At 33.6% G+C, this 144179-nt stretch overlaps 3 protein-coding genes across 3 annotated transcripts; all 3 read left to right on the top strand.

Moving 5' to 3' along the window:
* The first annotated feature begins 23154 nt into the window (after positions 1-23154).
* LOC142351211 (uncharacterized) lies at positions 23155-38168 on the top strand. The gene is made up of 6 exons (XM_075403340.1): positions 23155-23274; positions 28874-29024; positions 33821-33996; positions 34467-34597; positions 37219-37402; positions 37871-38168. Exons 1-6 carry the CDS (start codon positions 23241-23243, stop codon positions 38083-38085), a joined length of 891 nt encoding a protein of 296 aa, XP_075259455.1. The 5' UTR covers positions 23155-23240; the 3' UTR covers positions 38086-38168.
* Positions 38169-53980: 15812 nt separating this feature from the next.
* Positions 53981-101054, top strand: LOC142351213 (uncharacterized). Its single transcript, XM_075403342.1, has 6 exons — positions 53981-54107; positions 57909-58053; positions 93699-93859; positions 94575-94705; positions 97361-97527; positions 100749-101054. Exons 1-6 carry the CDS (start codon positions 54071-54073, stop codon positions 100939-100941), a joined length of 834 nt encoding a protein of 277 aa, XP_075259457.1. The 5' UTR covers positions 53981-54070; the 3' UTR covers positions 100942-101054.
* Positions 101055-101431: 377 nt separating this feature from the next.
* On the top strand, positions 101432-141096 carry LOC142351212 (uncharacterized). The gene is made up of 6 exons (XM_075403341.1): positions 101432-101690; positions 108107-108245; positions 108999-109159; positions 134274-134404; positions 137193-137353; positions 140788-141096. The coding sequence occupies exons 1-6, from the start codon at positions 101642-101644 to the stop codon at positions 141005-141007; spliced, it is 861 nt and encodes a 286-aa protein (XP_075259456.1). The 5' UTR covers positions 101432-101641; the 3' UTR covers positions 141008-141096.
* Positions 141097-144179: the final 3083 nt, after the last annotated feature.

Below are 144179 nucleotides of genomic sequence, written 5' to 3'. Positions count from 1 at the left end.
TCCGGAATTTCTGACATTTGGATCTGTATTTCTTCAATGAACTGTTGTCTCGCTTGAGTAATAGTAGCAAAATGTGGTAAGTTGTCGATTGCCGGAACTTTTGAGAGAATATGTTTTAAAGGATCAGTCAGTTTAATATCCAGTTTTTGAAGCGATGTGTTATGGCACGAAAACATGTCTGCTCGAATTTCCAAGAAGGTAGTTTCCAGTTTAGTTCCGCATTGGAGTTCAATAATGCAAACTTGGCATCCTGGTAAAGCTGTTCGTTTCAATGGATCATGGTTTATTGTTTGGCTTAAATACATTTTGAATTTCGATGATGCTGATGTTATTAACCATTTCCCATTTCCCAAATTTCTCGCTTTTTCTTTTAATGGTAATTTCACAGTTTTGATTTCACACTTTTGCAGAGCAGTTAAATGATTGTTAATAAGTAGTGATCCGAGACATGTATCTTGGGCTGTTTCTAGAGAGAAACCGTTTATGCACACGGAAAAGCTACTCGACCCGACACATCTATTAATCTCATCTTGTGAAATTAATGCTATTTTTTGAGTGGAAGACACTGCTATAAAATCAGATTCAATGGCATACAGTGATGCGTGTCCGTATGTTCCGTCCCTAGGCATGGGTATTGGTACTACTTTATATAAATTTAAAACTGTCGCTGCGGTAACAAATGGAATGGCTAATGAGAAGTACATCTCATTGTCAACAATGTCGACATTTCTCAAGATATTTTGTTTCATAGTAAGTTAGAATTTGTGTTATTGGTATAGCCAATGAAAGACGTTCATTTGCGTCTGATTGCCAATGGTTTACATCTCAAAGTATTTCCTCTAAATCTGATCTTGGTAGAAGTGCCATGGGAATCAATTTGTTCACCATAACCATTACTGAATTCAAAATTGATAACTTATAACTGTATATGGCGACACGGTACATTTTTAGTTCATTTAGTAAAGCTGAAAAAGATCCCAGAAGACTTGCCTGTACCTGAAGCATTTGGTCCCTTGCGTAAAACAGTTGAGAGCATGCCATTAATGCTTTTGAATTGTTTTGAATAATATCCACTGCTTTCATCAGTACCATTGTGTGGTTTTTCTGCGTTTGAATAATTTGCTTTTGCACTGAGTTTACATCTTCAAGTTGCTCAGCAATTAGGTACATTTTTGAGTTAACTTTGCCTTTAACTTCCACCCACCGGTGGTTGTTCAATTCAATCTGTGATAAAGCCAAGTCGATGTCTTCACGATCTTGACTGGATCCTCCGCAAGCTCCAAAAATGCTACCGAGAGAACATGCTGTTCCTGCTCCTGCTGTTACGGCTGTTAATGCGCCTAAAGAAATTAGGCCGGCTCCTCTTTTTGTCCGTTCATTATCAGTTTGTTTAGTTGTTTGCTCTTTTGTTCCAAATGTTCTCTGGATTTTTTTTTCATGTTCAAAATGTCTAGTTGAACTGATTTGAATTCGTTTTCCGTATGACGAAGGAGGTAGTCAAAGTTTAAGCTCGATTCGTTTGTGTTCATATGATGCAGCTGACAACCAAATGAGTAGTCATTCCAAGAGTTTTTCAAAAGTAACGAAAGATTTCTGAATTGATTTTCCAACGAGACATTCAGTCTTGGAAAGGGAACTAGAAATTGAATGTTTATGAGGTTTTCAGCAATTAGTAGCTTTTGCTGGTATATAAAATCAATACCTTTCTGTGATTACATTTTGTTGTCATTACAACAAATGTGCACTATTATTGCGAGAAATATGAGGTATTTCCAAGAAATCATTTTGAGGAGCTCTATATTTAGTTTCGTGAACATGGGAAGTCTTAACTTTGAACTGAAGTTGCAACTATCTTTGCAAAACTTGAACTTAAAAAAATTTCTAATATGTAGGGGCACTTTTTTTTGTGAGGCACATGAACAAGGTTATTTCAATGTTAAAATTTTTCGAGTGATTTTGATTATTTAGGGGCTCATATTTTGTGCGCTTGAATTGTGCACTATGCATATTCTGTATAATGGTAATGTATAATTAAAATCCAATATTGGATTAACACGGTAAGAATATTTTTAGTTTGAGAATGAAGTTTCTGTTATTTTGTGTTCTCTTCGCTTTGAGTTCTGCATGCATCGAAGAAAAGGTATCTGACAATTTTCAAGTTCTTTGCTGTTCTGATAGAATGGTATTTATTGAAGAAGGTATTGTGGTATATGAAAGCTTCAATATCGAGTATCCTTGTCCCGAGAACGCCAACGTTGGTGAAAGCATTCATTATATTCTGTTGGTAGCAGTTGCTGTTGGCTGCTGTATCTGTTGTTTGCCCTGCCTTGTTGCTTTTGTAATGATGGCAAAATGTTAATAAATATTGTTAAACTCCTTTTTTTTGTTAAAAGGAAAAAAATAGTAGAATTAATGATAATTTTTTTAAAATCGATTTTTAATTGATTTTTAACGAATTTTGACGATTTTTAGATAATGGCGCAAACAAGGGCTAAATCTAATTTAGCTAGCATTCATGAGAGGATAGTAAATTTTAATGCAATATATCGTAATCTAGAAAAGCTGAAATCACTTGGCTGGGAACCCGTTCCTGTAATTGATGTAAAATTGGCAGCAACCTGGATTGATGCTACGAATGTATTAACGTCATCTGGTTATTCGCAGTTCGTACATAACGATTGGGCCGTTAAGCCAATTGCACTCTCAAATCATCAGCTGTTTAATTTTGACAGTAATTTTGTAAACACTTTGAGAGAAATTGATAATGAAGTCGATTTTAAAGCCGAGTTGGATAATTATTTTCACGTCAAATCAAAGGTAATACCACGTGGTCGAGAGTCCAGAATTTATCAGAAACTTTATTGCCCCAATGGCGAAGTAAACAAATATTCCTGGTGTTACAGTTTATCCGTAGAAGGTTTGGTAAAATTTTCTGTTCCACAAACTCTTAAACAAACAAAAATAGACGGAATAGTTCAGTTTAATAGCTGGCTTACAGATGACCATATTGAGACGGGCGGCGATGATTCAATATCAGTAACTTTGATGGGTGAAAAACTTTATTTTATCTGTACTCCTGGAACTCATTCCATTAATTTTGAGAAGTTTATACGAAATGTTGACGATTTTATGTCATTTATTGAAGCTGCTCCAGACAATTCATTAGTTAAATCCAATTTTAATTTTTATATTCCTGAACCAAATATATTATTTTGTCAACCTAGCTTAGCATCTCATGCTGTTTTAACTTCAACAATTGGTATTTCTTTCGTTTGGGGCTGGGAAGCTTGTAATTTAAATGACACAAAAAGAATAGATCGTACACTTCGAAGTTACGCGTCCTGTATTGAGCACGGTGTTTATAAGAACTTGTTGAAGTATGCTGGCTTAGACGGTGCATTGAAAATAAGCAAAGAAATAGACAAATCACGCAATTCTGGGCACAGTGGTCTTTCCGAACATTTATATGCGTTTCAACAATCTGGGCAAAAGTATTCTGAGGGCCAATGTTCAAGTAAACGTGGGCGAAAGTCTGGTATTGCCGGTGCCAGTAAAAGATTACAGCGTAGTCTCAGATTTCCCAACAACAAGAGGAAATATCTCGAAGGACGCCCTAATAAAGAAGGTTCTTACTCGAATTCAACAAGTGTAATATTTCTTAATGTTATCTGAAATTTGGTGTTTAGATTTGTGGAAGAAGCGTCTAAGAAAATTTAGCTGGAGGATGTGTGAGTCTACCCAAAGTGTTGACTTGTCCCAGCTATTACAAATGCAATGTATCGAGCAGTGTAATGCTCTGGTTAACTCTAGGAGCACGTGTGTAGCAGTTTCAAAATGGCAAATAACAGAACTTTGTACAATATTGGAATGCAAGTCCAGCATGTGAACTGCTAATGTAGTTAGTAATCCTAATTCTGCTTTGCCGTGTGAAGTGGTACATAATTGAAAGTTATATCAGTATAATGCTAAGGTTTTGCCAAGAAGCGCCTAGGATGTACTTTTTTGATTTTTGACTTTGGCTTTGAATAATTAGCATTTACTGATTAATTAATGTATTAACATTGAGAAATTTGTTGTTCATGCGTAAATATTCATGAACTTAGTTCTGGTTTTGATCTGAATCGTGTTTAATCCAAATTACCCGCAGGCTAATTTGGAATGATTTGTTCATTGAAGCAAAACGCCACTGTTTGAAATGGTTTTTTGCAGAAGTAAGGTAACTTTAAGTAGAGAATGAATAATTATAAAATAATGAAAGGTAATGAACTTATGGAGAAAGATTAAGGAATGGTAAACTATTGAGATGACTGGAAACGTTGCGTTTGCTTGCGTATGCGACCGTATCGCGACACTGTGTCTGCTACTTGTAGGGAACTTGATGATGTTGGTTTTTGTGGTTGTGGTATGCGTGTTTGGAGTGTAGGAGCTGTGTTTGCTGCCTGCTGTTTTGCTGTTTCACGTTCATGCCGCTTTTCCTTTAACAGTTTAGCTAGATTTGAAACTGGTAGGCCTGATGTTGTTGGACGTTCAGTAACTATATCATTATTTTGGTCAGACTTAGGACTGGACTGCGGAGTATGCGATCTGCTGGAAAGTTTTTCCGACTCTGGTGTATAAAACGGAGAAGTGTCTCCGGTGTTTTCCCTGTTTTCCATTTCAGGTGTTCGTGGGGGCTCTTCTGCAGTCGTATTTTGTACCATTTCCGTTACACTTTTTGACTCAGGCTCTGTTGCTATTTTGGAGTAAACTTTCGCTGGTCGATTTTTGTCGTAAGAAAAAGTCAATTCCTCTAATGCATGGTCGAAGAGGTTTGGTTCACGCAACGCCTCGGCTATCATTGGGTCTGCCTTAAATAGTTTTTCATCAATATTCTGCAAATCTTGAATTTTATATTGTGGTTTGATGGATTTGAGTCTGACTCTATGGACGATTTGCGTATTATTTGTGTTCACTCTTCTTATTAAATAGTTACTTCGAGTTAGAACTTTTTCAATTCTGAACAATGCTGTCCAATTGCATTCTAAGTTACTTATCTTTTCATGCTCTGTAGAAAGTTTTGGACTGAGCAACATGCAATAGTCATGTAATTTTAATGGGGCAGCTTTAGCTTTTCTATCATAATATTCGCGATACTTGTTGAAAGAATTAACTAAGTTTTCTTTAGTTTTGCTAAATAATGTCGCCATTTTGCTTCGGATATCAGAAATATAGTCATATTGGCATTGCTGATGGTATATATTTTTGTTACTGAAGCGTAGATCTAAAGGGTTTTGCGGTATTCTGCCATGAAAGATAAGAGTTGGAGGGCAAGCTAATGTAGAATGGTAGCTAGTGTTGGGTTGGAACACAGTTAAATCTACGTATTTATGCCAGTCCCTTGGCAGTTGGTTTTCATAATTTCGTAAGTATCGTTTGAGCGGGCCATGGGACCTTTCTAAAGCTCCGATTGTTTGAGCGTGTTTAGTAGTCGCATGTTCGATTTTAAATACTAAAAGCGTTGAAAGCTCTTCTAGCATCCGCGAAGTAAATTGCGAGCCTTGATCTGTAAGTATGACTAATGGTATATAAGAATGCCGCATAAACAATTGCATTAAGAATTTACAAACTGTGTCGGCTGAGATTGAAGACAATGGTTGTGCAAACATATATTTCGAAAATACGTCCATTCCTGTTAGTATATACGAGTAGCCTCCTGATCTTGGTAAGTGATCGACTATGTCGATTTGAAGCATATCTGCGGGTAGGCTAGTATTAGAACTAACGGGAGATAATGGCATAGTTAATGTTTCATGTTTGGGAGATTTAGCTCGTAAACATGTTAGGCAGTTGTTTATATAAGTAATAAGAAATTCTGTGTAGCCCGGGAAATAGAATTTCCTTCGGAACTCATGAATGGTCTTTTGTATGCCTAAATGTCCTTTAAGCGTAGAGTTGTGAATTCGGTACATAAGTTCTGTTCGCAGTTGTTTTGGAATGACAATCTGTTTGATAAAATTCTTGCCTGAATGGTCATAAAATTTTCGGCAAAGTATGTTTCCATCAAGGATTAACCGACCAAGTTGCTTATGATATTTCTGTAGGTCATATGAACCATACATGCTTATCGGTGAATCCTTTTTCCATAGCCAGTTCAGTGCTTTCTGAATATCTTTGTCCTTTGACTGTTCATTGAACATATCAATTGATTTTAAGCACTCACTCAATTCAAATTTATCCAAGGGGTTTTCTTCCGACAATTTGTTTAAACTCTGATCTTTCGGCTCAAAGAAGGAGCTTAAATGAATTGTAGTACAAGTTTCCTCGCTGTCAATAGTTATAAGAGGAACGTTAACGGCTGTTATTAAAGCTGTAAGGCTATTGTCAGGTGTTTGTGCTAGTACTTCAAATTCAATGTCTTTTACAGGAATTCGATCGCTCAGTTTCAGTTTGAGCTTGGTGCTGGGGTTAACATGAATGCGTGAGAGATAATCTGCGGCTGCGTCAGCTTTGCCAGAAATATGTCCTAATACGAAGTTAAAAGATAATACATAGTCAACAGCGTTCCATAAGTTTCTTCGTAATTTCTTCGTCTGGAAGAAACGTGTGACACTTTTGTTATCTGTTGGGATTATTACTGGTTTAGATGAAACTCCCCATATGTAATGCTCAAACGACTCAAAGGCTAAATATATTCCCAGGAATTCTTTAGCATAAATTGAGTGTTTAAGTTGCGCAGGCGAAAACAAATGGGAACCAAAGGAAACAGGTGCGTAAGTTTTATCCTTGCTTGGTTCTTCAGATTCTAAATTGTCTTCAATTAGTAGGATAAAACCTGCAGCGTAAACGCTGGCATCAGAAACGATTATGAATTGGCAACCTGGTTGAGCTAATTTTAATGACATTGAACAAGCTTTAATTAAATCATTTTTCAGAGTCGCCAGGGATTCGTGATGGTTGTTTGTGATGTTAAATTGAGTTTCTTTTCGCAACAGTTTGAAGAAAGGGTGCAGTTTAAGTGCAAGATTTGGTATAAATTTTTGGAAATATTGCATAAATCCGATTAATCGGCGAACCTGTTTCATGGTTTTTGGCATTCCAACATTTTCAAGAAATTTTTCAACTTTCGGTTTGTTAGGACTAATGCCAGCGGCAGATACAACATGTCCGAGAAGTTGGATCTTTGGAATACCAAATTGGCATTTTTCGATTGACAGTTTAAAACCCAAATTTTGAATGCATAGAAAAATCTGTTCCAATTTATCGATCAACGTTTTTCCATCTTTTGCGCCACTTCCCAAGTCATCGAAATAAACAAAACACTTACCACTAGCAACACATGACTGTAGATGCTTACTCACACAAGAGCTGAAAGCTGTCGGTGATCGGCTGAGTCCTTGGGCCAGTCGTTTGAACGCAAAGGTTCTTCCTCCAAAGTTAAAGGCCAGAAGTTGAACACTCAAATTGTTCGCCATTTGCATAGAGAAATAAGCTTGGCTGCAATCCATTTTTGCGAAGATCGTTTTCCCTGCTAGATGCGCAGTTGCGTCGGCCATTGTTGGTATAGGATAATTATGGTTGTTGTAATCATGGCGTAGCAAGTGGTTTATGCGTCTAAGGTCTTTTAAGATTCTCAGTTTTCGCGACGATTTTCTCTGAGCAAAGACAGGAGACGAATATCGTGAGAAAGGTAGAGTGGTAATGATGTCGTAGTATTGCATAAGAGCTAACTCTACATTCAGTTCGTCTCTGAGATGTATTGGTGTTATGGGGTTTGTTGAGTAAATTGGTCTATTATGATCGGGTGTTAGTTTAACTGAACAGTCCGTGTTTTTTCCAAGATCTAATCTGTGTCGAGCAAATATTTTATGATGTTGGACCAACAAGTTTTCCATAAGTTTCTTTTGCTCTTGCGAAAATATTGAATCAGTCCAGTCAAATTTGGAGAGAAACGTTGCGCTACTTTCTTTATCCGTTGTGGGGTCTAATTTTTCATCCGCTCTTAATTTTACAAGAGTGTCATAAATTATTTTCCAAACTCCGGTAAGCTTTGAATTGTCATGACAGTTCTCACGTGTTGGGAACCAAAAGTTGTCTGTCGGCACCCATGTTTGAAAGATTGGTTAGTTTTGACTTTCACAAAAAACTTTGTTTTCTGTAATTGACGATAGAACTGATGGTTCAATAGGATAAATATAGTTCGCTTGATTTGGCGTTAATAAAATGAATTTTGCTATTCGTGTTCAAGGGTTAATAGTAACAGTAAAAGGGTTTAGATTTATAATCCCAATTTTAGTTCTCTGATGGTTATCAAGTTTGTTTTTTGACGAAGTAACACATAGGCATGATTTTTTCTCGAATAGGGATGACGACTCAATTATTCCAATAGCATTTTTAAATGCAATATCTGGTTTGAAAATGGACACTTCAACAATATCTTGATGGTTTGGTTCCAATGTTATTTTACTAACCGTGATGACTACTTGCTGTCTTGGGTTAACCTGATGTCCTATGGAATTAAGACTCAAGGTAACATCTGGAAAGTATAGTAATTTCTTTGACGGATCAATAACAATTCGACTTTTGATAAAGAATGGGTTTCCTAGAATTGCAGTACTCATTTGATCAAGAATGAGAAATTCTTCGGTATAAGTATTCAATCCGACATTTAGGTCAATGATAACTTTTCCCAGTACTCGCACTTTTTTGCCATCAGCCACGTATACTTTTTCAGGAAAATTGTTCGGTAGTTGAGTAACACATGCTGGCTTATTTAGTTTATTTTTTGTAATATAGTTTTTGACAGTGCACTTGAAAATGCTCCAGTATCAATTAGTATTTTAAAGCAGAATTTGTGAAAGTGTAATGGTAAATAAAAAAGATTCGTACCCGTTATCGGCACTGAATTATGACTACTGTTAGCTAGTGCTGTAGGAAAATGCTGCTGCTGCGTATTTAGTTTTTTGGGATCGTATCGAACGGCACGTGTGTTCCTCGCTGTGGTGCTGGTTTAAACCAACATTGACTTTGTATGTGGCCCTGTTGACCACAATTCCTACAGATAATTGGACTGTATCTGTAACCACGCCCACGTTGGTTGTAGAAACTACTGCCAGCGTGACCGAATTGTTGTCGTTGGATATCTTGATGGTTTGAAGGTCTGTTATTTCCGCGGTTTGAGTTGAATTGAATTTGCCGTCGGCCTCGAAAATTACCTCTGTGAAATCTTCTATTATTTGATCTTTCCACAGAGACTTGCATCTTGTTCATTTGTCTTCCAAGTTCTCTCTGACTTGACGCCAATTTTTTATTAGCAGCCGCGATGTTGTTTAATGCTGTTGCAAGACTACTTGAGCTATTGTCAGTAATAGCATTGAATCATGTGGCCTGTGCTTCTTCATCTGGTAAGATACTTTTCAATGTTAGTCGTTTTGAGACGGATGCACATAAATCGGTTACCGTTGTTGTTTCCGGTTGCATTAACAATGTGAGTCCAATTTGTGTAGGCAGTCCCGAAATGAATGCGTCTCGTATTTGCCTTGTTCGTTCTGCCGAATAGTCATTTCCTCCTGAATCTGCAAACGCTATATTAGCAAGTCTTGTGACGTCTGTCAGAAAATCTTCAGGCGCCTCCTTTGATTGATTAAATTTTCGTTCTTGGAACTTTAATTTGTAGAGCTCCACACGATTTGCACTCAAATATGGATTTTCTAGTGATTGTAAAGCATTGTTTATTGTGTTTTTACTGATAGCCGGTAATTCCAGAAAATAAATTAGAGCACCACCTTGTAAGTGAAGTTTTAAAAATACATTTTGCTGGGCATTCGGTACTTGGGCAAGTGCGATAGAAGATTCCAGTTGCTCACGGAATACTCTAAAATCTTCTGTAACCGCTCCCGTAAATGGATTTAAGTTAACGCTTTGTGGCGCTGCTGCTGGTGGAGGTGGAGCAATTCCTCTTATTGCTGTTGCAATAGCATTTGCAGCTGCTGCAACATCTGCCATTTTATCAAGGTTCTAGCAATCTTATCTCAGAAGACAAAACTATCACTAAAAATTTCTGAACTGGAACAATTGAAGGATAGTTTAGATATTGATATTGAAAAATGTTTAAAGAAATAAAGAAAAAGAATTTTTTGAAAAGTATTCAAAATTTCAAGAAGAGCAATTTGGGGAAAAATGATAAGTCAAGTATAGCAATTAATCAAGTTTGAAGCTCATCTGGGGGTTTAAGTCAATTGTTATGTTTGCTAAATCTAATCCTGATAAAATTGAATGGAAGTCGGGGCAAGTGGTATCCGTAAAACAAAAGCATTTACGATTATCAATTGTATAAATTAAATGTAGAAGTAGAATTAATGATATAACTATTCAATAGTCCTTCTTTGTCGCCGATTCGTATTCTAAGTTTTTTCCGTCGCACACTAACAGTTTTAAACATTTTGAAGCGAAAGCTATGTGTTTTTTAAGAAATCATTTTTCAACTTGTGAATCGTGAATGTATATCTTTCTGCTCTTTTCCTGTCACCATCTTCTAACACTATTAATTCTATCCTTTATCTATTTCAGATGCTGGTTCTGAGCAGATTCCCTCAAATTCAAAACAACTGTTTGCAACTTTATTCTATTCGTTAAACTCTTCCAACTCCTTCATGCAACTACTTCTTCAATTATTTTAGTAAGTCAATCTAATAAACCAATGACAAGCCTTTTCTACAATCTAAATATTCATTTTACCAATTCATAATTTTAACCAATAAAAAAGTGTAATTCATATCAAATCTGGATTAGGAATTGGTATATGACACTTCAAAGTCACTTCAAAGTCCGGACTTCAAAGTCACTTCGAAGTCCGGACAAACCTTGCTGATGCGTAGAACCATATACACACACACATATATATATATATATATATATATATATATATATATATATATATAAACATTGGTAGTATACGTTAATAAACATAGCAGCCTAAAAACTAAAACAGTTGTTTGTACAATTTAGTAGCGTATAAAACATTAAAACATTGTTTCCACCAACATTGTAGTTGTCTCTATGGAGGAAAAAATTAAATATACTAATTCGACTGAAGAATTCGTTTCTAAACAGTTTCCGTCCCGTGGGATAGAATCTGTGTTTATATGTTTTATTCTAATGCGCAAATCGATTAAGGACTATCGTCGCCGCGTCTCCTCCGCATTTACAAATACCTTATCGTTTGTTGGCAAGATCAATCCTGTTTATGCCGAACCTGTAATAATGGGCTAAATGCTTCAACAAAATCGATCTTAGATGCAACCGTTTAACGCAATCATTACTGTAGAAAAGATTTTTTAAAATAAAACTTAACTAAAACTACGCATGAAAGACTTCTTTTGTGGACCACAGGGTCGCTCTTCTCAATTTTTCAACTTCTGAAATCCTCAATCCTTTTTAAACTTTTTGCCAGAAAGGCATTCAAGAACAGTTTTCCACAAGTATAAACCAAACACATTCATTTTTTTGCATGTTCGATAATGTGTCGTGTGCATCGGTTGCGGAAAGAAACCTCCACGGAAAAAAACCCACTTCTTTTTAGGTAGGAAATAAACCCCCACGGAAAAAAACCCCCACGGAATTAAACACCCACGGAAATAAACCCCCACTTTACTATTAAAGAGCTGCGCATTTAGCGCGTTTGGCCTTGCTTCGCGGGCTACGGCCATGCCTCAGCGGCCCCTGGGACTTGATATGAAACTATCACAACCGTGGGGATTTATTTCCTAGACCCCGTGTGCATAAAATAATGCATTGAAAGTTCTTTACTTTGATGTGAGAAGTTGAGCGTGCAAAATTTATTAACACTGAAATTGATCAGATTTTCCTTGCACCATTCATTTTTTCTCTCCATGTTCAATTGAAGTTACATTGAATTTTAGATTTATTCGAAAAATTTTACATTATTTGCATGCGAAAATTTTTTCCTAGTAAGCATTTCAAGTGAAAATTATACAAGAAATTGAAATTATACGAGATTAAAAGCAATTCAAATATTCAACCATCTGGGCCACAATCTGTCACCGGAGCACACTCTGAGTACAAATTGAAGCTTTTTCAGTTTCTGTTGCCTATTTGTGAGAAACGAGGCAAAAAAATTGGTAAGAAATGCGTCGTGAAAAGAAGTCCGGACGGACTTTAATAGAAAAAGCTCCACATTCTCTTGTCAATTCTTCCTGCAATCTGTAAACAAACAGTTACTGTTACTGACATTTTGGGCCCGGAATCTCGTGAAGACAATTGAATGGAAGCAAAGGCTGAGTAACAGTTGAAAGCTCTGATCTGGAAGCATGATGTTTTTCGCAATGTTTATCCTGTAAAATTCGCTTGTACTGTTATACTGCTCTCTCGAATACAACTTATGTTGCTATAATGTTGCATTTGATCTGTAGTTCTAGTGCCAATTTGCCTCAATTTGTTATCTTGGTGACGTCACACATGCGTTCTAACGGTAATTTGAGAAAACAACAAGAGTTAACTATGCAGTGGATTAAAAATGAAAGAAGTTAGTAATGAGAGGAACTAAGGGTTTCAGTATCAATCTTGCTTGCTATCACAACCGGATTTTATTTGAATTATTGCAACAATTACTTCGTTTTTGTTGAAAATAATGTCCTCTGACATGTTTTTGAACGCATTGATATGAAAACGACAATTTCTTTAGTTGCCGTTGATGTTTTCCGAGCCGTATTTGTGTCGCAGAACTTCATAAGCATCATTACTTGAACATAGTCTTGAGCTATCTTCAAATGAGTTTCTGCCCATTTTAAGAGATTCTTTAGTTTTTCTTGTAAACTCTTTACTTGTGTAAATTTCATTAGCGATCTCCACGCGTGTAATTTGTTTTCCATTTGCATATTCTAAGATGATATATGCTGTAGATGTTGTGTAGCCTCCAGCATCCGTTTGTGTCTTAAAAGAACTAAAATATCACAAACTTGTTCAAACAATTCATAAAAACTACGTAAAACCTCAATTGGACTTTTATTTTTTGAAGGATGTTATTACAATGGCGCAGAATTAGGTTTGCTGCGCTTTGTTGTGGAGTTTTGGATTTAAAGACCGACTTCATATGTTAGTGATTTCAACTATCGCTTAAGCGACATACTTTTAATGATCGAGAAAAAAATTTCTTTCTCGTCCAAGAAATTCATATTATTGCACAGAAAAATATCTGGACATATGTTTGATTTTAAATTTGATCAAAGAAGGTATCTTCAATTTAAGGTAGATATATTTTTTCTGTAGTCCAATCAGTGCTGGTCTGGTTCTCATCACAATTTATTCACTTATTATCAATTCTCTCTTGAGATTTGACAGAAGAAAATGTGAGCCCAAAATTCTCACCGATCTGCGTAAGCTGTTTTAATTAACAAGTTTTCACAATTTTTGAGTGGGTTATAGGAAATGATAAATTTTTATTGAATATGTAACCCAACAAGATAAAAAAAAACTGTAGAATGTCGTTGACTGAGTCATAATTGAAAGTTTTTCTGTGCACATTCAGAGTTCCACGATTAACTCTTGTACGCTTATCTGTTCCTGATTGAAATAAACAACAATTATCCTGAAGAAATTTTCAATTCTACTTATAGCTTGTTAAGCAATTTCAGCTAACAAAGCAAATCAAAATCTATCTGCCTAACTAGTATGAAAAGCGGCCTTCGAAAAAAAACTTAATGTGTTTGTGTCCGACTTATAGTTTATGTTTGTTTGTAGACTTTCTGTATGTCTTTTGTTTGTAGCCACATGCTTTTTTATTGTTTCAGGTGTCTCTTTATTCTTAAAGAGTGCTACTATTTGCTATAATGATTATTACTGGACAAGTGTTTCCAAAATTTTTTTTAATTTTTAATTTCAGATATCCAAGCAAACTTTATATAGAGGCTTTTTAGATTGAAGATTTTCTACTGAAAATCATAATTATTGATGTAATTCATATTTGTTGGAGCTGAGCTTAAGGAATAACAAAATTGCGTAGGAAGTAAAAAAAATCAGCACAAATTCAAATTAGATTAAAAAAAGCGTAGGACGAAAACTATTACTGTGCTCTATTTTTATCCGGATTATCCATCCCCCTAGCGAGAAAACTTTGTATAGCGAATCAAAAACGGCCGCATATGCCACATAAGCAGAAAAATTGTTAACAAACTGAACAAAAATAAGAACTCACAACCAACACAACTCCAATTTGTCTTGTCAGCCTAGCAACTCGAGCTAGCACTTAAACTCATCAATAAAATTGTTGAAATAATATAGTCTTGAGCAGTATTTTTGTTACTGCGTCTTGCTAAAACCAAACACTTGAGCAGTATATTTGTTAAATTGATACTGTGTCTTGATAACAAAGATTTGTCTTGAGCAATATTCTATCAAATATTGTGTCTTGTCTCGAAAATGTCTCGAGCAGTGAATTCAATTTTCTGTGTCCTGATTTCCAGCCTTCAACTCGTGAGTACACAAACACAAACACTCAGGATTAAGTTAGAAACCAATTTTCATAACACTTCTTAGGCATATATTTTTGCCTTTGATTTGTTTTATCAAAACGATTGAACTGGTAAACATATAGAGATCCCGTATTGTGTGATCTGTGGACCCAGTTCAGTTGAGAAAAAATCCAAAACTAAGTTAGTCCAATTAGTTAATGCAACGGTAAGTACAGCAGAACGAATATACAGTTGCGAAAGCGAACCGCATAAACGAAGTATCCGGACAGATTTCGTAACCAGTCAGAACGAACTGGGCGGTGTAAAATTTTCTTTGTGAAACACAAGGAGAGCAGGCGTTACATTCGGTCAGCCGACCCGGACAGTGAAAGGCAAACTGCTGTCCTATCTGATGAAGAGAGTGCCGAAGGCACCCCCAAAAAGAATCAAGCAAATCAACAACAGCAACAGGTCAGTGAGGCGAACAGAGGAGTGCAATTCAATAAAAAAAATTGAAGTGCGAACCCTTCTCAAAGGAAATCAGCAAAGCAAAAGCAAACAGCAACCAGGTAATTCAACCACAACCAGCAGAGAAGAGCTCCAGTCAACAGCTCACAGGTAGGACAAGAAGATCCAAGACTTAGTGAAAGAAGTTAACACTAAACGAAGGCTTGGCTACAAAATAATTGAAGATTCAGATCGACCCAACAAACTAAAGTTCCTCTATCAACAGACTGTTCGCCTTCTTGAGGAAGAAATAACCAAGCAACTACAGCGCCGAAACAAGCTTGTGCCCTACCAACCAAATTTCGTTGAGGAGCATCTGAAAGAAGCAAGGAAGTGCGAAGCAAATTTGGACTATTATTGGCTTCCGTATATAAGCAAGGACACGCAACCAGCAATGAATGCAGAGCAAACACGACCCAAGAAGTGAACGACAACTAGGGCAACAACAACTACCCAACGGACAACCCAGTTGCTCAAACAGTGCAAAATGGAGCAAAAGCAAGCGGCCAACAGACGGAAAACATTTCAGAATCATCTTCAGCAAAGCAAAGGCGTGAGGAAACAATGAAGAAATTTGATATCGAATTCGAAACCAAGATGCGATTGGAATATACACGGTTCGAGCGGAGGAAGCTATAGCTGGAAATGCAAATGAAAGAACAGGAAACCAAGCATCAACTACTGGAGGAAGAGCGTGAGCTAGAGCGCAAAGTGAAGAGAACAGCCTTAGAGAATGATGATGTCCGTTCTCAATCAACTAGTGATCAAGACAAGTCACCCTTTAGCTGGACCCCAAAAAAAAGAGATGTCGCAGACTGGGCCAGTAGAATCGACAACCGTCTTTACACCAGATCGATTGGCAGCTCGCTTCGAAGTAACCCCTGAAGTGAACAGGCCTAGTCACTTCTCACGGTATCGCAGTTCAGGAGACCATTCTTTAGGTGTTGAAGACCGAGAAGTTTCCCCCAGAGCTGGTCTACTACGATACAACAGTGGGTATGCAGGTAGCAGGAGCCTACCAAAGCTGAAGTTGAACAACTTCGATGGAAACCCTCTCGAATGGCCGGAGTGGTCTAGTATGTTCATTGCTACAGTCGATCAACGCCCGACACCAGACTCAGAGAAGATGAGCCATCTGAAGACTCTACTGACAGGCAAGGCCAGGTCAGCAATCTCTGGAATGGGCTATACTGGACAATTTTATGGTGCTGCATGGAGCATTCTGGAGAGGAAATTTGGGAGGCCTCATGTGATCATTGATGCACAACTGGAGAGTCTTTGCAAAGCAAGTCAGGTGAAACCTCACAACTCTACAGGTCATATAAATTTATCAGTTATTGTTTCGAACTTTGTGAATGTGTTCAAAGTGTACAAGCAGGTTGTTGATCTGCGATCAAGCTCGACACTCTATATGGCAGTAGATAAACTACCCCAAGTTCTCAAAGAGAAGTGGTGGTTCTATGTTGATGATAAAGATGAAGACTGGCCTGATCTGATAATGTTTGAAAAGTGGCTATTTAGGATGGCTTTCGTGCATGAAGGGTTTTCAATTTTCAAGGGAGAGCGAATAGAAGAAGACTGAAGAAGCACAGATAGAGACAAACGTTTCTCGAAAACATCGAACTTCAGTGCAAGCTCGAACGTGAAGGAAACGAAGAAAATGCAAAAGAACAACTGCACAATAGCGGATGGCACTCATAAAATATGGAACTACCCAAAATTTAAGAATATGAATGTCAACGATCGCTATGCAGCAGTGAGAAAAGAACGCTTATGTTAAGGATGTCTGCGGAAAGGGCATGCGATCAAAGATTGTACAGTTCACCCGTGCGGTATAAATGGATTTACCAAAAGGCACAACAGACTGCTACACTCAGAAAACCAAATGGACGAGGGTAGTCACGCAGTTAATGTAAGCGCAGCAACAATCAACCAGAGTAACCAAATTACTAGTTTTCTTCAAATAGTTCCGGTATCTGTTCAGAGCGGTGGTAACAGGTTGACTACCTACGCTTTCCTCGATAGTGGGTCAGGAGTATCATTCATTGCTCAAAATGTCAAGAATCAACTACAAGCCAAAGGCACGGACGTTACCTTGAAAATAGCTGGCATACATGGGACGCAAGATTTGAGGACTGAGAAGGTTCCTATCACAATAAAATGACTACTTTCAAGGGTGCATTCAATTGAAACGTTTGCACACCCATCAATCTCGTTGGGAAACACAACATATGATTACAAGGAACTGAGGAACAAATTCAGACACCTGAATGTTCTCACTAACAGAACATTCAACTTGATGGAAGTAGGCATCATACTTGGACAAGATGCTTACAAAATTCAACGTCCATTGGACTATAAGATTGGAACACGAAGTGAGTCTTTCGCCGTCTTAACACAATTAGGATGGGTAGTCAGTGGTTCCATGACGGGCAAGAAAAGTTAAAATGTTTATCATTTTGCCTTCACAGAAGATGTGAAAGTGGCAGCAAATATCCAGTCATGGTGGTACATAGAAACTTATGCTTCCAAAATAAATATTGTCAATCAAAGAAAGTGCAGCAAGCTCAGAAGTTTCTAGAGAGCACGACAAAGTTTACATGCGAGCGGTATGACGTGGGCATGCTCTGGAGTGAACCAAAGCCCAATCTTCCAAACAATTACAGCTCGGCCCTTGGTCAGCTCTACTCACTGGAACGAAGATTCCAACGAGACCCAAAATTAAAAGAATTTTATCAACAGTCAACTGATACAGATGTTGAAAAGGGATTTGTGAAGATCCTTGGTAAATCGCAAGTCAAAGATACTTTCGGAAAGGAATGGTATTTGCCACAACATCCAGTACTAAACCCCAACAAACCGGGTAAAGTTCGCCGTGTTTGCAACGCTGCAGCAAAATACATGAATATATGCCTAAATGACAAGTTGTTAGCCGGACCCGATCTACTAGACGGATTGATCGGAACGATATTCAGATATCGAGAAGGACCAATAGCCCTAACCGCAGATATTGAATCAATATTGAATGTTTCTGCAAGTGCAAGTTCCTGAACAGGATAAATGCTGCTTGAGATTTCTGTGGCGACAAACAATGAACGAACCTATGCAAATTTACGAGTATCAACGTCATGTTTTTGGAGCAAAGAGTTAACCAACATGTGCCAACTACGCTCTGAAGCGAGTAGCGATCGATAACGAGGACGAGTTCCCAATTGCAGCAAAAACAATCCAAAACAACTTCTACATGGACGATTTCATCAAGTCAGTCGAAACACCTGAAGAAGCAATCACGATTTTCAAACAATTGCAACCTCCTCTCTCAAAACATGGATTCGAACTGAAATAGTGGATCACCAACAGCGATGTGGTAACCAACGCACTCCCAGAGGACTTAAGATCAATCAGCAACACAAAGCAGGTTCAAGTAGAACCCAGCGAGGAAGGTTCATCCGTGCTTGGGCTTCAGTGGACGATTACCGATGATAGTCTACAGGTTTGTAGAGGAACAAGCAAAGAAGTTGAGAACCCAATCACCCAAAGGAAGATCTTATCTCTAGTTTCTTTAGTGTTTGATCCTCTTGGACTGTTTGCACCATTCAGTGTTCATATGAAGCGACTCCTGAAGAGTATCTGGACAAAAAATGGAAAAAATTGGGACAACTCAGTGGAGCCTAACGAAGTAGAAGAGTTTCTGAAATGAAAAGACCAGCTTCCAGAAGTACCAGATACCAGCATTGATAGAAGATACTTCAGCACAGCCGAGGACAGATGGGAACTTCATGTATTTGCCGACGCATCTGAAGACACAATGTGCGCAGTGGAATACCTACGTTCAAAGCCCGAAGAATACTCAGCACTCTTAGCATTTGTAATCGGAAAGTGCAGAGTCGCACCGATGCGACACCTTTCCATACCACGCTTGGAACTACAAGCGGCATTGATGGCGTTGAGACACAAAGAGCAGATAGTGAGGGAACACGAATCGAAGATTCACAGTTCCAACTTTTGGACAGATTCCACTACTGTTCTGCAATGGATTCACAGCTCCCACCGTAAACAACAGGTGTTTGTTGCAAACCGAGTAGCTGAGATTTTGAATACAACTAATGTTTCACAGTGGAATCATGTGAGCGGTATTAACAATCCAGATGACATCGGGACACGATACATTTGTTTCGGACGAACAAAACGATCAAATGGTCTTCTCAACAAAGGTTGAAGAGAAGAAGCTGATGATTCAGTGGGAACGATTTAGCAATTTCCATTGTTTAGTAAATCCAATGGCATACGTGCAGCGCGTATTTGAAAAACACAAACCGGCAACAAAAACACTAATTGTTGAAGAAATTGAGGGTGCACAAGCAAGCATCCTCAGACTACTGCAGCAAGTAGAGTTTGCTGAAGAGATGAAATCTCTCAAGGCTGAGAAGGAAATTCCAAAAAACAGCAAACTCCTCCAGTTTTCACCATTCATAGACCTGCAAGGACTTATTCGTGCTCAAGGCAGAATAGGTAGAAGTCAATTGAACCTCGAGACCAAGCATCCAATACTGTTACATTGGAAGCACCATGTAGTTGAGTTATTCTTGCGAAATGAACATAAGAATAGTCATCACGAAGGTACTGAACATTTCAGAAACATAGTTCAGCAGAAATTCTGGTTCCTAGGCATACGAAATGCTTTGAGATCGATCAAAAACAAATGCACTAAATGTCGAAAGGGAAGGCCCAAACAAAGGCACCGGTAATGGCAGATCTACCTGAAGAACAATTAATTGCATCAACAGTGTTCTCGAATGTGGGCGTAGACTATTTTGGACCATTCACAGTGAAGATTGGTCGCAGAAACGAAAAGCGTTGCTGCTGTCTATTGACATGCCTTACTGTACGAGCGGTATATATAGAGATTTTACCAAAACAAGACACTGATAGTTGTCTGAACGCAATTATGCGATTCATTGCTCGGAGAAGCAAACCGGTCAAGATGATCAGTGATAACGGGACAAACTTCAATGGAGCTGAAAAAGAATTGGCAGAGTATATAGCAGCATGGAACAAGGAGCAAATTGAAGAATATCTGATTCAACAAGGAATCGGGTGGAAGTTCAACCCACCTGCAGCACCACACTTTGAAGGAGTGTGGGAAAGACTGGTTAGGAGTTGCAAGAAGGCAATGTACGCAGTGCTGGGCAATGGATCAGTCACGGAAGATGTTCTGTCAACCACGATGTGTCTTGTTGAACAGACACTGAATGCTAGACCACTGACACCGGTCAGTTCTGATGCTACAGGTTTAGAAGCTATTACTCCAAACCATTTCCTGCTTGGCAACAAGAACCTCTGTTTACCGTATCTATCAGGTGCTGAGCAATTTGTTGATCATAGAAAGCTCTTCCGACAAACACAAGCTTACGCAGACCTCATCTGGGACAGATTCCGTAAAGAGTACTTGCTAACGTTGAACAGTCGAAAGAAATGGCAGACCACAACGGACAAAAGTCTTCAGCAGGGTGATCTTGTGTGGTTAGTGGAAGACAGTGACAAACGTGGATATTACGATCGGGGTCGAATAACCGAAACCTTTGAAGGTTCCGACGGAGTGATTCGATCAGCGAAAATTCGAACGAAAGACGGATATTACAAGAGGCCAGTAGTGAAGCTCGCTCCAGTACTACCAACTGGCGATGATGTTTTCACGAAGGAAAACAGGGCCGGCGATGTTGGAGCTGAGCTTAAGGAGTAACAAAAATGAGTAGGAAGTAAAAAATGAGCACAGATTCAAATTAGATTCAAATAAATGCGTAGGACGAAAACTATTACTGTGCCCTATTTTTATTCGGATTATCCATCCCCCTAGCAAGAAAACTGTGTATAGCGAATCAGAAACAGCCGCATACGCCACGTAAGCAGAAAAATTGTTGACAAACTGAACAAAAATAAGAACTCACAATCAACACAACTCCATTTTGTCTTGTCAGCCTAGCAACTCGAGCTAGCCTTTAAACTCATCAATAAAATTGTTGAAATAAAATAGTCTTGAGCAGTATATTTGTTACTGCGTCTTGCTAAAACCAAACACTTGAGCAGTATATTTGTTAAATTGATACTGTGTCTTGATAACAAAGATTTGTCTTGAGCAATATTATATCAAATATTGTGTCTTATATGGAAAAAGACTCACGCAGTCAATTCAATTTTCTGTGTCCTGATTTCCAGCCTTCAACTCGTGAGTACTCTCCGAAAATCGCAACACACTCACTCAGGATTAAGTTAGAAACCAATTTTCATAACACTTATTAGGCATATCATTTTGCCTTTGATTTGTTTTATCAAAACGATTGAACTGGTAAACATATAGAGATCTCGTATTGTGTGATCCGTGGAGCCAGTTCAGTTGAGAAAAAATCCAAAACTAAGTTAGTCCAATTAGTTAATGCAACGGTAAGTACAGCAGAACGGATATACAGTTGCGAAAGCGAACCGAATAAACGAAGTATCCGGACAGATTTCGTAACCACTCAGAACGAACTGGGTGGTGTAAAACTTTCTTAGTGAAACACAAGGAGAGCAGCCGTTACAATATTGCAAATGCACACTCTAATACTCAAGTTATGTGTTATACGGTGCAAGTTTTGTACGAGGTTTATTGAAAGAATAACATTTCACTTTTTAAAATGGTACCAAAGATCAAAACAATATTCCGACTCAAATTCTTATAAGACACATATTGGTTCTTTTTCATCCATACAACGAAGGAAAAAATCGATATCCAGTGAAATCAAACCTGAAACTTCTTCTCCAGTTTAAATTTTGTTCAAGAAAACAAAAAAAATTGGTCGTTGTTGATTGGCATTTTTAGGAAAATAGGAAAAAACGGTCAAATCCCTCATGATTTTTTGACCGGCTTGAAATTTCTGATCGTTGTTTTTCAACATAAGAAGTGATAGTTTTTGACCGTTTTTTATTCAGGAAATGGGATAAATGTTTCAACCGTTATTTTCAAGGGGATTACCGTTTTTGAGCGTTTTTTAGGAACAACCTTTTTTGAGCGTTCTTTAAACCTAAGAAATGACCGCCCAAACTCTATAGAGAGATATTAAAACTCTATGCAATGATCTCAGAACTTTATAGTGCGATTGTTGAGCGCAAAACTTGATAAATAAGAAAGTATTTTTTTTCTTAGAGCAGAAATAGATAAAGAAATGTTCTTCTTCAGAACCTAATAGGACAGGGAGACTCCTACATCGGCTCTTAAATTCAGTTGAATAATACTTTGGGTATAATTACATTCGAAACATTTCACAGAGAGCTTTATTATGGCAAAACTTGACAGCTAAGAAACTATATTATTTATATGTTCAAATACAAAATTTTCTTCGATGACAATATTTGGTAAAATTAGTAGTGATTTTTTTCCGTTTCATAGAGCTGAATTATTTTCACCGCTCTCAACACATTCTCCGATGTTCTTACTTCTTTTTTTGCAATTTTTTTAGCGCGTATATATAATCCGCATTGTTGATTTTGAACGCGGACTCTTACGTGCGTTGAAAACAAACATAAAACTGTCAAAAATGTGCAAAAACTGTAGTTTCCTAAACAAACTATCAAGAACGACAGTTTCCTAAAAAAAGCGTTTCAAAACGGCTGTATCCTAAAAGAACGATCAAGAAATATCATATCCTAAAATTTCAGGTCAAAACCTGTCAAAATCGATCAAAAACGGTCACTTCCCAAAACATTTTGACTGTTTTTGATCGGTCTGGTCAACAGGGGTTATCGTGATTTCTCCAACTTAAATTGTCAAGTTCCTGATAAAGCATTTCAAAGAGACTCAAGCCGAATATGATCTTGGAAGACTTGTCATTGTGTTTCAAAGTTGTGTTCCCTGGGTAACCCTTAAATATTGATAGGAAACCAATTTTTTGTACCTGATTAGTTCTTTTGCAGAATCGCGAAACAAGAATTGATGATAAATAATTCTTAAGAAAACTTTGTCATTAAAATTATTTTTGTTTGTTTGACATGTCATTGAATCAAATATTGAGAGTCAAATACTGTCAGATGATGGAATGAAGAATCTCACATCTTCAAATTTGAACAAGGTTTCTTCCAGTTTTCGGACAGAAAACAAATAAATAAATATTCAATTGTTGAATAAATGTACATAGCGTGAATGAACGCTAACATTTGACCTCCATTATTGTGGACAAAGACCTTGATTACAACTTTAAAACTTAATTGAGTTGAATTATTAAACGGAGCTATCAAACTATTCTTACTATTACTATGGCTCGCCAATTTGCTATGGTTTTTGCATTTGGTAAGGGAGATTTCGTTTATAATTTCACTGTCCAAGTTTTGAAGTTTTAGCGGTAACATCGCATTTTAGCAACTGGTTAACAAGGTAACTTCCCAAAAATGTTCCCGGAAGTCCCGATAACTGCCAGGAAGTTACCATTAGGTATTAAAAAATGTGCCGGGAAATCAGAGAAAATTTGCGGAAAAGTTACTGCAAAAATGAAATTTCTTCCTAGAATAGAGTTCTATCTGGGTGTTAAAAGAACACTTTATTCGACCGTATTAAAAAAAAAACATAGCAGGACAAGTCCTGGCGTACAATCTAAAGAATTTTCATTGACCGAACAGAAAAACTAGGACTAGAATGGACTATGAGTGAATTGAGAAAACCACTTTAAAAAAATCAGATCAAAAAAATAAGAAAACAGAAAATCAATGTCAAAATGCCGCATGTGAACAAAAAACCCACTAGCGAGAAATTAAAATTTAATTCAAACAAAAAACTAGGCCTAGAATGAGCTTTAAATGGATTGGGAAAACCAGTTAGAAAAAAATCCGATCCAAAAATTCGAAAAAACAGTAAAAATCAGAGTGAAATTGCCGCATGTGAACAAAAAAAAACTACCGAGAAACCGAATTTTTGTTCAAATACCGTTTTCTCACTCTACTTTAAAATTAGAGCGAAAAAAATTCACGCTGCAAAACCACTCGCTTTTTGGCTCCATTTCCTGTTTCGGCGTGACCAAAATCACTACTTCAATCTTTAAAAAAGACAGCGCCCCAATACAATTCAAATTCTTTGAATTGTAAAAAACAAAGCATAAATTACAATTCACGGAATTGAACAAACTGAATACAACAATTTTAGGCTGCTTAAAAGAACAGCCTCCGTTAATAAAGAAGTCACATACCAAGATATCCACAAAAGTAAACTGCAAACTACGAAAATCAAAAAACAAGTTAATATAATTTCCCTTTTTAAAAAATATAGGGTTATCGAATTTACTATGTCCAACGAGGTTAACTTTGAAGGACATTTACGCAGTGGGGGTTTAGACAGCAAACGCCGACTTTGTAGAATACCAATGAGAGTTAGGGGAAAAGGACAAAAAACATTTGGAAAAAAACCTGTTTTGTCGATAAAACAGCGTAAAATGGCAAAAATAAACTGTTTTACTTATAAAACGGCATCAAGTCATTGAAACAGGCAGAAAAATCTTGAACTCTTAAACATCTATCGAACTACCAAACATCTATTGTTTGAAAGCACATATGATTCTTAATGAAAAGAATTGGGGGACTAAGTTCCAAAAGTATCAACAAATTAAGGAAGTAACCAAAATTTCAAAAATATTTCAAATTTATGGTGTCACGGTCAATGAAATTATCAGCAATCATCTTAAATACTGAAATTGATTCTGTTATTTGATCCACTTAATGAGCAAATGAGAGCCATCGTTAATGGCTGAACGACAACAACAAAAAATCTAAAATTGACAAAAATTTAAAAAATTAGCTATATCTTAAAACCAGTCATGTCAAATTCGCAAGGAGTTCAAAATGGTTAGCAATTCATAAACCTATTCAAAAATTCAAACATGGTATATTGCAGATCCGATGGACTTGTAATTACTCTGACAAAAAACAGCAAACGAAAACAACTATAATAAATTATAGAACATAATTCTTTAGTCAAAAATTTAAAAAAGTCTTGTCAATAGTCCGTAAAAACTAAAATTTTGCATGAAAAAATTAGGTTAGCCAAAAACGCCTAATAAAAGGGTCAATGAGACCTATCTTTAATGGGGCTATGTCACAGAACAACAAAAATGACAAAAAGGTAAAGAAATCTTAAAACAACATTTTTAAAGCCTGTCGTAGTCGTCAAAAACGTTAGATATATATTGAAAAAAAAACATTAAGCCAACTTTGACTCAAAGGAGAGCCAATTAGAGTTGTCTATACTGAGACAGTTTAGCACAACAAAAACGCTAAAAGACGAAAAAATCAGAGAAAAACATATTTTTTTTATAATAAATAGTGTCACTTTTGTTAAAAAGAATTTATTTCTATTAGAATCAATAAAACTTTTCATAACTCAAAGGAGAGCCACTGAGACCTATTACGTTTTGGACTCAATGGAAAAAATCAAGAAGTTTGCCAAAAAATAGTCACTCATTTTTCATAATCACAAATGACGTGTGAATCTTAAAAAACCATTAGTTTTCTGTAGAGGGGACTAAACAACTGCATATTTGAATTATTAGAAAAACAGTTATAACATTTTCACATTATAACACAGAAAATAATGAAACAAAAGACGTGAAAAAAATTGCTCTCCATAACCAAAACTGTCCAAACACCTTTTTCTCCCTTCACTTCAAAAGCCGTTTGAAAAAACGTAATGCGTTGAAACTGCTCTCTTTATGCTCCTTCTATTACTCCGGCATGCTAAATATCTTTAATTTGAATTCTCATTGATTTTAAAGGCCGAAAAATTATGAATAGGTCTTAAAACAAGACAGCGCACCAATATAATTCACTATACCTTTGAAGGTATAGGCAAACCAAAATTCACTTATTCGTTTTTTTCTTTCCAGGGGCTCAATTTAACTGCTCAGAAGTTTATTCCTTAGCTAACCATTTTCAAAGCCGTTATTTTTATCACCACCTGTAGTCAACTTTTGCAATTTTCATGAAGAATTAAGAATAAATTTCTTCACTAACATTTTCGTTTTTCTCAAAGTTATAGAAGACATTTATTTCTCATTGTCTATAACTCAAAAACTCTAATTCTAGTTTCGGTTTAGGAAATGTCTTTTTTTCAGAATCTGCAAACAACGTGTCAATTCAACAGAAACTGAAAAAATACGAATTGTTTTTTGATTGCATAAAAGACCCACGGGAACCATTTGGGGATTAAATCGATCAATTGTAACTGCGCACATACACATCTTGGCTCATTAGAATTTTGAGTTCCCGAATTTGATCGATACTAGTTCTGAAAAAGATTCAGATAATCAATATTTCCTCCCATTGATAAATCTTGTTTATTAAATATAACAATTTTTCTGCAAAAATAACTGCCACATAAAATTGAATCACTTGCACTTTTACTGGAGATTAAACACTGAGTCAAAAATATGTCCAATATAAAACATAGAAGTCAGAAGTCTCCTAATAATAAGTGGTCGAACTTTCGTTCAGCATTGTCAAAATTTTTATATGAAATTAGGCCTGATTTATTCTGACTTAAATCAAATAAAAATTTTGACTGAATGAAATAGCTGTAAACCATTAAGTGTATCAGCTCACTGTTTTTGAGAGCAGCATTTTTCAAGTTACTTTTAGGTACGATATTTTTGGTTTCATTCCATTAGAACAACAATTGCAACCCATGCAGCATAATTTTGTCTACAAATGGCTTCGCATATTATTTAGATTTTTTTTGTTATTTTATCAAACATAGTCAGCAATCACAGTGTGTCAAAACAAGGTACACGGCAACCAGCATTGTGGTGTCAAAATGATTCATTTGTCAGTTGATAGAAATGTAAAATCGTTGTCAAGAAAAAACTGTTTGTTTGACAAATTTGTACGGCTCAGAGAAAGACACATTGGGTTATTTTTCATCATGAATTGATAATTATAAAATCTAAAAGGTAAATTCATTATATAATCCAACAATTGAAAAATCAAAATTTAAATGAATAAATTATTTTTGATTGAAAGGACTGGGGGAAAGACTTTTTCTTGGTTACCTAAAAAATTATGCAATTTTCTTAAAATAAAAAAGTTTTATTATATTGATAACCTTGAGCTTCAAGTTTTTCTAATTAATTTTATTTTGATTCTCTCGAATCTTTTGCATCTGAAAATTTTTATTGCTTTCATTTTAATGTTTTGATATGCTGCATTGTTTTCTACTAGAAAAATAGGTACCTTTTATGGTTTTTTCTGGTCCTTTGGGTGAACATTTTTTGGTTTTCGTCTTGAGTTGAAAGTGGTTTTCACCTAAGGGAAACTTGCTCAGGAAATTTATGAGGCCTCACCTTGAAAAATTCAGGGCTGCTAATGAAATTTTCAGAAACATTATCCTTTCGACCTTTTGATATATTGTGTATCTTAAAACTGCTTTTGATATATTATGTTTCTTAAGATTTCTCTCTTGGTGATGGCTAACTGAAGAGGTGGCTAAAATGGCTGAACTTGAGAAATTTTTAGGTGACTTTTGTGGAAATTCACAACAAGAAAGCAACAAATGACAACTGTTGGTTTTTTGAATCAGGAAAATTTTAGATATGAACCACATTTTAGTGGAGGTATAAAATTTTTTACTGCTAATGCCTATGTTAAGGCAGACCCGGAGTGCGCTCGTTTTTACAGCCTTAAGGCATAAAGAGTTCGAGATACTTATTTCTGCGCTCGAAGTAGGCTTACCTAGTTCTTTCAAACTAACCAACTCTATAAAACAATGAAGATAAACTTCTATTATAACCATGGTAATATAATACAGCACTGGAATCAATGGTATACACATCGGTGAACTATCTAATATACTGACTGTGGTCAGTTGAGTTAGTGCTTTATAAGAGAGAATAGTGTCTTCTTAGTCTCTGATTGGCTGGACGCGTATATTCTGTATTTCAACTGCTACAATGTGTAATTTACTGAAAAGAGCATTTATTAGAGAGTTTTAAATTTGAGTTTTTTTGTTTTATTAATTATAGAGTATTTTAAAGTCGTTTCGTATCTTTTCTTCTATTATTTTTTTTTGAGAACTCCACATAGTGATGAAGTAATACATATGCTTTTTGCAACCAAAATTGTGTTACTTACTGCAATTTTTCAAGCTTTTTAAACACTTTTTAAGAAATCTGACAAGTCATGGATTTCTTGGCAACCATATGCAAGACCATGAATATTTATGGTCTTGGATATGGTTGCCAAGAAATAAAAAATCGAACTAACTCAATTTGCTTTTTTGGAACGCTTAATGTAGTCAGAAGATACTAATTAAGCTGTTCTCTGTAATATTTTTGTATTTTTTGACTTTGATATTTATGGTCCTATATGGCACCATAAATGTGTATGGTCTTGGATATGGTTCCCAAGACACCATGAACTTCAATTTTTTCAAGTGTCTTGAAGAGTTTTCTTCCACTCAGAGTGTAATGTATGGGTGTTTTAAGAGCTTTTCGAGCAATGTTGGTATTTTTGAATGGTCAGCTATATGGTTGCCAAGTTACCATGAACTCCATATATGGCTTGGATATGGTTGCCAAGAAAGGTTTATGGTGGTCAACCCGGGTATTGAACACAACCATTTATTTCGCCTCAAATGCGCAAATTTCAGTTAATAAAAAACAATGTGCCTGCGAACCATCTGTAAGTCTGATTTGACGTTTCTCGCAATTGTACAACATTTCGTAAGTTCATTTAGTCGAATATTCACAAAGCAGATTTCTATCTGCTACATCGTAGAACTTGTTTTTTAACGCATTTTTGTAGAACAATGCATTTTAAGCTATTGATCAGCGAAATAATTGTAACTAGATCTCTATTCAATTTTTTATGCCATTTTGTAAAGAAAATGTCTTTTTTATTTGCCTATCGTTTAGTTTTACTATATGGCACGAGAGATGCCAGTGCAAGCGCGGAGGAAGTTGAGGCTGACTTTGTAAGGGATCCACCTTCTCCGGACTGGGAGTCACTCATATTTTGGATCACAAATGGAGTCGGAGTACTCGGACAAGCGTGTGATAAGCACAGGTAATAATTAGCACCTTACTCGAGGCCTACTCGACTTAAGAAGAGACTTTAAAATTCAAGTACTGAGGGGGGGGGGACTAAAAATTTTGACCAGAATTACATAGTTAAGGTCCCTAGTAAAAAAATCGAACAAAATTTGTTTCATCGGTTGAGTCTGCGCAAACTTGAGTCTCCGGCAGGGGATCTGTGCGACAGAACTCATAGTCTGAACAAATCTCCGGTCGCGCTTTTACGTCTGGCACATATCTATAGTTTGGTCTGATCGACCCATTGCTATTATTCTGTTCCAAGAAAAAAAACTCTAAGGCTTATAACTTCTGTTGAGAGCTATAATCAAGAGTCCAAAAAGCTTTCTGTGAATAGCCATAAAGCCCAGAAATCTAGCCTGAGTTAAAAGCGGGTCCTCTGCAAAAAAGTTTAATGAATGCCGAATAGAACTTTTTGATTACAACAGCCGATCTTTAACTACTTGTAAGATAGGGCAGACGGTTGCGATACCCAGCGAAATAAAACTGGGAACATCTTGATAATAAGCATGCTGAAACTTGAAAAATCTTGGTAAGATCTTGGTAAGATTCTAGGCAAGAAGACGTCAAGATATGTACGAACTTCTAAGTTCTTTGCAAGAAATTCAAAAAATGAGATCCTAATAAGATAAACAAGAAAGAATCACCATGATCATAACAAGATTTTTTACGCAAAACTAAGATTAAACAAAAAAATGGCGAGAAAAGGCAAGGAGTGTCGGAAAAATCTTTCTCCAGTCAAATAAACGATTGACTTTGGAAGTTTTTCCAGTATAATTTTGTGTTTTTCCCTCCTTTTTCATTCCGGGCTTGGGACCGGCAGTGGAGGATTACGAATATGACTTACGGGAATACTGATGTTTGTTAAAAAACAATAAGTAAAAATACTAATAAGTAAAAGAACAATTTTTGCCGAAGCTGCTCCTTTTTTGCCAAAGCCAATTGATTGAGAAAAAGGCCCAAGAAGAATCAATTTGGACACATATAGTTGTACGGAAACCAGTTAAATTCGAAAATGGCATCCTAAATTTTGTTATTCATTGGATAGTGAAATTGCGCAAATTCAAGTGAGACAGCTTCTGAAAAAAGTTCCTTTAACTCATCACTAACTGAGGACATCACACAGCGGCCAAAATTAAAGAAAAACGCTATCAAGATATTGTCAGGAGCTGCCAAGAATTTTTCTTGGTTTATCTTGATGAGATCATACCAAGATGTTATCAAGATTTAGCATGAAATGATCGTAATTATAGTTCTTGGCAAGATGTTTCAAGTTTTGCAAGATAATTCAAGACCATGCATGTCTTGTCAAGGTGTATAAAGTTTCATTTCACTGGGTAAGCAGACTTGATCCCCTGAAATTCCGTTTTTTTTTTAAAAAAATTGACGGTTCGTTTCAAAAATTTAAAAAAGACTCAATTTATACCAGATCCTGGTACATTATTTAATCACGCGATCAAAAATTCAAATCAATTTGAGGGAAATTTAGATTACCGCTAATTTCGCTGCATTTCATGGTTAAATACGAGCTACAAGCCATTCATCTCTAAAAGACGATGAGAGCATATTCCGATGAATGATTATAAATCCTACACTGATTCCCTTTGTTATTCCCTGGTATAAAGTGTTGGACGTGGCTCTGGATTGAGTATTATCACTGGCTCTTTTCCCTAATCGAGAAATCTTCGGTTAATAAAAGCAAAAAATTGTCATTATCGTTGTTTTTTTCAGCCAAAAAATACGAAAGTTCCCTTCGATTTTTTAGTCGGCAAAATCGTTTTCGTTCGGTTTTTAACATAAGAAAGACTCGGTATGGTCGTCTTTAAACGTAAGAGAGATTCGATATCATCGTTTTTTAAACGTAAGAGAGATTTGGTGTTGTTTAGAGAAATACCGTGAACTTTTATCTTCTGGGCTTTAACCGTAGATTAGTCTGGCAGACCAAACTAAAAACGGTTGCTATGTTCAGTTTCGATTATCTCTTACGATTCAAGACCGAACATAGCGACGGTCTATTACGTTTAAATACCGAACATAGCGAATCTTTTAAGCCCAAATATACCTAATCTGTCTTTCGTCCAAAACGACAATAATGAATCTTCCTTACGTTCGAAAACGATAATACCGTCGCTTTCTTACGTATGAAACAGAACATACCGAAGATTCTTTCAAAATTTTTGTCGTTTTGTGTTTGGTGGTCTCAATGAGGTTGGTTTTTGCTAATAAAATGAGAAGTGATCTCGGTACAAGGACGTCTATGATAAGAGACGCGAAAATCTGATCACAGGTTGCTCAGAGGAAACAACGTTCAAAACTATTTTTACCAACTGGCGTTTACGTTTTTTAAAGAGTTATATGAGAAATATGCTTTTACAAACAAAAGTCTTGAAAAATGATTGAAAGAAAACTACGGCATCTGAAGAACAACTAATTTATCTGGACAAGGCACCCAAATATCCTGAAAATCAATGACACTTAAAAGTTACTTTAGTCACATTAGTCCCAAACCAGAAAAACTTTACCAAAAAGGAGGAATCTTAAAATACAAAACTTAAAATACATTTTGCGCAATTCTATTTTGCCCATGCAAAAATCTGAAGTATTTTTTTTCTAGTTTGTTACTCTTTTTCACGGCCATATTTTAAGATTAATATTATACGGGCACGTGTGGAGATTTGTGACAGAAGGCAAATTTAGTTCAAATTTTTGTCAGCTTCCAAAAAGATCCCTCTTAAGTCTCTTCGATGCTGTGTTTGAGCAAACGTGGACAACTGTGACAAAAGTTTTTCTCTCTCTTCCTTGTCCCCGTCACTTTTGTCAACATCGAAACTGTTGCCTACGGTTAATGACCGCTATAATTAAGAGCATTCCAATTAGATGGAGATCAAGGAAAACGTAAAATGGTGATTAATTACAGAAATTTTCATCACAATTCTAATTGTGCATTAAGAAAACAATTAGCAGTTTATCAACTACGCGTATCACGCTTCACAGGAACCAATTAGTCTCTGAATTTGGGTATCAAGTCACTACTAATCAAATTCGAGCAATACGTTTTTAGGCTAACTGAATGCTCAAAAATATGAACATTTGTTATCTAATCTGCCAATAAAAGTGACGAAATTCATAACTTTTGTTTTTTTTCATCGCGGCTAACAAGGACGTTATATGAAAATTGGCTGCAATTTTTTATCTTTTTTGTCCCCATAAGGCCATGACCGTCCCATATAAAGCAAACGGCGATTTTGTGACGCAATGATTATTTTAAAGAATGAAAGGATTTATCTAACACTGACTGACTGCAGGTCCGAGGTGTATTTAATGCAAAAGGGCGCTAAATTATCTTGTAGTTGCCTCAATATTCGATCGGTCTGGTATGTTTTAGATAATAGCTAAGAGCAGTGTAGTCAGTTTCCTTATATGCCAATTTATGATAAAAAGATTGTCTGTTATTGGAATATGCTAAACACTTTTTATTCAGCGGTTCTAGGTCAAATTTTTAAACATTCTGTTGGTCACTTTGCAAGATCCTGCAAGACGATGCCTATCTTTTCGAAAGAATTTCTTCCACAATTTTTGCAAGGGCTTGCAAGATAACCATTAAACTTGATAGATCTTGCAAGATAAGACATTGACTGATAATTGACACAACGGAAAAAGTAATTCAATTCGCAGATGACACAAGTATTGTCTGCTGTGGACAGGAAAGTAGCTTACATAGAAAAGTCAAGGAAATTTTACAAAAAAATAGAAGAATATTTAGAGATGAACAAATGAACTTTGAATACAAACAAAATCGAATTAACCTTTTTCTCGCACAATAATTTTGATTTCGGATCTATTTTTTTACAAACGAAGTTCTCACAACACAAAAAAAGTTGCAGATATCATGGTATTGAAATTGACAATAATCTTAATTTCGATATGCAGCTGAATAAAAGCTTAAAAAAGATGGCTCATGCTATAAGATCAATATACCTAATAAGAAATCAAATTCCCCTGATTCTTCTTCTAAAGTCACTTGAGCTTTCACACTTATCGTTTTCGGCAATCTTTTTTTCAAAATTTATCTGCCTTAAAATTTATCTCAAAAACATAAAACGCCTCAACCGACAGATTAACTGGGGTATAAAGGTGTGCTTTCTACGCAAAAAGTATGACTAAGCGAGAGATCTGCTAATCCAGACAAAGACCCTACCAGCTGAGCTAATAATAGCAAAAATGTCGCTAATCAAATTTCAATATGATATGGCCAGGCGAGAAAACTTTGAAAATTTTCAGGGGTATCTGAGTCTTCATCAAAAAACTCGAACAAAACAATTCAAATTTAGACAGAGTGTCAGAACCAAGTTTGGAATAAATTCGATTGTTCGTCAATGCGTACAAAAATGCAATAAGTTACCACAGCTGGTCCGGTTGTCAATAAATGAAAACGTTTTAAGAAAAGGTTGTATGATTTCTTGCTCTCACAACATGAAAAAAATTTCCTTGAATAGTAACGTAGGAGCTTTTAAAAGTTATTTTTATTTTTAGGAAGAAAACAATCGGAAGAAAATTTTATAATGTGATTCTTTAAGAAATTGATTGATGGTCAATATTTTATTTTGTTTGGATGATTTGAAGTATTTTTTGTTTCAAGTATATTTTACCATATCGTTATAATTTTAATTTCTTTGTTGCAAAAAAAAGATCGAGGAGTATATAAACATTCTGCTGCAAGAATCCCGTGAGAAACAATCCGGTCTTGTCTAGGGTTAATTTTTATTTCAGCGACTACTATTGTCTCGATGCATATTACACCCAGAACCCATATGACGGACAAAATACATCAGCGGAGGATAGAAACTCCCATTTGCTCTATGATCCAGTAGCCTGTCGAATGTGGTTCTCAACCCTCATACACCCCAAGTATCTCGCCATCAATATGATCGACTACCAGAGACCATGTGAGAAGAATTAAACAGCTTGGGTCGCAAAATTGGCGGAAATAAGTCAACTAGTGGGTCCTTTACGGTTGCGCCCCCCCCCATGTGCCATATTCTTAAATAAAGATTTACTAATGACACATGCTTTATAACTTGGGGGTGCATATCGTACTGACGGGGGCACAAACGGAAAACACCAAAAACCGCAACTGGTTTACACGAAGTCACTCTTCACTTTGGTTTTTAAAAATAAATATCAACAAACAAAGTACTTAGCTGCTTTTATAAGTAACGCGATCTTTATTGCCAAGCAGATTTTTCGGTCAATGAAAAAGTTTTCAAGGGAAGACCTGTTCAGGGTTCCATTTCTGGCGTTCAGCCTAACTTAATCAATTTACCTTTCATTTTGAAATAAATATTTTTAAGCAACCATATTTTGCTTTAATACTATCAACTAAACAATCTATATTAAATTGTTTGTTTTTGTTTAGATTCATGTTGTGAAATACAAGTTGATAAATATCTTATATTTGGACTTCATCACAAAGGGATGAACCCTGACGAATACATGTTTAAACTCACTGATTACGAAGATGAAGATAAACCACTCAACTACATATCAGTAAGTGCCAAAAACGATCAAAAAGACAAATATTTAAAAAAATTAATTAAAATAATACTTTCTGATCAATCACTTTTTGAATGCAAGTTGTTGAGCATGCCTCAGTCTCAGTGCTTCTATATACTTTTGCACAGACAAATCAAGAATCAAAGTTACTTTTCCTTTTCATCGTTTTCGTCTAAGTATAACTTGAGAAAAATGACCATAGACAGATCTCCATAAATCCAAATTCGTTCACACAACTGGTTCCCAAATTTTTATTTTTTTACAACTTTTTCAACAACACAGTTGTACCACAGAGCATCAATGCTGCTCCTTGAGAGGTATTGATCGTCCCATGTCTTGCTTGCAGTAGAAATCAGCGCTGAAGCATTAAAACTGCAGTCTGCATTTTTTAGCTTACCAGTACCATGTTCATGTCACTTTTGATAAATTACAGAAAAACTCTCTGAGTAAATCCAACGCGCATGAAAAACTTTTACTGTTGATTCTATTCCTATTAGTAAATTACGACTATGTTTTATCTGTCAATAAATAATTACCGCCGATATGATATCTGCACATGAGTAATTACCGACTATGCATTGTATGTTTATAAGTAATTACCACCTGATTTCTTTCTGCATATTCTGTTATTTCATGCGTAATTGCGGCCATAAAATTATTGCCTTCTTTTGACCTGGTAATGAGTTAAAGTGCTTATTTCTTCCCCTTTTTCATGCTTTGATACCTGTTTAAAACAATAAGTTCTGGGAATACGGTTGAAATGATAAAAATGGCCATATTATAAATACATGTCATGCTACAGTTTTGCAAAATTTTGTTCAAGCCTCAATTACATGCTGAAGGGGATGTAACATTCTGCAGAGAACGGACAGTCGGTGATTATACATCTCTGCAGTCAATATTATTGTACTTTAACGATAAGAAAAACGACCCGATTTTCCTCTTTGTTTTTACTTACTTACTTTGACAGTTTAAATATAATTTTCAATGACTTGTTCGCAGTGCAGTAACTTAAATCAAGTCTTCGCGGACTCTCCAAAAGGTCCTAAATCAGATTTCGGAAAAATGTTGACTTATCTTTATTGAAATCTTATCCAAGAGTTTCTAATTCAATCATTTTTGTAATTTTGCAATGGTCTGCATTCAGACAACCTGAAAATCAACAAAAAACACAAGTAAAGCAGAGAGTTTCACTCCAAGAAACTTTAGTGTGAAATCTCATAATTTTTATTGGTGTGACTAATAATCACACAATTATTCAAGTGAAAATTGCATCTTGTGGTTTCATGAATAGTTATACATTTTTCTTGCAAAGAAGAAGCGTACGAGGAAAATGACTTCTATAGAATTTTTGTCTGCAATTTTTTTTCGTGGCTGAGCTCATAAAAACTTTTGAAAATAATGGCAACTGTTGGGTAAGCAAAACAAAGAGAAAATATAAAAATACGATTCAATCGTGATTTCCGATTACGATGATTTACGATGTGATCTATGTTTATCAGGTTACATGCAAAATCGCGTAAATGTCCACGAAAAATTGTGTATTCACACGAGAAAACTATTTTTGTTTGAGAGTAAATTTAGTGCAGTTTTTTGTCAGAAATCAGGCGATTTATCTTGTGTCTTCACTCAACATTTTCACATGTGCTATCGTGTATTACTAACGAAAATTTTTATCGTTGAGCCCCAAAAACTGTTGTAAATCGACGCCATTTTTTGTGTCAATAGGCCTAAATTTTTTGGGTTTTTTTGCTTGAAGAATTGGATGAACACTCACACAATAACCTCTGAATGGATTTTGTTTTTTCTGTTATGCGGAATGAAAAACAGATAAGAATTTGACTGATACAAAATCAAATGTTATCTCTTCTTTTTCCAAATTAAAATCTATTTCGAAGTAAGATTTACTTCTGCAAGATTTGAATGTGATGGACGGTTCAAAATTATTTTTTTTTCAGCTATGTGGTGAACAATTTACAATTTTTACAATACTTGAGCCACATTAAGTATTTGTCAGTGCTTGATTCGCAAATTAGAAACCAAGCCCCGAAACTGTCAAAAATCGCTCATAGTGCCCCAATTGCTGCTCCTTTGACGTATTTTGCTGTCCATTTAATGCTCTTGAGATTGTTTGCTGTCATTTGGTATCAGTTTTGACACACTCCAAAATAACCTCGTATACTTCATCACAATAAAGAGGCACTTCTTTTTATCTTCAAAATTCAATCAAAATTCAATCTTTAAAAATCCAAATTCAGTGCTTTCAAACGAAGGTTTTTGAAATACTGTGTAAGGAATAGAATCAACTTCCAAGTCTTGCCCAACACTTGGCGATATTTTGGCATTATTTTGAAACTTCTATTTTTATGTGCTCGTTGCCAAAAATGAAAACACACTATCATTAAGACTTTCCTCATACTAGTTTAGACCCGGAACTGGGTGAAAGTACTAAAAATTGTTCCAAATGTTGTCTTAAGTTTCTCATCCTTAATTTTCTGATCTTTTCTTTTTCCTGTATTTTTAAAAATTAAATTACACTTTATTTTTGTTCCATCAATGCTATCACTTCGAATACAATGCCATTAATTTTTTGTTAGCTGATTATTATTTTTTAGGCTTTCTACATGCCTCACGTGTGTCAAAATCTAATTTTGGAAGTCGGATTTGGTCCGGGAAAACTCAGAAGAAGTCATCACAAAACTGTGGTGGAAGGGGCACCTTATGTACTTGCAGGAAAAGAACTGGGCGGAATTGGAATTATTCACATCAACTCGACAGAGTTCGATTACGATAACCCGGGTGAGAACAACCAACACTTGTGTTTTAAGAATAGTAAATTTTTTGGGACTTTCCCATTGTAGACCCCACAAAAATATAGCCCCCCATTATGTATCATTATAGCCCTTTAAAAAAACATAGCCCCCCATTATGGTATAATTACCAGAATCTTTTCCGTTTGTGTCCCCCAGTACGTTATGCAATCCCCAATTACGGATCACGTGTCATTACGCAGTAAATCATTATGTAAAAATATGGCACGTGCGTCTGGGGGAGGGCACAAACAGAAAAAACCTCATAACCATGATTTCGGGGAGGTGATATATAATATATGACGTGACCACTAAGCTGGGGGCTATTATGGGAAAGACCCATTTTTTTCTAATGCATTAGTGGACTTATTTGCTCAAAAACGAAAGTCAATTATAATTTGAATTGAAATAATTTTCAACCAAACAACTTTTTGACACCTAATTATTCTGTTTTCAGGAGCAGAGTTAACGTTCCACTGGTTTAAACACAACATCATGTGTAAAGGGCAACCCTGGATATGCAGACCAAAACCAGCGCCTAGAAAATGGGAACATCATACAAGACGGCCTGAGAAGGACAATAAAGGAAAAGGTCCAAAAAGAGAGTTCAAAGATTTTGAAAAAAATCGTTTCGGAGGCCATATTCTCGCGCCGCGTTTTCGAAACTTGTAGAATAAAATCTATTGTAAATATTTAATTTAAATAAAAAATGTAACGTTATTTGTCAGTTATTATTAGATGCGTTCATGAAAATATGGGGAAAAATCATTTTTGTATTTGCTAGCAAGAAGACGTAAAAATTTCCTTGGTTTGACAATTTTTGAAAAAAAAAACATTGAAAGTTTTCGTTACTAAACATTGTTTCCTCTAGAGAAAAAACACCATAGAAAGACCTTAGTGATGATACTTAGTCATGTATAGTTGATCCTAATCACAAGTCGTCATATATGGCTCTATGGAATCCGAGCAAAGATCTTAAATGGTTTATTAGTGAGCATAAAAGGATCCTAAAAATTTTAGCAGGAAAATGAAAATCTTTTAAAAGAGTTTATTGGGCTGCAATACGAAGGAAGTGAGGTGAGTATGATTATCTCAGCGAGGCGAGGAGGATAAGTTAAAAAGAGGCATTTGTTTGTTCTACTTTAAAACCCCCCAAGCGCGTCAGTGCGTCTGGCCAATTTTGCATCCTTTTTGCTTATTGCAAAACATACCTGTTTTCCAGTATCCAGCAAGGCAAAACATAAAGTTAAGGACTATAATGAGACCAAAAAGTCAATTTATCCAAAATAAATGATGAATTCAGTCAGTAGAATACAAAAATGACATCAAACGCTGGAAACCTATTGAACTTATCAAAAACTATCAACTGAATTCGCTGAATGGCTTCCTTAATAGCTTAAGACATATCTATTGAAACCTGTCATCACCGAGGATGCATTGGACTATAAAAAGAACAACTACAGGCAAATATTTAAAAAGTTCATTAATTTTTGTGAGGTAACGATAGCGGATGTTATAAAATCTCATTCTATTCAATAGAAATAATAAATATAAAAAATTCCGTTAACGCCCTTAGTGTGATGATTTGGAAATAATGTGCACTTAAAACGATTGTCGGACAATACAAAAAATAGATCCTCAGAGACTGTCAAATGCCCAAAAAGGTTATGAAATTTCGTAGAATCAACGCCAAATACATGTATTATAAAAATAAAGCAACAGTGCTGACTACATTTTAAGTCAAATGAAAAACTGCAAACCCGCTTGTTGCTGACCCTGAAAGGTCACAGAAAAAAGATTAAAAGTGGCAAATCTCAAAAAAAAATTATTTTTTCTTTTATATCACTTTTTTAAAAAACTTTTTGTTGAAACTTTAGTTTGAAAAAATTTTTGTTCTTTTGCGTTTTTTGAAAACAGCTTTTTGTTGAACTTATCATTTTTGTTCATTTGCTCGTACAATTGCCTTTCACTAATTTACAGTAGATTTGAACTCGATCTATTCTGTAATTAACGAATAATCAAAAACAGCAAAAGTATATTTTAAAAAGTCCAGCGGCCCATTACAGTCCCGAGAGACTTTGAATTGAGAAAAAAAAAGAATCAAGTCATCTATTTTATTACCACTTGTCCAGTAATACAAAAAATTGTTGCAATTTTTTATCAAAATAGCTGATGTGACCAAAAAGTCAATATATCCAAAAGAAATGGTGATTTCAGTCAGAAGAATACAAAAATGACATGAAACGCTGGCAAAACTCAAGAATACATTGAATATTTAACCATAAGCTTTCAGACGTCACCATGAACCGTAATTCTCAAAATCACACAAGAATCATGCAAATTTTTAAATATGGACTCAAATTAGACAAAGAGAGCAAAAATGTTAGTTCCAGAACACTTTCGTAGGAATTGGAGATGAAAGTAGCCGTTAGCTGAGTAAAAAAAATTGTGCGAGAAGTGTTTATGTCAGCATTACCAGTCAAAGTGGACAGACTGGGCCAGATGAGCATATTTGATGCCAAAACCGATTTCTTAAGTTTGAATCCGACGAAATTCTCAACACGGGAATCAAGCTGGACCTTTGCACATTTTGAGACGTCAAACACAAGATTTAACATACTAGGAACTCATTTATTTCAATTATTTTGACAAAATATAGCTCATAGTAGCCAAATAGGAGGTAAATCAATAGTTGAGCTTGAACACTGGTTTGAAAGCATTATACATGTTGTGGTAAGCATTTTTTTTAGCGATGATAGATACCTGTACTTGTGGCTGTTTTTTGAGCAAATTAGGTTGAACTGAAGGAAAACATAACTGGTATACAAGTAGCAAAAAAACCTTGACCTCATACTATTTTTTTCAGGATTTTAAAACACTAACTAATGATAAAAAAAGGCAAATTTTTAAATAGAGGTAAAGAAAGTAAAACAATTATTGAGATAGCGTTATTATAATTTGTCCAAAGATCCCTTGAAAGATACTATATTTTTATTTCTCTGGTGCACTGGGATAATTTCGGGGTTGAGTTTTGGCGGAGAATTTTCGTAAGAAACGCGGTGAATGCGGTGAATGTGGTGAATTGCGGTAAATTATTTTTTTTCAACGCATCCTCGGTGGCGGTGAATTTTTTTTTCACCGCTTGATGCGATTAATTAGTTTTTTCACCGCATCTAGCGGTGAAAACAAAGAATTCACCGCTTGAGAGAACGCGTTGAAAATGCTTTCAAAAAATGCAAATAATATGCACAGCCTTGATTGTAACGGTTAACAATGTATAATTTTTGAAAGATTACAAAATTTTCAGCTTGCTTTTACTCCGGCTGACTTTGGGTTCACCTTCCATGGCTGCAACCTCCGAGCCCCACTTTCCAGCACTTCTCCAATCAACGTCCGCTGGTTACTCCGTGTCAAACAGTTACGCAAGAACTATGTTTGCGACGCCTATGATGCATATGAAACTAAAAGAGGCGACGATGAGATAAGCATTAATTCACATTTTTTCTCAAGAAGCTTCCTCAATGCTCCCGCAAAGTAAAAATTTTCATTTTAGCCGCCATAGTGGCCAAATAGTTGTAAGGCAGCCTTGTAATCAGACCTTTTCTGTCAACTATGAAGGCTTTGAGCGATGACTGTTATAAAATTTTTATGTAATCGGGGACCTCTATTGCCATATTGTACGTATAATTATTGTAAAATGATCCACTTTTACTATAATTAGAAATATCTGCTAATAATGGAACAAATGTTTTATTTTCCACATTTTGTTCGAATTAACGCCAACTGGTAGATTTTGGATCGGAAGGAACAATTTCTTACAAGAAGTGAGAGTTTCTGGTGCCAACGTTTGTCATTAGTTATATTTTAATAGTCATAGTTTATAAACGTAATCTTTTTGAGTTTCCTGTTGTACTCACTTTCTTTATGACAAGTCAATTGAGTAGCGAATGGGCCTTGGCCAAACTAATTGAGGCAGTTGCACCGCGTTTGCCTATTTGCTATCTATTATTTGAATTCCCATTTTCAAATTTGGTATTCGCGGTGCGAATTGCTCAGCTTAAGTTGAGGTAGCTAGTTTGAAGAGCGAATGGCTAACTTTAAATTACAACTGCATTGCAGCAGTGCAAATGGGAGGAATGAAACAAGAATTAGACAAATTAAGATTTAAAAAAAGTTACAGTAGATCAAAAGTTAATCACGCACAAGAAGGGAAGTTAAATTTGTTTATACGCGTGAATAGACAGTTTCCTGTCTGGAACCTGAAAAATCATCAATTTGAACTAAAAGAAGTATGAAGAACTAAATGAAATCATCTGCCCTTGAAATGGCAAATAAATGAATTTTAACTAGAAAACGGTAATGGTTATTCTGAGGATAAAATCCATACCGTATGACATTTCCCCCTGTTGGCAAAAAAAACTTAATAAAAAAATCAGAAAACTAGTATTTATTTGCCGGTTAAATTTATTGCAAAATATTTAAAAAACAGAGCAAAATATAGAGTTTAAAGGGTTTTCAAAGTCTGTTCTGAGTCAGTGCGCTCTGCCTCTAACATTGTCATCTCACGAGGCAATATTGGGTTTGCGTCGACAGACCATCTTTTATTCAAGTTTTTTTTGGGGACGCCACACCGGTGAAGGTAGTATCGGAAATCGGGAGCTCAGTGGAGTATCCCTCTGTGTTTTGAAAATTTTCTACTACCGATTATGAATTTGAAATTTTCTTTTGCTTTTTGAGCTGTTGTTTGCTCCTTCTAATCGAAGACGCATCGGAATCCGAAGTATCGCTCACTGCAATCGTACACTTTTTATACGTAAGATAAGTGTCAGTTGTTTAGCCGAAGGGGTCGATTGCAGCGCCAATGGTCCAGCTGAATCAGTTTAGGTAGTTAATTCAACAATTGGAACTGGCGGGCAAAAATGTAGTATTTGTGTCGAGTCTGACCTGTTTATCTTTGCGTCGTCATGCTTGGGGTTGCTCTTGGGTATTCGCATCTTTAGGGCTTGGGCAACCTTGCTGGAGGTGGAGATACAGGAATGTCCGGAAAAACTAACGCTAACATCATCCGTTTTCTTTTGGTAGCGCTTTATCTTTTTGCTGCCCAATTTTTTTCTGATTAAATCCTTTTTTGATTTACTATCTTTTGCTCTAGCGTTTTCTCCTGAAGGTTTTTGGGTCGCATCTCAATGTATTGCCCCAGTTCATTGTCCCTTTCATTTCGAGTTCCAAAATTGGTAATGTCCGAGTTCCGGACAGGAACCTTCGGCCTGTTTGATTCCTTTATTATACTTGATGTGAGGCTAATTTTTCCGACAGTGCTCCCTGGGGCAAGGACTTCGTAGAGCCCATCTAATTTCTTTTCTGCCTCTGCGCTGCGTGTAGTTAAAGTGGTATCTTCATCTGCATGCTTCTTTCTCTTCTTGGTATCGGTCTGGCAATGCCCTCTGACCACATGAGACGCGATTCGTCGTCTTTCATTTTCACCTGTTTCTCATGGGCCCGCGCGTTTGCAGCCCAGATGACATTATCGATTTCAACGTCAGAGCACATGCGCGTATCTGCCCATGTGTGTCCGTGAGTTATGACCTGCCCGGGATGGTATCTGTGTCGATTTCTGTGCTGGCTTTGCATTCGCTTGCTTTGATCAATATACCATGCTAGATATATGGCCTCCAAATGTTTTGTGCTCGGGACAAAATTGCGAAATTTCCAGGATGCGTGGAATGGATGTACTCTAGCACAGCGTCTTTGATTGCTTTGGGAATTGCAATCCTTTCGTCTATGCATAAGCAGCCATGTTTTACACTCATATCCCGCCAATATGAGTAGATGTAGGGTCTTCGTCATTGTGGATGACACAATCACACACCTCTTCTAGTATGGCGTCCTTCCCTGTTAGAATGGCCAGCAATTTCAAGTTGGAGATTCAATGGATGGTATCTTTGAGCCTTAGATATTCCACGGTGTTCATGACACTAGTAGAAGGCGTCGTCGCCGTAATTGATGAAGTATTTGTTGCTAATGTCGTTTTAGAAAGAGAGTTGTCAGAGAATGTAACTCGAGCCTCTGTTTGTGTGGATTTCGCTGCTCGAGTTCGTGGCATGTTGGAGATTGAGTTAATCAGCTGATTATTTGACGAATGAATTCTGAGTTTGTTTTGGGCAAAAAGCGATTTGTTTTTGGGTTGGTTGTATTTATATTTGGAATTTTGTTCGTTCGCCTTTAATTTGACGAGTTTGTTGTGATTAATTGAGTTGGTGTCAAATATGGGCCTTATTGGGTCTAATTGTTCATATTCTTTATTGTCTGACTTTTTGCAGCGCATTAGCAGCAAATTTGTTGTTGGAATGTAATTCATGCAATTGTAGACTATTTAGTGCAAATTGCGGTTTTAAATTTTGAAGAGGTATTTGCGATTTGATTGACATATTTAGGTGGGGTTCAAGATTTTTATTCTTAGGTGCCAATTGCGATGCAATTGGTGATGATTTATTTTGATGCGGTGGTTGTAATGCAACTGGTTTAATACGAAGTTGTGAATTATTGTGTATTAAAGTAGGTATTTGCGGCGCGATTAGCCGAGTTGATGAGTGAGGGTAAATGTAACTTTAATATGTCATTTAATTTCTGAACAGTGCGCGTTTTATTTTGGATTAAATGTTTAAACGAATCCCGAATTTTTGTTTGTGTTGCTACTAGGAGGTGTTCGTCATATGATGAAAATTTTTTAGCTTTGTTAAAAGAATTTCTAGATATATAATCTACAAGACCCATTTTTGCCCCTGGCATGTTTTCTATTGTGAAAATATAGGGAAGTAGACGGTCAATCCATCTAGAAAGGCGGCTATAATAAGATTTATTTAATCTATGTTTCTTGAGAACTGACAATAGTGTTCTTGATAATAATGATCTGTTATTACTGTAAAATCCTTCCCGTACAGAACCAATTCGTTCACACTATATTGTTCTTCTGTAGGATTTAGAAATCGCAATGCGGATGCTATAGGTTTTCATCTGTTGGAAGTATTCGGTTCGAGTGCAGCTCCAAATCCACAACGAGACCCGTCACATTTCGCACGGACATCTAGTTTAGGGATATAATGGCTTTTTTCGGTACTTGCGGCAATTTTGTCCTTTATAGTGTTAAAATGTTTGATGTGTTCCTCAGTCCAGAAAAATTTAACACATTTTTTGAGTAGTGGTCTAAGAAGGTGACAAAGTTGTGCTAAGTTTGGTAAAACTTTACTTATGTAGTGTGATGAGAGAAGGAAAGATCTTAAGCGTCTTAATTTCCATTGTGGCGGTTTTGCTAATATAACCGCTGTTTTATTTTCAAATGATGATATACCGGTTTGAGTGCATTTGTACCCAAGCCATTCAATTTTTTTTGTGAAGTACAATTTTTGCAGATTAATTCTTAAAATATCTTCGTCTAATATTTTGAGACATTTGGTGCCCTAACTATGAAGGTCAGGTTCTGCTAACAATGATAATATCGTCAGGTAAATTATAAGGTCTTTCAAGACCTAGAATCGTAAAATCCATAGCTTTTTGGAATTCACCTGGCATGTCAGTGAGGCCGTAGAATCCAGTTTTATATCTATAATTACCAGTGGATTCTCCACAAATGATGTTGAAAATACAATGTTTTGCAGTGTCTTTGTGCAATTGTAGTTGACTATCAGCATATTTTAAGATCTATTGTTGAAAGATATGCGTGTTGGCCGTTTTGAGTGTTTGTGAGGTGCTGTGAAATTGGATCAATTAACTTTTCGATGTTGGGAAATTGATATTTATTTTTGTGGATTGATTTGTTTAAAAACTTGGAATCTAGTGCTAGTTTTTTAGAAAGGTGGCTATAATAAGATTTATTTAATCTATATTTCTTGAGAACTGACAATAGTGTTCTTGATAATAATGATCTGTTATTGCTGTAAAATCCTTCCCGTACAGAACCAATTCGTTCACACTATATTGTTCTTCTGTAGGATTTAGAAATTGCAATGCGGATGCTATAGGTTTTCATCTGTCGGAAGTATTCGGTTCGAGTGCAGCTCCCAATCCACAACGAGACCCGTCACATTTCGCACGGACATCTAGTTTAGGGATATAATGGCTATTTTCGGTACTTGCGGCAATTTTGTCCTTTATAGTGTTAAAATGTTTGATGTTTTCCTCAGTCCAGAAAAATTTAACAGATTTTTTGAGTAGTGGTCTAAGAAGGTGACAAAGTTGTGCTAAGTTTGGTATAACTTTACTTATGTAGTGTGATGAGAGAAGGAAAGATCTTAAGCGTCTTAATGTCCACTGTGGCGGTTTTGCTAATATAACCGCTGTTTTATTTTCAAATGATGATATACCGGTCTGAGTGCATTTGTACCCAAGCCATTCAATTTTTTTTGTGAAGTACAATTTTTGCAGATTAATTCTTATACTATCTTCGTCTAATTTTTTGAGACGTTTGGTGCCCTAACTATGAAGGTCAGGTTCTGCTAACAAGGATAAAATCGTCAAGGAAATTATAAGGTCTTTCAAAACCTAGAATTGTGTAATGCATAGCTTTTTGGAATTCACCTGGCACGTCAGTGAGGCCGTAGAATCCAGTTTTATATCTATAAGTACCAGTGGATTCTCCACAAATGATGTTGAAAATACAATGTTTTGCCGTGTCTTTGTGCAATTGTAGTTGACTATCAGCATATTTTAAGATCTATTGTTGAAAAATATGCGTGTTGGCCGTTTTGAGTGTTTGTGAGGTGCTGTGAAATTGGATCAATTAACATTTCGATGTTGGGAATTTGATATTTATTTTAATGGATTGATTTGTTTAAAAACTTGGAATCTAGTGCTATTTTTTAGATTGGTTTTTCTGTACTGTGATTACTATCAGGGTTATGAAATGTTCGTCAGAGCAACTAGATAACTTTTCAAGGTGTCATTTTTTCTGTAATCGATCTAATTCGACCGTAACTCTAGGTTGTAGATTAATCGGAACGAGTCGACCTTTTTGATGCTTTGCTGTAAACTTTTTGATGAAACTTTGACTTCGCAACATGAGTCTTTCAGAGACCAATTCTTAAGACTAGACGTGGAAATTGAGAAGCGATTGCATCCTTAATTATAAAAGTAGATTAATCAATATTGTTAACAAAATTACCACTTTTTGCTTGTTGTTGAACCAATGCCAGGCCAAGGCTGTTGAATCTCTCGATGATTAGCTTATGTCCGTCCTCCACAACTGTTGAGCAAGCCACTTTGCAAGTCCAATCGTTGTATGTTAACGTGGTTGCTAGTTTTTCAAGCACTTTGATTGGTTCTTTTGAAAAAGTATTCAGGTCTTTGTCTTGCTTTATAGTGATCCATTTTGCAGATGGTGTAGTTCTGAGGATTCTGTTTGACATAGTCTTTGTGATAAGACTAACTACACTGCCTGAATCATTCATCGCATTTGCTTGGATGCTTCCGAATTTGATTTTTGCATTGAGGAGTTCGATTTGATTTGCAGAGTCATAAGAGATGGTTGCTACATAGTTTTCCGAGTCGCTATCGTACTTAGAGTCATAGGCTTGATCGTAGAATTGTTGGTAGTGTGCTATATAGTTGCCAGACTCTTCATCATCGCTTTTCAAAAGTTGTATCGATTTGATTAATATTCGTTTGTGGGGGTTTCAATGTTTGAGCCTGCGACTTTTTTGGTTCTCTACACTTCCTTGCAAAATGCCCGGTAATACCACAATCATTACACTTTTTTGTAGGGCAAATTGTTGGTGGTTATGACTCCAACGATGACCACAGTTAGTGCAAATGCTAGTATACTAGTAGTTTTTAGGAACAGTTGGTAGCGAGTGAAATCTTTACGAGATTGTTGGTAGTTCGCGGTGCGATTGCCGCCTTGAAATTTATTGACAGCATTAACCAATTCAGCAGTAGTATTCAAGTTTTGCTCTTTTTTCTTTTGGTTTTGCGCCCCTTTCCATGTGTATTGCCACCTCAAGGGCTTTCGTTGGTGAGACGGTTTCTTTCAACAGTTCTCTTTCATTTCATGATCCTGCAAGTTGAGTATGAATGTATCTCTAATTAGAGTAGTTTCCTCGTCTCCTAGACTCCAGTTTACTTCTTGTTCGATTAAGCACCCATAAAGATTTTCTACTGATTCAGCTTTTCTGACGTAGGTGATATTCCTAATTTGAGTTTTTCCATCGCTTGCCAAAGATCTTTGAATGGCTCTTTCCCGATTTGGAAATGAGAGGGTTTGCTCTTAAAAATGCGACGGCATTTTGTGCCGATGCATAGGTAGAGTAGCGATGGAGCTTTTTGTTCCCAATGTTCCCAGGTTTCAAAACAGCACAAGAAACCAATTTCGTCTATCCTTTTTCATCGCTTTTGCCAATTTACATTTAATTGCTGGTTGCGGGCTTTTTGGTCCCTCTCGGTTGCTTGTGTAAGATTCTCCATGGGCTCTTCGTATACTGGTTCAGCTAGGAACGTGATCGTTGGAGTTGGTCCATTAAACGAAGTTTCCAATTGAATCCCCTCTATTTACATTGTTGCGTCCATTTGTCTCACGAAATTGATGGTGTGATTGTTGGTTTCTCCCAGAGGGCGTAAATGTGAAGAGGAGTCTACCAAGAGTTGACTGCTGACTGCGCCATGCTGTACTCAATTACTTTATGACAAGTCAATTGAGTAGCGAATGCGTCTTGGCCGAACAGATTGAGGTAGTTGCGCCGCGTTTGCCTATTTGCTATCTATTATTAGAATTCCTAGTCGCGAAATTATTATTCGCGGTGCGAATGGCTCACCTTAATTTGAGCTTGCTAGTTTGAAGGGCGATTGACTAACTTTAAATTACAACTGTATTGCAGCAGTGCAAATGGGAGAAATAAAACAAGATTTAGACAAATTAAGATTAAAAAGGAAGTGATTTCAAGAGGAAATCTTTTCAAAGTCTATTCTGAGTCAGTGCGCTCTGCCTGTAACACTGTCATTTTTGGGTTTGCGTCGACAGACCATCTTTCATTCGGGTTTTTTGGGGACGCCACACCGGTGAAAGTAGTAACGGAAAACAGGAGCTCAGTGGAGTATCCCTTTGTGTTTTGAATATTTTCTACTACCCATTATGACTTTGAAATTTTCTTTTGCTTTTTGAGCTGATGTTTGCTCCTTCTAACCGAAGATGTACCGAAATCTGAAGTAATGCTTTGCTCGCAAAACTTATTCCCACAACATGCAAACATTTCACTCGTCACTTTTTTGGGAGCCTTCAAATCTTATTACGACTCGAAGAGGAGTATTGGAGAAGTCCTTTTTTTAATCATTTTATTGGAGTGAATTTTGAAGCGGGAAATGAAACGCGTGAAAAAATTTGGAGTGATTTGGTTGCTGAACAAAAGTGAAGAGCGGAGCGAAAGGAGAGTGGATTTTTGTTCATACCGCTCTTTTTGAGAGAGCAAGAAATTGATGTGTGAAAAAGTTTTCTCTGAGCGAGCGAAATTTTTTGTTCACGTGCGGCTTTAAAAGCAGTTTTTTTGCAATTTTAATTGTTTATGAGGTTTCATTATGATATTGTATTGGATTTGAGCTTGTTCTGATAGGAATTGAAGGTTTCAAGTAGTTGATATGAGTTTTATGCAAATTTGGAGGTTTTTGAACAGTTTTGCTGATTTTTCGACGAAATTTAATGTGTTTTGGACTTTTGTTTTGTTTTACTGCTTTAAGTGCAATTTACATAGAATCTCGTTGCTCAAGGAATATCAGGGATACAAGGTGATTACAATTTTGTTGGTATAAAACATTTTTTTCTGAAGAAAAATGACAGAAAAATTGAGAATTTTTTAACCACTTTTTTCAATTTTTTGCTTTTTTCGTTTTTTTTTCAATCGTAGACAATCTTTATAGCTTGTTATGACTTGCCCATTGTTTTGCGAGTATTTCATTGTTCTATTTGCTCAAAGTAACTTTATTTGGCTGTATTTTTTCTTGTAAAATTAAAAAAAAAACACCTTACTTTTTCTCGTTTTTTTTTTGTTCAATTTGTTTTTAAATGTCGTTTCTATTCTTCCTCAGCCTTTGATAGCATTTGGGGAGTTTTCTAGTGCAAGTCAGTTGCTGTAGTTCTTTTGGATGTCTCTCATTTTGATTGATAAGAGTTTCGAGTTGTTTTTGTTAAAGAAAATCGAGTGAATCAGAGCAAATTTTGGACACTTTTTGTCTTTTTTTTCTAAGTTTTTTTTGCCTATTTCTTCCAGTTTAATGTTTTTTGTTGGTAATTTTTTGTCAATAAGGAGCATTTTTGTATTTGTCGATACTTTGAAATTGCACTTGAAGGCTTGACAGGGCAGTTTTTATTTAAACAAATTATACAAAACTCTAATTCGTTAAAGATTTTTTCTTAGTCTTTTTTTAGTTTGTTGTTTAACGTTTCTCTGCAAGTAGTAGGTGGGCAATTGATCTAGCCAAAAATATAACTAATTGATTTCTATGAGTTATAGATGGGAAGCTGCATGTTATCTTTTTGTAGAGAATTTTGTTGGGATTTTTAGAGAATATTATTTTTGATTTTGTCCTTTATCAAGTTTCCAGTTCTCCATTCTTTTCTTTGTGAATTGGTTACACCGTCTGTCGATTGGTAACATGCTGGTGATGCATCTGGTTAGTGAGAATAGTCAAATTTCTACTTCGAGTCGTTTCCGGAATTCTTCCGGCTATGTTTTATTTTTGTCAAAGGGAATAAATCATTCAAATGGATGTAAATTTGATTCCTAGGTGTAAGTGTGCGTTAATGATCAGAGAAATAAAAACGCACAGGAAGGAGGTGAAGTGCGTTTCTATTACATGCTCGAGCAACCTAATAAAGTCTTCCTCCACGGTCTGCGGCCTGGCTAAAGTCTGCCTAAAGTCTGACCATTAAAGAGCTAAAGTCTGATCATGACTGACTATGGTCTGTTTGAGTCTGATCATCAACGTGTCAAGAACTTTTCATTAACCATTCAAAAAGTTTTCCTTAACGCTTTGAAAACTTTTCATTAACGGGTAAAAAACTTTCCATTAACGAGTTGAAAACTTGTCACTAACGCAAACTGCCTACAGAATTCAGGCGAACTCATAGAAACTGAAAAAATCAGATTTATTTAAAATAGCGAATAACTTGAATAAATAAAGGCATGATTTTTTTTCTTCCAAAAAGTTCTCTTCCAAAGTTTTCTTCCAAATTCTCTAAAGTTTTCTAAAGTTTGTTCTCGGGATCAATTACTTCAGCCGTCTGGCTCTTGTGAAATGTCCTCTGTGTTTAAGTGAACGAAAGATTTAAATGTATCATGAAGATAGAATCATGGGTCATCCAATTACGCCTGAAGACATGATGAGTGCCAAGATAGAGGGGTAATAATTGTAACGACAAATCGTTGAAAAACAGAACAAGGGTGGAAATGCTGTCATTTCTCAGGTTGGGAAAAGTTTTGAAGGCGGGAGGTGCGAGAGAGTTGACTAGACTTTTCTGGAAAGATATCCTGTTCATGGACTCTGTAATTATCTGCCTCATTTGGAATGGAATGAAACTGTACTCTAGGCTGATGAAGGTCAGCTCTGTCACTAGGAATGGATAGGCATCTCGAACCTGGGGTGCACTTGTGTGAGGCACAAGCTATCAACAATGTGTCCACGTTTATTGAGAAATCTATATGTGAAATCTATTTCCACGTTTATCTATGAGAAATCTATCAATGATTGTATTAGAGCAATCAGGTATTAAAAATGTGAGCTAGAACAATTCAGGTAATCAAAACATCCAGATAAAAGCAAATCAAGTAATAAATTGCAAAACTAGTAACTGGCTTTTAATTTTTACTTACTATCTCGGATATATTATTTTCAATATTTTTAAAATATGTATTTTTAAATCGAGCCAAAAACGAGCTCTTTGCCAAAAACTAGCTAAAGTCTGATCATGGCTGATTTTAGTTTGGATGGGTCTGCCGAAAAACGAGCTAAAAGCGAGCATTTTAAAAACGATCAATAGTTTGATCATTAACAAGCTAAAGTCTGATCATGGCTGGTTTTGGTCTGGTTGGATCTGATCATTAAAGCGCACCTCAACCTGGGTTCTACAAGGTTAAGTTAACGATAAAACGTTGTCATCTGTTTTTATTTTTGGCACTATTAAAAATCTTTTTGCACTATCATTTTTTGTAATTTTAATGCACTCCAAAATAAGCTTCTAGGGCTCGGGTTGAAGTTTCTTTGATTTCATACTGACCATAGTCGGTTGATTTCTTAGAAAGGCTCTCGTAGGAAAACAAAGAAATCATAAGTGATGCGGTGATTTCGGGAAGAGGGGAAAATAATGAGGAATTCAATGCCCGGGCCGAGGTGTCAACGCTAAAAAACGCAAAATTATGTAAGATTGGCGTTGAATGCGTTCAATTTATGTAAGATATACGCTTGAGCGTAGATCTTACATAAATTCAACGCATTCAACGCCAATCTTACATAATTTTGCGTTGAATTTTGGCGTAGATCTTACATATTTAGCGTTGAATTTTAGCGTAGATCTTACATATTTGGCGTTGAATTTAGCGTAGATCTTACATTAATTCAACGCATTCAACGCCAATCTTACATAATTTTGCGTTGAATTTTGGCGTAGATCTTACATATTTAGCGTTGAATTTTAGCGTAGATCTTACATATTTAGCGTTGAATTTAGCGTAGATCTTACATAAATTCAACGCATTCAACGCCAATCTTACATACTTTGCGTTGAAATTTGGCGTAGATCTTACATATTTAGCGTTGATTTTTAGCGTAGATCTTACATATTTAGCGTTGAATTTAGCGTAGATGTTACATGAATTCAACGCATTCAACGCCAATCTTACATAATTTTGCGTTGAATTTTGGCGTAGATCTTACATATTTAGCGTTGAATTTTAGCGTAGATCTTACATTTTTAGCGTTGTATTTAGCGTAGATCTCCCATAAATTCAACGCTTTCAACACCAATCTTACAACACCAATATTTTGCGTAGATTTTTGGCTAGATCTTACAACTTTCAGGTTGAATTTTTTGAATTCCATTTCAGACCACTTTATGATTTCAAAAGTTTTTCAAGTTTTTTTTTCAAAAAGTCAATTTTTTCACTGTTTCGACACCGATACTTCACAGGTTAGAAAAGCGAAGTCAGCAAAAAAACCATTTTTTAGTGCTCTTTTATAGTTCAAAATCCATTTGAGAACATTTTACGACTTCATTTATGACTTTTTTTTTCGAAAAATCATTTTCACTGTTTCGACCCCTATGCTGCAAAGGTGAGAAACGTGAAATCAGAGAAAAATCATTTTTTAGTGCTCTTTTATAGCGCAAAATCCAATTGAGAGTTTAAAAAAGTTAATTTTTCAAAAATTTAATTTTTAAACTGTTTCGACCCTATACTGCACAGGTGAGAAAAATCACTTTTTAGTGCTCTTTTATAGTGCAAAATTCGTTTCAGACCATTTTTCGATTTCAAAACTTTTTCAAGTTTTATCGAAAATTAAATTTTTTCACTATTTCGAAACCGATACTTCAAAGGTGAGTAACAAGAAGTCAGAAAATATCTTTTTTAGTGCTCTTTTATAGTGCAAAATCCAATTCAGACCATTTGAAGATTTCAAATTTTTCAAGTTTTTTTTCGAAAAATTAATTTTTTACTGTTTCGACGCCTATACTGCACAATTGAGAAAAATGAAGTCAGCAAAAAATAACCATTTGCTCTCCTACGGTGCAAAAACCATTTCAGACCATTTTGGGAATTCAAATTTTTTTCAAAACTTAAAAAAAATTAAATTTTTCCCAGTACTTCTCACATGGTAAATGCGGTGAATACGTTGAAATTATGTAAGATCTTGGCTAAATTCAACGAAAAATATGTAAGATCTAGGCTAAATTCAACGAAGTATATGCAAGTTCTACGCTAAATTCAATGCAAAATATGTAAGGTCTACGCTAAAATCAACGCAAAATATGTAAGATCTACGCTAAATTCAACGCAAAATATGTAAGATCTACGCTTTATAACGATTGCGGCTCTTAAGGAAACCAAAATAAGGTGGCGCAAAGGTAGAAGAGGCGACAAGTAAACAGGAGGTCAGTGCTTCGAGTCCCATACCCAGAGTTCTACGCGTTGATTTTTTGTAAGATCAACGCTAAATTCAACGCAAAAATATATAAGATCTACGCTAAATTCAACGCTAATTATGTAAGATCTACGCTAAATTCAACGCTAAATATGTAAGATCATTGGCAACTAGCGTTGACAAGTTGGAAAATTCACCGCCATTTCTTACATAATTTTGCGCTGAATGCGTTGAATTTTTGTCTTTAAATTCAACGCATTCAACGCAAAATTATGTAAGAAAATTGCGGTGAATTTTCCGACTTGTCAACGCTAGTTGCCGCTGATCTTATATAATTTTAGCCAAATTCCTCGGCCCGGGTGTTTGTTTGATCATGAACTCTAACTTAGTGGAATATAATTACCTGACGCTAAAACACAGCAGTGAAGAAATTAGGTCATAATTCTAAACAAACGGTTCATTATTTGCTTTAAACTGAGGCCCACTGTCAAGGTTTCCATTCTGAAATTTTGGAACTTTCCGAGCAAAAGGAGTGCAAACAGCCATGGGATTGTTACATCTCAAATTGTGCATATTCGCAGGTACAAGTTTTGACCTTTTATAATACGTTTTTTCTACCGCCACATTGATTTGTTTATGGAAAAAATGGATATATACTGTGCCTTTCCGCATGCATACTCATGGACCCCCCCCCCATTTCCCACTTTAACAGACGCTCTAAGGTGAATTTGAATCAATTGTAAAAATTTAGGGGTCTTTCCCATTATAGCCCCCCCCCCCCCCCACGAAATTATAGCCCCCATCATGGTATGTTTACCATGGTGGGGGGTTAGGTTATCTGACCACTAAGCTGGGGGGGGGGGGCGAGGGGCTACAATGGGATAGTCCCAAATTTAAATTCAAACCTACAACTCTAGGATTATATAATAGTTTTTTCTGATTTTGAGCTGTGAGCGTCTGTGAATCCTTTTGGCGGGTCTTTTTTGGAAAAGATCAGTTTTTAAACGCCGAAAAATTTTTCCAGCAATTTTACAAAAAATATTGTTGTAAAAGTTCATTTCTTACATAAAAAACACTCAGAAACACTCAAAGCACCAAATTTTGATACTTTTTGGAATAGGTTTAAAAAATTGAATAGTTAAATTTTAGTTCTGTTTAAGCATTTTACTTTCAAGTATTATGCAAAAAATATGGAATCCTATGAAAATATGGAGCGTAGATCCTATGAAAAAAACTCAAATTGGGACAGAAAGAAGAATCAACGTAAATTTACTAAAAAGAAAACGCTAAATTTGGCAGTTTTTGCAAATTTACTTTTCAATAAATATGGTTAACAATAAAAAGGATGCCAATCCTGATTGCTTCGGCTTGACCTGAAAATCAAAATTCAAAAAAAAGCATTCTCAGATTTTTGCGGGATTTTAAAGAATAGAAATTTTTACAGTCCAAAATCCTTCGATCAAGCCGTGGCATAGCGCAATAAAACCAAAACAAAGATTGCAAGAAGTTTTGCAAATTATATCTCTTGATTTTTGATTTTTGCAAATATCTCAGATCATGACAACCAACGGTTGAGGTCCTTTTCTTTCTCCTATTGTTTAGTCTAGTTTAAACAGACTCTTTCAACGGGGAAAAACCGAGAATCACAATAGTCTCTAAGAGGTGAAAAAGGCACTAACACTTTGGCAAATTTTGTCTCAGGCGCTGAAAACTTTCGAAACGCTTGACTCAGACAAGTACTTAAAGCTACTACACACATTGGATTCAAATTATATATGTAATGTAATATCTTCCGACTACTATTTTAAATTCGCTAAACTATGGATTTGTTTCTTCTGAAAAGTAGTTACTTCGGAAAGTAAAAAAATTACCTTTTTGTTTGAAAAAACAGGATCATTTAATCGGATCAGAATTGGGTCACTTATTTTGCGACATTTAATTTTTTTTCAATTTGGAGTAAAAACTGAAAATCGCTGCATAAGTCAGATTCGTTTTCTAAGTCATACCGCGATAAATTTTTAATTAACAAGTTGCAATGAAATAAATTGGAAAAAAATGTAAACGAGTGAAATAATTTTTAGTACTTAAATTAAGTTTTGGATTGCTATAACTTTCATTAGCACAGAAATGCGTTGGTCGAATGACTGAAATATTTTGACAATTTGCTGAGGTATTTTGGAAAAAGAAAAACTGGATACTAAAACAATTGCACTTTTCAGGTAACTAATGTTTGCTTAAATAAAGAGAAAAGGAGAGAGAGAGAGAGAGAGAGAGAGAGGGAGAGAGAGAGAGAGATAGATAGACAGACGGATAGAGAGAGAGAGAGAGAGAGAGAGAGAGAGAGAGAGAGAGAGAGAGAGAGAGAGAGAGAGAGAGAGAGAGAGAGAGAGAGAGAGAGAGAGAGAGAGAGAGAGAGAGAGAGAGATACTCAATATTCCATGTTCAACTATTTTTTTCCAAAAAAATATTTTGAAAAGAGTTGGATAATTGTTATATTTGACAATTTTTATTACCAATTTTAAGTTTTAGATTCGCATGAGCGAGTGTTTGGAAAAAGTTTTCCGGTTTTCTATTGCCTTTTAATTCATTTTTTGAAATTCGACAATTTACGCCTCCTTAAGTTTTTTAGTTTTGGTCTTATTGTTTTTTCTTGATATCACAAAAGTAAATGTTTTCTTTATAAGCAAAAAAATTTATATAAGGAACTGTCAAAGTTTTAAGCTTTTAGAACTTTTGCAGTCATCATTGAGGTTTTTTAAATAACTTTTTGATTCTTATTTAGTTGAGGAAAAACACCTTTGCAGCTTCCATATAGTTTCTTATCAAGTTGGGAAATTGGGTTTCGTCTCAATTACTTTGATAGATTATTCTCTCTTGATTTTGGAGCTATGTTATCTTTATCATAGATCGATGCGCAGTCAACGCTTCATTTTTTCGCTATAAAGCAAGATCTTTTAAGCGACAAAGTTAATATTTTTTCTAGTTTAGACTTGTCTGGAAATGCTATTTTTTACTAATCGCGGTTGAAATCTGTTGTATCGTACGGTTGATGAAATGGTAGTAAGGACCAGTCCCAATAAGCGACAAAGTTTATCACATTTTTTCTAGTCTAGACTAGTCTGGAAAAGTGTTTTTAATACCAATCCCGGTTGAAATCTGCTGTATCGGATGGTTGCTGAAATGGCAGTAAGGACCAGTCCAATTTAGCTACAAAGTTAATCATATTTTTTCCAGTCTAGACTAGCTGTTTTTTAACTCCAATCCCGGTAATAATCCAATATACCGCACGGATGATGAAAAGGGAGTAACCGGGGTCGAGGTTTATTCGTAAAAAATGCGGTGAAAAAAAATAGTTTTCACCGCGTATTTCTTCCTCTTTTTTTGCGGTGAAAGCGGTGAATCGTAGTGAATTATTTATTTTCACCGCATTCTCGGTATTCTTACAAAAAAGACGTTTCCATACACGGGTTCGCATCTCCTACCTCCTGTATGTCTTCAACTCTTTATTCCACTGCGCCAACTGTCACTTACTTCTATCAATTTTCTTGTGAGTTTAAGTAAACGTTGGAAAACGAATGCAGTGATTTTTTGTAAGAAATGCAATGAATTTTACGGTGAATTTTGATAAAAATGCGGTGAAATGTGGTGAATATTTTTTTCACCGCATTCACCACATTCACCGCATTTCTTACATCAATTGGCCACAAGAAGTTGATGCGGTGAATTTTTGTAAGAAATGCGATGAAATGCGGTGAAATACTTTATTTCACCGCAATCACCGCATTTCTTACAAAAATTGACCGCAGTCACCGCATTTTTTAGAAAAAATCACCCAAAAACCTCGATCCCGGAAGGACAAATAAAAATATTTTTTCGTTTCACCCAGCATGTGTCACAATTAATTTAGATTAAGGAACATCATCGACCAAACTTGAATGCACGCATTTAAGAAGCCGATTTTTAAAATACTAACACCCACACCCCCCCCCCCCACACACACACACACACACACACACACACAAACACACATTAAATGACATTTTGGCACCTTTATAATTATGTATAGTTGTAGAAATTGTAGTCTGAGGGTCAATTTCGGGGGAAAGAGGAACAATGAATTATTACAAAATGAGAAAACAATGAAACGAAATAAAAACAAAAATAATTGAAGACGCAAATTTTTACATGTACATATGCGGTATGAGCTGCTACCATTTGTTAAATCTAAAACAAAATAAAATTATATCGAAAAAAGCTTTCGCAAGTAAAATTTAATCGGTAGTGTAACCTCAAAAAAATGCTTCAGAAATGCTACTGGAGAAAAAAATCTCATGAGTACATTTTTACTGTCCAATTAAGATCAATTTTACTGAAATTTTTAGCTCTCATCTTGACAAGTGCTGAGTCTCAATTGCCAGAAAGAGACAACTTCTTTAAAACAACCCCACCTTCTCCTGAATGGGAATCTCTAACATTCTGGCTCTCGTTGGGTGTGGGACTTTACGGTCAACTCTGCCGTCAATTCAGGTTATAATTCTATCGAATCCCTCTTCGGAAAGACTTAAGGCAAATATTTAGCGTATTTCGAATGACATCTCTAAAATTGAATTTTTTTATTAAAAACATTTCTGGTCTTTGGATGCGCTCGAGGAATCATTCGTTTCTTTGAGAACAAAATGCTCCCCAGATTGGTTCCCTACTTGAGAAGACCGCCGAACAAAAACTACAAAAAAATTCTAAGAAATATTCGGTACGTTTGGTTTCATACGTAGCAAAGCATCTGTACGTTCGGTTTGTTCGGTTTGTCGGTTTCGAATGTAAGAAAGTTTCAGTATCGTCAATTTTAAGACATCTGTTGAAGCAATGTTCAAAAAACAACAATGCCTATTCATGTTTGAGATATGGCAATCGAATCTCTCTTTCGTTTATAAAAGAAGATACCGAATATCTCTTACGTTTCAAAAAGACGATACCAAATTTGTCAGAAACGATGATGCCAACTAAAAATTTCTTAGGCTAAAAAACCGACGATACCGACGATTTCTTATGTCTAAAAACCACAAATTTTTCTTCTAGGAGTCCCATAGAATTGCATTAAAATTTCATTGAACGTTTTAAAATGCCCTGCCTGATTCCCTGAGTAACAAATCACTCCCTGTGTTATATTCATATGCGCCCAAATGAAGAATTATAGTCTTTTTTGATATCACTATGGTCTATCGACGGGATTTCTCGTTTTGGGGAATTTTGATGATCCAAATTAAGTTATTAAAATTTTACTTTTTAAGATTTACTTTAATCCATAAATGAATACCAGATTGAAAGCCCACCAGGTGAGCTTAAATTGATCGCTATCTGAAAAAAATCTAAAATGACATTTTATTTTCACTTTTAAGGTTGAGTGATACGCTTCATTAAAAAAATTCCCCTCGTTTCAAATGTTTTTCAAATAAATATATTTTCATTTTCTATCTTCAAACAGTATATCTTTGGTTGTATTTCTTAGACATCACAGAGTCTTCTGAAGGGATGAGATTTTGAACGTCGCTATTTTCTGCCAAAATTAATGATTTGTAGATTGTTTTGGCCTAAATTTCATTAAAATCAAATTTCTTGAATGCAGTTCATTATTAAATGCAACTTGACAATTTCTGCCGAATATTGCTATAAATTTCAGCCAGAAATGCTAGAAACTTCGTAGCACACCATATGACAAAGTAACAAGAAAAATAGAGAAACTTTATCAACCATGATATGATACGAAATGATAAGATATGATATGATTATGATATGATATGATATGATTTGATATGATATGATATGATATGATATGATATGATATGATAAGATATGATATGATATGATATGATATGATATGATATGATATGATATGATATGATATTGTAGCAGTAGGAATACTGAACGTACACCTTCAACCAATCAGAGACTGAGAAGACACTTTTCTCTTTCAAATAGAGAGAACTGAACTTGCTATAGTCAGTCTATTAGTTAGTTAGATACACCATGTGTATACCTTTGACTCCGGTGCTACACTTCTTGATCAACGTAATATTAGTAATAGAAGTTATCTCCTTGTGTTTTATAACAGAGTCGGTTAGTCTTAGAGATATAGGTAAGTCTACTTCGCGCGCAGAAATAAGTAGCCGTAGCTCTATATACCTTAAGGCTGTAAAAGGAGCCCATATCGGGTCTGCCTTAACTGGTGCGGCCAGTGAGTTAACAAACTCTAACCGTAAAAAGAACTCATATAAAACACCCTTTTTTCTGCTTCGAAAGAAACCTAAAATTAGATTAAATAGCTAGTTAATTCTTCTTTATTTAAAATATAGAAAAAGGGAAACACTATCCCGCAAAAAGTAGAATCACTATCTACAAAATACAAAACTATGCACCATGGACCAACACCCTCAACAATCATCATCTAATTACCAAGCACACTCTGACGAGTTACAGCTCGTAGTTCTGACACAACAGAACCAACGTTTAATGAAAGAAATCTCTCCCTTTGATATTGAACAATATCAAAACCACGACGAACTAAACATTCTATTAAACATAGCAAAACAAATAAAGGCACACTATTTTACACTAGACCAACAGCCATTTTTTTCTTTACCAGAGAAGGCTTCACACCTTTCACGGACTGCTTTTCTCTCATACTTAATAGAAATTTACGGAAAACAACTCACAAAAGGCTCGATTTTATTTATTTGTGATCCACTTACAAACAAATATACCTCTCTTATATACGATACACTATTCCATCCACTATCAGATACACTATTTGAGTTCCTTAACGGAATATACACAGAAATACAACCTCTAGACAGAGAGGTGCTATTTAATAAATCTTCATTTGAATTCTTAAAACGTCTTGCAACGGCGTTAAATACAAATGCTTCACAATCTCGTAAAGAAAGCGTACATAAAATTGCTCGACAAGAAGTCGAATGGTTTAATAAACTCCTTGAAGTCTATATCACTTCCGCAGACCTAGCGGAAGAAAATATTTTGGATACACTTACACTTCTAACCTGGTATTTTCATAGATTTTGGAAAAGTAAGACACATTTTCACAGCCAGGCAACACATTGCGGAGGCTTACCCCAATATTATATCGAAGTTACCTGAAATGCTACAGTATATATATGATAAAGGCTGGTTCCCAGATAATTTTGCAAATATACCAGAAATAACTTCGGAAGCAATACAGAAATTATTACTAAATCGCAAACACATACAAATTACAAATTATAACGCGTAAACACAACCGTTCACTTGTACTAATATTCCTGAAAACACAAATACTTCTCTAGAAGCCTCACCAACAGAAAATATGGACACAATAATACTTAACCAACCACCAGATAATAGAATGAACGAAACTACGGCGCCGATTTTAATTCCACCCTGCTTGATGATAGAACACTTTTTTCGTCACATGCAGTGAACACAATAATTGATCTCGAAGATAATAATAATAACAATAATAATAATAATAATAATAATAATAATAATAATAATAATAATAATAATAATAATAATAATAATAATAATATTAATAACAATAATTACCTAACTACAAATAATACAACTGATACTCATCTGTATCAGAAATATCAAAATAGACAACCGATAAATTCGACTGAATTGACACAAAATTCAGATCCACCAAATAAAGCAATTCCGCCTTTACCGAATGTAAATACGCCTTTACAACGGCTAAATAGACAAAAATCAGTGCTCCTTAATACACAACCAGTAATTCTAAATAATTCGACTCAACCCACAACAGGGGCTAACCAAAATATTCAAATTACCCCACAACAATTTGTGAACATAGTTCGACAATTGAACTCACAAAATGCACAGCAGACAACCAATGCATCAACCCCGTATTATTTACTAGCGGCATCCACACAAACGCCGTCATTTGTCGTTTGTAGGAAAGCACCCATGATGTATCCCTACCTCGGAGGTTCAGTGCCATTGCAACAGTCTTTAAGACCGTTCGATGGTACTGATCCTACATACACCACGGAGGATTTTTTAAATTCTATCACAGCAAATATGGTAATGACCGCAGGACCAGAGCAGACTGATTCACCATTTCACGAAGCCTGGATCCTTAAACGGATTGCCATGATACAAACGGCCCTAATAGGACCAGCTCAACAATTGTTTTCACATTTACCATTAGACATAAAAAAGAACTGGCAAACCTTTTGCCGAGAATTTCAGAAAACATTCGATAATCAGCAATCGCAAACACAAGCGAAATTACTCCTTGAAAGCATCACACGTGCTTCAGGCGAACAAACAAAAACACTCGCACTCAGAATTGAACAAATGACTCGAAAAGCATACGTTAATAACGCTCCAGATATGAGAAATGCACAAATGAATGACGCACTAGTCAAAGCACTTGATTCCCAACTAGCTAGAATAGCACTAAAAAAGATCGCAAACCACAAATCAACTGCATTAGGACCACAACTTCCATTCGCACAGTTAGTAGGAAAAATACACCAAGAAGATATTACACGTACACATATTGATCGACATAAATTGAATACGAATTCTACTACAACACCATCAATAAATGATCTCTCCTATGATATAGATAATCTTACAGTAGAAGATATTCAAACAATGGAACACGATATCGCTCATGGTATAAACGTAGTACGATACAAGTACTCAAATGATACAAACTCTAAAGGAAAACCACTTTTCCTGAAATTTTGTAAAAAATGATCACGTTCAGCACATAGTATCTCTACATGCCCTAACAAAAAGTACACAAAACCGTTAGAAAAACCTAACTTTCACAAACAAAAATTTAATCAAGCCATGAAAGGAAATCAAAACCTTCCAAACAGACAAGTCACATCGAATAATATGACTGGTAAACCACTACCATTCTCATATCGCTCTCGTAGTAATAGTAGAGAGAACATAAATAATTCTAGACACAGAAGTCCACATAAGTTCTCACAGAACAATTCAAAACCATACTATGGTAATAGTAACTTTAAACCGCCTAGTAGACATGGTTCACCGTATCCAAAACCAAAACTTAAATAATAATACAAATAATTCTAGACCACAATCACCCTACAATAATAGAGACGGGAATCGTCATCGGCGACCGTTCTCACGAAATAGACTCCGAAACGTCCGAAATTACATTAACACACTACTAGATAAAGAACAAACGAAAACACCACGTCCCACACAGAAACTACTGATACACAAAATGTTTCAGAAGAAACTTTACTCGAACAACAATTTAATGATTTACTCTTAGAGTTAAATCAAGAAACACCAGATAAATATTTTAACTGTCAGGAAGAATGTAACACTCTCACCAAAGAATACATTCTCTCAACTTCTTGTAAAAGTAATATCTGGGTACTACCACATACGATGTACACACCAGAAACGCCAGACCCTAAGAGAACAATCTCTCCACCACTTTTGGAGATAGACTTCTTATTGGATTCTGGTGCCACTTTAAATATATTGAATAATGACACTTGGAAATTAAAGAATATCACAAATTACAACTAAAAGCATCTACATTTGTTCTCTCAGCAGCGAACAACTCTAAATTACAATCGAATGGGACAGTAAAACTTACACTGTATCCGGATGTAACCGAGAGTAAAACTCTCAGAAACACATCCTTTACAATTATTTTTCACGTCACAAACACGAAATTTAACATTCTCGGAACACATTTCCTAGAAAAATATGTTGATTTGATTAATTGTTCATCCCACACCCTAGAAATAAAAGATGACCGTGAAACGAAACAACTAAAATTTTATGATTCTTCCACTAAACCACCACCATATTATTCACGATTATTCCCGGTAATAGGAGAGAATTCATTATACCTCCAACCGGCAGAACACCGAATTTTAACATATTCTTTAACCGCATATGAATGTAAAAATAAATATGCAAACGGCACTATTCTCCTTTCCTTTATACCAATACGTAAAAATATGTTTTTCTCCATAATGGATATAAACAACCTTGAACATCCATACCAATCCTTTATCCAAATACTAATACAAAATCCCCTTTCACACCCTTTAACTCTCACGAAAGGAATAGTTGGCTATGCACAACAAGATGTTTCAATGAATGACTACCACACCACCAAATATCGCGTCAATGAACTCACAGAATTCATAGATGCATACACCTCAAATTACCTTATGCAAGGAACATCAGAAACACTGAAAAAACTCTACTGTTCAAATTTACTAAACAACAAGAAAAGGAATATAAAAATCAACAAAAAAACTTTCATATATCGTTCGACGTCTCAAAATTCACTCAACTAGATAGAGAATTTCTCACCATGTTTAATTTCAAAAAACACAAAATTAACACAGTCACAGTTCGAAGAACTGGCAGAACTTCTTATAAAGTTCAAACAGTGCCACGCTACCTCCAAATTTGACGTAGGTAAAGTTAAAGTTGAACTAAATCTCCCTTTAAAAGCAACAGCAGTTTTTAAGAAACAACGCGTACAACATCTTCTGGACATACTCACAAACTTTGATATTATATCACCAGTAAATACCGATTCCCTCACCACGGGAAACACATTTATTAATACAGTAATCATCTTCAAGAAAGGAAAATCACTTAAAATTGTTTTAGACGCTCGTCAATTAAATACAATGATTGATGAGACAAAATGTAGTTGGCCTATGGAACCGATCCAGATAATACTAACACGTATTAAAGGACCTATTTTCTCTATAGCCGACATGAATAGCGCATACAACCAGATGCCTCTAGATAAGCACTCACAGCGGCTAACAAATTTTGTTATCGCTGTCCAACAATACTGTTTTAAAAGACTGTTTTATGGTATTTCAATTGGCCCAGCAGCTTTTTCCTCTTTTATGAGTAGTATTTTTAAACCATTAATCCGAAGAAACAAAATAATAACATATCTTGATGATGTTTTCATACAAGATACAACAACAGACACAATGTTGCAAACACTTAATGAATATCACACCATCTTAGCAAACGAAAACCTTAAAGCTGCACCAGATAAATCTTTCTTTTTTTCTTGTTTCTGTTAAATTTTTAGGTCACCAGTTACAAAATATTCATATTCACCCTTTAAAATCTAAAATTGATGGCTTCTTAAAGCTACACCACCACAAAATAAAAAAGAGATTCAAAATTTTGTTGGATTTCTCACCTTCATTTCAAAATACATCTATAATCTCCAATTTATTTTAAGACCTTTTTATCTCCAACTCGGAGATAACACAGATTTTAAATGGACACCCGAACTACAGCAAACATTTGACAGAAAAAAAAGAGCTCACAGATGGAACACTCCGACTCGCAATCCCAAACTCGGATAAACCATTCTATATCATCTGTGACGCATCCAATTATAGTATAGGAGCAGCACTTCTCAAAAAAGAATCAATTTGGGAAAAGGGAACTAGTATCCGCAAATTCTCGTCTATTTTCGACCACCGAACTTAGACTTCCAACAATTCTCCGAGAATGTTCCGCCATAATTTATGCACTCTCAGAAAACGAACTTCTAATACAAGTTTCCAAACACCCAATTATCCTATACACAGATCATAAACCAATTCTTTTTTATTCATTCAAAAGATTAAACCAAATCATCGCGTTTATAAATTCCAACTAATACTGATGAAATTTCCAAACTTACACATCGTTTGGACAGAAGGTAAAAACCTTTCACTTCCCGATTTACTTAGTCGCTCACTAACGACTACAACACAAGACGAACGTCGTCTTCGAACAGTAGAAATACCAGAATCTATCAAATTCTTCATGACACAAAACTTAAATACACAACCCATACAATGTAACTATGATGTATCAAAAGAAAATATTAACTCAGTATCAAGAGAAACTACAATAGAACCAACACATTTTCCGATCTATCTACAAATTAAAGAAAATTATTTCAAAGTACAATTAGAAAATTATCTTTACCTCCCTGTAACACAACAGGAATTCTACACAAAGGCACAACCAATTGATAATTTTTACCAGAAACGACACCAATGTTTTAGAAATAATTACCCTCCCCCGGAAAATTAAACTATTATCCAACACACGGATGTTACAATCAATACAAATAAGACAGAATTCTGTTGCGCACTAATCAAGATCCAAATTATGCAGAATTATTCAATATCATTAAGTTCTCACTTCCACCTATGGATGATTTTATACCAAAATCCCCGGAAATATATAACTTCTTCTATTCAGAAGAAACAGAATTAACTGATACCCTGCTTTATGAAGCTCAACAACAAGACCCGATAATTCGAAAATTACTACTTTGGAAAAAATACAAAAATTTACCTAATATCCCCTCACTCACAATCCGCGCAAATAAAGGACTATTACACTACTATAGACGTTTTTCACATCTTAGTATTAATCTAAAACCAATAACCTCTTATATTACATAAGAGAAACACAATCACCAAAAATCTGTCTACCACTCTCTCTTTTACTAACTACATTTCATAATGAACACTCACATAATCTTTCAGGTCACCCTGGTTGTGAGAAGACTCACGCCACAATTACAGAAACATATTATTTTCCAAATATTAAAACATGGATAGCAATACTTACACAAGATTGCTTGAATTGCCAAACGAGCAAATCCATGCCAAACCTCTTAATAGCACCACAACAGCCATTTCTTGAAAATTCTTTCAATGGATACGAAAAGTCCAATTTCGCCGTCTTCGGATGGAAACTCTTACGTTTACGTCATCGTAGACGCTTTCACACACTTTGTAGTACTCCACCCTTCACACAAAAATGACGCCACCAATGCACTCAGTCTGTTATTTGACCACTGGATTGCAAAATTTGAATACCAGATATTCTAGTAACGGATAATGGAAAAGAATATATTAAAGGAGAATTCACATATATCTGCCGTACATATAATGTACAATTTAAACCACGCACACCATATGCACCGTGGTCTAATGGACTCGTAGAAAATAGTAATTGCCTATTAAACACATTTCTTCGTACAGTCCTTGACACACAATATGCACTTGGTCACAGAAAGTAAAAGTTTTTCCTTTTGCATTCAATTCACAGGTTAGAACCAACATGAACCTTTCACCCTATGAGCTTGTATTTGGTCAAAAACCAAAGAAATCTATAATGTTCAATCTATTTTGCACTACAGATAGTTTTGGAAATTGTAAACCAACAAATAATTCACCTTGTTCTTCCCTACCACAACACACACATACTGAACATTTAGGTCATCACCCACAAATTAAAAAGCTGCAAAAAGGAACCTTTGCACATTGTTTTCTAAATCGCGAAAAGCTACACTCGGAAGTATATAATGAAGTACATAATTATTTGAACCAAAATAAACATCTACGTTCTTTCATTAATCGCCCTTTTGGAACGGCACAACCATTCAAAATAAATACTTATGTTTTAATAGTTAATAAAGCCACACAACTTGGTATTTCAAAGAAAATCCAACCAGAAAAAATTGGACCTTATAAAATAACTGACATCCCTACCCTGGTTACTTATCAACTAGAAGATTTTTCTGATAAACAAATCACCCGTCATAGAAGTAATATCGTACCATATTACCCAAAAGAGTTATTCGTTCAAGAACAGATGGCTAAATATTTTTCGGATAATTCTCTTTTAAGACTTCACCCTAAAAATCCAACGATACCTAAGTCGAAAACTGTCTCGTTCAGTCTAGACAACCCAGACACACCATTTACTGATGACCCTTTACCATCGCCACCTTGTAACCTGTCTGAAACTCCGGAACATACTTCGGGAAACTACACTACAAGGAATACTCGTCTCAGACAACAACCGACAAAAGATTACAGAGTACTTATACCACCATCCAAAATTTCGGCTCAACGAACACAAAGCCACCGATAACCACCTACAATATGAACACACTCAACGGACAAAATAAAACTTCTCTCGCTTTCTTTAGCCGACTACAAATTAGCATAACACGCTAAACACCTAATGAATATAAATCTAGTAAAAATACAATTCCCTCGTTCTCCAACACGAAAGACATAAATCAAATAGTTCTTTCAGCCCTACTCCCCCTAATACAATTACTCTGCCACAAGCCGTTAATTAAACCCCTCAGTATAGTAAACAAAGAACACGGACTATCTTTTCACCTGCTACCCTAGCAGAACCACAAAAACCCTTCCATGAGGAAATGAAAAGAAGGGAATTTCAGGTTGTTCCCCACGATGATCACGAAAAGGAAATTAACTAACAATTAAGTTAATAACCGAGCAACAGATCGGTCTGGGAAGAATTCCCTAATCTCATTTATTTGCCAAGATCTGATTCGGTAACTTTTTTTCACCCGAATGAAAAGTCGTGGCCAGCCTAAATCATAGTCTTGCTCTCTCTCAACCTAGTTGGCTCTCTCTTGTCTCTAGAATTTCTCTCTTCTAACCTCATATCTTCTCTCTACACTATAACTAAACTTTAAATTTTTCTCATTTCTCTTCACTCTCTCTTTAACTCTCCTCTCTTTTCATTTTCTCTCCTAATCAAAACTTAGAAAAATTTCTAAATTTTTCTACACATTCTCTCCTAATTCCAAAAGAACTGTCTCACAGCACAGTTCTTCCATCTCTCTGAGTCGAAACAAAGCTCAAACAACTTCCTACTCTTCAAATTGTTCACCACAGCTCTCTCCAAAATAAACTTTCAGTCTCACAGTACTGAAAGTCCAAACTCCGGATCGAATCAACAATCTTCTTCTCAGTCACACAGCACTGACTATTTTGCCAATAATTCCTAAACAGGTATGCAAATAACTTCTCAAAACAGATTGGAAGTATTATTTAGAAGAACACCATACGCTGATACGTTTAGATATATTCAAAATTTTAAACCTAAACAGGTTCGTTTTCAGGATATATTTTATAATCTAGATCACATTTTATATTCACACACTTGTTGTGAATGGGTTTTCTATTTTAGAGACTTTGATAACGAACATATAGCTCTCTTTTATCTCCCAATTTTTCCACCACAAGCAACAGCAAAACTTTCAGAACTTCTTTATACGGATATTGTATACACACTGTTAATCTTGACGCAATCCCCGCCTCTTACGATATCAAATATATTAAAGATCTTCTCCGTTTGGATGAAAAATATCAACGAATCCTTAAGCAACAACCAGACAAACATTAATCAAATCGAAATCACCTATCCACAAGTAATCTATTCATTTGAAAGGAAGGACTATACAATCACTGAATTCTTATCAGTATTTTCTCCTGATTTTTTAGATCTCACCTTTCTACACAATGTCATCCCACCAGAATCACCCTTCGCAGCAGTCCGAGTAAGTGTACCTACTTTAAATCTACTAATAATCGTTATTCCTACCGCATATAATTGTCAAATATACTATTGCGATAATTGCCCTGCACTGGGCCCGTCACTTTCGTCACAATTGCGTCCTCTAGTCAACAACCAAACATTAACCCGAGTGCTCCCCCCGTATTAGAATCACCTAGTTGCTCATACAGCGACGCTACAAAACAGTCGACCCCCAAAAAGTCATCATTTAAATTCTTTAATAAAAAATCACAAGCACAAGAAATCGAGGAACAACTATGCTCAGTCATTACTACTACCAAATCTTCAGATAGACCTCGTCCTACTGGACACTCTCCCCCACGTTATCCCACAATCGGTAATCCCCTATCCCCCCACCAAAGCCAAACGCAAATACACCAGACACAAATACACCACCAACAACAACAACAACAACAACAACAACAACAACAACAACATAACCCCCAATTAACTAAATTACTACTACCATACTCTGGTCTTCTTTCTAACACAACACTCCCACCCCCCACGTTAATTCCAGCTCTCCCACGAGCACCACAATCTGAACTTTTAAACTATTCAAACACCCCTGAATTCTCCACTCAACCAATAAATTTTGCTAACACAGACAAAACAAATAGCTCTGAATTGCCACAACCAATTCACACGGTATCTCATCTACCAGAGACTCCACATGATATCAGCTTACTGTCTGATACTTCTAATTCTGATTTACTCAGTTCACAAATTTATTCATCTACTCCATCACAAATTGCAAGTAATCCTTTTAATCCACCACAGGGACCGGTAACTAATGTTGAACGCTTGCTTTCACAAGCACACTGGAATCACTCATTTAATATAGTCAACTCATCCCCATCTTTTCAAACTTCTATACCCCTTAATTTCACAGGAACTCCACCAATAATAGCATTAAGCTCATATTCGGCAACACCAGATCCTGATCAACACCTCCACCACTGTATTGGTAAACAACCAGATACTACTAGAACTTACCCCACCATACCGTTGAAACTTGATCCAAAATTCATTGTTCCCCCTCCCGCCCTATTTGGAGACCACAATGACGGTGAACAATTACATAGTTGGGCTAAACAAAGAATTTCTAAATCATATAAAATCACACCTGTTCAAAAACAGAGAGCACACGATCTCTTAAAACAATCGAAAATCACTTTTTCAGTTGAAATTGTTGTTGAACAAGAAAAAATTATCTTCCACCCACAAGCTGCGGCTCCACCTATTTTTAGTGTTAAAACAAACCCTTCAGCATTTATTTGTCAAGAAATCCACTATAAATTTGACAGATACACAAATAACAACGCAGGATATTTTGTTTTCTACAATCCACACTCTGGACTCTCCTACACATGTCCTATACAAATTTAATTTTAGTCTTGACTATTTTATTCATTTCACACACACTCCCAACTAAACCTCCGATACAAATTGACCACCAAAACATTTCAACACCAAAAACAGGCATACAAGACTTTGTAGTCACACATTATGACTGCTCACCAAAACATATTACAAATATGAAGTATTATAAACTTAATAGAATTGTGAATGTAAGATTAAGCCAGCAGATTTCAAATCCTCCCAGCACAAGTACAAATATTCTCACAAATTAGAACAGTACAAGTCAGAGCTTATGCCATTTATGCAAAACTTAATGACAAGGAAACCTTCTGTCACAAAACTTCACTCAAACGAGGCTATAGGTTTGATCACGATAATTGGTATGTTAATAATATGGAAAGACCTTTCTTCCCCACAGAAATTGAAGCTCGTAGAGAACTTACACGCATTGGTTTAATACATAAAGATCACTACAACCCACAAAAAAAACAGTTTGATGTCTTTGACGACCCTCACTGGCAATCCAGAATTGATGAAAAACAAGGTCGATTTCAATTTGACCGCTACAGACCCTTTGCTTTCCAACACGATAGCATGGTCTACAATCCAAATGATCACAATTGGATTCCAAATGCCACAGGTAATCCTTGGGGTAACTGTCCCGGTAAAAATCCACAAAACGAATATCATATCATCCATACACTAGGATTGTCACTTCAATTAACAAACGTCACCCTCACTTTTGATGTTGCCTCAGAACACATGTATTACGGCAAAGACCGTATTAAATGTGATATTGATAGAGGCTACTGTGAACCAAATCACGCTTTTAAGGCCACAGTAATTTGGGGACCACAAGATCACTGTAGAATTTTTGATTTTAGAAGACGACGTGCACGTATGATTAAATTCCAGAACAGATATTTTATAGAAACACTCGAAAATAAAGAAACTAATAAAGTACATGAACACGAAGCACACATGTATAGTAGTCGTTTTCAACGACACTTCTATGATGAATCCGCACTATCACGCTTTCGCTTTGAAGTTCTCACAAAACCCATCCTTAAATGTAATGAAGATCGCCCTTATTATGCTACACAGTATCAAGACATCTTCATCCAGTACCAAGAAGGTTTTAATTTTGTTTCTGGCACCCCATCATCTCATTTTGATGATATCCACGTAATCGGTCTTAACAAACCACCCCCTATAACACCCTACACGAAAGCGAAAATCAAAAATGGGTATGTAATTCCCGAAGAGACTCAAATCTATCGCAAATCCAAAAAATTCGAGTTATTTCGCAAACAAAATTGGTTTGGCGCAGTACACCCTAATGTCCAAATCGATGCGAAACTCGATTACATGATTAATCGAGTCTTGCTCGAAATGGATCAAACAAGCTTGAATATCTAAAAAAACTTTGCGATCTCGATCGAGATCTTAAACAAACTGCATTTATACTACTAACACAGAAATTCCCTCTAGTAGGTTATATTATCAACGGACAGCGAAACGCATTTGCCGCACTTAAAAGCCAAAATGTTATTTCATTCTATCAATGCAAAACAGTTCAGTCACCACTTTATATAATTAAAGATCAATGCTTTGAACGTATTCCTATTTATTATCAAAATAAAGTACAATTTGTAGATCAAGTCACCCGGAAAACCTTCCCTTGGTCTATCAAAGCACAACGTAAATCAGATAATTTTGACCAGCACATCTCACTAGATGTAGACGGCGATAACACATATCGCTTAACACCCTACCCAATTAAAGCACACAATCTTGTTAAAATTTTCACACCCGCTGAAGTTGATAATCACTTCACCCACGCTGAATTTACCGCGCAACCACTTGGTATTTACAGTCGACACGACTGCACAAAACCTGTACATAAAATGCGTTTTAACCAATTAGTAGATGACGAAGCGGAGAAATTTGCAGTAAATTTTGCAGATCTTGCAAAACAAGCACAATTACAAGCACAATTTTCACGCCTTCGCACAGTATATCACGACTACGTTAACAAATTATTTGTAAACGGCAAAGAATTCACTATTCGACGCCTAGATTGGCAAGATTTAATTAATGGCAGTTATTTAAAAGAATCCCTTATTGGAATCTTTGGATACCCTTGGTACGTATTAAAAGAAATAGCCATAATCTGGACAGTTTTTAACCTACTCCAGTTCATTTTTGGCTTATTTCGCAATGCAATTAACGCCTATAATCTCAAAGAACTTGTAGGATCTAATATCACATTAGCTAAGATTATCACATCTGGATTTTTTGGAATCTTTTCACAAACAATATTCCATGTACTACAAGCCGATACTACAAATTATAAACCACCTTCACCTAAGAAAAGACGACGACACTCAGTCGAAAGTGGCACACCGCACTCACATCATGAATTGAATCAATTACACAGAAAATTTGAAAATTTCTACAAGAAATTCTCCTTCCCTGCACACAATAATTCAAATAAACACACCTCTACTTTACCAGTATCTATTTATCAATGCTATGAATCACCCGTAATACAACAACATAGAAAACCTGATTTTCAATATTTACAGTTACACACTTTTCAACCTAATCACCGCAAACGATCTCATACCGTTTCTATCTCACAAGATTCTTTTGAGGATGATCCTCCATACCAAGAGATTGACATCCCAGAAGAACTAGTTTTATATCTACCAAGTTCGCTTGTTTAACACTTTAATTGTTTTAGTGACTCCACAGCAGTCCCTCTCTCCCAGGAACAATCACCGATCCCGCCAAATGTCGACCCTACGGCATACGATCTCATCATGCTGGAGGTTGATGATATTTTGCCTTCCCCCCTCACTCCGTTGGTACTGCAACCTCCAGTACCCGAACCCGTTTGCGAAATGCAGACACCTGCCCTCTTCACGATGGCACAATCATCACCACAGCCATAGTCTGTGGACACAGCAACTTTTGCACGGGTGAACCCACTGCCTTCACCCGCCACATCCTCTAGTTCAGGCGATAGTGATGGGAATTCACCATCGAATCTTGGAACAACCAGCTCGTCACAAGAGCTACTACTCCAAGGTAGTCAACCACCACCGCCAGTTTCCTCGGCAGATTCAACACACACAGCGACTGTGCCTCACTCGTCACAGTCGCACCTTCCCTCTTGGGCGGACGAAGTGGAACAATCGGGTCAGTCCACGCCCGATACAGTCGTCCCCAATTGGGCAGTCTCAGGAAGGATTCCTGGACCACAGCCACGCTCACAGCCGTTGGTTTATCCACCACCAGTCTTCCAGACGCCCCCCAACACCGTCCACCCGTATCTTCACCACGGTACGGGCCCGTCATTCCCCCTCTCATGCCACAATAGTCGTTTGTACAACCACCGTACCATCAGCCCACCTCCACGGACAACTACCAGTGCATAGACCCATCACCAAGGAGACGACCTCGTGCCACAAAGCATGAGACCTATCCTGCTCGCTCTCCTCAAATCGAACCTGGCCAATCACCGGCAAGATACGGCCAGAGTTCCTCACGAGGCTCACAGCCCTCACCCTCTCGGGGAAGAGTAAACCCATTTGCGACGACACAAGGCATCCCTCACCGCTCTCAAGGGCCTATTTTCCGTTTCCATGAGTTCACTAACCCCTTGGAATAAATCACCCTCCAAGGAATTCATGTACCGGAGCGGATCAATTACACCTCTACCCCTCCTCAACATACTCTGAAACCAACAGCTAGTTCCTGCTCACTGGGACAGCTGGAAAATGAGTATGTCCAGGAAGGAAGGGATCAGGACCTACCGTTGGAGTGTGCCCTTTTCCCCTCAATCCTCGCTTCACGGAACGCTTTTGGCATCAGTCAAAGTACTTCTTTGCTTTGGCTGATAGGTCAAATGACTACCTTAACACATTTTTCTCACGAGACACGGCACCCTATAAACTCTATGCCAAATACGACCCTTTTAACCTGCAATTCGGATTCCTTCACCCCACCCAAATGGATGTGAATAACACGAATCACAAAGTGAATCGTGTCAAGATGTTGCACACAATGCACAACTACTTGTTTGTGCAACATCATTTCCAGAACACGAATGCGATCATCCATACGAACTCCCGGCTCCAGTACGCCAACACAAAACTAACATCACCCTACTGTTTAGATTATAGTTATACGGTCCACCCTGACTTCTGCGAAGCAACACTTCGCAATTTCGATCCTATCAAAAATTATTATATCTTTTCACCTCTATACTCCAAAACAAATCGCCCGATCCTGGTGCCCATCGAGTACTTGCGTTGTGTGGAAAGAGGAGTCACTAAAGTCACCCACGGTCACTCATTCAATCTCCTTTAGCGAGATTGGATGAGTGATAAGATAAACCACCATCAGCCCTTACCAGAAGAGTCACGAATTCTCAATCACCTCCCGGCCATGCAGCCCCATTGTCACACGGATTTGTTTCCCAGAGTCCTTGCTGCCCTCTTCGCACAGGATCAAGGATTTCTTCACTTCTTTCGAGATCCTGACAATTCTGGCCCGGATTTTGAATTCGAATACAGAGCGTAGGCCACAGTCCTACATCACCATTTGGGCACACTGTCCCTCAAAAACTCAAACGACTCACTGTTCTTTGTCACCTCCTGTTATTTTCTTTTCTTTCTTTTCTATTTTCTCTTTTTACTTTTCTCCCTTAATTTAATCTTTATACTGTAAATTTGTCCACAACCTAAGATTAGGATCAGTTCTTTTCGTTTTTCCTCCGGTCGGGAACTACTTAAGAAAGTGTTAAATTTAAACAATATTTTAACAAGAAAATTAGCTCACACACTAGCTAAAAGATGAAGTACCATCATAAGGTAAGCTGGTAAACCCCGACTGGTTCAATACTAGTACCAGTTGGAGATGATCAGAAATCTCCTTGTACCAAACTGACAGAGACTACGAAAACAAGCGATCCTCCAACTGGGAACAAATCTCCACTACAAGACAGTGGAAGCAGTTGGGCATACTCTGCATCTCAACAGGACAGACGTTACTGGCCAGCACACCCTGTAACTGGCACCCTTGCTGGTTCCTCTATTGGACGAACCACTCACTGACGACACAAGTCACTACTATCACTGACAGGGACCACAGACGACGGCTCAAGTCACAATCCACTTCAGAGAGGACACAACTCTACACCCACCTATCGACAAAGGACAACACGTTCAGCATACTTCTGCTACAACACACAAATTCGGATTTGAAAACTCTCAACCCCGGATGGATGTAGCAGTAGGAATACTGAACGTACACCTTCAACCAATCAGAGACTGAGAAGACACAATTCTCTTTTAAATAGAGAGAAACGAATTTGCTATAGTCAGTCTATTAGTTAGTTAGATACACCATGTGTATACTTTTGACTCCGGTGCTACACTTCTTGATCACCGTAATATTAGTAATAGAAGTTCTCTCCTTGGGTTTTATAACAGAGTCGGTTAGTCTTAGAGATATAAGTAAGTCTACTTCGCGCCCAGAAATAAGTAGCCCTAGCTCTAGATACTTTAAAGCTGTAAAAGGAGCCCATATCGGGTCTGCCTTAATATGATATGATATGATATGATATGATATGATATGATATGATATGATATGATATGATATGATATGATATGATATGATATGATATGATATGATATGATATGATATGATATGATATGATATGATATGATATGATATGATATGATATGAAATGATTTGATATATGATATGATATGATATGATATGATTTGATATGATATGATATGATATGATATGATACGATATGATATGATATGATATGATATGATATGATATGATATGATATGATATGATATAAGTTAATTTCTATCATCATGTCGTATAATACCATATCAAGGTTGATAAACTTTTTATCTTGTTCTTGAGTAGTGGAAAAAACAAGGAAACGAAACACCACTAATATTTTGTTTTATTTCTAACACTATCACAAGGAAACCAGCCACCAGCAAAATTTGTTCCATTCTCCTAACGCTAATCGCGCATGTCGAGCAGGAACAAATTTTACTGCTTGCTGGTTTCCTGGTTTTATCCACTAGTACATATTCACTCCAAGTCTAACATTAAAATATGAAGTGTTTTAATTCTAGAAAAAAATAATATACAACTCACCAAAAATTTTTGTTTTATTTCCTAACACTAATCACAGGAAATTAACCAACACTAAAATTTGTTCCTAACATCAATCCACGAAGTGGTTGGGGAACCAAGACCGAAGGTCCTTACATCAATCACACATTTCGACTAGGAACAAATTTACTATTTGTTTCCTTAACCAAACACCACTCAAACTTGATTTATTTTCCTCATAGAAACTCGGAAATGAAACACCCCTCAAACTTGATTTATTTTCCTCATAAAAACTCAGGAAATAAACCAAGTCGTCTGCTATCTGCTTTCCGCGTTTTATCCACAACTACAGCCACCAATAAAATTTAACCCCTTCTCCTCACACCAATCAATGAAGTGGTTGGGGAAGGGCAAGCCTTGTTACACCAACCAAGACCAAAGGTCCTTACATCAATCCATCAATAAAAAACTACATGACAGATAAATTAATATTATACTTATAAACATGCTCCTTGAATTGATTTCTAGTATGGCCATATCTGTATCTATGAAGATAAATACACAGTCTACACTTAGCATTTCTAAATCTATAGTAAGAAATATGTTTATTAACCCCACACATACAACATGTTAAATATAAATTCTTATAAATATAATGTTTTCCTAAATGTTCAATATAATACTTTACTTTGACTACATTCTATTCAATCAAAAAATGCAAAATTTACATTTCGCTCTTTAAGAGTGATTCACTCTTATTCGGAGTGATCCCCCAGTAGAAATATCGCTCTTTTTCACTCTTAAAGAGTGATTCCCTCTTTTTATAAATTTTTCTATATTTATTTCATTATTAATAAGAAATAATACAAAATTATAACATTTACAGTTAAATATAAAAAATGATTGTTATATTACTACTCATTAATATAGTTCATGTATTATATCCGCTGGTTTAGTAGTTAATATATTATATATCATCATCTCAGCCGTCAATATTGCCATAGTGTCTGGGCTATCCCTTAACGTTCCCGCTTTTGCAATTATATTTTTATTGTATTCTATAAAGTCTATTATTTTCTTAGGGGTATCCACATACTTGGAATAGGATGAAATAATTTGTTTATCATGATTTGGATTTTTAACATGATTAACGAATTCACCTATACTATGACACTGTTTTCTACCAGCTAAACATCTTTTTATTTCCATTTTGTATTTATAATATATATATATATATATTTTCATTTCAAATTATCTATACTTTTCAATAAATTTATATTTTCTTTTACTTTTTCTATATTTATTCCATTATTAATAAGAAATAATAAAAAATCATAATATTTACATGAGCAACTATCAGCGAAGCTGGATCCCAGATCAGTGAACGACTTCGTCATGGTACCCAACGAACTTTGTTCGTGGTTTACCAAGCTGGTTCCCAGATCTTCAGTTTGTTTATTGACTAAAGGACTTACAGTTCTAGAACTTTGCTTTTTCCCACTCAGATCAGGGAACCTGCTTCGCAGATCAGGGAACCTGCTTTGCAGATTTCTACTAAATCCTTTAGTTAATTCTACATTTGGCTGTTGTTTCTTTACATGTGCTCATATCCCATCATATCTCACAATAGAAGCACAATATGGACAATTAACAATAGCTGAAGTACAACTTCTACATGTATACTTACTCTCATCAAAATCAGTTAGTGGTTTTATATAATTACATTTATTAAAATTTCTGATTGGTGTAACCACTTCGTGGATAGGACTTCGTCCATGTTTCACCATCGGTGTAATCGCTTCTCTGATCTGTGGAACAGCTTCTCTGATCTGCGTAGCAATTTCACTGATTAATACTTCTGAGTTATAGTTAGGGTTAGGGTTAGGGTTAGGGTTAGGGCTAAGGTTAGGGACTGAGTTAGAGTTAGGGTTAGGGTTTGAGTTAGAACTATAGTTATAACTAGAATCAGAACCAGAACCAGAACTAGAGCTAGAACTAGAGCTAGAAACAGAATCAGAACTAGAGTTAGAGCTAGAACTAGAGCTAGAACCAGAACCAAAACCAGAATTACAAATAGATTCATTTTTAAAGAACAACCCCATGGAGAAAAATCATTAGCACAAATAGCACTTATTGTTATATTACCACATATACATTTATCAATTTTATCTTTATGACATGATTCGTAATGATATTTTAAACAAGCAAGGTATCCACATTTGTAGTTACACTCTAAACATTTTATAACCAATTATAATTGGTCAAATCTGCAAAGCAGTTTGGTAAACCACGAACAAAGTTCCTTCACTGATTTCAATTACACTCAACTTATTTACCCAAGATTTCAATTACATCTTTAGTATTATCTTTAGATTTGATACTCTCTGCTAAATATTTATTTCCTAACGTATCGAGTATATTAGTTTTACATCTCTTATCTAAAATTGCTTCAAGGTTTAATTGCAATTTATTTTTAACATAATTTATAATTTCATTTCTAAATTTTTCCTTATTTACATATAGACTGTTTAAATTCTCTCGTCACTCTTTATTTAAAATTCCAGTATATTTATGAAGGTAACTGCTTCGCAGATTTATGTAACAGCTTCGCTGATCTATATATTCCCTTTCATGTTCCAGATCTTGATCTTGATCTTGATCTTGATTTCTGCCAAATCCATAGTTCAATAATGTACTTGTTCTATTCAACATAGTACTCGCTGCATTTGCCACATGTCCGGCATTTCTTACTGTTATATCAGGACTCATGAAATTATATATCATTAAACCTGAACTTATAATACCTAAAATAGTTGAAAATAATCTAAGACCATTTGCTTTAACAACTTCCTGAGTTAAAACATCATTTTGTATTTTAATACCTTTTAATGTAAGAAGTTTTTTTAAAATAAAACTTATAATTATCATGATTTATAACATTTCTATCTGTTGCATTAATCATTAGTGGTTTCATATATGCTATAAGTTTATTTATATCTTCTCTTTCTAAATCATCTTTTAAACTAAGAGCTTTTAAATCAAGGAAACCAACTCTTGAATCATATATCATTGTTCTATTACTACTAATAATAATAAAAGTATTTTCTTTCTTATTATATTGAATTATACCATAACGAAGTTCATCTGACATTCCATCTGTACGATTATAATGGTTACTATTTAACTCACTAATTATTTTACTAAAGTCATGTTCACATTTATATATTTCATTAAAGTTTTTAAATAGATCAGGTCCATTATAAGTTGTTAAATAAATAGTATCACAACTCATTCTTGCTATATTATTTATTTGAGCTGATTTATGACAGATTACAATCATTTGAATATTATAATGTCTACCTTCAGTAAAATAATAAGCTGTATCCTTATTTAACCTATCACCCATATCATCAAGTACTATTACACAATTTTGAAATTTATGCATATTATCTTTTTGTGATCATATTTATATCACATTTATTAAGCCCAGTTTAAAACTTATTAGTCTCGGGATCTATCCAGTCTCTGTCATCTTTACACACTATAACTATATTTTTAGCTTGATTTTGATCTTGATTTTGATCTTGATTTTGATCTTGGTTTTGATCTAAATTTTGATCTTGATTTTGATCTTGATTTTGATCTTGATTTTGATCTTGATTTTGATCTTGATTTTGATCTTGGTTTTGTTCTAGATTTTGATCTTGATTTTGATCTTCATTTTGATCTTCATTTTGATCTTGATCTTTGAATGAGTATAATTTTAAGTATTGTCTAATAAAATATGTTTTACCTGTACCAGTTCCACCATAAACAATAGTATGTAATGGTGACTTTTCATATTCAAATCTAACTAGACTCCTATTCATAAATCCGCCAAAGCTTTCTTCTAGTTTTTCGTATTTACTAGGTATTGAATCATATATTATAAAACAAAATATAATTAAGAAAATAAAAAATATAACCACACTACCTGTCTCCATTTTTGTAAATGAAAACATAGATAAATATAATATTTTTTATATAAAAAAATGCTTATCCTAACTTTTGAGGAATTTAATAACAAATTTAATATTGATAATAATGCTATGAGTGATATCAGAATAAAAGATATAGGTAAAGATATAAGTCTAACACCAATTGAGATTGTAATGAGAGATGATAAACCAGAAATGGTAAGTGAACCTAACTCTAACATTATTGTAAATCTACATCCAACTGAAGGTACACATTGGGTTTTAGTTATAAGAACAGAAGATGGTCCTATGTATTACTTTGATAGTTTTGGTGTAGAAACTCCACATTTATTCTTAGAAGAATATGTTGATCTAGGCTCTAATGAGAGAATACAACAATATGATGAATCTTATTGTGGGGCTTATTGTTTATATATGATCTATCTTATCGATAGAAGATTTAGAATTAAAAGTGCTTTGAATATTCTAGTTAATCAATGTAAATATCCAGGAAAATATAATGAGTGTTTTTGTTTTGGTTGTAGTAAAGATAATGATGAGGTTAATGTTAATGATAAAGACAATGTCAATGTTAATGATAAAGATAATGTTAATGATAAAAATAATGTTAATGATAAAGATAATGTTAATGTTAATGATAATGATAATTTTAATGATAAAGATAATGTTAATGTTAATGATAATGATAATGTCATTGGTAATGATAATGATAATGATAATGCTAATGATAGTGGTAATGATAATGATAACGCTAATGATAATGATAATGATAATGATAATGACAATGATAATGATAATGATAATGATAATGATAATGATAATGATAATGATAATGATAATGATAATGATAATGATAATGATAATGATAATGATAATGATAATGATAATGATAATGATAATTTTATATATATATATATTGGATGAAAAACATTGTGAAACATGGGTGAAGCCTCATCAAAAGTTTAAACCTAATAACAATAGTCCCACTAACAGTATCTCTATAAACATAAATAAAGATCTACATTCATGGTTAAATGATGATGATGATATAATTACTGAAGCCGCATTCCCAAAAAACTTTAGATGTATAATATCTGGTCCTAGTGAATGTGGTAAGACATTCTTATTAAAAAAACTAATTCTAGCTAGTATATACTTTGATAAGCTATACATCATTGGACCTACTGGTGATCAGTACCATGGTATAGAAAGAATAAACCCAAAAGCAGATGTTGAATTTATTAAAGATATAAAAGATTTACCATCTCCCGATAAACTACCCAAAGACTTAAAGAAACTAATGATATTTGATGATGTTAGAGTCAAAGAACCAGTTATTAATGAATACTTTTGTAGAGGTAGACATAATAATTGCAATATGATATATCTTAATCAAAACCTGTTCTCTCTGGATAGACACAGTGTTAGAGAGAACTGTAATCTATTTCGTTTATTTGAACAGAGAGGTAAAGCCCTCATATCTGTATATCAAGATTTCTTTAATAATGTGGAACTTAGTTATAATGATTTTGCTAACATATGTAATAAGGTATGGAAAGAACCGTATAATTATATTAACATTGATATAACTAAAAATAAAAATATTAATGGTAAACTAAGAATTAATTGGGATCGGAGAGTTTTGTAGTTTAGTTTAAGTGTAAGTCTAAGTGTAAGTATAAGTCTAAGTCTAAGTCTATATCTATGACTAAGTCTAAGTCTAAATCAGATGTAAAGTAAAACTTAATACATCACCATTAAAGTCTATAGGTCTTCCATACTCATCTTTAATATGAAACTCTATATATTCTATTCTATCTTTAGTTACATTTTGATATAAGATATTAATTGGTATAATATTTATCAAGTAACCTGGTGGTTCAGTTAGATTAAAAGTATATAGTATGTCTGTATCCTTACCATTATCTTTAACCCCAGATATCACATTACAATGAATGTTAATATTACTAAAACCCATAATATCAATAATTTTCTGAGATGTATACTTTCTGAGATGTATGTTTACCTTTATTATAAACTATTTTTCTAAACCCTAGTAATGGGGCTATTGAATTTTATATGTCAAAGTTAATTGCACCTTGTTTTACTTCCATTAAACTTTTCATTGTATTCTTATCGGTTTCTATTATAACATTACCATTAGTTTCTTCTTTTATTAATTCTGCTTTTTCATTTAATTCATATGCTCCTGGTATAATACCTAAAATACGGGTATTTGACCTTGTTTCACCTTGGGTATCATATATGAGTTGATTGTTCATTCTATTCACATTAAACACTGAGTTATAAACTGATAATCTAATTAAACCTAATTTTGATGTATTAAGTATAGGTTCACTAAAGTTAAACTTTTCTGTTGGCTTTATCATTCTAAAGTTAAGTGTGTGTTCTTCTTTAGTTTTAGTTAAAGCATCATGTATCTTTTGAAGTTCCCATAAGATCAAACTGTCAGTCATTTTTTAATATTCAAATATAAGATTTTATTTCTAGTTCTAATTATAGCTTTGGTTATGGTGAAACATCTGCGAACAAGCTCTGCTCGTGGCAAGCCAAGCAGGTTCCCTGATTGGTGTAACAACTTCGTGGATACCCAAAGTTAAACTTTTTGGTATATGAAAATGGATTTTTATTTGGATACAACTTATGGTTATAATAATGATATACACAAAAGTAAGATTATAAAGTATAAACCAAATAATCTGGCAACAATGAATACAATCAATACTAACATTAATATCATACTCAATAGAGAAGAGAATCATTTAAATTTGCATGATTCGTATCTAGAGATAGAGTTTGTTGTATCAGATGATGCTGGTGGTGTATTTGCTAATGATGCTAATATCAGATTAGTTAATTATGGTATGATGGCTTTTTTCAGTTCAATTAAGCTTGAACTAGTGGTGGTAGGACTATTGAATATATAGATCATTGTCATCCTAATCTATTGATGTATAAGTTATTAACTAGTACTGATGATGAATTTGAGAGTGGTTTTGTTAAAAATCAAGGCAATAGAGATAGTCAACTTAAAGGAGACCATATTGCTGCACAACGAGGTCATATGTATATGATGATTAAGATGAGTGATCTATTTGATTTCGTAAATGATTTAGAAAAAATTATATATGGTTTAGGATTTAAACTAATTTTAAAAAGAAATAATAATGATAGAGCTCTATATAGAGTTAATGCTAATCCTGGTGCAGTTGCCAATGATGGTAATATCGGAATTAGAGATATATCATGGTGTGTGCCTAGTATTGATCCTAGTAATGATAGTAGAATTATTGTGCAAAAGGGTTTAAGTAAAAAGAATAATATAGACTTTAGTTATTATGAAAGGAAGACATTTTATAAGAATGTATCCAATGCTACTAACTTCTTGTTTGATCTAGGTATGGAAAGTGGTATGGAAAGACCGCAATATATAATAGTTGGTTTTGAGAATAATAATGTTAATGAACAAACTCATGATGCAAGTACATTTGATGTAATGAATGTTACTGAATGTTTTTGTAAGATTGGTAGTGAGTTTTATCCCGAGGATAGAATGAATATTAATCATGGAACCAATAATTATAATGAGCCTTTTAAAGAGATTGTTAGCTTTAATAAAGATTATAATGGGCTACCACATAATATAAAAACATATATAAATCATAGAAGATTCAAAAGTAATTATAGAATATATGTATTTGATACTAGATATCAAAGGGATCATATAGGTCCACAACCAATACAACTTAATTTTAAATTTAGTGCTGCAGTTGCAGATGTTATATGTCATGCATTAGTATTAACTAGAAAGGTTATTAGTGTGAATAGTGATGGTAATAAGATGGTAGACATAATATCATAGATATAATTTAAGTCTTAGTTATAATTATAATTTTAGATATAACTCTAGCGATAATTATAATTTTAGATATAACTCTAGCGATAATTATAATTTTAGATATAACTCTAGCGATAATTATAATTATAGTATAATATAGTTATTGTTGTAATTATATACTTATACATAACCATATACTTATACTTATATTTATAGCTAGTCAGCTCTAATTGTTACTCTTGTTAATACCCAACTATTTCTTATTAGTATTAACAAAACCTTTAGCATAAATAATATCTAATTTCTTTTTCTTCTCTAGAGCTAAGCCTCCAGCTTCAAGCTTAATCTTAGCCTTGGGCCTAACCTTAGGCTTAAGCTTAATAACAACAAAGGGATTATACTTTTTAACTTCCATTATTTTTTTTATATATAGAAATGAGTCTTTTAAATAAGTTCAAAATTAATTCATATTGTGTTGGAGGTAGACATTATAGTGATACTGTTAATATAAGAGGAGCTATTACTTCAAAAGGAACTAAGATGTTAAAAGGTAATTGTGTTTTATGTAGAAGGAATAAATCAATGACAGTATCTGATGCAACAATAGAAGCAGAAGGACTTAAAGATTTCTTTAAAAGTGTTGGTAGGGCTACAGTTAACTTTGGAAAGAAAGTTGCTAATAATCCAGTACGAGCATTAGAAATAGCAAGTAAAATAGGAAGCGCAGCTGCATCTAGAAACCCTAAACCAGCTCTAGCGGCTACACCTGATTTAATTAAGTTTGCAACTACTGGTGAAGTTATAAAGGTGGTACAAAAAGGAAGAGGGTTATACTTAGGTACAAAGAAAAGATAATTATTTGATTATAATTATGTTTATGACTATGATTATGATTATAGCTATGGTTATGATTATATTTTGATTATAACTAAGATTATGATTATATATTTATCGATCGGTGTAACCGCTTGGCTTGCCACAGACGAAGTCTGTTCGTGGATAAATATTAATACTAATATTATTATTACTGAAAACATTGTTATTACTAAGCACTCATATCTTTAATCTAAAAAAATACTCAGCTTGTTTTTCTTACTCTTCTTATAATCCTCATATAACTTAACAAATTCATTATACTTGTCATTATCTATTTTCTTATCCTTCATTGATTTAGTATATAGCTTATTAAACTTATCACTAAACTGTTTACTTAAAATATACATTTGTGAATACTTTATAATTTTATTTCGAATTTTAGTATTAATTCTTTTTGATAATGAACCACAAACAGTTGCTGTAGCAAAAGCTGTGGGTATAGAATAAGGTAATCCTATACCTGTTAATGCAACTGATGTTGTTGTTGCTGTTGTTGCAATTGATGATAATAGTATTTCTTTTATCTCAGCTACGTTAATATAATTTTTATATCTACTTAACTTCCTATTATAATTATTAGTTTCAGTTTCATAATTATTTCTAATATCTTTTATAATGTTAATATTATTGTTAAATTTATTATTAGCTTGAATCTTTTCATTTATCAACTGTTCATTGGCAGTTGCAGCATTGGTGATCTGTTTCTCAGCCGCTTCGCGGATCAATCGTTCTGATACTGATGACAAATCTGGATATAGTAATCTCTCACTCGGTGCTGTTGGTTGACTCATTTTCAGTAGTAAAATAACTTTCTATTTCTTTCGTTATATCTTCTTGCCTAAAACCATAATGCATCTCAAGTCTGTCTTGCTCTTTATTATCAAGAAACTTACTTCGTAAAAGCATAGAAATTATATATTGTACTGTAACACCTCTAAGAGATTTATTGTATTCTTTCATTTCCCTTAGACCATTAGTAAACATTTCATCTAGTTGTATGTTAGTGATATTCTGATTAAACTTATTATTATCAAATTCTTGTTTTAATTGATTATATTTAGAGATAGTGTCAGCGGCAACTTTATTACAAAAGTTAACAGTATTTCTGACTTTATTTGTTGATTCAATAAACTTGTTAATTAGTTCTTCATTAACTTGTGTTTCATTTAGTTGTAATGTTTTAGTTGTAACTTTATCAAAGTCACCTTCTCTTAGTTCAGTTATGTTTCTACTTAAAATATCAATTTTATTAGAAGAGGATAATAAGTTATTGTCACAATACTCTTTATTAACCACATCCTTTTCATCTATTGGAGGATGAACATTTGTAATTTTATAGGTATCCTTCATATCAATATTATCATTATCTTCTAGGACTAACCCATGAGCCTTACTTAGTGTTAGGTTGTTTGTTGATGTCCCTTGATGTTTAGCCTGATTGAATCTATTTCTTGTCATCTTTGTATTTGTTTACAGAAAGATTTGAATCCAGCTTGCTGGCTTATGACCGGAGGTCTATATTTAATGTTTCCAAAACTTTATTATTAGATTCGAAATCAAACTTGGATTTTAATAATTCCTGTTCATAATATTTACCTTCTATTATCTCTCCATTAATATCTTCTATTTTATATGTTGGTGGTTGTGTATTTAGAACTTCATTAACTTTAAATAGTTCTCTATTCCAATTAGAAGTGTATCCCTTAGAGAAGATATTGCGTTTATCTGCATTTCTAACATAATCACCGACTTTAAGTTTTGGCTTAATTTTCTTAAAATTAAAAGCGTATTTAACCTTATCAGGATTATTGGAAGCATCAACTGGTGTCATATTAATTGTTGAATGGATGTTATTGTTATATGTTATGACTGCATCACTTAATATATTTACCCAATTACCATCACCATTGATGAACATTGGTTTATTCATTATGTGTAATGAATTTGTTAATTAAGTTTTGGCTTAATTTTCTTAAAATTAAAAGCGTATTTAACCTTATCAGGATTATTAGAAGCATCAACTGGTGTCATATTAATTGTTGAATGGATGTTATTGTTATATGTTATGACTGCATCACTTAATATATTTACCCAATTACCATCAACATTGATGAACATTGGTTTATTCATTATGTGTAAAATTGTTCTATTGAATCTCTCTATAAACACAGCCTTTAAATCACTATAAGTAGATCATAGCTCTATCTGCGAGGCAGTTTCACTGATCCCTGAAGCGGCTTTGCCGGTTCCATATTCTTTAAGTAAAATTTTAAATGTTTTATTACAAAACTCACTACCTCTATCTACCCATAACTTGTCTGGTTTTCGTCCTTCTGATAGGATTGTTTTAAAGCCATTAGTTTTGGATAAACCAGATTTATTCTTTAAAGGAATAGCCCATGCATATTTTGTGAAGATATCTATAACTGTTAATATAAACTTATAATTATTATTGTATTTACTTAGAGATGACTTATCAATTAAATCAGCTGACCATGTTTCATCTTTATATAGTGGTATTATTCTTTGTCTTTTAAACATTGTTATTTGAGGACTGAATACTTCTTCAGCTAGTTGTTGTTGTTGTTTTTCCATCATTATTCATTTACCATAGTTAAAAAAAATTATCTAGTTGGTCTTGATTAAAAATATTCATAGATAGTAGTTGCTTATATATATATATATATATATATATATATATATATATATATATATATCTAGCATTTCATCATATATACATCATGACCAGCTTTCGTTTCTAGTATTAATAATTCTAGTCTTTCTAATAAATTATTTGGGTTACCATTTAATCCCCTGCCAAATATATCATCTCTTACCTCCATTATACGTTTTATTGTTCTATATCTCGCGCTTTTCTTATCCCCTTTTCCTAAATCATATCTAATATCCTTTGAAAACCTTTTAATTTTGTTTTCATCTTCCTCAACCTTATCATCATATGTTACATTTGTTTTAGTAAGAAAATCAGTAAATCCTTCTGAAAACTCATATACATTATCCCTAACTAAAAATGCACCCTGCTTTAGAGTTATATCAACACCATTCATTTTATATCTCCTACTAGGTAAATCTACGAGTTCTAATTTTAATTGAGGATTAGTTTGAGCCCCCATGTCATGAAGAAGTTTGGCTGTTTTTGTATCAAAATAAACTGGTGCTATATCTTGAGTTTGCTTTATGGTCCCCTTTAACGTTTCACCAATCTGCGAAGCAGTTTCACCCATCTTGGAAGCAGTTTCATTAAACTGGGAACCAGCTTGCTCGATCTGCGAAGCAGTTTAACCAATCATCTTAGTTTGTTTATCTAACTCTCGATTTTGCCAATCTATTGCTCTTAATGTTTGTTCACTTAATGTTAGATTCTGTTCATTGTTTGCATTTAGTGTTTTAGTTAAAGGATCAAATAACTCTTCTATTTCACCATAAAACTCTTGATGTTTTAATTTATCGTCTAATCTATTTCTTCTGTTTTGTTTTTCTAGATTATTTAATTCTATAAGTTTTTCTAGTTTAGTCATTTTTTATAATTATAATAAACCATTATATAGTGTAATTGCAGCAAAGATTAACTTTCTATCATCATTAATTGTTAGCTCTTTAATATTATTTATAAGTAGGTCTTTGTTTAAATTTAAATATGCTTCACAGATTTTATTTACTAGATCTCTTTTCAATAGATATAGATTCTCATCGTGAGGATAGCTTTTAATGTTATTTACATAAAACCTTTTATTATCAAATGTATTTAAACTAATCTTAGTTGTTTTTGTTGTTGTCATGTTAGTACCATTTTTTTGTATTCTACATTCATCTACTGTTCTCTGTATATTATTCAATAATGCATCATAATACTCTTCATGTTTAGCATTATTATGCTTCTTTATTCCTTTTTCTTTAGTATTCTTTGGGCTATCTTTAAAACTATAAGTCTTAGGTGTTAAGACTATAAATTCCTCAATAATCCTACTCCCAAGCTCGTGCTTAAACTTGCCGGGGACTTTATTATTTGTCTTGATTGGTTTTTCGAGATTGGATAGATCTATATGCTCATCACTAACTTTACCTTCACTATAACTTAATACAAAACTGTCTGTATCCATATAGTGAAGTGTTAGATCTTTGAGGGATGGTTGTAAAATATTATAAAATACATCATACATGTGTAATTTGCTTAGTTCGAGTATTGTTACTCCCACATATATAGGTGAGCTATATTCTATTTTTTTCTTTATATATTCTATTTGGCTATAATCTCTATATCTAGTTATATTCTTAAATGTTGGTTTACTTACACTTTTCATTATCTTTTCTTCATCATGCAAGAACTTGCTTTGAAGGAAGTGTAAGGGATTCAAGCACGTTCTTCCATATAGGGAGTTATTCATTAATTTCCTTACATCCTTCTCCGCTTCATTTTTAGCTGTGCTCTTTTGTTTGTGTTGTTTTGTATATAATCTCTACATATATAGTCTTCTTTAAATTTAATTACTCTATGTATTTTTGTTACTTTTACTCCCATCTTAACATAGAACTTTAACATCCTATAATGAACCATATATTCTGTTTTGTTGTTTTGATCTAAGATTAATTTCTCTGATCTTGCTTTGCCTTCATCTCTTTCTCTGTAACCTAATTCATTATAATTTATCTTTTTCTTATTAGGCATTAGTGCTAGTTGCTCTGTTCTCTCTTTACATTCATTAGTATAATCAATATCACAAACTATATAATAACCATGATCACTATCATCTGGAGTATTTAGTATAGTGTCCAGAGTAGTAGTAGTAAACTGTAAGTCCTTATAAGGTAGCTTTTGCATCATTGCATAACCATATAGGTTGTTTGCGTCTATGTACCATATGGACCTTCGCCGATTATTAATATATCTATCACCCATTATTCCACATATACCACCTCTCTTTGCTCCAACAAAATCATCTAGCATTTGCTTATCTTGTAATGTATCTAATGTTACACCACTTGACATTAACCAACAATCAATACTATAACCCGGGAGACTAACGCAATGTAGTGGATTGAGCTTGAATTCTTTCATGCTTAGTTTAACATATTCATTCATGCAATAGTCTAATATTTCTACATCATTCTGTAAATACTCTATAGTTAGATTTTTACCAGTTTTATGACTGTTTTCATTATTAAAGTTATCTACTTCTTCTTGTGTTGGTAATTTATTATGTAATGAGGATTTGAAGTCTTCTATTTTCAGATTACCTATAACTTCTTGGTAGGTAGCTTTGCTACCATTGGCAGCTTCGCTGTCATAACCATATAAACCATAGTATTCATATGGATATAATGTTTTAGTTTTACATCCGTATATCTTTGCCATTTGATCTAGAGGCATAGCTAAGAAGTTATAACTATCTAAGAATTTGAGACAATCAATGCTAAACATCTTAGACTTACCAGCAGCTAGTGGTATATTATCTACTTTTCTTTTATCATTATTCTGTTTGAAGAGTTCACTGTATAGTAAGTTGAAGTCATAGCCAGAGCCATTATAGAATATTACAGGAATGAAGTTTTGTTGTTTATACCTCAGATTACATATCTTACATGCTGGTCCTCTATATTTACCAGTTTCATGACAATGATCTCTTACTTTATTAATACATTTTTTGCTGCAGATTTGACAAGTGTTATTAGTTTCATGGTATAATTTATCTTCTTCTGTGAATATCATCTTTTCATTATGTTTGAAATTATTTTATGTTTCTATCTCTAATAGATCTCTAGCAAATCTTTTGATACAATCAAGACCGAAGTAGTGCTTGAAGTTACCTTGCCAGGTGTAACCCACAGCTGTTGGAATATGTTCAGTTATTACATATTTACAATCATTAGTTGAGACTTCAACAATGCAACATTCTATATCGGCAGTTATAGCATTTTTTATATTCTGACGTTTGTGTTCATTTATAAAAGTAATATGTTTTTTCTTAGGACAAACAATCTTTTGTTTGAATGAGTTGTTGCATTCATGTTTGTCATATTTAATTTTTGAATCAAACCAATATGTACATCTATCACAGTAATAATATTTAATGTTATTTTTATTTGGGCGATCTAACAAGGTTTCTATATTTTTTATTAGGGCACAGTGTTCTGTAGTACCATCCCCCAAACTAGTATTCTTACATCGTTTCTATCTTTATTAAAGTCATCCACTGGTTTAAACAATTCTACTTTACCCCCACCACAAGGTGTGTATAACCAAATATTAATATTGTATAATTTCTGTATTCTTAATATATATCCAAAGTCATCTTTATTTTGTTGTTTTGGTTCAATTAGTTTATCTACATATATACTTTCACGTGTTGCATTAACTATGACTGGACATAGCCAAGCAGTAACAGTTAGTTGCAAGCAGTTGTATTTGGAATTGCGTATATTTAATATCGATATAGAGTTTTTGAGATCAGCTGGTAAATCTATATAACTACCAATAGATGCTTTAGTTGGTTCAATGTTTAACTGAATACTTCTTATTTCAAGAAACTCGAAATCATAACCATAACCTTCATATGTTTCCTTTTCGAAGTTTAGCCGATCCGCGAAGTCTCCTTTTTCAGAAATCGCATTATTATTAATGTAGTCACTATTGAAAAATATTTTTGCAATCTTAACGTCTTCTTTGGTTCTCTTCTTATTATCACACTCGACTGTAATCTTATATTTAAAACTCTTAACTCTACGAAACTGGTAGCACTTTTTAATTTCTTCTAAAGAGTAATTAGTTGCTTCATCTATATCTTTAATGTAATTCCCCTCTTTATCAGTAATATAGAATTCTTTCATGTTCTGACTGGAGTTTTTATCAAAGTCTTCTGTGTTTTCTAGATACTTACGATTATGACTATGTGCGTGAGTAGTTAGAGCTATTTTATTCCTAAATTCTTCATGACATTTTTTACATTCATATCCGTGAAAGGGGCTCTGCCCTTGGTTCCCCAACGGCTTCGCCGATTTAATTCTGGTGTAGATGTTGTCTTCGGCTTTAGGTTTAGTTTTAGTTTCAGCTTCATCAAGATCCATAATAATATCCCTAGCTCCTTTCTGGTGTTGGTTTGTTAAAGTGTGTTTGAGAAAATCCTTCCTTGAACCAAAGGATAAATCACATATATCACAAAGGTTTACATTACTGTTTGTTGAGTGAGACATGGTGTATTTTGTTAGGGAAAATTATGGAAAAAATAATTTTTCGAAAATAAAAAATGAAGTGTGATAAGTGTAAAAATAAGCCTTGGAAAGAGTGTTGTGATAATTGTAAAGAATTAGAATATTCTTGTTATATGTGTGAGAATGTAGTCAAAGTAAAGGATTATACTGAACATTTAGGAAAACATTAAATTGATAAGAATATATATTTAGCATGTTGTATGTGTGGGGTTAATAAACATACTTCTTACTATAGATTTAGAAATGCTAAGTGTAGATTGTGTATTTATCTTCATAGATACAGATATGGCCATACTAGAAATCAATTCAAGGAGCATGTTTATACGTATAATATTAATTTATCTGTCATGTAGTTTTTTATTGATGGATTGGTGTAAGGACCTTTGGTCTTGGTTGGTGTAACAAGGCTTGCCCTTCCCCAACCACTTCATTGATTGGTGTGAGGAGAAGGGGTTAAATTTTATTGGTGGCTGTAGTTGTGGATAAAACTCGGAAAGCAGATAGCAGACGACTTGGTTTATTTTTTGAGTTTCTATGAGGAAAAAAAATCAAGTTTGAGTGGTGTTTCATTTCCGATTTTCTATGAGGAAAATAAATCAAGTTTGAGTGGTGTTTGGTTTAGGAAACAAATAGTAAATTTGTTCCTAGTCGAAATGTGTGATTGATGTAAGGACCTTCGGTCTTGGTTCCCCAACCACTTCGTGGATTGATGTTAGGAACAAATTTTAGTGTTGGTTAATTTCCTGTGATTAGTGTTAGGAAATAAAACAAAATATTTGGTGAGTTGTATATTATTTTTTTCTAGAAATAAAACACTTCATATTTTAATGTTAGACTTAGAGTGAATATGTAGTAGTGGATAAAACAAGGAAACCAGCAAGCAGTAAAATTTGTTCCTGCTCGACATGCGCGATTAGCGTTAGGAGAATGGAACAAATTTTGCTGGTGGCTGGTTTCCTTGTGATAGTGTTAGGAAATAAAACAAAATTTTAGTGGTGTTGCATTTCCTTGTTTTTTCCACTACTTTCTTGTTGCTTCGTCATATTTTGTGCTACAAGTTTAATGGTACCAGCCGATAACTTTTTTCACCGATTTCACCGCCTGATTTATGTATTTCACCGATTTATGTATTTCAACAACAAAGTTTTCCGCACTCACCGGTTATCTTGCATATTTTTTTCGCTTAATGACGGTGACCCTCGAACCGGGTTTTACGAACACGGTTATTACATTGTTTCTTTGTGTTACAGTGCGTACTATTGTCTGGATAGATACCGAACCCAGAATCCACACCTGGATACAGGTGCGAATGTGGGCCCAGCTCTGGAACTGGTGTCAGTTCAGGCCTGGTACAATGTCCTCATGCAGAACTTATGGCACAAAATAAACTTCATCAACTTGAAGCACCCAAGTGAGCAAATTAAAAAATTCTGTAGTCTTTTCCGTTTTTGCCCACCCGTTTGTGCATTTGTTTGTACAGTCACAACTGTTTAAATAAATTTACATCCAGGTATAGCTATTTAAATTGGGACAGCAATTTTAAATTTATCAGAAGAGTTTCGCGTACCTAGGTTTCAGTGACAATCAGTACTGATTCCGAAAATTTTTAGAGAAATTTCAAACTTTGGTACTGATTCAGAAAGATTTCAGAATTGGTACTGATTCAGAAAGATTTCAGAATTTCACATCTGTAAAGATAATTCAGAATGCATCACTGAAATAGCTCTGAATCAGACAAATTCAGCGCAAAATGTGAGTCTGAATCAGTACAGAATTTGCCTTAGTACGGGTAATAATAAAATCTAAGAAAAAAAGAAAAACATTGAATTCCAAAATGTTCCACACCATGAGTTAACAAAATGGCAATGTACAAATCCTAAAATACATAAAAGAATAAAAATATATTTTACAACTTTTAGAATATTAAAAATGTATATTGAAAACTCTGCAACAATTTCTGTCAGATTTTGCTGTAAAACTCTGCTAAAAAGTTTTGCTAGATTTTAAATAGGTTGAACCTAATTCCACAAAATTTATGCGCATATTATATATACGCATAATGTATGTGACTAACTTCAAACTTCTAACATTTAAGCACTTAGATAAAAGAAATATTTTTGTTTTAGCGGACTGTTGCCGAGACCAGACAATGAAGTATCTAGTACATGGTCTGCATAATAAAGAGTGGAATCCTCAGCAGTATATTTCAAAGTTGACAGATTACGACAACGAAACCAAACCTCTCAACTATATCTCGGTATATTTTTTTCACTGGTTTTCAATCAAATTTAAATTTCTAGATTTAGATTATGATTCTGAAATTTCCAAGACTTAGACTCCAAGCTGAATTTAGTTATGAAAAACCCAGTGAAGCGCGTATACGTGTTAGTTTTGCACTTCAAATTTTGGTGTCTGGACAACATTAAAAAAGTATGATAGTCTGATCATAGGCGGACCTAAGGGCAGTTGAGCCTGGTAAGAGACTAGTTCGAGCGAAAGTGTGATCAGACATGATTTTGGGTCCAACTGAGACCGAACAGAGAAAATTTTGAACGCACTTTGTCTGATCATAAGTAAAGGCGAAAAAGGGGAGCAAAATTTTGAGAGCAAAGATTTTGAGAGCGAAAATTATGAGCTCCCTTGAGTCTGGTTTGAGTTTTTATTAACTGGGAATGCAATATTAAAGGTCACTTGGGTCCGGGATAATCTGATCAGCAGCAGCAGTAGTAGTCGTAGTAGTAGCGAAGTCTTTAGGGATATACCATGGGTTTTCACCCTTTATGTCATTAGTGACTAAGTATGGAATGTTGGTTACAGTTCGTGCATTGGCAGAGTATCCTCCAGGTACATAGATTGGCTTCGTTGAACTTTTCGAAGAATTTCCAAAACTGCTGCGTTATTCGTGCTTTTCTGTTTTCTTTCGTTGTTAAGTCGATATGTCTACTCAGAATCTTGTGCTGTGTTCAGTTTCGTGTCCAGAAGTTATCGTCGGTCCTTTTGAGTCTGGTTTGGGAATGTTGAAGCTGGAGTTGGAGCCTTGTCTGGTTCGTTCGTTGGTATTACGTGATATGTAGTCTGATGTTTTCATGTCATACTTGTGGTCAGTGATGGCGCAGAACAGTTGGAGACTGTGGAGTTCGAAGTACATTGAGAGTGGCAATAAGTTGAGTTCTTTGAGTCTTTCTTTATAGGGAATTGTGTTGTTTAGAATCCAGTGTGTTGCACTTTTCTGTATTCTTTCGATGTTTGACATGTCTGTTTTGGTCAGACCTCACATGCGTACGATATGACGGGTACCACGTATCCTGTGTATGCGTTTAGTTTGGCTTTAGTCGTTGACTTGAAGGAAATGTTACGCTTGAGGAACCACAATGATTTCAGAGATTTAGTTCGACGCAGGTTACAGTTTTCTTTCCAGGAGAGGTCGTTCGAGATTAGGACACCAAGGTCTTTTTGAACTTTAACTGGTTTGACAGCGACTTCGTTCATTTTGACCACTGATTGTTTTTTGAAGTGTATCAGACTACATTTGTCATCACGAAGATTCATTTTGTTTGCGACACACCAGTTTTGTAAATTTATTAGATCATTTTCGAGGAGTTCATGAGATGTGCTTAACAGTTTGTAGTCATCGGCATATCCGAAGCATTCACTTTCACTTGCAACAGTGGGGAGGTCATTTATGTAGATTAAAAAGAGTAGAGGACCTAGTAGGGACCCTTGTGGGACCCCGCTTGTGACATCACGGAATCCAGATCTTGAGTTGTTTATTTTCACGCATTGTTTTATATTGTCTAAATAATTGGCAATTAGTTTTAGTGCTGTTCCACATATTCCCATTTTGTGGATTTTCAAAAGCAGGAGATTGTGAGGAACCTTGTCGAAGGCTTTTTCGAAGTGTAAGTAGAAAATAATTAGTTCATCAATTGCCGACGAATCGTTGAGCTGGTATACTTTATCGAGGAAGCAGATAAGTTGTATAATGGCTGAGCGACCATCTCTAAATCCAAATTGAATGTCGTGAAGTTTTTGCCTTACTACTGGGTATAACCAGTCAAAGATGACTTTTTCTAGGACTTTCGACGAGCATCAGAGGCGGTTAATGGGTCTATATTTGGTTACGTCGCTTTTATCACCGTCTTTGTAGATGGTAGTTATTTCGCTTTCTTTCCAGTATTGTGGGTACACACCTTCGTTGAAGCAGGTTTGAAAGATAATGGTCTGGAGTGTTTTGATCATTGATTCAATTGCTTAGTGGTCTGGGGGGATCTTATAAGAGTTAGTTTATATCGGGATTCGCACAAGCTGTTGACAATCTCTGATTTTTGTTGACAATCTCTGAAAGAAAAAATTTGATATGTTGTTTTTTTCAAGTAGTTTTACTTAAGTTTTTCAAAACCGCTGAATCGGTTTGTCACTAATTCTTTGCTAATAACTAAATCCAGTTTTTCCTCTCCTTTTAAAACTCCTGAAATGTTAACTTTGTGCTCTACAGTTATTGGATTGAAGTATTCCACTTGAAGCACATTAGATAGAAAAGTGAAAAATAATTCAAATTTTTTTGAACTCTTTGAACCTGCCTATTTACCCAATTTTTTTTTCTTTCAAACAATTAGTTTACGTTTTTGAAAGTTTTTCTTATATACAACTTTTGTATCTTCGCAAGGACATCTACCAGTCTAATCGGTAAAACAAAAGCGTAGGGCTTGTAAAAAGTTAGTTCCTAACCCCACTTTATTGCGGATACGAACAAAAAGCCCAGATTTAAGTCGACTAAATGGCAACGAGAAGGCTGTAGTATCACTTTACACTGATATGGTGTCGAACATTAATCGGTAAACCATCATGTAATTTATATTTCACTGACTTTGCGATAAAGTTATAAAACTCGACGCGGATTTTTTTCTTTAAGGCAATGGGTCTGTCCGCAAGATGTGAGAACTTGATTCTTGAAGTGGGTTTCGGGCCTGGTGACCTCAGAAGAAGTCATCACAACAGTGTGGTTGAAGGTGCACCTTACGTCATTGCTGGACGACAGCACAATTTTGATGATATTGGGATTCCACATATCGACTCAAGGTCTGACAAAACGCGTCAACTGCCCGGCTGCGTCTGGTTTGAAATGAGATAAAAATTGTAACTGCTATTATCCCATGGCTCTTTTTTGTTTGATTTTCCTGATATCAAATAATATGTATTATTATCAAAAAATAATTAGGTTGTAATTAGTAGGATACTAGTTGTCCTCTTAATCCACAATCAGTATGAGGAGGTGGCATTTCTTAAAGTAATAACAAATTACGCTTACTTTCATTTCGGTAATCGGAGTCTGTATCCGTGAGAAATGACAATTTTGAGCAAATTTTAACTAAAATATTTGTCTCGTCATCTCAATATGTCACCTCTTTACTGTTTTATCAATCGTATGATAAATCCGTCTGTGAACAAAAATAACGACATGATCAATAAAATTATTTTAGATCACAACTAGAAGAGAATTTTCAAGAATGTTTTTTCTTTATATAATTTTAAACTTGTAATATTTAACCCCTGGGTTATATTTTCAATTTACTTGTTTAAAAAAAAAGAAAAATTACCTGATGTTGATTTTTCCATTTTTTTCTCGGTTTGTTGACGTCAACTGTATAGAATCAAATTGTTTGTCAATGACCCATAAATGACAGTGAGTTGTAGGCTAGGACATGGGTCAAATTTATTTCAAATCCATAACATAGTCTTTCATCTGTTTTTTATCAAAAAAACTTGTATGTGTTTCCTCTGCTAATTTTAGCAAACATAGAAATTGAAGAGTTTCTTATTCCACTTTTTCTCATTGTTCATGGCTTGTTTCCAGTGCCTTCAGTCCCCATTTTTTGGACGTGTCATTGAGGGTTTAGCAATTGGCGGTGGGTGTCAATTGTCCGGTTAAATCTGGTTCGAAATGGGATAAAAATCAGTAGTATCTTGGCACTTTAATGTTTGATTGGCTCGATATCAAATGATGTGTAATATAATTATTATCAAAAATAGTTATGTTTGATATAAATAGCGTTAAGTTACTCTATTTAGTAGCCAAAAATGGTTCTAAATCTAAAGCTTGTTTACTGACTTGTTATTTTTAATACTTTCCATCTCAAAAATTATAAAGTTTTTATATGTAGTTGCAACTTGAGACTGGTTTATAAGTATTGAAACAATATTATACTGTTCAGTGTCTTGACACATAAAGTTCAAGCACATTCAATGTATAAAGTTTTGAACAAAACTTAGATTAGGTTTGAAAGTTGCACATTTGAAAAGTAGACATAAGTCGTGAAGGAATCCTTTGAATTGCAAAGTAAAACGATGTAAAACTAAATTGACATGAAAGAATTTTATGTATTTTTTTAGATTTAATACATTCATAACCGGTGCAATGATGTTATCGTATCATACTGTTGAATTATAATATACTCAGTTGCACCAAAAATACGCAGTATGTCGTTGCTAAGGCAAAAATTGGTTGTGAGCACCAGTAGACCGCTGTACATAGCCATGCCTCCCATCCTCCGTGGGATGTCATCTGGAAACTACGGGTCGCTTATCGCGGCGTAACGCGATGCGGGCAAAACGAGCCCAAACGTCCACTGAGGATAACCTGCAATGCAGCTATCTCAAAATTTTTAGTTTATTTGACCTCTTTTTCAAAATTCGGCTTGCTTAGCTATCGGCTTGCTTGACTGCCACATCAATCTAACCGTCCGAAATATTTTCTCATTAAGTTACTGTTTTCTTAGTGAACAAGATTACCAGCAATCGATATGTTTTTAGGAAGGATTCTAAAAAGAGTTTTTAAAAGATTGGGTTTGTTGGATTATTTGCTCAAGTTCTCAAGTTTGACCAAATATCGAAAATCAAATGTTGATAATCTTAACGATTATCGAAAATTAAACATCCTTTCGATAAAGTTTTTTAAGCCCATATCACGGCTGTCTGTTTGTGTAGATGTCTCTAAAGACTACTATGGCGAAACATAATGCTGCACAAAAAAAAAACAAATAATACCAATTTGGGAGCTGGTGACAAATTACTTAATATCGAGAGTTGCTACTCATGAAAACTTTATTTCGAATATTTTTTGCAAGAATATGGAAATAGTCACAAAACTATTGCGAAAGGAAACTGAAACTAAACAAGGTGATTTGATCTTTAAACTATGACAGCAGATCCATTAAAAGACAAACGGTTGCGATCAAATAGTTATCCTAAGCTGCGTATTAACTTTTCCTTATCTCAATTTTTTGGTTAACAGATTGTTAACTGGTGGTGCATTTCCTGAAAGGCTACATACCAAAAATTGAAGCTCGACAATGAAAATGGGGAACAAATGGTAAACGCAAATGCAATGATGATATGGTGCACTTAAGTTATAATTAAAAACTAGTTTTTATCAACATAGTGACTTTCATCATCCTTGTTTTAGACTCAAAAATCAATGGTTTTTAAATGCTTGCCTTTAACGTTATCAAATTTGCGTGCAAAACTCTGCTTTCCGACGTGTCAATGAAAAGAAAAGATTACAAATAAATTTATTTTTTTCGTTAAGTTTTTTTTTTGAAAAAAAAGGTGAAAAATTTGTTTTCCTGACATTAGTAAAAATGGATAAAGTAGCCTAAAGAAAAGGAAGAAGTATTAAAACTGCAATTTAAGAGAGATCTGTTTTCCTGCATCCATTATATGGCCATGAAAAAGTGTTACGTAAAAATCTTGTTTTCTGGACCCGCCACAACAGCATTTCAAAATTTTTATCCTGTTTTTCATGAAATGACATCAAAAGCAAGAATTAGATCTCAATAAAAAAATAACGAAACTGTTATCGTGTAGAAATTTTGGATCACTTCCGTTTGTGGATCACCCCCATTTTAGTGTTGGTTAACCCCCAGAAGCACGTGCAATCTTTTTACCCAATGATTTACCATGTAATGACAGGTGCTCTGTAACTGGGGGGGGGGGGGGGGGGGGGGTTGCATAACGTACTAGGGACAGAAACGGAAAATATCCGAAAATTTCAAGTACAGATTTTCATCTTTCATTTCAACGGTGGTGAGGGTGGGATTGTTTGGGAAAAGCAAGTCCATAATGACATAATAATGACATAATAATGACATAATAATGACATAATAATGACATGATTTAGTGAAGCACCAATTCAATAAATATAAAGATTTTCCCATGTGAAGAGATATGTACATTCAAAGTGCAAAAACCTGAGAAAAGGTAGGGAAATATGGGCTTATAACTAAGTTGGTTATAATTTTTAGGGCGTTTGATTACGAGAATCCAGGAGAGCATTTAACTTTCCACTGGTTCAAACATAACATCATGTGCAAAGGGCAACCCTGGATATGTGGTGGTGGAAAGAAACCCAAAATTGACTCCAAACCTGCGAAACAGGGCGGAGCCAAAAAAGGAGGCAAAAAGAGTCGAAGGAAAAATCAGCAAACTGCATCCTAAATCCCAATTCAACCTGTCAAGAAATGATAAAGTCGACATCAAAAACTAAAAACGAATTGGTTTTGCGAGTTTAGTATATGCTATATAATTGCGATGATTATGTTTGTTTTCTGTCTTTTCTTTCAATAATTTGTGGCAAAGTATTAGATAGCTATACGAAAACCGATTCAACTCAAACTCAACTTTGACGTTCGATCCTGAATTTTATCTGGTCTGAAAGAACCGAGGCCTCTTCGACTCGGTTCAAATTTTTCTGGAAAAAAATAACTGATCACTAATTCAGCTTAACAATTATGTTTCTAATTGGAGTTAGCTAAGCTTATCGTAACAACGGTTGAGCCAAATATTTGATTAGTCTGGTACTATAATTGAGAAATTTGTGTTAAAGTCTCGGTTTTACAGGTATATTATATAATAAAATACATTATGTTTAATCTTGTCTCTGTCTTATAGACTATTATAAATGGACCTTGTTTAGATTTCGGATGTCATTCGCATATTCAAACAGAGCAATCATCTGTTCAGGCCTTGACCCCTTAAGTTGAGCTGAAAGGTCATCAATAAACTGTAATAAAAATTCTGTTACAGATAACATAAATGAGAACCTCGTATTGCTTAGAACAAATTTGCATTTCGGACAAATTAATTAACCTGTTTTGGCACTATAATTGGTTCATTGATTAATAATCTCACATTGAAAATGGAGTTTTCCGCTCTTTTTGGGCCAGTGGTTCTCATTGCCTTGACTGGTTAGTACAGTTGAACTATATAAAACATTTAAAAAGAAGCACTGAATAACCTGAGGACTTAGAGCCTTAAATATAGTTCTAGAAAGAGTATTTTACTAGTTTCACAGAAAGTGAATAAATACAAAAAATATTTATTATTTCAAGAAAAATAGCACGTTCACAATCGTGAAGGATAAAGAGACATTACAAACATTAATTATACTAATTGCAATGAGCAAACAGACCAGAATTTACTTATTGTGATCATGAAAAAATTACGGACATGACGTCACACCATAAAGCCAAGACTGTGATTTTTATAATTAGCAACAAACTAATCTAAAAAAATTCAGCTTTCTTTATTAAAAGTTGCTCAGTTATATTGGTAGGAAAAAAACTATTTTAAGCATGGTGTTCAAAATTTCAAGAATTCTCCTGATTAAGCTTCTGAAGCTTTTTTCGAAAGATCTGCTCCTACTAATTGTTTGATTACAAAATTTCCAGTTCCCTGATATTATGTCAAAAATAAGTAGCTGGGTACCAATTGGATTAGTAGTTAAGAGAAAAGTACGACAAGCTAAACTGTAGTTGAGCAGGAATAAAACAGGTAGAATTTCTCCTGAAGCTTTATATTTGTAATTGATTTGAAATTGGAATGCTGATAGTACGCGTTTCCTGCCCAGCTTTATTTTTTTACGGTAGTAATTAGGCTGCTATCAATTTTAACTGATAGTAAAAATTCTGAATATTTACATAGTCATAATTGTATCTAAAATTCTGATACAATGGTACGGATGATTGTGATACTCTTCAAAATTTTAACACTCTTTATGATTTCCTTCCGTATGCGATGATCTGGCATGATCTGCGTAAAATAATTATAGCCCGGGTCGAGAAAAAATGGGAAAAAATATGTAAGTTAAGCGGTGAAAGGTTGGTTTTTTCACCGCAAATTTCGTACATAATTTTGCGGTGAAATGCAGTGAATGCGGTGAAATTATGTAGGTTCACCGCTTGAGTAAGCGGTGAACTTAAAAAATTCACCACATTTCACCTCTTACTTTAAGTTACCGTCCTTGCTCGGATTCGAACCTCTCACCTCCTGAATGCCTCCCACTTTTTCGTCCACTGTACCACTTCTCACTAAACTCTTGCATATTTGTTTTGAATTTAAATCACATTCACTCTCCTTTATGTAAAACATAATCGTTGAACTTTTGTAACATAAGCGGTGAAATTACAAATTTTAGCGGTGAAATGTGGTGATTGCGGTGAAATTATGTAAGTTCACTGCTTACTCTAGTGGTGAAGTTACATAAATTTACCGCTTGAAAAAAGTTTCAAAAAGATGTATGATTAGTCGTGGGTAAATTTTCCGTGCGTCTTTTAATAAACGTATTGTAACTTCGTTGAACAAAAAACAATTCGAAGCGTTTTCTAAGCGATGAATTTATGTCATTTGACCACTATGTTAAGCGGTGAATTTGTGTAATTTCATCGCATTCACCGCTTATCTTACTTAATTTCGACAATTTTTTTCAAAGCGGTGAATTTATGTAATTTTGCCGCTAAATTCAGCGTTGAAATTATGTAATTTCACCGTTACCAGGAGATAAAGGTTTTTTCACCGCATTCACCGCCTGATTTATGTAATGTCACTGCAGTCACCGCTTATCTTATAAAATTTTCCGCACTCACCGCTTATCTTACATAAATTTTCGTTGAATGGTGGTGACACCTCGACCCGGGAGCGTTTAGCCGAAACAAGTACGTTTTTTTTGGGTAAATTTGTCTAATGTTCGGTTGTGATTGATTCATATCAAACCTCACTGGCCGCAGAGGCATTGCCGCGGCTCGCGAGGCATGACCAAACGCATGAAACTACTAGCAGTAAAATTAGTTAATTCATTAATTTCAGGCCAGAAGAACACTTTTGTCTACATTGCTCCATTGTATTATTTTCTATATTAATACACTTCCACTCGAAAACCCGTCACCAATGATAACTTTGTTTCTACAAATTCTGTGCCAAAACAACCAAAAAATCATTAGTGTTTTGTCCCTCCCTCTGATTGCGAAGAGTCAAATAATCACTCGCAATGGTCTGCTTTAGAAGATCGGGTCATTCCCATAAAAGCCCCCACGAAACTATAGCCCCCATTATGGTATAATTATCATGATTGGGGGGGCTATAGGTTATCTGATCACTAAGCTGTGGAGGGGGCTGTAATGGCAAAAAAACCCAGAAGATCTCCAAAGCGAAAAACAATTTAAAAGCTGAACCGAGCACATAGGTAAAGGTTAACAGTTGTATAGGATAAAAAACAATGGGAGAATTCAAAGTAAAATGGTTTTCATACTCAAAAGACAAGTTATTAATTCAACACACCTGTCACTGAGATCTGAACAGTCGTCAATAGGCAAACTTGAAGCAGTTTGCAAATATTAGGTACATCACCTTTTCAAATATAACAATCAAAAAGAACTAATTAATCTTTCAAATGTCAACATTTTGCTCGTTTGATGGCATCAGTTTTCTTTAGTGAGAGTATATGTAACCTCATAATGTACTAAATACCAGTTATTGCCAAAATCAACTATCAAATGAAAGGTTTTTCCAAAATAAAAAAAAATATTTTCTAAAACTTATTTTTCATTAGCTAAAACTTGCTAAAAAGGGTTGAGCTTGACTTGATTCAGTAATCCTATGTAACTTGAAAAAACTTAACTCTTGAGAAAAGAATCAAGCTTAATCCGGAATCATTTATTTCCCAAGAGTATTTAGCTTGCAGAACACCCGGGTTTCTCATCATACAAATTTCTTAGTAGTCAAACTAGGTCGTGTATGATTCTTAGTAAGTATACAAGGTCATATGTGATTTGCATGCACTCTTGCTACTCCAACAAGGATCATATATGAATTCTTCGAAATCATGCAGAGATCATACAAAAAATTTCAGAGCCTAAAATTGTTTTTTTTCGAAGTTGAAAAAAAAAATTTGGAAAACATACTAGGTCACATATGGCACATAAAACATTGACTACTGCCACAAATTCTCGTATATTGTAATCAGAGGAAATAACAATTTTTGTATTGCATTCGCAATCCATATTTGGTTCTTTGTGTGCGCTAAGATATAACTTTGCCATTTGAATGTTCTCACAAAACTAATTTGAATTTATATGCAAAAAAAATAAATGTTTCTTACAAACGAGCATTTATAGGTATTAACTGGCTTCAGAGAAAACCAAATTTTGGGTATCTATTTGGACTTACTCTTCTATTTGGTGCCAAACTTTGCAAATGATTTGGTATGTTAGGGTTTTTTGGTGGATCACAAACTGATGCCGGGGAATCACATAGGCAAGCCCTTACATAGTAAAATTAAAAAAACAAAAATAGTAAAAAGATTTTTGAAAAATATATGTATGACTCTCGGTAATCATACTAGGTTCATATATGATTTCTTGGTAATCATAAAGGATAATGAATGACTTCTTAGCAGTCATACAAGGATCGTATTAGGAAATGCGTTATGATTTGTAAGACATCATTTATGGTACTTGTGGGAATACTAAGAACTGGCGACCGGGGTTGTGATCAAAAACTAAAGTTCTTTGTCTACTTCATTAAACTTATGGGATGGGATTCGAGATTTGATTAAAATGCATGCTATCATCGGTTAACAGAATAGAGTCGACCAAATCTATTTTGAAACTTTAATACTTGCCAAGACATGTCACTTCTAAGCAAAGTAGTGCGCAAAATTTGGCAATAAACCTGCGCCTGTCAAGTTTTACATGTCAAGTTTTACATGTTATACATGTCAATTTTTAGGCCAGATCTCAGTAAAAATTTATTCAGCATTGAGAATATAGCTTGAAAATTACGCAAACATATTTCAAAATTTATAAGATTTGAGGCATTAATCAACATTTCCGACAACAATTTTAACTGATTTGGAACAGCATGCATCAACAGGGAAATTGTTTCTGTAATTGCTTTCAAATGATAATCATTGTCATCAAAAAAATTAATACTGTTTTACTTTTTGGTAATTCATTGAAAATGAACGTTGCCGATATGATTTGGTTTGCACATACAAAAACCGAGTATATAGGTCTGTAGATAAATTGAGCGGTGATTACATTCATTTTTCAGACAGCACTCAAATTGCAATTTGGACTTCCAGAACGAAGAGAAAAATTTGAGACATGTTTCAAAAAGAATTAACTTGGTCTCAGCCATAAACAATTACTGTTTTATATAAATTTATATGAATACAAATTTTTTATAATAACACTATAGAATTTGATTTAAGAAAATTTTTGGATCTATTCTGTCCCCTCCAATGTTCTGCAAGCCCCCCCCCCACACACACACACACACACACACACACACACACACACACACACACACACACACACACACACACACACACACACACACACACACACACACAAACACACACAATCAAACACACACACACACACACACTTATAAATTATGCAATTTTAAACAGCACGTTGCTGAGTAAAATAATGGCAAAAGCTCCTTGTGAGCGTAAAAAATATATACTGAGCTTGAGGGGGGATTCCAAATGTTTTCCAAAATTAAGTTCATAAATTAATTACATTGAAAACGTTGGCCTGATGTTTAAAGAAATTCGGTGAAAGCGGTGAAATTTTGTAGGAAATGTGGTGATTGCGATGAATGCGACGAAAAAAAAATATTTCGCTGCATTTCACCGCATTTCTTACAAAAATTCATCGCGAAATTCACCGCATTTCTTATGTTTATTCACCGCCAAAACTCGACCCGGGAAGATTGCAACGGTTATCAGAAAAAATCTTACTAGAACAACGGCTATCTGCTAAAAATCTTTCAAGATTAACGGTTATCTGGTAAGAATCTTGTAAGAACCCTTAAAAAATGATGCGTAATTATACAAAAGTCTTGCAAGGGTTTTGCAAGATCTTAGCAGATAACCGTCTCAATTTGATTAAGGTTTGATCTCTGTTGCAGTCTTTCAAATTACTTCAACCATCGAATCGTTCCGTATGTTTATTTGACTCCTCTTGAAACGATTTTTTAAAGTTCCAAGGAAAAAAAGCGTGGCTGTAGTGTTGAAATTGAACTAAAACAACAATGTAAAAAAACCGACTTATCAGATATTATTTGATCAGAAATTGTAAACACTTATGAAAGAAATTATCAAAAATTGTTTTCACACAAACTCCTTCAGTTGATTGTATCACATTATGAAAATTTAATGAGCTAACTCAGCTGATCTATATTTTCGTGGGGGAGGGGATTTATGTCCATTTTGTGCAAAAGTTTTCCATCTTATTTACAGAAATGAATAGCTTTGAAAGTTTACAACTCTTTCAATAGGTTCTTGATATGAACCAGATAGGTTCAACAATGAGTTGGAAGCGTCTATTTTGTCTGTTTTTTTCTATTTTGCAATCTTTTAAATGGTACTGTTTGTCGACTCGTACGAACATTTAGTTATTATTTTTATACGCAAATTTCAGTTTTGGTTTCGGAAAGACCTCCACTGAAAAAAAACCCCATTTAGTTTAGGTAAGGAAAAAACCCACGGAGTTAAATTCATGTGGAAATAAACTCCCACTTGATTATTAGCGGGCTGTCCATTTAGCGCGTTTGGCCATGCCTTGCTGGCCATGGCTATCCTTCAGCGGCACGCAGGACTTGATATGAAACTATCACAACCGTACAAATTATCAAGGAAAAATTCAAATTTAAGTATGGGGTTTACTTCCGTAGGGTTTATTTCCTTGGGGTTTATTTCCTATCTATATTTATGTGGTTTTTCTGTGGGCTTTTGTCCTAAAACCCTTTATTTTAACTTCCAACGCAACCTAAGTGCATTTACAAAAATTTTTTAAGTTATGACTGCTCCCAAAGCAGAGTTTCACGAATTTTTTGAGCATTTTTACAGGTATACAGAATTGTTCTCATTCGATTAGATTCAGAAAGCGTTGAGTACCGGCTCATTGGTTTCTAACCTTGCTAAAACCATGCAGCTGAAACGAAAGTTTCTTATGCTAAGTTTCTTGATAAGTTTCTTATGCTAGTAGCTCGCTTTTGACTCTGGCTTGAGAGTTTCAATCCATACAACTTCACCCGCTGAAAATAGAAAAATAGTGCATAACAAATTATAAGTGAATTTCACCGCTGCCGTTAATTACCGCGTCCATAAAGAAACATGGACAAAACCCAAATTTTGAGCTTATTTCGAAAAACGAAGCATATCATTATTTTTTAATATTAATCGACTTGATGTTCATTCAAGTTTTCTTAATATTTTTATGCTTATTTTTTGTGCCATTTACTAAATTTTATTTAAAGTTACTCCATGATTTTTTCCCACAATTTACTCCCTGCTTCTGGTCATTTCATTTGTTTTTAGTGATCCAAATTATCAATGCTGCTTTGACTACGAATCTGAAGGACTTCACAACTACCCCCCTCAATGAAGAGTGGGAATCGCTCGTGTTTTGGATATCCATGGAAATGGGAATCTTTAATCACAGATGTGCTTTTCATAGGTATGGTCACTTTGCTATCTTCAATCTTTGCACTACATATACGGCCAAAATTTGACTTCATGAAAAATCCCAGAAAGTATCGACCGGGTGGGCTATCTTTGCCAATGGATGTTTTTATACAATTTTTTGCAGAAGGCTTGATAGAACAAATAAATGGTAATCTTGAGCAAAAAATGTTTATTTTTTGCCTGTGCAAAAATTTTTCTAAACTATGGATTTTGAAAAAAATTTTAGAAATACCTAGTGACTAACTATCTTAAAGGTTGCTCGTGGATTAGATTCGTTGGAATTTACTGATTTTCTACGAAAATTGGTAAAAATAAATAAAAATTCAAGCTTTAGTTTACTTTTCACAGTTTTTATCCACGCAAGTATTTAGCTTACGGAGGAAAAAAGATCGTAGAACGGTTTCGGAAGAAAACCCCTACGGAAAAAAACTCACTTCATTTTAGATAGGAAATAACCCCCCACGAAAATAAAACCACACGGAAGAAAACCCCCATGGAAATAAACGCCTACGGAAATAAAACCCTACTTGACTATTAACGAGCTGCGCATTTAGCGTGCTTGGTCATGCCTTAGCGGCCCGTGTGACTTGATATGAAACTATCACAACCAAACAAACTATCATGACCAAAATTTAAATTTGAAACATTTATTCCGTGGGGGTTTGTTTGCCATCTAAATTTATGTAGGGTTTTTTCTGTGGGAGTTTATTTCCTGACAAGAAACATTAAATTTTTATAATTTCAGCAATTTTTACTGCTTGGATGCGTACAGAACTCGCAACCCGTTTCGGAACGGTACTGAAGAATTCACGCCAACGTACGAAGTTGTTTCTGTCCAAACTTGGTTCACAATCCTAATTCGAGAAAATTGGCGACAAATCAACATGATCAATTTCGACCAACCAAGTTAGTTTTATTTTTAAATAATAAATCAATTGAATTGAAAATTGACTTATTAATCATAACTATCGTCATCAACAGTGTAAAAGTTTATTTAAACTCACATCAGCAGTGCATTCATTTTTCAACCCATACAATTGGGCCTTCTCGCAATTTGGTTATTCTTCCCAATTTGTACATTTGCAACATTTTATCCAAATTTGTACATTTTCAAAATTTTATCCCAATTTGTACATTTTCAAAATTTTATCCCAATTTGTACATTTTCCAAATGTTATCCCAAATTGTACATTTTCAAAATTTTATCCCAATTTGTACATTTTCAACATTTTATCCAAATTTGTACAATTTCAATATTTTATCCCAATTTGTACATTTTCAAAATTTTATCCCAATTTGTACTTTTTCAAAATGTTATCCCAATTTGAACATTTTCAAAATTTTATCCCAATTTGTACATTTTCAACATTTTATCCAAATTTGTACATTTTCAAAATTTTATCCATATTTGTACATTTTCAAAATTTTATCCAAATTTGTACATTTTCAACAATTTATCCAAATTTGTACAATTTCAATATTTTATCCCAATTTGTACATTTTCAAAATTTTATCCCAATTTGTACTTTTTGAAAATGTTATCCCAATTTGAACATTTTCAAAATTTTATCCCAATTTGTACATTTTCAACATTTTATCCAAATTTGTACATTTTCAAAATTTTATCCATATTTGTATATTTTCAAAATTTTATCCAAATTTGTACATTTTCAAAATTTTATCCCAATTTGTACATATTCAAAATTTTATCCCAATTTGTACATTTTCAAAATGTTATCCCAATTTGTACATTTTCAAAATTTTATCCCAATTTGTACATTTTCAACATTTTATCCGAATTTGTACATTTTCAAAATTTTATCCCAATTTGTACATTTTCAAAATTTTATCCCATTTGTACATTTTCAAAATGTTATCCCAATTTGTACATTTTCAAAATTTTATCCCAATTTGTACATTTTCAACATTTTATCCAAATTTGTACATTTTCAAAATTTTATCCCAATTTGTACATATTCAACATTTTATCCAAATTTGTACATTTTCAAAATTTTATCCATTTTTGTACATTTTCAAAATTTTATCCAAATTTGTACATTTTTAAAATTTTATCAAAAATTTTACATTTTCAAAATTTTATCCCAATTTGTACATTTTCAAAAATTTATCCCAATTTGTACATTTTCAAAATGTTATCCCAATTTGTACATTTTCAAAATTTTATCCCAATTTGTACATTTTCAACATTTTATCCAAGTTTGTACATTTTCAAAATTTTATCCCAATTTTTACATTTTCAAAATTTTATCCCAATTTGTACATTTTCAAAATGTTATCCCAATTTGTACATTTTCAAAATTTTATCCCAATTTGTACATTTTCAACATTTTATCAAAATTTGTACATTTTCAAAATTTTATCCAAATTTGTACATTTTCAAAATTTTATCCCAATTTGTACATCTTCAAAATTTTATCCCAATTTGTACATTTTCAAAATGTTATCCCAATTTGTACATTTTCAAAATTTTATCCCAATCTGTACATTTTCAACATTTTATCCAAATTTGTACGTTTTCAAAATTTTATCGCAATTTGTACATTTTCAAAAATTTATCCCAATTTGTACATTTTCAAAATTTTATCCCAATTTGTACGTTTTCAAAATGTTATCCCAATTTGTACATTTTCAAAATTTTATCCCAATTTGTACATTTTCAACATTTTATCCAAATTTGTACATTTTCAAAATTTTATCCATATTTGTACATTTTCAAAATTTTATCCAAATTTGTACATTTTCAAAATTTTATCCAAATTTGTACATTTTCAAAATTTTATCCCAATTTGTACATTTTCAAAATTTTATCCCAATTTGTACATTTTCAAAATGTTATCCCAATTTGTACATTTTCAAAATTTTATCCCAATTTGTACATTTTCAAGATTTTATCCAAATTTGTACATTTTCAAAATTTTATCCCAGTTTGTACATTTTCAACATTTTATCCAAATTTGTACATTTTCAAAATTTTATCCCAATTTGTACATTTTCAAAATTTTATCCCAATTTGTATATTTTCGAAATGTTATCCCAAATTGTACATTTTCGAAATTTTATCCCAATTTGTACATTTTCAACATTTTATCCAAATTTGTACATTTTCAAAATTTTATCCCAATTTGTACATATTCAACATTTTATCCAAATTTGTACATTTTCAAAATTTTATCCATTTTTGTACATTTTCAAAATTTTATCCAAATTTGTACATTTTTAAAATTTTATCAAAAATTGTACATTTTCAAAATTTTATCCCAATTTGTACATTTTCAAAAATTTATCCCAATTTGTACATTTTCAAAATGTTATCCCAATTTGTACATTTTCAAAATTTTATCCCAATTTGTACATTTTCAATATTTTATCCCAATTTGTACATTTTCAACATTTTATCCAAATTTGTACAATTTCAATATTTTATCCCAATTTGTACATTTTCAAAATTTTATCCCAAATTGTACATTTTCAAAATTTTATCCCAATTTGTACATTTTTAACATTTTATCCAAATTTGTACAATTTCAATATTTTATCCCAATTTGTACATTTTCAAAATGTTATCCCAATTTGTACATTTTCAAAATTTTATCCCAATTTGTACATTTTCAAGATTTTATCCCAATTTGTACATATTCAACATTTTATCCAAATTTGTACATTTTCAAAATTTTATCCATTTTTGTACATTTTCAAAATTTTATCCAAATTTGTACATTTTTAAAATTTTATCAAAAATTGTACATTTTCAAAATTTTATCCCAATTTGTAAATTTTCAAAAATTTATCCCAATTTGTACATTTTCAAAATGTTATCCCAATTTGTACATTTTTAAAATTTTATCCAAATTTGTACATTTTTAAAATTTTATCAAAAATTGTACATTTTCAAAATTTTATCCATTTTTGTACATTTTCAAAATTTTATCCAAATTTGTACATTTTTAAAATTTTATCAAAAATTGTACATTTTCAAAATTTTATCCCAATTTGTACATTTTCAAAAATTTATCCCAATTTGTACATTTTCAAAATGTTATCCCAATTTGTACATTTTCAAAATTTTATCCCAATTTGTACATTTTCATCATTTTATCCAAGTTTGTACATTTTCAAAATTTTATCCCAATTTTTACATTTTCAAAATTTTATCCCAATTTGTACATTTTCAAAATGTTATCCCAATTTGTACATTTTCAAAACTTTATCCCAATTTGTACTTTTTCAACATTTTATCAAAATTTGTACATTTTCAAAATTTTATCCAAATTTGTACATTTTCAAAATTTTATCCCAATTTGTACATCTTCAAAATTTTATCCCAATTTGTACATTTTCAAAATGTTATCCCAATTTGTACATTTTCAAAATTTTATCCCAATCTGTACATTTTCAACATTTTATCCAAATTTGTACGTTTTCAAAATTTTATCGCAATTTGTACATTTTCAAAATTTTATCCCAATTTGTACATTTTCAAAATTTTATCCCAATTTGTACGTTTTCAAAATGTTATCCCAATTTGTACATTTTCAAAATTTTATCCTAATTTGTACATTTTCAACATTTTATCCAAACTTGTACATTTTCAAAATTTTATCCATATTTGTACATTTTCAAAATTTTATCCAAATTTGTACATTTTCAAAATTTTATCCAAATTTGTACATTTTCAAAATTTTATCCCAATTTGTACATTTTCAAAATTTTATCCCAATTTGTACATTTTCAAAATGTTATCCCAATTTGTACATTTTCAAAATTTTATCCCAATTTGTACATTTTCAAGATTTTATCCAAATTTGTACATTTTCAAAATTTTATCCCAATTTGTACATTTTCAACATTTTACCCAAATTTGTACATTTTCAAAATTTTATCCCAATTTGTACATTTTCAAAATGTTATCCCAATTTGTACATTTTTAAAATTTTATCCAAATTTGTACATTTTTAAAATTTTATCAAAAATTGTACATTTTCAAAATTTTATCCATTTTTGTACATTTTCAAAATTTTATCCAAATTTGTACATTTTTAAAATTTTATCAAAAATTGTACATTTTCAAAATTTTATCCCAATTTGTACATTTTCAAAAATTTATCCCAATTTGTACATTTTCAAAATGTTATCCCAATTTGTACATTTTCAAAATTTTATCCCAATTTGTACATTTTCAAGATTTTATCCAAATTTGTACATTTTCAAAATTTTATCCCAATTTGTACATTTTCAACATTTTACCCAAATTTGTACATTTTCAAAATTTTATCCCAATTTGTACATTTTCAAAATGTTATCCCAATTTGTACATTTTTAAAATTTTATCCAAATTTGTACATTTTTAAAATTTTATCAAAAATTGTACATTTTCAAAATTTTATCCATTTTTGTACATTTTCAAAATTTTATCCAAATTTGTACATTTTTAAAATTTTATCAAAAATTGTACATTTTCAAAATTTTATCCCAATTTGTACATTTTCAAAAATTTATCCCAATTTGTACATTTTCAAAATGTTATCCCAATTTGTACATTTTCAAAATTTTATCCCAATTTGTACATTTTCATCATTTTATCCAAGTTTGTACATTTTCAAAATTTTATCCCAATTTGTACATTTTCAAAATTTTATCCCAATTTGTACATTTTCAAAATGTTATCCCAATTTGTACATTTTCAAAACTTTATCCCAATTTGTACATTTTCAACATTTTATCAAAATTTGTACATTTTCAAAATTTTATCCAAATTTGTACATTTTCAAAATTTTATCCCAATTTGTACATCTTCAAAATTTTATCCCAATTTGTAAATTTTCAAAAATTTATCCCAATTTGTACATCTTCAAAATGTTATCCCAATTTGTACATTTTTAAAATTTTATCCAAATTTGTACATTTTTAAAATTTTATCAAAAATTGTACATTTTCAAAATTTTATCCATTTTTGTACATTTTCAAAATTTTATCCAAATTTGTACATTTTTAAAATTTTATCAAAAATTGTACATTTTCAAAATTTTATCCCAATTTGTACATTTTCAAAAATTTATCCCAATTTGTACATTTTCAAAATGTTATCCCAATTTGTACATTTTCAAAATTTTATCCCAATTTGTACATTTTCATCATTTTATCCAAGTTTGTACATTTTCAAAATTTTATCCCAATTTTTACATTTTCAAAATTTTATCCCAATTTGTACATTTTCAAAATGTTATCCCAATTTGTACATTTTCAAAACTTTATCCCAATTTGTACATTTTCAACATTTTATCAAAATTTGTACATTTTCAAAATTTTATCCAAATTTGTACATTTTCAAAATTTTATCCCAAATTGTACATCTTCAAAATTTTATCCCAATTTGTACATTTTCAAAATGTTATCCCAATTTGTACATTTTCAAAATTTTGTCCCAATCTGTACATTTTCAACATTTTATCCAAATTTGTACGTTTTCAAAATTTTATCGCAATTTGTACATTTTCAAAATTTTATCCCAATTTGTACATTTTCAAAATTTTATCCCAATTTGTACGTTTTCAAAATGTTATCCCAATTTGTACATTTTCAAAATTTTATCCCAATTTGTACATTTTCAACATTTTATCCAAAATTGTACATTTTCAAAATTTTATCCATATTTGTACATTTTTGAAAATTTTATCCAAATTTGTACATTTTCAAAATTTTATCCAAATTTGTACATTTTCAAAATTTTATCCCAATTTGTACATTTTCAAAATTTTATCCCAATTTGTACATTTTCAAAATGTTATCCCAATTTGTACATTTTCAAAATTTTATCCCAATTTGTACATTTTCAAGATTTTATCCAAATTTGTACATTTTCAAAATTTTATCCCAATTTGTACATTTTCAACATTTTACCCAAATTTGTACATTTTCAAAATTTTATCCCAATTTGTACATTTTCAAAATTTTATCCCAATTTGTATATTTTCAAAATGTTATCCCAATTTGTACATTTTCGAAATTTTATCCCAATTTGTACATTTTCAACATTTTATCCAAATTTGTACATTTTCAAAATTTTATCCCAATTTGTACATATTCAACATTTTATCCAAATTTGTACATTTTCAAAATTTTATCCATTTTTGTACATTTTCAAAATTTTATCCAAATTTGTACATTTTTAAAATTTTATCAAAAATTGTACATTTTCAAAATTTTATCCCAATTTGTACATTTTCAAAAATTTATCCCAATTTGAACATTTTCAAAATGTTATCCCAATTTTTACATTTTCAAAATTTTATCCCAATTTGTACATTTTCAAAATGTTATCCCAATTTGTACATTTTCAAAATTTTATCCCAATTTGTACATTTTCAACATTTTATCAAAATTTGTACATTTTCAAAATTTTATCCAAATTTGTACATTTTCAAAATTTTATCCCAATTTGTACATCTTCAAAATTTTATCCCAATTTGTACATTTTCAAAATGTTATCCCAATTTATACATTTTCAAAATTTTATCCCAATCTGTACATTTTCAACATTTTATCAAAATTTGTACATTTTCAAAATTTTATCCAAATTTGTACATTTTCAAAATTTTATCCCAATTTGTACATCTTCAAAATTTTATCCCAATTTGTACATTTTCAAAATGTTATCCCAATTTGTACATTTTCAAAATTTTATCCCAATTTGTACATTTTCAACATTTTATCAAAATTTGTACATTTTCAAAATTTTATCCAAATTTGTACATTTTCAAAATTTTATCCCAATTTGTACATCTTCAAAATTTTATCCCAATTTGTACATTTTCAAAATGTTATCCCAATTTGTACATTTTCAAAATGTTATCCCAATCTGTACATTTTCAACATTTTATCCAAATTTGTACGTTTTCAAAATTTTATCCCAATTTGTACATTTTCAAAATTTTATCCCAATTTGTACATTTTCAAAATTTTATCCCAATTTGTACGTTTTCAAAATGTTATCCCAATTTGTACATTTTCAAAATTTTATCCCAATTTGTACATTTTCAAAATTTTATCCAAATTTGTACATTTTCAAAATTTTATCCATATTTGTACATTTTCAAAATTTTATCCAAATTTGTACATTTTCAAAATTTTATCCAAATTTGTACATTTTCAAAATTTTATCCCAATTTGTACATTTTCAAAATTTTATCCCAATTTGTACATTTTCAAAATGTTATCCCAATTTGTACATTTTCAAAATTTTATCCCAATTTGTACATTTTCAAGATTTTATCCAAATTTGTACATTTTCAAAATTTTATCCCAATTTGTACATTTTCAACATTTTATCCAAATTTGTACATTTTCAAAATTTTATCCCAATTTGTACATTTTCAAAATTTTATCCCAATTTGTATATTTTCAAAATGTTATCCCAATTTGTACATTTTCGAATTTTTATCCCAATTTGTACATTTTCAACATTTTATCCAATTTTGTACATTTTCAAAATTTTATCCATATTTGTACATTTTCAAAATTTAATCCAAGTTTGTAAATTTTCAAAATTTTATCCAAATTTGTACATTTTCAAATTTTTATCCCAATTTGTACATCTTCAAAATTTTATCCCAATTTGTACATTTTCAAAATGTTATCCCAATTTGTACATTTTCAAAATTTTATCCCAGTTTGTACATTTTCAAAATGTTACCCCAATTTGTACATTTTCAAAATGTTATCCCAATTTGTACATTTTCAAAATTTTATCCCAATTTGTACAATTTCAAAATTTTATCCATCTTTGTACATTTTTAAAATTTTATCCAAATTTGTACATTTTCAACATTTTATACAAATTTGTACATTTTCAAAATTTTATCCCAATTTGTACATTTTCAAAATTTTATCCCAGTTTGTACATTTTCAAAATGTTATCCCAATTTGTACATTTTCAAAATTTTATCCCAATTTGTACAATTTCAAAATTTTATCCATATTTGTACATTTTTAAAATTTTATCCAAATTTGTACATTTTCAAAATTTTATCCAAATTTGTACATTTTCAAAATTTTATCCCAATTTGTACCTTTTCAACATTTTATCCAAATTTGTACATTTTCAAAATTTTATCCAAATTTGTACATTTTCAAAATTTTATCCAAATTTGTACATTTTCAAAATTTTTTCCCAATTTGTACATTTTCAAAATTTTATCCCAGTTTGTACTTTTTCAAAATTTTGGCAAAGTAGCGACTGAAGAAGAAGTTATTTACAGAACAAAGTGAATTCTTCGAGTATTTCAATACTCATATTTTCTAAATTTGCTGTTCAAAGCATTTTTGAAAAAATTTGAAAATTCTCATCAGGGTACACTATCTTTCTTACAAAATCTGTTTAATAATACTGTATCTCGGTGCTGAATTTGGTTAGTATATAATCCAGGCTAGACATAAAGATCGATTTACTTAAAATGGTTAAGTAGAATTTCTGAAGTCAATAATAACAGTCAAAAATTGGAGCATCCACAGTTGAATATGTTGATCAAAAACTGTCAAAACGCGCTGGGAAAGGCCGCTTTGGATCAATTTTGACCATTTTTGACAATTAATTTCAGAAAATTATTGTTTTTGATTGTTTCCGACCGTTTTCGATAGGTCAATTTAGAAATTGATATTTTAGGAGACTACCGCTTTTGAACGCTTCCTAGGGAGAAAACCGTGCCTGATAGCATATTTAGAAGATTACCGTTTTTGACCTCTTTATTTTTGACTCAACACCAGTATTGGTCTTGACTCAAAATCACCAAGGACAGCTGATAACTGTGACCAAGGTATCGACGCTAAAATAGGTTTTCATACGCCGTCTCTATACGATGACAATTTTCTGTACTTTTAAAAAATCAGTCGAGCTCAATAAGTGATTTAAACGACGCCGAACTCATACCCAATCATGCTCTAAATCTTAAGCGTTTTAAATAGTTCAGCGAGTTATTCGCTTTTGGCATCTCAAATTTTCTCAAAAAAATTTGGTTTTTATCTGTTTATAAATGATTTTGTTTATGTTTAGAAATCGTTAATTCAATTGGAGAGTATTGGACAACATTTCAAAAAATCATATCCAATTACAATCCAATTAGAACATAAAATGAGCATAATTGCTCTTCAAGTCTGTGCCCATATACGCGAAAAAGTAACAAACCCAAAATATATTGATGTCATCTTGCTGAAGCGTAATAAAAGTTAGTAATACAGGGTAAAAACATCCCTCTTATCTTTAATGTAAAGTTCACTTATTTTTGATTTATGTGACTTCACCTGCTGAAGACTAAAGTTTTGAATATTTTTGGGTAACAAATTCTTCAACAAGTTAGGTTTTCTTCAAGAAGTTAGCTAATGACGTTTTGTTTTTTGTAGTTATTGAAATTGGTGGGGGATATAGGCCTCTTAAACTCCATCTCGTTTGTTTGTGAAGCTATGTTTTGAAGTGGAGAATCGGACCTGATTTGTTTGAAAAATTGTTTAACAAGTTCAACCACGTAAAGTTCGTTTACAATATATACCTCGTTATCAATTAGTGTAAGACCTAGTGAATCATATTTTTTCCTGAAAAAAATGCTTGATTGATTTTTTGTTGTACGCTATCAATTTATTTTCTAAATTCTTTCTGATTGTGTTTCCATAGACTAATAGACCATAATTTATGACGGGTTTGGCAAAAGAGTTATAGAACATTGGAAGACACTTTCTTGGAAAAAAATTGTCGTTCCCGATACAATAGTTCGCAAAATTTGTTAAGTTTGTTAACAGAAAATCATTTTGATCACGGAATGTGAAGTTCTTCTCAATGTGGAGTCCTAAATATATACAAGAAGTTTTGTAATCCAGAGCATTATCCTTGAGTTTTAATTTTTTTTTGTGGTTTTCCCGAAATCTATAGTTTCACATTTGTCATAAATAATTGTTAAATTGTTAGTCTTAAACTGGTTGGAAACTTTTTTAACAACCATTTGCAGAGGCGAATTATTGTGAGTACTGGCATTAACAACAGTGAGTACTGGCATTATCATCTGCGAACATTACTGAAGTGCTTTCATTAAAACTGCGTGGAGACCAATGATATACAAAATGACCAAAAAGGGCCCAGAACAGAGCCCTGCGTTACGCCACAAACTGTTTGCCTTTTTGTCATTTTTTGCATCCTGCACTAAAAGACTGTGTGCGCCCTTTAAAAGTTCTAAACTTGAACCTCTGAATCCATTTATTTCTAGTTTTATTAAAAACATTTCATGATTTATTGTATCAAAAGTTTTGCTTAGTTAGATAAAACTAGCTTGCACCGTTGATTTTTTAGCAATCACAGTTATGGTTGCACTTGCATGTACACATGGCATTTTAGATCCAAAGTCAGAACTGATTAATCGCTAGCAAAATAATTTTTACACAAAATTTCATCATCATTTGCAGTAAGATCTTCTGCAGAAATTTACCTATTGTACTCAGTAAACTTAGAGATCTGTAATTACCAGGGTTTGTCTTATCTCCTTTTCTATATAAGGGTTTTACTTTGGCTATTTTTAATGAATCTGGAACAAAACGCTCTTGCAGACAATAATTAATGGCTCTTGCCAGAAGACATTCAATAATGGACCTTTTGAAACAAAGTAATCGTTCAAGTCGTCAAGATTTGGTATATCGGTGGCATTGTCCTTTCTTTTGCGAGTTTTTAGTGTCCTATAAATCTTTTTTGTGTGCGGTTTTTGGCCTAATTTTTGGAAATTATTGTCTCTTTTTCCATTTCTTATCAATTTAGTTACCTCGTTCCGTATATGTTTATATCTAGTTTTGTTTTCAATAGTAGACTCTGCTATCCGTTTTGGAAACGTTTTGTCTCTATTTACAATAGCGTTTTTGATTTCGTTTGTAATCCAGCTTGCAGAATTAGGAGAATCAGTTGTTTCGATAACCTTTTCAGGCAAAAATTTGTTTAAAGTTTCAATAGGTTTTTGATCATTGTACTTATATAATCATTAGCATTCAAATTCTCAGGAGTTTTTTTTAAATTCTGGTCTAAGAAAAAAAAACAAAATCCAACGCTTTGTCTGTTTTGATTGTTTTCAAATATCGCATGAGTGCCGATGACTGAATCCTTTTAACGTTTACAATTGATATAAAAAATTCAGCAGTTAATATAAAATGATCACTTATTGTCGTCGATAGCGTTTCAGGCTTATGTTTGTTTCTTTGATTATATGATCAATATAGCTCTTTGAAATTTTTGGTAACCCTTTTAGGCATTGTCGGCATTGTTTAAAATTTTGAATTTTTATTTGCATATAAACGAAAAAAGTTTTTCAAAACAGTGGAAATCTGGGGGATTTTGAAATAACCCAAACTTGATTTGTATCTTCCTTATGAAACAGGAGTCTAAAATAGCAAATATATTTCTTCTACTTTCTCCTGAAAGAAGTTATATTTGACTAACACGGCTAGTATTTTGCAAAATTTGTGCATTTTACTCTGAAAAAAGAGTTGCTTAAATCAAATCAAGCTTACAATAAGAGTTTACCCATGAAATGGAAATCTAAAGGGCTACTCCTTGCGGGTTTAGTCTTTTTCCATTTCTTATCAATTTAGTTACCTTGTTCCGTATTTGTTTATAAATAGTTTTTTTTTTCAATAGTAGGCTCTGCTATCCGTTTTTGAAACATTTTGTCTCTATTTACAATAGCGTTTTTGATTTCTTTTGTAATTCAGCTTGCAGATTTGGGAGAATCAGTTGTTTCGATAACTTTTTCAGGCAAAAACTTGTTTAAATTGTCAATAGTTTTTGATCATTGTACTTATATAATCATTAGCATTCAAATTCTGAGGAGGTTTTTTGATATTCTGGTCTAAGAAAAAACAAAATCCAGCGCTTCGTCTGTTTTGATTGTTTTCAAATTTCGCATGAGTACCGATGACCGAAAACTTTAAACGTTTACAAATGATACAAAAAATTCAGCAGTTAATATAAAATGATCGCTTATTGTCGTCGATAGCGTTTCAGGCTTATGTTTGTTTCTTTGATTATATGATCAATACAGCTCTTTGAAATTTTTGGTAACCCTTTTAGGCATTGTCGGCATTGTTCAAAATTTTGAATTTTTATTTGCATATAAACGAAAAAAGTTTTTCAAAACAGTGGAAATCTGGGGGATTTTGAAATAACCCAAACTTGATTTGTATCTTCCTTGTGAAACAGTAGTCTAAAATAGCAAATAAATTTCTTCTACTTTCTCCTGAAAGAAGTTATATTTGACTAACACGGCTAGTATTTTGCAGAATTTGTGCATTTTACTCTGAAAAAAGAGTTGCTCAAGTCAAATCAAACTTACAATAAGAGTTTACCTATGAAATGGAAATCTAAAGGGCTATTCCTTGCGGGTTTAGTTTTTTTCCATTTCTTATCAATTTAGTTACCTTGTTCCGTATTTGTTTATAAAAACTTTTTTTTTCAATAGTAAGCTCTGCTATCCGTTTTTGAAACATTTTGTCTCTATTTACAATAGCGTTTTTGATTTCTTTTGTAATCCAGCTTGCAGATTTGGGAGAATCAGTTGTTTCGATAACTTTTTCAGGCAAAAACTTGTTTAAAGTTTCAATAGTTTTTGATCATTGTACTTATATAATCATTAGCATTCAAATTCTCAGGAGTTTTTTTTGATATTCTGGTCTGAGAAAAATTAAAATCCAGCGCTTCGTCTGTTTTGATTGTTTCCAAATTTCGCATGAGTACCGATGACTGAGAGCTTTTAACGTTTACAAATGATACAAAAAATTCAGCAGTTAATATAAAATGATGGCTTATTGTCGTCGATAGCGTTTCAGGCTTATGTTTGTTTCTTTGATTAAATGATCAAAATAGCTCTTTGAAATTTTTGGTAACCCTTTTAGGCATTGTCGGCATTGTTTAAAATTTTGAATTTTTATTTGCATGTAAACGAAAAAAGTTTTTCAAAACAGTGGAAATCTGGGGGGGTTTTGAAATAACCCAAACTTGGTTTGTATTTTCCTTTTGAAACAGGAGTCTAAAATAGCAAATATATTTCTTCTACTTTCTCTTAAAAGAAGTTATATTTGACTAACACGGCTAATATTTTGCAAAATTTGTGCATTTTACTCTGAAAAAAGAGTTGCTCAAGTCAAATCAAACTTACAATAAGAGTTTACCTATGAAATAGAAATCTAAAGGGCTATTCCTTGTGGGTTTAGTCTTTTTCCATTTCTTATCAATTTAGTTACCTTGTTCCGTATTTGTTTATAAATAGTTTTTTTCAATAGTAGGCTCTGCTATCCGTTTTTGAAGATTTGTCTCTATTTACAATAGCGTTTTTGATTTCTTTTGTAATCCAGCTTGCAGATTTAGGAGAATCAGTTGTTTCAAAAACCTTTTCAGGCAAAAACTTGTTTAAAGTTTCAATAGTTTTTTAACATTGTACTTATATAACCATTAGGCTTCAAATTCTCTGGAGTTTTTTTTGATATTCTGGTCTAAGAAAAAACAAAATCCAACGCTTCGTCTGTTTTGATTGTTTTCAAATTTCGCATGAGTACCGATGACTGAAAGCTTTTAACGTTTACAAATGATACAAAAAATTCAGCAGTTAATATAAAATGATCGCCTATTGTCGTCGATAGCGTTTCAGGCTTATGTTTGTTTCTTTGATTATATGATCAATACAGCTCTTTGAAATTTTTGGTAACCCTTTTAGGCATTGTCGGCATTGTTTAAAATTTTGAATTTTTATTTGCATATAAACGAAAAAAGTTTTTCAAAACAGTTGAAATCTGGGGGATTTTGAAATAACCCAAACATGATTTGTATCTTCCTTATTAAACAGGAGTCTAAAATAGCAAATATATTTCTTCTACTTTCTCCTGAAAGAAGTTATATTTGACGAACACGGCTAGTACTTTGCAAAATTTGTGCATTTTACTCTGAAAAAAGAGTTGCTCAAGTCAGATCAAACTTACAATGAGAGTTTACCTATGAAATGGAAATCTAAAGGGCTACTCCTTGCGGGTTTAGTCTTTTTCCATTTCTTATCAATTTAGTTACCTTGTTCCGTATTTGTTTATAAATAGTTTTTTGTCAATTGCAGGCTCTGCTATCCGTTTTTGAAGATTTGTCTCTATTTACAATAGCGTTTTTGATTTCTTTTGTAATCCAGCTTGCAGATTTAAGAGAATCAGTTGTTTCAATAACCCTTTCAGGCAAAGACTTGTTTAAACTTTCAATAGTTTTTGATCATTGTACTTATATAACCATTAGCATTCAAATTCTCAGGAGTTTTTTTTGATATTCTGGTCTAAGAAAAAACAAAATCCAGCGCTTCGTCTGTTTTGATTGTTTTCAAATTTCGCATGAGTACCGATGACTGAATGCTTTTAACGTTTACAAATGATACAAAAAATTCAGCAGTTAATATAAAATGATCGCTTATTGTCGTCGATAACGTTGCAGACTTATTTTAGTTTCTTTGATTATATGATCAATACAGCTCTTTGAAATTTTTGGTAACCCTTTTAGGCATTGTCGGCATTGTTTAAAATTTTGAATTTTTATTTGCATGTAAACGAAAAAAGTTTTTCAAAACAGTGGAAATCTGGGGGATTTTGAAATAACCCAAACTTGGTTTGTATTTTCCTTATGAAACAGGAGTCTAAAATAGCAAATTTATTTCTTCTACTTTCTCTTGAAAGAAGTTATATTTGACTAACACGGCTAACATTTTGCAAAATTTGTGCATTTTACTCTGAAAAAAGAGTTGCTCAACTCAAATCAAACTTACAATAAGAGTTTACCTATGAAATAGAAATCTAAAGGGCTATTCCTTGTGGGTTTAGTCTTTTTCCATTTCTTATCAATTTAGTTACCTTGTTCCGTATTTGTTTATAAATAGTTTTTTTTCAATAGTAGGCTCTGCTATCCGTTTTTGAAGATTTGTCTCTATATACAATAGCGTTTTTGATTTCTTTTGTAATCCAGCTTGCAGATTTAGGAGAATCAGTTGTTTCAATAACCTTTTCAGGCAAAAACTTGTTTAAACTTTCAATAGTTTTTGATCATTTTACTTATATAACCATTAGCATTCAAATTCTCAGGAGTTTTTTTTGATATTCTGGTCTAAGAAAAAACAAAATCCAGCGCTTCGTCTGTTTTGATTGTTTTCAAATTTCGCATGAGTACCGATGACTGAATGCTTTTAACGTTTACAAATGATACAAAAAATTCAGCAGTTAATATAAAATGATCGCTTATTGTCGTCGATAGAGACTTATTTTTGTTACTTTGATTATATGATCAATACAGCTCTTTGAAATTTTTGGTAACCCTTTTAGGCATTGTCGGCATCGTTTAAAATTTTGAATTTTTATTTGCATGTAAACGAAAAAAGTTTTTCAAAACAGTGGAAATCTGGGGTATTTTGAAATAACACAAACTTGGTTTGTATTTTCCTTATGAAACAGGAGTCTAAAATAGCAAATATATTTCTTCTACTTTCTCTTGAAAGAAGTTATATTTGACTAACACGGCTAATATTTTGCAAAATTTGTGCATTTTACTCTGAAAAAAGAGTTGCTCAAGTCAAATCAAACTTACAATAAGAGTTTACCTATGAAATAGAAATCTAAAGGGCTATTCCTTGTGGGTTTAGTCTTTTTCCATTTCTTATCAATTTAGTTACCTTGTTCCGTATTTGTTTATAAATAGTTTTTTTTCAATAGTAGGCTCAGCTATCCGTTTTTGAAGATTTGTCTCTATTTACAATAGCGTTTTTGATTTCTTTTGTAATCCAGCTTGCAGATTTAGGAGAATCAGTTGTTTCAATAACCTTTTCAGGCAAAAACTTGTTTAAAGTTTCAATAGTTTTTGATCATTGTACTTATATAACCATTAGCATTCAAATTCTCAGGAGTTTTTTTTTGATATTCTGGTCTAAGAAAAAACAAAATCCAGCGCTCGTCTATTTTGATTGTTTTGAAATTTCGCTTGAGTACCGATGACTGAATGCTTTTAACGTTTACAAATGATACAAAAAATTCAGCAAATAATATAAAATGATCACATATTGTCGTCGATAGCGTTTCAGGCTTATGTTTGTTTCTTTGATTATATGATCAATACAGCTCTTTGAAATTTTTGGTAACCCTTTTAGGCATTTTCGCATTGTTTAAAATTTTGAATTTTTAATTGCATGTAAACGAAAAAAGTTTTTCAAAACAGTGGAAATCTGGGGGATTTTGAAATAACCCAAACTTGGTTTGTATTTTCCTTATGAAACAGGAGTCTAAAATAGCAAATATATTTCTTCTACTTTCTCTTGAAAGAAGTTATATTTGACTCGGCTAATATAACTTAGCGTTAACACGGCTAATATTTTGCAAAGTTTGTGAATTTTTCTCTGAAAAAAGAGTTGCTCAAGTCAAATCAAACATACAATAAGAGTTTACCTATGAAATGGAAATCTAAAGGGCTATTCCTTGTGGGTTTAGTTTTCAAAACCAATATTCTTGTCGTTAATTTTTTTAGAAAAGGAAGTTTTAGAAAAGGAAGTTTTTGGTTGCATGAAGCGAATAAAATTTTGAAGTTTAGTAAATTTCAATTGAATCGAGAACTTCATCAAAACCAATCCAAACTCATCATGTAACTTTAGCTATAGTGTTAGAGTCTAAAACATCATAAATTTTCAGCTCAAATTTTCAGCAAAATCTAAAACAGTAAATTTTTCAAAAAAAATGGATATCTGGGAGATATTCGAATAAAACCAAACTTGGTTGATATTTTCCCCTATGTAAAGGGAGTCTAAAATAGCATATATTTTTTGTTGTACTGTCTCTAGAAAAAGTTAGATTTTCCTAGTTTGCAAAATGGAATCATGCAACGGCTGTCAATTTTTGCATTCCAAGAACTCTGTTCTAAGTTTCAAACGTTCACTAGTCTAATCTCAAGGACTAAAGCAATATAAACGAAGTCTTACATGTGCGTTTCTTTGTCTTGCTCTATCTGTTATACAAAAAAATCGGTTGTGAATTGTTTCTATAATCCCTCGCTCTAGTCAAGGACTCCATCACGCAAACTGGGGGCTGACCTAACAGAGGGTTGAATGAGAGCTCACAAAAACAGATTTTTTTAAATTATCTGACCTACGATAACAAACGATCAAAAATGGTCACTTTGTTAGAGATTAAAAAGCTCAAAATAAAACATTTTGAAATAGATTTGATAAAAGGAGGCTCGTAAATCTGCGATTGCACATAAGGTTCCGACCCCTATCCACTTTTTTGGCATAATTGTCTAGCAAATGAGGAACAGATAGAAAAACCCAAACACCCAAAAAATTTTAAAAAAAGATTGTGTATGAACGAAAAGATAGCCTCCAAAGCAAATAAGTCATTGGAGTAAAAAATGATCCATTAGATTGATAAGATATGCCAATATTACGAGAGCCAATCCAGACGAACGGCGAAATCAAACAACCACAACAAACATAAAATACATCAAAAATTTGTATCCGTTTTGAAAAGCAAAACTTAATAACGCGTCAGATAGAACGTCGAGTCAAAAAAGCGTCAGATAGCACTAAAACTAAACAAAATAACTTATAATGCGCGAGAAAAGATATGGGACCACTCTATAATAAGGCATGGTAACACTTAGACAACAAAGAACAAAAACAGATAAGTTGAAAATTTCGCTTTATTTTTTTAAAACCAATTAATTTCAAAGTAACGAAGACTATTAGAGATCAATTAAAATATCCAACAGCTTTACAGAAACCAATTCTTCTATAGAAGGGCATTAAGACTTGTCGGTATTAAATTTTTTATGCTGTTACAAAAAGAACAACAAATAGACAACAAACAAAAAATCAATTACAACTGGCCAGAAAACACTTTCGAAGCCGTAAAGCCATATTTTGGCCCTCAGAAAATCTTCAATTGCACGTTCTTCGAACACCAATAATGTAGTATTTGACCACTAATTAATGAGGTAAAACGTAGAGAAAAAAAGAAGAAAGGGCAAAATTAAGTATTCCCGTCGTTTTTTTTTTCAAAAGAAATATTTCCGAAAACATGAAAGCCAATAATTACAAAATGAAATTAATAATTTTTCTTTTATTCGTCCAAAGGAAGCCCTTGAGACCTGAAATTATCCAGAATGTGTCTTACGTCTACAAAAAGAACGTCAAACATGACAGAAACCGCAAATGGATTTATTTTTTTGTGAAAATCCAATGTCGAAGCCATTAAAGTCAAAACGAATTCTTTAAAAAAAATTCGATTTTGTGACACCAATCCCTTTTGACCACTTCCCTTGATACCAATAATGTCATATTTGGCTAGTAATGAATAAGAGTAAGTAATAAATAGACAATAAAAGGAACAAAACTTCGAAGTTAAAAAGTGTTTTTTTTTATTTTGGAAAACATTTAATTTCAAACTAATGAAAGCTATCTGCTAATATCAGAACATCGGATCATTTATTCTTCCGTGAAAAGCCCATAAAATCTGTCATTACACAGGAAAATTTATACGACTAAAAGGACAAAGTATGAACGACAGTTAAAGACAACATTTAAAAAACTCAGTTTTCTTCGAGAAGTTTGTCTCGAAGCCGTTAAAGCCAAAATCTATGCCTTTCAAGAATTTTATATGTTCAATTTTGCCTTAATTGAACGCCGAAATTTTGAAGATGTCACTAGAAAGATGAAGCATTCGTTCCCTGCTGATATTAAGCTACAAACTGACCAAATTAAGGACAAAATAGAGTCAAAGCTCAATAAGCCATTATTTGTTTGAAAATTAAATGTTTTTAAAAGTCAAAACGACCATATTATAAAACCAGATGCCCTATTTTGGAGCTGCATAAGAAGTCAATTCGACCTCTCACTACTGAGTTTCGATTTGAAATGTTCTCTTCTTCAGTTAACATAAAAAAGATCGAAAAATTTTTTCAAAAAGAAAGTTCGACTGATTACAATCTGACTTAATATTGGATTGTAGCAGTCCAAGATTTGTCCAAAACTAGCCCTGCTAATGCTGCTCATTCCTTAGAAACAGTTATTTTTTCGAATGTTATTGATATAAAAAAATTGTCAATTAAAAATCAAAAATAAATGCTCTGTATTTGATGATCAACGAACAAAGTTTTCAAAAATGGCAAATATTTAATTACAGAGAACTCAAACGGATTTTCCGACGGAATTTGAAGAACAAAAAACCGTCATTTGAGTCCACAAAAACTGTGTAAGGGTGTTTTGGTGTTCACGTCCGGTAAACTTAATCAAAGTGGACTAAAAAAGATTTTTTTGTGCTGTTTTTGATGAAAAAGTCTGAATTTTGAAACAATTTGCCCAAATTTTTGTCATTTTGGCCAAAAATTAATTAAAAATAGTCGATAATAATATTTCTTTTTTAAAAAGTTGGACAAAATTGACGAATCTTTGTCAAAAATTATGGAAAATGTGAAAACAAAACGACGGACTTCACTCTACTTTTCTTTTAAGTTTAAACCTCGATAACTAATGATACCAGTCTCAACTCTCTACGTTGAATAGAAATTATCTGAACAAAAAAACAATTGAGTATATAGTTCCTCTCTCCAAGAGGGGTCGGAACAATAACGAGCAAAAACGGTATTCTCCTAAAGTTAATTTTCAACAATTTTCAACAAGTTGACGAAAAGAACAAAAACTGAAAAGTATAAAAAGTCTTTGAAAACGTCTCAGATTTGCAAAAGTGTCAGTATTGTCGCTATGGTTGATATTAGTTCCACAAAACTAGTTTCAAACTATTTGCTCATTAGGGGACTTTAAAACCGAACTTAGTAATGATTTCTTTTTTTAGAAACCAAACATACCGACGTTCATTTTACATCTGTGACCAAACATAGCAAATCTTGCAAACCTAATCTACCCACGATTATCTTATACGTTTAAAACCGAGCATAACCAGCTATTTCTGTTTTTTGAAGCCTAAAATATCGACGTTTATTTTGCATTGACAACCAAACATAACAAATCTTAGAAGCCTAACCTGTCGAAGATTATCTTACAAGTTTAAAACCGAACAGACCAAGTCTGAACAATCGAACATGCCAACGATTATCTCACGTTTAAAATCAAACACAATGAACCTAACAAATCGAAATTACCGAATCTAAGAGACGAACAAACTGACGGTGTCTTACTTTTAACCCATTAGACAAACCGCAAACCATACATAGTCACAATTTTTGACGTGCAGAACCAAGCATAGCGAACAATTTTGCGTCGTTTTTCTTTGGGTCTTCATGACAAAGGCATCCCTGCATACCTGAGAATGGCCCTAAAATTTCATGCTTCAAGTAGATAGCAAAGAAAAAAGCTTCCCTATATGAAGCGCCATACCCAAAGTACTTTTTAATCAGAGTACCTTGACCGATAACGTGGGATCCAAAACAAGGTCGTGCAAAATTGTTGCTTCATCAAAGGAACATTCATTCTTTCAAAAGGTCTGATCAATTTGTCAAAAGTCTGCAACTTGGTTTGCTCATACGTCAAACAGAAAGCTCAATCAGGGGTTAAAATCTGAAATTTGTTTTTATCAAAGAGGAACTAATTTCTCATCTGAGATCAAATTATTGATATTTCTTGCTCAATTTTTTCCTCAATTTGGTCTGTGAAATCGCGCACAAATGTAAAACATACGGAAAAAATTCCCAGTTGAACCTATTTAGTTAGTTTCGACAGAAGCGTAAACAAAATTATAATATAGCAGCATTTCAAACAACATTTATTCGTTTAAAGTTTTCTTTTTTAATGGAAATTTTCTGCTTTCTAAGTAAGTTCGAGTTCTATAGGCCAGAATTGCACTCATTTTGTAAACGACATAATTTCATTATCTGTACGATCCTGGAATATATACAAGGATGCTCGTTAATGTGCGTTCGCACATGATGTTCCGGCCGGAGCTCATCTACATTTTTGACATAATTGTCAACCTAATGATGAGATAATTAAAAATAGATGTTTAAATTTTAAAAAATCCTTACACAACCAAACTACTAATTGAAATACATAACACCACGCCTCATTGCAGCGCTCAGAAGATCTGCCAATAGAAAGACTACGATAAAAAAAAACAAACGACAAAATAAGCATAAACATAAATATTTAGCGAATGTGCTGAAGGAAGAAAAAGAAAAGCAAATATTGACCACTCACAAAACTTATATGAAAACGCATATTGTTCAACAAACAAAACATCAGTTAAGACATGATATCAATGGAAAAACGGTTTTTAAAATACAATGAATTGGATGGAACCTCTCAATGATGAGAATAAATTACAAGTTGACGAAAAGAACAAAAACTGAAAAGTATAAAAAGTCTTTGAAAACGAGCAATATCATAAATTTTAACACTATTCGCTATAAACTGAGTTGAATAACATCTTTCATTTAATCCTTACTTAGAAGCCTATGAGACCAGTCAGCATTTCACGACTACATGAAGAATTTCAAAAAGTTTCAGAAAAAATTGAGCGAGAAAAGTGTCAAACTCAACAAAAAAAAATTTTGGATGAAAATTTGCTGGTTTTATATACTTTTTAATAGCAATGGCGTTGATTTTTTCATCACAACATGACTTCAAAAGTATAAAGAAACAAAATAAAACCACGAAATTTTTGAGAAAACCAGTTATATCAACGCCATTAAATTCAATGGCTTTCAACGGAAGTCAAAAAGTACGCTAAGTTATACCTAAATCAGCAAAAATTGATCTTTATCAATCATAAGTAACTAGCAGGACATTACAATGAGTCTTATGATTATGAAAACAACAACAAACACATGCAAAAACCAGAAATTCATTAGAGAAGATAAATAAGAAATTTTCGAAGCCATTGAAACCATAAGCGTTTCTCTGAAAACTTTATCAATCATTCGTTGAACGCCTTCTTTAAGCCAATGGGAACTATAAATCATGGGATAATGAGATAAGATGTCCAAAGAAACCAAAATTACAAAAATCCGAATTTTTGAAATTAAGAATTCTCGTGGCATCGAGAACATAAAACCAATAGTTAGTAGTTAAAACCGTTTACCAGATAAATTAGAAAGGAAACGAAAGGGGTCAAGTCATTAATGAGGTTAGCTTAGAAAGGGAATAGTTCATGTCATTACTGAGGTTTACTTACATTTCAAGGAAATAGGCTTAATAAAGGTCAGCGTTCAAAAAAAAATTTGACAATTTTGTTAAAAAGTGTCAACAGCCACTCAATTCAATAGCTTTCAGCAGAAGTCATTATTCCACAATACGAAAAAAGTATGTTTTTCATTCTTACGTTATCAAAAAGACATCACAATAAGTCTTTTGATTACGAAAATAACAAAAAATCAGGCAAAACCAAAAAAAAATCAGTAGAAAAGTGTAAGAAAGTGTTGAAGCCATTTGAATCATAAATCCCTCTCTTCAAACTTTATCTACGATCAATTGAAAAATTTTTCTAAGCTACTTGGAATTATCAATAACAGAATATCGTGATAAAAATTGAAATGTAACCAGAATTACAAATAAATATATCCAAAAACTTTACAAAAATTTATGAAAACGCGTGGCATCGAAGTCTTAAAACCAATGGCTAGAAGATAAAACCGCTAACCACATTTGTTTTAGATGCAGAGGCAAAAAAGGACCTGTTATTACTGAGATTGATTTATAGTTCACGAATATAAGTTTAAGTTTTCTTATTGTCCAAAGAAAATTTAAAAAAATTATTTTTGAAGACTTAACAGCCAATAAATTCAAGAGATTTCAAGGAAACCCTAAAACTACTTTGCCTTATGGCTCATTTGGAAAAAAAGATGTTTGTCATCAGTATATTATCAAAAAGACATCATGATAAGTCTTATGGTTATGAAAACAACAAAAAAAACAGTCAAAACCAAAAAAATTCAGTAGAAAAAAGTAAGAAAGTGTCAGAAACATTTGAATTATAAACTTTTCTCAGCTAACTTGATTTATGATCAATTTAAAATTTTCTCTGAGCCACTGGGAATATTCAATATTAGAATACGGTGATAAAGGAAAGGTAATCAAAATTACAAAAAATATATATCCAAAAACTTTTTAAAAAATTATGAGAGCCCGTGGCATCGAAGTCAAAAAAACAATAGTTAGAAGAACTCCAGATTCATTTTAGACGCAGTTGCAATTAAGGAGGTCATTTTATCACTGAGATCGACTTAGAGTTGAAAGAAAAAAATTTTTTAATTTTGTTAATGTTCAAAAAATTTATAAAAAATTATTTTTGAAGGTTTAACAGCCACTATATTTAAGAGTTTTCAAGAAAATCCAAAAATACGCTATTCTATGCCTCAATAGGAAGAGTGGGATGTTTGTCATCACTCTATTATTAAACAATATGTCCTATGATTATGAAGACAACGACAAATTCAGGCAAAGAGCAACAAGTATTCAGCCAAATTTTCTAGAAGATAAGGTCGATGCCAATTAAACCATAATCTTTGTTCTGAAAACTTTATCTCTGGTCCATTGGCCTTCTTTTGCAAGCCAATGAGAACCATCGATTTTAGGATAATGGGACAATATTTCAAAAGGAATCAAAATTACAAAAAAAAGTGGAATTTTTTTTTTGAAATTTTGAAAACTCGTGTTATCGAAGTCCATAAACTAATAGTTATCACTTAAAACCACCTACCAGATTAATTTTGTTGTATTTAAAATGAAGGTGGTCTTCTCATTGCTGAGACTGACTAACTGTTCATGAAAATAAGTTTAATATTGACTAAAAATCAAAAAAATTTCGAAAAACTGATTTTTTAAGTCTTAGCAGCCTTTAGCTGTCCACTCAAAGCACTATACAGGTTTACCTAAAGCACAATAGGGAGTCGATTGCACTTTTAGATATCGAGTCTATACCAAAGGAATCCCAAAAATTAAGCGAAATCTTAAAAGAAAATCAGAACTTCATTAAAATTTTCGAAAACACAGATTCGAAGAGAAAAAAAAAACATGAGTGATTCCTTGAAAACAAATATTTTGTTCATTGGTAACCAGTTTACTATAACTTAGGTTTGATCTTTTTAGAATTTCGATATGAAAAATGACTAGTTTCTAAGTGATTTAAAAACAATAATAAATAAGAAATTTTTCTAAAAAAGCTCTCAAATTGAATTCGACATTTTTTGATAGTAAACTTCCTCAAGAGACCAGAAGTAGCATTTTTATCGGTCTATTAGTAGCACAAAATTGCTTCAATTTATTGCTTGAAATGTAATTTTGAAATAATATTTTTATAGAAAGGCCATAATTTGAACAAAAATTTCGCTAAATGTGAACAAAATCATGCAAATATCGCGTGTTCACACAAAACTTTAAACCTAGATAACTCTTCGAAAAGCACGAATTTCAAGAAACTCTTTTTTAATTTTGAATTTTACGCTGGACGATCTTTTTAATGATACCACTTACATTTCTCTACGATGAATATATCGATCGGCCAAAATTGACTGAACAAAAAAAAACCCATTTGAATTTATAGTTCCTCCCCCCACAAGTGGGGTCGAAACAATTAGAACAGTGCCTTGTCTGAGGGTAAAGTTCTCAAAATATACCAAGAGATCATAGATGATTTGGTTCGAACCGAAGTTGCATCAATTTCTTGGGTCGCACCAATGTCTTCTCTGGGGTGTCTCGGATCAGGAACATCGAGCCGGGTATGATCAAGTCAAATTGTGAATATATGTTGCGCAATATATCAAGACTTTAGTCACTGCTGAAAATTTTTTGCCAGTATGGTAAGACAGTAGTATATTCTTTAACCTCAGCTCCGATGTTACTTAAGACAATGTTACTTAACAGCTGACCACGCTGCTGACTTTGCCATTTGATCAGAATGTTTTCTTCTGATTAAATAATTTTATGGGCGCCATTGTTTTTCTGTTGGCATCAGATGTATGTTGCTTTTTTAGGAAACTGTTGCGAGGAGCAACTTAGAAAGTTCCTCGTGTTCGGATATCACAACAAAGGAATGAATCCTGAGGAATACATGAGGAAACTCACTGACTACGAGGATGAGGACAAACCTCTCAATTTTATAGCTGTAAGTAATACTGTGTACTAATGCTGAGGAACGAATGTTGATTAATATTACCACACGGTTGTTATCGCCATCGCCATCAAAAAGTTATCAAACTCCGAGCCAAAGCCGAGTAGTTAAAAAAACTCGAGTTTGAAAACAATCATGTGTATATAATATTATTCATCCCTCGTTGCGATTACAACAGTTAAAACATGTATCACAATGTTGCCGGGATTAGACTACGAATTTATCACACTGCTTCATTGCCACTGTTTTTGTGGTAACAGTGGTGATAAAAAAATGACAAACCTGTATTTCAGTTCTAAAGCGGCTTTTGCAACAAAAATTGATTGAAATAACGTGATATGATTTGTGAAAAAAGTTGTATAGAGGAAACTTCAAGATAATTTTATTTTTGCATAACTGAATCAAGTTTTTCTATAGATCTTGTGAAGTTTTGCTAAACAAAAAACTAAAAAAGACATTCCATGTTTTGGAAAAGAAAAAAAAGATCTTAGAAGTATTTTTGTTCCGACCCACTTTAGTTGGGGAGGAACTATATACTCAATTGGTTTTCTTTGATCAAAAAATTCATCATACAGGATTGTGAGTGGTATCATTAGACAGCTTGTCAAGCGTAGAAATTATAATTTAAAAGTTTATTGATTTTTCTTTTTCCCGAGTTACGGAGTTTCACACTTTTGTGAAAGTCTGGCTCACTTCCGTTGTTTTGTTTACATTTTTCGTAAATTTCGCTTAAATTTTGATCTAGTTTTCAAAATTATGATGAAATTGTCAACATTTGTCTGCTTAGTTTCACAGTCAAAGATAGAAGAGAGAACATGAATAGTTTGAGTCAACGGTTTTGAAAAAATTGTGGGTTAATTTTTTGAAACTTCACTATTTCATTTTTTAAATGCTTATTTGTTCCACTTTGACCAGTTTCACCGAGGATACAGACATGAAGACTACTGGCACAATCTTCCTTTTTTTCAGTTTATGATAAGTACAACTCCGGTTCTCATGAGAGTTTTCTGGAAATTGCATTTTGGCTGTTTCTCGCTAATTCTAACCCATAATTATAAACAAATATGCAGAGTTTAATTTTGACATTTTAAATTTTTCTTTTCCAAAGAATTTATTACTCAAAAATAAAGAACAATTTTTTTGGGTACAGCTGCTCAGCGATATGAAGGCCAGTTTTAGTCTGATCATTGTCTATTGCAGTGAAAAAGAATTCTGATTGTATTTTGGTTCCGTCCTTTTTAAGAAATATTTTTGGCATTTTATTCATCCTAATTGAAAACATTCAAAATTTTAAATAAAAAGACCCTCAATGTTCTAACAGGGTCCAATGAAAAAATATTGATTTTTATGATTAAAACTCATATGGATTTTATGCCTCCGGCAAGTGTTTTAAGTTTTTCATTTATTTTTTTGAACTTCGCCAGCATTTCATGTTTTTTGTGGTCTTATGACTGAGTCTGAATTATCAAACACGTAATTCAGCATCGCTGAAGTTATTCAAAAACTATTTAATGCTCTCAATTGATAAACCATGGCTTTTGGTAGTATTAGTCAGCAAGTATCACAATTTCATCATTAAATTTTAACATAATGATTTTTTGGTCAAACTAGCTGCTTTGGACACATTTGGAACAGTTTTTACTGTGATGGAGAAGCAGCAACATCACGAATAGTTTTGGTCTAAAGGTGGATTTTTTAGTCCAAAAAAAATCGGATTGTAATGGGGCGCTGCATACCTTTTTTTGTGAAATTTTCGACTTTTTTTTTTATTTTAGCCACAGACTAGAATGATTTCAAATCAAACATCAACTATTGATCATTTAAATGGACGTCTAAAAGGAGGTTATTGAGCATACACAATACAATAAATGATTTCAGTTGATTGCTAATTGCTTTCATGAATTTTGATTTAATTGTTTTCAGAAATCATAAACGTACTTTCTAATTTTGCCCTTTCAGTTTTCTGTCTGCTTTCTGGTTTGCTAATTACTCTCAACAAAGACAGGTCCCATTTGTTTGGTGAAAACTCATTTGGTTTAGTTTAGTGTTTATCTGATGCTATTTTGACTTTTTCATCTACTTTTTTATGAAAAAATAGATAGTCATTGCGTTTTGGTCGTAATACTTGCTTTGTGTTTTTAATTTTCTGGTTCGTCTTGTCTCTTACTGTACCTAATGAAAGCTATCATCGGCCCTCTAATTTTCATTTGTATAGTGGCTAGAGCTTCAAGCAATTTTCTAAATGAATAAACCAATTATTTTCAAACAAATAGTAATTTTTTGAAATTTTTCTATCTCCTCCTCATTTGGTGTTTGCTAATATGACAATTAATTCAAAACTTTGGTTGAGCGGGATCGGAACATTATGTGCAAACGCAGATTACCGAGCCTCCATGTTCACATTTCGTATCAAAGTGTAATTTCAGCCAGCGTTTTCTAGATGAAAATTTTTCAAGTTTGAGTGAGTGTGAATTTAAAAAAAAATCTTGCAAAATCACACGGATGGTATTAAATTTTGGAGTTGCATAAAGTCACTGAACTTGTTAAAAGAACCAACGAACTCTTAGCCGCACACCGATTTAATAATACAAATGAAAAATGGCAAATAACTCATGACAGATGATCCGGTGTTGACTTCCAAAGTGTCGTTCCTCTATTCTAATCGAACAACAGCTCGAGTGAGATTTTGCAAAAATATCCGCGCAAGCTCCAACTTTTCCTTCATCTTTCTCTCCGATCAATTTTCGACCTGAATGTTAATTGGGGTTTGCGATAATTTCAGGCGGTCGGATCCCTTGATAGGTGTGAAAACATCATAATGGAGGTGGGATTTGGCCCTGGGAACTTCAGACGCAGTCATCACAAAACTGTAACTGAAGGAATTCCATATGTCTTAGCTGGTAGACAACATGATGACTTTGGAAACAAATTCCTCGACTCGAGGTATGAGCGTGACCCGATCGAAGGGTCGACCATATGAAAAGACCAAAGAAGTTGAGGGGAGGGGGTGATGGTGGGTTCCGTACCATAATTACCTCGTGGAGCTCACTAGTAAAGTCAAACAAAAGTCTTTTCATACCCAATATTCTTCGGCCATGCTCTTTTCAAATGATATGGCGGTCGACGCCGATCATTTTCGTGATTTTCAGCTATTTTTAATTGATCAGTTGATCTGTTAGATAGGCATAAGTCAGCGCCACTGCCCATAAAAACAGATGCAGGTGCTTTGCACAGATAAGCCACGCATCATCGCAAAAAATCAATCCAACCTTATGGGGGACCATAAAGCCAGCTTCGTTGATCAACTTCCTCCAGCAGAAATAACTTTTTGCAAAATAACTTATGACCGTTTGCAAACAATTCTGACAGTTTATTCGATTTTTTTTCAAGCATCGCACGACAGCTAATTTGATTACAAAAATTATAACAACCGCAAATCGCAAACCGCAACCAAAAAAGAAAAAAACTTTGACTATTTTACATTCCAAAAGATCTATTTAATAATGGTTACTGATTGCCCTTTGAGGACCCTAAGTCTTCATAAGTCGAGCCAAGATTATTCCATAACTCACAGGTCCACCCAAAGTCTTTTTAACCAGAAATATTGCATTTTTCAGTGTTGAGGGATGATCAAAACATGAAAAAAATTATCACCAAAAGGCCTAAGAGGAAAATTTGTCCCTTTTAACGTCAAGACTGGCACTTTTCATTCCCGTCGACCGATGGTAATCCAAGTGGTTCTGGTAGCACAAGTGTGCCACCCGAGTTATGTTGTAACCTGCAAAAGCGCAACTCAAGTATAGGCCTGGCAAGCCAATGCGCAACCCATGTGGTTAAGATACCCCCATTGCGTGACTCAGAGTGTCCAGTCAAAGTCAATTTTGTTCTGAATGGTCTGGAACCCCATCTACGCGGCGCAAATTAGAGTGATCAAAGCTGGCTTAGGTTGGGCACCTCGTGCTTTGTTCTCTTTCTCCAGTCATTGGAAAGTTTAACTGTTAATTGTAGCTGCACTATTGATTTTAGCTGCACTTTTAATTTAGAAAACCTAGGGACCTGATTTCAAATGAACCGACAACAAGAATCAATCAATTACAAGGTTATCTACACTATTTATCTCGAGTAGTATCGGTTTTGTGGTGACCTTAAAGGTTGAGACCTTGATCAGATAGCTCAAAAAATTGCCCAATTTTTCTTTTACAAACGTGTCGGTGTTTTGAAGAAAGTTTTGGTACTGTTTTGCGAGGCATCACCGTCATTAGTGAAATTTTTGAAAACCTCCTCAGACTACGATTGCAAAGAACGCGGATCTGGAATCTCAATGTATTGAGCGTGACCTGGTTTCAGAATTCCGACTCTTTGCTACACATCACAAGATGTTATGCAACACATCACATTGTATAAAAATATTCTCCTAAGATGAGATGCTTGAAATATAATTTGAACTTTTTTGTGAGGGGGTCTGCCGTCCCAGACGTTTAAAAAATGTTCGCAACCATAGATTTGATGCGCTATTTTGAACCCTAAGCGCATTATGTTAAATCAGTCTCATATCAGTTATGGTGATAGCTGTGAATGATAACTGATACCAGACTACCATTTAGAATTACTTAGGTCTTAATGCTGACTTTGCGTTGGGTCCAAGTTTTCCATGGCCCCAATAAAACTGTATTAGTCAACTTTGAGCATTAAATGATAAAGAAATTGACGCTGATTGATAATTCTTTAAATTAATATTGAATTTTGGTCATTAAAATTGACAAATTTGTTTGCAATATATAAATATATACTTATATAAAAATTGACAAAAATTTGCAAAAGTGAGCTTTTAACGACTCAAAAACGGCACAAACAAAACTGATTAAAGTCAGTTTTGCAATGACTTCCATCCTTTTTACAAAAATTTTTGTCAATTGATTTTGATTGCAGATATACCAAGTTTAGTTATGTTCCGGATGAAATGCTTTGCGAAGTCTTTGTGCTTCACATGAGTTCCATTTTGTTGGAGAAACACCTTCATCATCAATTAATAAATAAATAGAATCAAGCCTTCTGATTTTTTTAACGCTCGGCACCCAAATGTAGTAGTCGCTGGATACGAATACTAAATTTATATCTCATCTGATAAAAATTTTCCTTGATTCAGGCGGATATCATATACGGACTGTGCCTATCCGAGAATACTTTTTTTTCAGATTTCCTCTATGTTCAGACCATGGATTATCACAGTTGAAATGATTTCCTCTCAAAATATCTCATGCTATTACCACAAAGTGGTCGGCTGCTAAGCTGCAGATGTGATATGTTAATCGTAGCAAATTGTTGATCACAATGTCAAGGAGCCAACGAAACAAACAAATTTGTTCACAGCGCAACTATGGGTTTCTCTATTGTTTTCGCACTTCTTTCGTATTTTACGAGATGATGTTTTTTTTTGAGGGAGAAATAAGTAAAAAATATGTTTATTTTTCGTAATTTTTTCCGTGGTTTTTAGCCTTGATCCAAAAACACTTTAGAAACAAACATAGGTTATAGAGAAAATTTCAAATTCTACACCACCTGACTGTCATTTGAAGGCTTCCATCACTACAGCAAAAAAAAATTGAAGTAAGTGAGATAAAATTTTAGCGCGATCGATGATCAAAATTGAGATACTGTCCAAAATACTTTGTAATTTGCGAGCTATGCTAGAAGACAGCGAAGACCACCCATAGGCGACCAAAATATAAAGTGATCAAAAATCAAAATCCTCCCTAATGGGGTCACAACTTTGCAAAAATGTTAAATACTGACCGCAATTAGAAAATCTTGGTTCATAAACGATCACTGTTATTATCACGAGTTTAATCCGAATCACCAATGCAATCACAATCGCTTCATTCTTGGAAAAATTGTTTGGTGTAAAAATTCTTGCTCTGGGCAATCACATTTCACCCGCCACTGAGTTACAACTCGTATGATAAAGCATTATATTTTGAGCTCCCCCCTCATTGGGTGAGTCAAAAACAGAGCCTAGAATATGCAATAAAATTCGTGCCAGATTTTTTTCAATTCATCTGTCAAGCTTATTTCTGCTCGTGAGTCAAGCCAACGTCATTTTATGACTGAATTATGATATCTTCCTATTATATCCGGCACAGATTAGGGGTCTATATATTTGCAAACCCCCCCCCCCCCCACCCCAAGGCACGGGCATATTATCAGTTATCATAAGGTGGTTTTCTATGTTAATGCACGTATTGGTGTGACAAATGGAAATGATCCCTGAACTCTTTTCATAGATCAGATTCAGTCGGTCTAATTGTTCACAAAGAAGAATGCAAACTCAAGGCAATATTTCTTTCATGAAAGAAACCTACACATGTACATGTTTTCAGGGCATTTGAGTACGAAAATCCCGGACGCCAACTAACCTTCCACTGGTTCAAGCACAACATCATGTGTAGAGACCACCCATGGATATGTGGCTCAGAAAAGACCAAACAAAAGTCCACCTCTAACATCAATGAAGGAAACAGCAGTGGCTCCAAGAAATCTACAAAAGGTGGCAGCAAAAAGAGCAGGAGGAAAAAACAATCAAATGTTGGAAACAGATAAAACAAAATCCCATCTATCGAGCATTTGCTTTAATTATCATATAAACAACTTAAATTAAACCACATTAAACTTTCATCTGTAGATGAATTCAATTTTATAACGAAAAATATTAAGCTCTTTATTACGCTCATAGAAAACAAAGCTGCTATCCCAGAAAATGAATCGTTTTAACAAAAAGGAGATGATCGCTGTTTCTTTTTGACAACACTTGTTGAAATCTGAAACACTGCTCGGATAAGTTTGTTTTTCTTAAGTGTTCAAAAATTTGATTTTTACAGTAATTTTCTTATTGTTCATTAGTTGAAAGCTTATAAACCTTCTTATTGAATCTTATTGAACCTTGTCGTTTCGGATATTGGTCACATAATAAACTATGCGCAAACTTTCTTCACCCCTATTTCTCTCCCTTCCTAAGAACAATGAATAAACGAAAACCACTCCAATTTCTCTTTCTGTTTTTTACTTCTCTCTGCAATTTTTCTGTATTACGTTCGTGTCATAACCAGTGGAAGCATTAAGTGGTATTTCTATCTTTTTCAGGAAGACATTGAATCGAATAGCTTCACTTTCAGACAGCAGGAGTTATCTGTCGGAAGGATTTTCGATTGCATTTGACAGGCTCGCTCAGCCAATCTCAAACCGTTGAAATTCATGGGTCTGGGGTAATGCTGCTTACCCGCGCACCAGGAGAGTCTCGGATGCCTGATAATTGTTTAGAACTTTAGAATCACCAGAGTAAGACGAATTTGTTCAAAGGCGTCTGGTTAGGGAATAAAATTATCGCGAGTTATTACTCTTAACTGACCCAAGTGGCGAAAATAGAAACATAGTTTTCATGTAAGGAAAAAAGAAATGGACTCATAAAAATTAACTCAACAACTGTTGATCTGCTGTTTTAATAATCAGGGTCTTGGTAACCACGCTAATTGTTAACTCAATCTTCTTACATATACTTCAAAAATCAAATCGAAACACTTACATTTTGTGTTTCAGAATTTATTCGTGTACACAAAAATTTTTTCGATTAACAGCTGAAAGAGAGGGAGAGAAGAATTGCTCTGAATATTTTTTATCCATTTTTTAAATTTTTTCAAAATTAGCTCATAAAAAACGAATTAGTTTTAATTTTAACCAGCTTTGAAATTGAAACCAAAATATAGAAAGAAAAGAACTGTTGCATCTACATGTTAAAATTTCTGGTCACCTAGATTTTTTAAGCAGCTTTTTTCAATTAAATTACTTGTTTCGTTTAGTTTTATTAGCTATTTGAAATTTCATCTTGAAAAGATTAATTGCAAAATCAAAAATTGTGGAAAATTTTAGAAAATTTTGGAAAATTTTTACTCCAACTGAAAAACCTGAATTCCCGCAGAGAAAATTGCGGCTGGCCAAAATGCTCTGAATACACGTATAGTGTTAATGTGCGCTAAAATCCTAAGCTTGAAAAAATACTTCTTATCTTTTGGTGGAAGAGATACGCGGTCTCAATAGTAAATAAAAGTTAAGCAAATATTTCGTGCTAAGCTGGGCTTCATATCTAAGTGTTTCACAGATAAATGGACTCACTAAGACACACTTTACTTTTTCTGATGCATTTTTTATCTTTTACATATGTGATACAACAAAAAGAATTCACACCCCTTGCTTCTGAAGTTTTTCTGTCAAAAGTCAAGCCAGCAGTGCAGTAAAATTATGTTCTTCTTTTTATCTTAGTAGATTTTAACTGTAATTTTGTGTCTTGAGATCATGCGCGTACTTCTCTCTGAAGTTTTAAATTTGGCATCAGAACAAGTTACTTTAATCTATACATATTAAATTAAACTTAATAGATATACTAACAAATCAACATTACGTTGTAAGATAATTTATATCTCTAGTACTTTTTCTATTGCCATACGTACACAACGTATTTGATGCACCAATTTTGCCGTCTTTATTACGTTTTTTTAGTTTTTCAAAAGCGTTAAACATATTGTCACTTTTTGAACTTATTTAGAAGAGAGATACTTGTTTTTTCACGATCTGGTTGAACTTTTGTCAGTTAAACTTATTTAATATAATTTATATGCATGTTAATTCAAAATTAATTATCCTGAGGTATAAAAGCCAGGCTACATAACGTTTCTGCTCATTTTGTGAGACAACTTTTCGAAGTTAAGCTGACTATAACTTAAAAATACGTTTTACAGATTTACTAGTCTGTTCACTGGTATGCTTCATGTTATTTCTTTTCGCTTCGTTTCTTATTGAATAGTTTTTTTTCAAGTTCTGAAACGAAAAAGTTCATTCAATACTGCATAGCTTGGTGACGTTCAAACATGATTTTTTTTCAGTCAGGGACCTTCCTAAAATATACCAATGGATATCTTATTTTTGATTTTATAGATATTCCCAGTCACCCATAATACAACTTTCTTTGATTTCATACTAGGTCATAAATGCTTCTTAGGAATCAAACTAGGTCATATAGTCTTCTTACTTAATCATACTTGTATGGCTTCCTTTTAGTCATACAAAGATCATATATGAATGGAAACCATACAAGAATCTTGCAAAAAATTTGCTTGGAAAATTGTACAAGCTTCATATTGGGTCCAAGTTGAAAAAATCTTGGAAATTATTAATGATCATTTATGACACAAAAAACATTAAGGGGTGCAATAAATTCATGAATGATGTAGCATATATACGAAGCACCCACACAGACATAGAAAACATAGTTGTGTGTGCGTGTTGGTGTGTCGGTGACTAGAACTGGTCTCAATTAAAAAAAGCTTTATTTTGAAATCGACATAACCTTACCTTATTTGGATAGGCGAAGTCATGTTCTCTCTAATTTCTCTTTCTTTTTGCAGATAATAAGAGCCAATTATTGAAAAAAGGATGCAGAAGACACTTCTCTTGCTAGCCCTCTGCTTTCTGCTTGTGCATGTCGATGCCATGTACGATAGACGAGGTCAGGGTCTGCCTGGATACCGACGCGAATACGGGGACCACGGGGTCTGGTCCTCGAGACGAGGCTTGTTCAAAGGAGAGATGAAGAGAGGCCAATTCTGGGCGTCGAATCGAGACTGCTGGGGCGAAAGATGTGGACCCGATGAGTATTGTGATCTGATGCGACAAAGATGCGAAGTGGACACTGGCGAGGCAGAAGAACGACGATCATAATCTG

This window comes from Convolutriloba macropyga, chromosome 12 (genome assembly GCF_964194025.1).
Source record: "Convolutriloba macropyga chromosome 12, txConMacr16.3, whole genome shotgun sequence".
Taxonomy (NCBI): Eukaryota; Metazoa; Xenacoelomorpha; order Acoela; family Convolutidae; genus Convolutriloba; species Convolutriloba macropyga.
This window is presented reverse-complemented; position numbering and strand designations above follow the sequence as displayed.

Excerpts from the sequence above, each read along its gene's own strand:
- LOC142351211 (XM_075403340.1), top strand. The coding sequence starts at position 23,241 with ATGGCTCGCCAATTTGCTATGGTTTTTGCATTTG. Across the intron at positions 33,997-34,466 it reads GATCGACTACCAGAGACCAT|ATTCATGTTGTGAAATACAA; the intron begins GTGAGAAGAATT and ends GTTTTTGTTTAG. Across the intron at positions 37,403-37,870 it reads GTTCGATTACGATAACCCGG|GAGCAGAGTTAACGTTCCAC; the intron begins GTGAGAACAACC and ends TTCTGTTTTCAG.
- LOC142351212 (XM_075403341.1), top strand. The coding sequence starts at position 101,642 with ATGGAGTTTTCCGCTCTTTTTGGGCCAGTGGTTCTCATTGCCTTGACT. Across the intron at positions 108,246-108,998 it reads CACAGATGTGCTTTTCATAG|CAATTTTTACTGCTTGGATG; the intron begins GTATGGTCACTT and ends TTATAATTTCAG. Across the intron at positions 137,354-140,787 it reads AACAAATTCCTCGACTCGAG|GGCATTTGAGTACGAAAATC; the intron begins GTATGAGCGTGA and ends ACATGTTTTCAG.
- LOC142351213 (XM_075403342.1), top strand. The coding sequence starts at position 54,071 with ATGGGATTGTTACATCTCAAATTGTGCATATTCGCAG. Across the intron at positions 93,860-94,574 it reads CATCAACTTGAAGCACCCAA|CGGACTGTTGCCGAGACCAG; the intron begins GTGAGCAAATTA and ends TTTTTGTTTTAG. Across the intron at positions 94,706-97,360 it reads AACCTCTCAACTATATCTCG|GCAATGGGTCTGTCCGCAAG; the intron begins GTATATTTTTTT and ends TTTTTCTTTAAG.